Raw genomic sequence first — 144179 nt, 5'->3', positions numbered from 1 at the left:
ATTACTGGTATCCCTAAAATTAATATTTATTGGTCCTTCAACTATCAAAACCCCTTTCCCATCAACTATTAAGACTTTCCCAAAGTTTGCCTACTGCCATCATTGTTCTGTCAAATCCAGTGATTTAAGCCACTGGCTTAGACCAGATGGCTCACCCAACAGATAAAATCCAAGGGCCCTCACCAGTAAATCTGATGACCTACGCATCAGGAAAGGGGGGCCTCAGGAAAGCGTCAACACAAAGGCCCCCTGTTCACACATTCCACAATCAGAGCACTCCTACACAGGCAATGACTGTGAAAATTAATAAATTCTAAAACTACTGCAATCACATATATTCTGCCATGTTCTCTTCTGGAACTACCATGCTGATAGCCATTAAGTTGCCACTAACTGTTTCATTTATTTAGCATGTATTAATATAGTAATACTAGTATGATTATTGTGTTTGACCATTAGTAGTGTGTAAATAACAGCCAATATATGTCTTGTGTGGTATGTGTGTGCTTCTTGAGTGATTTCCTGAAGAATGAGAGTAAGGAAATTTGGGTAGAATGTTGTTATATGTATATGTCACTATTTGGGACAAAGTTTAATCCACACATCATGAGAAATGTGGAACCTCCCATCTGTAGAGCCAATGGACTGATTAACATCATAGGTAGAGAATATGGCTTACACCCCACCCCAAGACAATGTTTGATTGGAGGAAACATTCTGTGGTTGGTTTCTGTAGCCAGAAAGTATTAAATTATATGCCACCAAAGGATAGACTTAGATGCAGAGATCATCAACAGAAGAAGAACAGAACATCGAACGAGGAACAGAGTTGGCGGCGCCATCAGAGTTCTCCCCAATCAACATCTTTGTGGAGATCATCTGCTTGGCGCTACAGCCTAAAGCCACCACCAGCTCTTCAAACCTCCCAGATACCATTCCATCCAGCATTCTGATTGGTCTTCCAAGACGCTACTCAAAAGCTGACCAGACCACTGACGAATAACCATCATAGGAATCCCTTCAGTACAAACATTCAACAGGCAAGCGCAATACCTCCAGATAGCTAAACTGGTGTGTATAATATTAAGTTTAAAGTCCTTCTAAACAAAGTGAAAGTAAACAAAAAATTTGATGGTTCGTTCAGGTCATGGTCTGTGAAATAACATACAGTACTAGAAACTCAGAACTTCATTCACACTGTTGAAATCCATGATCACCACTGTTTGTATGTGTGTTCGTGTGCATTTATGTGTTAGATTAGTTTCTGTGCTGTAGAATAGTTTAATAAAGTCTCGTCTGTTCGTAAATATACTTGTTTTATTGTTTATAATTCTACTGCCTTGAGCTGCTGATCTTGCTACTATGCTCTTAAAATAATGTTTCACTATATTTAGGATATTATTGCTGGTGGCCATGGAGGAAATATCTAATGCATAATTAATAAATACACTAATTTCAACTTATCACTGACGAATATTTGATCAGAAATACTAAATTGGCCAAATTTCCCCTTCCAAGCTGATCTGCTAGTCTCTCCTACATATTTGGTGGAGAATACTATAGCTCAGTCTAAAACAGCTAATTTTCCCTACATTGATGACAAAGGGATTACAAGCATGCAACATCATATTTACAATGTGGGGAACATGTGAAACTGGTGAACGTAATCAGTATAATTTTAAACAATGGAAATGGCAGTAATTTTGACATTATACATTTATTTTAGATTACTTGCCCTTACTTAATCAAATAACCCCTTGTAGAATCCTTTTAGAAGAGTGGTGAGTAGTTCACCAGCTACAATATACATTAATTAATTTATGAATGTTCAGTGACTGCTTTATCCTAGTCAGTGTTGTGGGGATCCGGAGTCTCGGAGGATGCCAATCAATCACAAGGCATCATGAACACACATGTACACACTCATTCACAGTTAGGGTCACTTTAGCATAGGCAATCACCTATTGAACAACATTCCTCCAGGACCATGGTATTACATAAAAACGACACAGGGCTACAAGAGAGTACACAGAACTAAATAAGACCTACACATGACTACATAAAGTGCATGTGCAAAGGTGGGCCAACAGCACAAGACAGTACAGTAACTACTAAAACAGGAAAATAAGCATAGTAAGAGACAGTGTAGCGCCGACCAGTACACATTTCTAGGTGGCAACGCTTCCCAGCTTTGCTATGTTGCCAGTACATATACAGTTTAAGTAACTAATTTAAACATATTAAAGCCTGACATGCCTACAATTAGGGGACAGTAGAACATAACAACTAATCCACAACAATATATCGAAGCCTGACATGCCTACACCTAGGGGACAGTGGAACATAATAGTTAATCCAGAACAAGATCTAAAACGAAAAAACAAAACAAAACTAATTGACATGGTATTAAACTGAGAGCTTAAATTCATCACTAGAGTCTCCTTTAAGCAATAGAGGCTTGACTAAAAGATGCAGACAACAGAATAGTAGTTTTGATTGTGTTGTGAACAATAACATGTTCACATTTTTGTCAGCAAAATATTTCCAGCAAGACATTTTGATTTTTTTTCCCCTTAATTACCTTAATGTATTTCGTGCCAACAAATTCATTATATGCTCACAATGGCTGGTACACATGGCCACATATCCTGTTAAATTATGTAGTGTGTATTGTAAGCACTTGGATTGTTAGTGACAGGGCAAGATGACCACACAACACAATGACTGTCCTTTCCCACTTTTGCTATCCAACTGAATAGAGCCCAAACTTGAAAACAGGATGTCCCTATTCCCATTTTCACCTGCCTCACTCTTGTTTACTCCTTCCTTCAGAGTGAATAGGCACTAGAGGCACATGAAGAAAGGATGCCTTTTCACCTTCTGTCATTCTTTGTAGGTTCTTCTCTGTCTCTCTCATTGTAACCTTCACTCATTCACTGCTTCTGCATACACCTCTTTAGTGTTGCCACCTGAGAAAAGCAGCCCAAAAGAAAATTTCCACACCCATCCTACACTTGCTCCTAAAGGCGTTAATGTCAAATGGCTTGGGTAAAGATCAGACTCTATTTTTCTATGCAGCTAATTATGTATATGAACTTTTTCCTTTATTCCTCACATTTCTCTCTTCATAAAACATTTCAACATTTCATAACATTTCCTTTTCTCCAAGATTTTGAGGACAGCAACAATATTTCTTTATATGCAGCATAATTTAACACAAACACATCTAACTCAGCTTCCCTGAAATAATTTTTTCCCCCCTTATTCGATTTACTTCCATGGACGTTCAATAACTGTAGTATGCTGAATTCTTTACTTATATTGGCTCATTGCTGAAACACTTGCATAAATTAAGGTGTGTGATGTAAATTAGATCTATAAAAGTGTACATTGGGGCATATTGTATCTAAAAGACCTATAAATGCAGACTAGTTGATGCCACCTGAGTCATATATGTTTTTGATAAACCTGTGTTGTTGTTTGATATCCATGAGAGCAGAGTGTTTTTATGAATTTGTTTTTTTATTTGTTAATTTATTTAAATTTTTCAAACAAAAGATCAAAAAGTGAAACAATAAAGACAATTTTTCTGAGCCTTCTTTGCTCATATTTACCAAGGGTGCCAATATTAGTACACTTTAAAGGCTTTCTGTGGAGAAAGTGCAGCAAGGCATTATTTGGTATTGTCATGAAAGTAATGCATTTCACCAAATTTCCTCAGTCTCCACTCCAATTCAGTGCTAGTATTTATTTATTTAGTTAGTTTGTGAGATTTCACCTTCACCTTCATGTGTCTAATATTTTCTTTTATTGACCCTTTTCTTTCCCAGAAATGAAAATTCTGGACATGTATATGTTATACTCACCTGCCTATGCTCTGAACTCTGCTATGGATTATGATTATGATTGCCAGAGAGACCTAAGTAAAAGACCTAGTGGATACAACCAACTGCCTCCGGCTCCCATTTGTTATGTCACACATTTGATGAGCCCTCTGTTTGAAACAGCATCAGCAGTACTCACAGGAATACACACACACACACACACACACACACACACACACACACACACACACACACACACACACACACACACACACACACACACACACACACACACACACACACACACACACACACACACACACCCCATCATCATCATTCTCAGCTACAGTGCCCTAAAGCACACACATGAACACATTCATCATCACATCTTCACACAAATTCGAAGCTTGTGGAGCAAAGTTGTATGGGCATTTATTAAATGAAACAGCTTTATTAGTATGGCTGAGCAGGCAAGAAAGTGTAAACTGTTGCCACTATTCTGGACTGAATGCTATTAATCCTAGTGCAGCTCTGGTTAGTTTAACACACAGAAGACAGTTTCTTAACATTTCAGTAGTTGATAGAGGTTTTTAAAATTGCTTATGTGGTTGAAGAGAGCTCTAGACAAACTGGGAGGTGGGGTATATTAATTCTAGTAGGGGGGAAACAGTCAAAATGAGATACAAAAACAGAAACTCATAATAATCTGCACAACCCAACTTGTATTAAAAGGCATGAAGATTAGGGTTAGGGATGAGTTTTGTTTACTTCTTCTCATGCCTTCATATCACGTCAAAATGTTGGCTGGATTCCAGCAAGAATTTTTTTATACTGTATGTTAGTCATTCAGATCAATTGCTAAAATAGCTTTGCAAGTTGTTACAAATTCATTCATTCATTCATTCATTCATTCAAAGAGTACATTCATTCATCTTCAGTAAGCGTTTGCAGAGCTGATCCCAGAGCTCGCTCACTCACTCACTCACCCGTTTGTTTGCTGTTGATTAGATTTTGTGCATCTGGCTCGACTGTCAGTCACACTCCAGAATAATTTAACCCGTGGGACTTTTGCCAGGTTTTGTGCTGCTGCTGTGTGTGTGTGTGTGTGTGTGTGTGTGTGTGTGTGTGTGTGTGTGTGTGTGTGTGTGTGTGTGTGTGTGTGTGTGTGTGTGTGTGTGTGTGTGTGTGTGCACTAAATTTAAGTTAAAAGGTGTACTGAGTCTTGAGGTCTTGTAATTTCTCAGACATTATTGATTTACAATACTCAACTGAGTATCAAACAATAAGAAAGGATTGAAAATATATTCAATTGTATTAGAGACGAAGCGTGTACACAAAATGTTTGTAATAAAGTTTGTAATAAAGCAAATATCTAATAAGCAAAACACAATTTATTTATTTTGTATTTATTTTTTTTTTTTTACCTCATTGCTTCAGATGGCTTTTTCTTACATTTAAAGCTTATTAACAGCCAATTATGTATGGCCAAAATTTCTGGTACTAGGGTGAAGATGGGTTTCAGTAACCCTTTGTCCTGGTCAGGTGTGGACACCATGCACACACATATTCACACACTCAATCACACAATCCACCTACATGTATACTTTTCGTTGGGGGAGAAAACCTGAGGACCATAAATAATTATGAAGGCATTATGTAGCCTTATAAACTTAAGTAAAGCAACATCATTTAAGTAAAATTTGGCCACAAAGTGTAAGTTGACCACAAAGTGCACACCTGATGAAGCTGCTGCTTTATTTAAACATGCGAACTGGGCTTTATTTGGATATGAAAATTCTATCCAGCGATGAAACCATGCAATCTAGGAACTGCTGAGAAGCTGCATGCTCTGTAATAATAATTTCCTTCACAGCAATAAAGCTTTTCATTAATACAGAATTAAGCTATATTAGAGCTGTTGAATTACTGTAGATAAATACAAATTGCTATGAAAACTACAGTTTCTTTTTGACATGATATTTTTAAATGCTATGCTGGAATACATTAGTAAAACATTATTCATATAAAAAGCTGACCAAACATATTATTACGCATGTCCTGTTTGTTTATGTCAACATGCTGTGTGTAAACTGTGAAGCAAGACAATAAAGTTAAGACATTTTATTATAGCAACACTGACTATAATGATGCTGGTGTTCGAACATTAAAGATAATTGGCTAAGTGCTTATTAGATGAAACGGTCAAGCATGTATAAATCCTGTGAAATAATGAAGCACGGGGGATGGGATAAGAGGGCACATGTAATATAACAAGCAGGGAAACCTTAATATGAATTACTGCACTGTATATTTGCACTACCTGACTGCAATTTCCTATGCATATTTGATGAGTGCTCATGCTTTAATCATGACGGTAATTTCGGCACTCTTCCAATATCATTCTAATATGGCTTCTTGATGAAACACAGTGCTGCTATGAGGACTGGAGTAGAGGCAGAATGCTTCCTGTTCAACCTCTCAGTGCTAATATTAGGTCAGTGTGTACCCGCATGGCCTTTTCTGCTTGCATACTAGTCATGTATAAAACAGTAAACATGTTGCTTGTTGTGCTGTTGCTGAAATCGTGCATCATTACTCTGTTATTCTGTTGCTTGCTAGCATTAACATAATGTAAGGGCCACTGACTTCTATTAATAAATATATATTTCGCAATATAATGCAAAATCAAGCCTGCTACCATGTCACATTAACAATAAGACCTTTGGATGAAAAAAAAACCCAATAGAAACTATCATAGGAATTCAAATGTTTTCCACTACAAATATCATTACCATCAGTTAACCATTAAAACCATTACCATTATTGGTCCTTAATAGAATTGACTAGACATAACATGCTACTAATAGAATGCAACAAATTACCAGCAGAGACCCATAGGCACCATTACAATTTCCATTAAAACCAATACAATTCACCATATAACCATTAAAACCATTACAAATTCTATGAGGGTTTCTACTGTTTTTGTTTGTTTTTTGTTTTGGCAGGGATGTTCTTATGGAGTTTTATCCAACTTTTATGATTTTGTGGTATTCATGCACAGCTTAATAATGTGCACAACACAACTTGTATTATTCCCCCCTTCTCCATTTGGTCGTCCTGTTTACCTCAACTGTTTCAATTATTGTTTTGTTATGAACGATTAAAGGGACTCAAGCCTGAAGCAAAATTTAAATATTAATCTCATACTCGCTATAATGTGTCATGTTTATTACTCTAATTGTAAATCTTTTTTGCCTTTATTCCAGCAGTCATGGTAACAAATCAACTGTCTTTGTCAGGGTGGTCAGGATGATTCATGAAAAAAAAAAAAAAAAAAATGAACAGGAATCAAGCCATACTTGAGACAGATAATTAGTATTAGTGGATATCTATCCCTCTCTGGAATAACATAAAATAATTAGTGGTCTTTACAAGACAGGTTTAAAAGACTGAAATTGCTGTACTATTCCACCCTTCATTTCTCTCTCCCTTTCTCACCCCAGTCTTCTTTGCCTCTATAAGAGAGGAGGTATGGATGATAATTAGCCCCCTTCACTATCATTTTATGTGTGAAACTGTTCTGTAACTCCCGTGTTCTGCTAAATTTGAATGACTGCAGCTTTTTTTAACAGCTTCTTTCAAACTGCAGCTTCTTTCAACCAGATCACTAAACAGCAAGCTCTACTCATCATATCTTCATATTTCGGTGCTAAGCTGTGTTATTTAACTGTTCTTTTGTTTTCCATTAAAATTCTCTGAAGAGTTCTAGTACATGTTGGAATCTTCTGGTAGTGATGAAGCTTAAGTCTCAAATGTATTGCATGAGTGTCAACATCCTTTGGATTGTTGCAAATAATTATTATGACTTCAGGGAAAACCAGATCGCATTTTAGGAGCCATTCATGTTGAGCTATTTTTTTTTTTTGGTGTGCTCATTTGCAAATATATTGTATTCAATTCCTTTTTTCTTTTATTGGGTCTGTCTAATTTTCTGTCTTTTCAGAAGCAGTTACAGTGAATTAAACATCGTCTTGTTTAACTCAATTATTACCCATATTATACATTTTAAAGCCTCTCTCTACCTCTCTCTCTCTCTCTCTCTCTCGCACACACACACACACACACACACACACACACACACACACACACACACACACACACACACACACACACACACACACACACATTTCTACATATTATCCCTTGCTGGCAACAATAACAACACTAGAAAGCTAAAAATGGTTCAAATTGTATGATGAGCTTTACATACAAGTCAGAGTTGAGAGATGGCCTTTGAGTGTTTTGTAATATTGCTTAAAATATTCTCATACACAAGCACATACAGCTGTCTCTTTCTTCATCAGCCTGTTTCTCTTTATCTCTCCATATGGATTTTACTCATGGGTTCTATGTAAATCAAATCAGAATTGTTCAGCTCATCTATGCTACTTAAGGATGTTTGGAGATGTATGTCATGTGAAAACCAGAAAACCTATGGAGCCACACTGAGGCAATATGGTGGGGGTTTTTTTGTGTGTGTTTTGTTTTGTTTGTTTGTTCATTTTGTTTTGTTTTGTTTTGAAGGTATGTCCATGAATTGATATGAGTTAAGTTTCTCAGGATCTATTTTGTGGCCATGAAGTACTTAACGTGTGGCAACTAATCAGTGAGGAAAAACAGATATTGAATTAAGCCATGGTGAATACAGGAATCTCTGCATAGAGATTACTGATAAATTCACGCAATACTTCCATTTTGGAATGAGACATAAATACATATTCCCCTTGTATGTTCCCTCCAAATGATTAAATGGAGGCCATATATTAAGTATGAAGGTTCCACAACATATTAATTTGTGGGCTCAGGTTACACAATTCATGGTAGCTACTTTTGTATCTTGTGATCACAACATAATAATTTGTGGTCCTGAGATACACTATATGGCCAAAGGTTTGTGGACACCAGACCATCACCCATATGTACTTGCTGAACATCCCATTCCAGATTTAGTCCCCCTTCGCTGTTACATTAATCTATATGTGTATGTGGCTGATGTTGCTTGCTCACAGTCTGACCTGTGTTACTACTAAAACTGTTATCTATTTGTGTAGTTTCTATTTTTCCAAGTTCCACTCAACACTCAAATGTGCAAGCCAGGGGGTACTCCAGGACCAGGGATGGGAAGCTGTAGCCTTAATAGAGAATTTTTTCATGTATATTAAGCTACCCCTGGCACCTCCGTTTTACATCATGCAGTATAATTAAAATCCTTTTTAATACAGTCTAAATTGACCACATTTCCCCATCTCAGACTGCCCTATTATAGTATGCTTGTCATAAGTCATCCTCACTAATCTGCAGACTATCCTGTATGCCTAGTATTATTTAAGCTGATTATTAATCCTGACAACATCTTACAAATGAGGCACCTTTACCCAAACCTCAATAAACGAGTGACAGTTCGGTCTCTCTAAATTTCTCTCTCTGCTTCATACTCTTCAAGGATACACAGGTGACAAATTAAAGGAAAACACAGTGGAACTGTTATACTGTGGGGTTATTTTGCTGGCAAAACAGAGAAGAGTCACTGCAAATACAAATACAAAGTTCTTCTAAAGTTAAAAAAAAATCTAACTTCAATATTCCTTTTCTGATAATGTGTGGTCATTTCCAGGCTGACTCCGCCACCAACCACAAACAACAAAGACTCACTGAATAGTTTGATGAGGATGCAAATGGTGGGTCCTTGTACTACTGTAGGGCCTAAACAGTCACCAGATCTCAACTCAACTGAAAACTGAAAAGATTTTGGACCAGTGTCTTAGTCAGTGCTCCCCAGTTCCATCATCAATACACCAACAGTGGGAATACTTTTTGGAAGAACAGTGTTCAATACTCAGTTCCAGAGATTTGTAGAATCAATGCTAAGGTGCACTGAACCTGTTCTAGTGACTTGTGGTGGCCCAGCACCTAACACCACATACTTATATTTTTCATGTAATTTTTCATCCATCTGTACATGAACACTGTTGCTCTAAATGCCTCAGATTTACTACCATACCACAATTTTATTGTTCTGTAGTTGTTTCCAATGGTATCTAAATACATTGGACAATCAAGTAAAATACATCTTTTTACAAAATGATTTCATTCACAGATTGGAGATACAGCATATCCTAAGGACATGTTCAGGAAAATGATGATAGAAGATGATTGGTTCAATCTACATGTTTTCATTATCTCAGCTAATACCACAACTTAATAGAGTTAACTGCCCCCTGGGGCTTCTGTAGAGCAATACTGCTCCTATACTGATAGTGAATGTCTGATTGAATGACTTTATGGCTTCATTGGGTTTCAGCAGGACTTTTATATGGAAGTGTGAAATTTGAATGAGCTGAGGCTGAGAAATCTTGTGCAATAGGAGGGAATAGAAACAGAGAGAGAGAGAGAGAGAGAGAGAGAGAGAGAGAGAGAGAGAGAGAGAGAGATGGTGAGTGCAAATTGAAGTTTGATGGTTTTTTGATACTGCAAAATAATCTGCAGTGTTGAATAGAGTCTATATATACTGATATGATTTAACATAATATGTCTTGCCATTTCAGCAGGAGAGAATTGGATTTTATACCAATAAATGTATCTGCTTCTCTCCTCAATTCCATTGTTTGGGTCTGGAGCAACTTTGAAGCACATTTAAAGGTGGTGTCAGAGATTCTTAAGTCAGAACACTAATAGTATTTGTTTCACCTGACATTATGACAGCTGTTGATAAAATATCTGCTCAGAGGCACTCCAGGCCCAAGGCAGCATTGATTGGAGAAAACATCCAACATCCAATAGATCAGATAAGTCTTTTTGCCCATCACTCACAAAGCTCCTCTTCTTGCACTAATATTTAGCTCAGTGATCACCAACTCTGTTCCTGAAAATTTACCTTCCTGAAGACTTCAGCTCCAACCATAATCGTGCGCACTTGACCATCTATCAGTGCCTTAAAAAGTTCTTGAACAACTCAAACAGGTGTGTTTTTTGATTGGCGATGAAACCTGCAGAAATGTAGATCTCCAGGAAGAGGGTTGATGACCATTGATTTAGGTGATCTAGCCTAAGCAGTGATTTGGAAGTGTGGCTTTAGTGGTATCACTGTGTGGAGCTTTAAATCTCTGACTATAGCCCATTTCAAACAAATATTTGTAGACACCAGAAGTGATGTTGCTGTTCCTAGAACATAGCCAGTTAATGGAAAACATCATTCAAAACACTCGTGAAGAACTGTACACTGTGTGCTTCCTTTTATGTGACTGATAGCTTGACTTAAAATTAAAATTAGGACCATGTTATTCAGTCGTTGGGTGTTCCCTCTAGTCAGGAACAAACTTGCTTTCAGAAATGATAGAATATTGATTTCCAAAAAGACAAATCACAGCGAAACACTTGAATTGCTGCATTAAAGAGAGATGGTTGGATATCAAATAACACTGGAGCACATATTTTACCTTGAAATATTAAACGCTGCACTGTTGCACAAAACAGATAATCAACTAACTGTATCTGGGTTTTACAAACCTACATTCAATACCAGAGGTTAGTGTAAATAAACAGTTGCGTAATCCATTAATTTCCCAACAAAATAGCTAACCAGCTCGCTAACTAATTCACTTAGTCTTTGCTCACAAATTCCTCTTGCTTCTTAGAAAGGAAAAATGCTAAGTTTTAGACAGAGTTTGCCTGCTCTAGCTTCAACATACACAATAGAGATCTGCATTACAAGAGGAAACATTTCCCACCTTTCCCCTAAGAAAGTGTATGCATCCAAACTATGATAAGCTTTGACAGACTCTCTAAACACACTCCTTATCAACAAATTAATGATACTGTATACATCCATGCAACTTCTTTCACTTCAGGTATAAGTTTTAAATCTGTGGAAAAAAAAATTCTTCCTCAAAGGATCTGATAATGACAACTGATCATTTATTACAAAATTTTGGATATATTTCATTTGTTCACTTTTTTGGGGAGAGACTAAAGTTTGATGTCATGTTATTTTACAGACGTGCACAGTAACTTGGCTATTGTTTGACTCCATAGGGATTTGCTCCTCTAGTAATGTTTAGACTGGGTTTTCTTCCATGGTATTTATTGTTTTGTCTTTGAAATTTTCAACACTTGTCTGGACCATGCACACACAAACCCTAATCCTCTATGGATAGCTCAAAACAGATGGAGAGAGAGTGAGTAAGGGAGAGAGAGAGAGAGAGAGAGAGAGAGAGAGAGAGAGAGAGAGAGAGAGAGAGAGAGAGAGTTTGATGGTTTGCCTAAGCTCCTTTTGCCACTGTATGCATGAACAGCTGAGCCCAATTACCTGTAGAGGCAGCCATTTCCCCCAGATGTCAAGCAGAGAGTGAGTGAGAGAGAAGGCAAGAGAATGAGAGAACAGGCTTGCAAAGAGTCTCTGAAATCTAGGGAAATGGCAAATGGGTGCAGTTATATAGCCACATTCAGCTTTAACACACTGAAAGAAATGGCTTTAATCCACAGCAGGTTTGCAGAACAACATGTGCAGACATGACACTAAATATCCCAAGATTTTATACCAGGGCCATGTAGCACAGTGACAAGAATTTATGTTTTTCTACATTTCCTATTCAAGCATTACTCATTTTCGGTCTATTGTACTTAATGTAATGCACTGATGACTGCAGTTGTTCATTATGCCTGGTCTTTTCATTGAATGTGGAATCTTTTCAGAAGCATTTGCCTATGGACCTTAGGGGCAGCACTGCTGGTCATGGTCAGTGCACCTCAGCATAGAAAGACAAACACAGGATTCATTCTTGTCTCTAGTGAGCCTCTTATGTTTCCATTCCTAACATGCCAGGCACACATTCGTTGCTTCATGAATCAGACTCAAAACCTGAAGCTGACTGAGAAATAGACAAGCATATGCGTGTGCCTGCTATGTTCTGCCAAAAACACAGGCTATACCACTTTCATTCTTCAATTATACAACTTCCTATTTTTCAGAAGCCTTCCGTCTGCATTTTGACAGAGCTGACTGAAGATTAAAGAGTCATTTTATATGGCCACTAGACATTATTGATTGGTGCATTTGGGGTAGGCATGTAATCGAATATGAATACAGTATTGGCATTAAACCGATAATGTGTTCTAAACAGATATGAATAAGTGCATTATTATTATTTTTCAGAAGAATTTACCAGAGCAGTTCACATACTTCACTAATATTGGCACCCTTGGTAAATATGAGCAAAGAAGGTTATGAAAAATTGTCTTTATGTTTAACCTTTTGATCTTTTGTTTGTAAAATTAACAAAAATATGCTGCTCTTGTGGATATCAAACAATTGCAAACACAACACAGGTTTATCCAAAAAAAAAAAAAAAAAAAATTGTTAAATATAGGTGTGTAACCATTTTTGGCACCCTTTTAGTGAATAGTTTGTGCTACCTCCATTTCCCAAGATAACAGCTCTGAGTCTTCTCCTATAATGCCTGATGAGTTTGGAGAATACATGGTAAGGGATCTGAGACCGTTCCTCCGTACAGGAATTGGGCCTGCATGGCAGTTTCTGGAAGAGGCTCACTAATCTTTATTGATGATGTAACTCATGATTGTAGCAGCAGAATGAATTCAGAAGTTTACAGGAACATTTTGTCTGCCAATTTATAGAGAAATGCATCAAAATTAATCTGAAAGAACTTTATCATACAGAAACACAATGATCCAACTCAACAAAGGTCTTAATCAGGGGAAAGAGCGGAAGGTTTTAGACTGACCAAGTCAATCACCAGATCTTAACCCAATTGAGTAGCATTTCACCACCTGAAGAGGAGACTGAAGGGAGAAACCCCACCGAAACAAACAACAACTGAAAGAGGCTGTAGCAAAAGCCTGGAAAAGCTTCACAAAAGAAGAAACCAACAGTTTGGTGATGTCAGTGGCTTGCAGGCTCGATGCAGTTATTGCAAGCAAGGGATATGCAACCAAATATTAAGTGTTATTTATTTTAATTTACTTCAAGACTTATCTGTTCCTATACTTTTTGGGTGGTCTGATACAAAGGTTCTATGTTTTATATTATTTAACACATCTAGATGTAAATACCAACAAATAAAGCTGAAATTCTAAACTCTCTTCTCATATCCATCTTTTGATCTCAAACCCAAATGTCTTTGGTGTATAGCACAAACAAGTGAATTGGCCTTGCCATTCCAGTAGTTTCTGAAGGGAGTGTAGGTCATGTCTAGTTCAGGTTTATACTGGTATTTGGAGTACTAAATACAAATACAAATACTGACATTGCGTTACACCCCTAATATGGAGTAAAGTTTGCTGGAAAAATTAAGGACATGAAGGAAGGAGAGATTCTCACAGACAGACATGTGGTCAAATATTAGTTAAATTACTTTCACTTGTTAGCTATTATCTTTCTTTCATTAATGATAAACACAGACACCTGCAGGGTAGATGTTTAATGGATTAAAGAGATGAGGTAATGAGGAATTCTCATTAATCTTCTTTGTGAGAGAGGTCAAAAATATGTCAGACATGCCTCATACACACTAATTGACCAACACTGAAGTTAGAGCACCAGTGGAAATTTCTGTGATGGATTTTGTGTTTGTATAGTTAAGAGAATGAAAGTTAGAGAACTAGTCCTGTGAGCTAGTGACCAAGCCCTTGATAGTAAGTGTATGTGTAGCTAGTTATGTTGTAAACTGCAATATAACATTCAATTCATCCATCCATCCATTCATCCATCCATTCATCCATTTTCCATACCAATTATCCTACACAGGGTTGCGGGGGAGCCTGGAGCCTATCCCAGGGAACTCGTGCACAAGGCGGGGGACACCCTGGACAGGGTGCCAATGCATTGCAGGGCACAATCACATACACATTCACATACTACACACAATTTGGAAATACCAATCATCTTACAACACATGTCTTTGGACTGGGGGGAGGAAACCATAGTGCCCATATGAAGCCCCCAAAACATGGGGGAGAACATGCATACTCCGCACACACAGAGAGGAGGTGCGATTCAAACCTACAACCCCAGAGGTCTGAGGCAGATGAACTAAGCACTAAACCACTAAATGTAACCACTATTTGTAATTGATTATTGTACAAATCAACCATTCAGCATAACCACACACATACACACACACTTGGCCATTTAATGACATTATTTGATTGGTTTTTTAGGTGCTCTATAATTCCTAATGCTCATCAAAATTGGTCAAAATACTTACAACAATATATGAAGCCTTGATTGGCATAGGCATAATAAGCTTCACACAGATATGATTTGAGGTCACTGCAGGTATGTGACCCACCTGAGGTATCAACATTTCATTGATGCCACCATGACATCCAACTGGCTCATCCCAGCTTGTGATATGTGTATCTGCACTGAACACTAAAAAGTGTGTAAATGGAGCAAGAGTGGGACCATTTTGAAGCTGATGATGCCATAATCGTGGCTAGTGAAAATTCTCAAGTCTCTCCTGCACAGTGTCATTTAAAAGATATGCATAATTTAAACCTACACATTCAACCTCTCACTCTATTCCACTAGTGAGGAGTGCAGCCAGCTCTTTCCAATCATCTCTGTGGGAATCAGTTTTTTGATTTGTTCTTCTGGCAGGGGCTTGATTAGCATCTAGTAATCACACCCTCCCTCTCTCCACTTCTCATTATAGAGATCGCAAAAATCCTGAAGCCATCTGCTACTTCTAGGAAATACATGGATTTGCATATTAAGTTCTCTGCTTAAATCGTGTTTGTGAGTATTCATGGCTATAGATAGACATATAGGCATGTGTTTATTAATATTTTACAGAAAATTACTGGTAATTACTGTACAAACACACTTTAAGTAAGTAATTAGTCACAATGGGGTGTTGATTATTTTCCTATTACAGCACAGTGAAACGTGTTTTATACCTCTTATTCCACAGCTAATTTCCAATTCGAACAATTTTTTGCCTAGGTAGGGGAGGCATTATGGTTTTAGTTTGTCAGTCTATCTGTTCAGAATTGTCATTATGCAATAGCTCAAGAATGAGTGGCTCAGTCTTTGTAGGATTTATAGGAAATTAGCATTGTAGCTATCAGATGAATTGATTAGATTTTGAAATTGATCCAAACAGGATCAAGGTAGCAAAGTCAAATGTCTGAAATAGTTTTTCTTCAATAGCTTCCTTCTTCTTTGTCATACAAATAACTTACTTACACATTCAAAGACTAGACTTGTGGTGATGGAGTTCTTTTTTAATTAAAGAACTACACTTCATACTTTTTATCCGTTTATAGTTACATTTAATATTGTGGAAAGTCTGAGAAACGAGTTAGATCCTGTCATCATTTACATCAAAGTTCATAAGGGGAAAAAAAGTAGCTTGTCATGTTGCTGAAAACTCTTTAAAAAAGTCCTCTGTAGAATTTCGTGTGTCAGCAGATGTAATGTTACAGCTTTAACTCAGAGTGTTACAAAGCGCTGACACTGGAGACTCCTTCAAAAAATTTTAAACTATCATCTCCTCACAGAAAACATGGATCAATAAATACGCACTGATTTTTTAAAACCTTTTGTGTGGTGCGTCTGCCATAAAATTCCCTTTTAATGAGCTGTTACTATAAAAATGATAACACGGTACTGTCAAAACTGCTGTTATAGAAATTTAATTAACAAATTGCCCAACAATGGCAGCACTGGTGTTTGAAACTACAACCTTCTGATCAGTAACCCAGAGCCATAACTGTTGCACCACCACTGCCCAACATAGTAGTAGCAATAGCATACGCCATATCCTACTTAATAAATAAACAAACTTAACCTTAAAAACCTTAAAATTAACATATACACAGCAATTCAGTCACATATTACTATACAGTATTGTAAAGTTCATCTCTATAGAATTATATTTTAATTATATTTTACAGCTAAAGACCCACCTCTTCCCTGAGCACGTTACTAATCCCTAAAATGCCAACCCCACATTAACCTTTATATAAATAAATAAAATAAAAAACAACAACAACTTACATCTCTACTCTGCGCACTTTTCTTTCTAGTACTCAATTTAAAAATCTTGTATGGTAGCACTACTTTTTATTGTTCTCTGCTTGATATATCGCTTTGCTTTTATTTCCTCATTTGTCGCTTTGGATAAAAGCCTCTGCTAAATGAATAAATGTAAATGTAAATGTACTGAAGCTCATACCATCACTGTTGAAAATAAATCCATGCACTGAAAATGACTTAAACGGTCATAATGGCAGCATTTGAATGACAATAAACAAAAACATAAACCAAACTCTCCTTTCATGTTTCATTAATTTAATTTTAATACAAGTGTATTAATTTTAATACACTTACACACATTCATCTAATAGATTTAGTCTGCATGGTTTCATAAATAGAAACCCAAGAGACAGAAATAGGACAAAATGAGGGACAAAATTTTATATCATGTTTATAAGGCCTCTGGGAAAATAGAAACAGTCTGAAGGAGAACAAATGGATGCATTATACATGGGACTAATACACCAGAGTGAGAAAGAGTGATAGGAGGATTGACAGGTGGCCAGAGGAACTGAGGGATGCTATATAAGGAGGGAAAAAGAACAAAGGATGAGAGACAGGTGGAGAGATGAAAGAGAATGCTGACTTTCTTGACTTCCTTGCACTTCTCATTAAAGTCAGAGAGAGAGAGAGAGAGAGAGAGAGAGAGAGAGAGAGAGTTCAAACATGGTCCGAACAGAGATCCATTATCTGACACAATAAAGTGTCAGTGATTAACAGCTTATAGCCATAACAGGACCAGAGGATCAGAAATGGTAAAAACCCTTCCAGTCCCTTTATTCTGTTCCATGACACTAACAGGAAGAAAAAAGGCAATTTTATATAAGTATACATTTTAAACACATATACATGTACAGTGAAATTATTTAATTTGCTTATCCCTGCTTAGGAAACTGAAGTCAGTGTGCAGGGTCAGCCATGATGCAGTCCTGAATCTTCGTAAACCTATCTCTCTTGCAGGTCTCATATAATCTGAATAGATGCATGCACATAAATGTAGAATCATTAATGTTTTGTTGTTTACCTAATTAAAAGAAGTCATTAGGAGGCAGAGATGGAGTGAGGCCATCAGGCTAAAACAAGGGGCTCTTGGCATTTAATTATTTCAGGGCTATTCAACTTTACTGGCAGGAGGGCCACATTAAAAATAAAAACATGGGGCAGGTGGTGAAGTTAATCTAGTGTAACAAAACAAATAAATAAAATAATTAGTTAAAGGAAAAACAATTGTCTTTGTACGAGGCCACCAAAACTGCATTAATGCACCTTGGCATGGGTTGTAGGCCTACAAGTCTCAGTAACTTTACTGGAGGTGTTATGTAATGGAGGTTGAGATGGATGCAAGTGCAGATAAGAGCTTTATTATACAGGCAGACAAATCCAAATCGTGAAACACAGGCATGGTCAAAATAGGCAAAGGGTCAGGCGATCGGTAAATGGGCATCAACGAGGCTGGACTAGAATCAAAGAACGCTATGCTATAAACAAGATCAAAACCATGCCTCAAATCCATACCTCAAAACCTATGGCACAAAGGCTTTGCACAGTGAGAACACTCAATACTTCACAACACATATAGACACACAAGGGGTTTAAATGACAAACCTTTCAGGGGTGAACACAAAACAGCTGAGAACAATGATGATACATACGGGAAACAAATAATGACAATACTGGGGCGGCGACAGGACAGAAATCATAACAAATGCACAAGTGTAAAAAGTAAACAAAAAGTCAATGTCACTGTCAAACCCGGAAGTGCGCGCTCATGTGTGGAGCCTCAGAGTGCGAGGGGAAATCATGACAGAATACAGTAATGTTACTTTGTAACACGTTCACCCAACTCTGCCCATGATATTAGAACAGGAATAATGTGTATTGACATGTTATAGAGGCTAATCATTCTGTTTAAACTGTCATTCGTCCATCATCCCAGGTTTGTTTGTAGTTTCTCGTTAAGATGAAACTATGATCTCTTTCTGAGGATATTTTTCACTCACTAACTTTATTTCTGCTTACATGAATAGGAAAAAACCCTGCTTCACAGGATTGTGAGGCTATCCATTGTGATGTGTATGGTGATGCATTTATTTTTGGTATGATTATAGAAATAGATGATGATGGACCTTGTGGACACCTGGCTCATCCCCAGGAGGAAAATTTTATTAATTTATCATTTATTTATATTTATCATTTATGTCCACTCATCTTCATTAAGATTTGCACTTTATCCTGGTCAGGGTTGGGTTGGATGCCAATCCATCACAGATTTATTTATTTGTATTATTTATATATAGAAAATGCAGGCATTGTTTAAAAGAACTAAAAGAGCCACAAAAAAAAAAAAAAAGGCCATAATAATTTTGGAGGCAGAGGATGTGGTAAGGGTTGGGCATAGTGGGGTTGATATTAGGCTTAGGGTTAGGTAAAATGGGGTTGAGGTTAGACATTAAGGAGTTACAGTGGATGTGGATGGACAATGGGTAATGGAAAACAGCACAGAAAATGTATTGCAGAGGTGGACATTTTCCCCAAATTTCAGTGTTTTGTGAAATGCGGCCAACCATTCAGGGCAAAATAAAGAAAAGGAAAAACCTCAGAACAAAAATACAACTAATAAAATAATTTAAAAATGTAATAATAATAATAATAATAATAATAATAATAAAATTATGCTCTTAATAAGAACACTGCACTGAGTCCACATGACTCCTTTTTACATGACCAACTTATCAACAAATAACAGAACTTGACTCTGTATTAGCTTCTCAGACCATGTCATTTTTAATTCAAATACATCAATCCTTAACTCATTTATTCATTCATTCATTAACTGGTTTATCCTGGTCAGGGTTGCAGTGGATCTGAAGCCTATCCTGGGAACACTGGGCACAAGATAAGAGAATTCACCCCGGAAGAGACACCAGTCCACTTCACTGCGGCACACCATGCACATACACATTCAGACACTCATTCACACCTAGAGGGCAATTTATCATATACAAATCCAAAAGTTTTATGAGTTCCTGGTCAACTACTAAAATGTAATAGTCATACAATGCCTAATAGACACTCATACACTTCATTCACAGTCCCATACTGTAGATTATTTACATTGTCCCAAATTTGCTACATCTGAGCCACACTATGAAAATTCATAACATGATAATCATAATAAAAACAAAAGATCCCATTAGTCCTCAAATGGCAGGAAGCGAGGGCAGTGAAATTTTCATAAAGCTGTCAATCATAAGTCAGCCAATTAACAGATTAATTGGTCCACTGGGTTTAAGTGGTGGCTGTATGGTCCAATAAAAATTAATTAGAAAAGCTGTTGAAGCCATCAGTAGCTTTGAAGATGTTTATCATAAGAATAGATGCCTGGAATTCATCAATAAAGCAACACACAACAAGCAATCATGAGTAGTGCTTACTGTAAAAGTAAAAAAAATCTTATCCACATAACCAGTAGGGTTTTGTCATATTGCTATATATTTCCAATGAGGCTATTCACATGAAATTTTCACCAGACTTTGGTATTAACTCAAGAAATCTGCAAATGTAAAGATTTCACAACATTTAAAGTCAATAAATAAAGTTATGTGTAATAAAGAGGAATGACACAGGAAAAAATTATTGAACACGCTAACTGAAATTTATTTAATACTTAGTGGAGAAGCCTTTGTTTGTAATGATAGCTTAAAGACACTTCCTGTATGAAAAAAATAATGGGCCGTAGTATTCAGGTGTGATTTTGGCCCATTCTTCTAAACATATTGTCTTTAAATCTTGTTCACTTGGATTCAGGTCAGGTGATTGATTGGGCCATTCTAACACCTTGATTATTTTTCTCTGAAACCACTTGAGAGTTTCCTTTGCTGTATGTTTTGGATCGTTGTCCTGCTGGAAGATCTCATCACCCACATCTCATCATCATCCTGGTGGATGGCAGCAGATTCTTCTCATGAATCTCCTGGTAAAGGGCTCCATTCATCGTTCCTTTAATTATATGACGTCTGCCAGTACCATGTGATGAAAAACAGCCCCACACCATGATGCTTCCACCTCCAAACTTCACTGCTGGTGTAGTGTTTTCAGGGTCATGTGCAGTGCCATTTCTTCTCCAAACATGGCGTGTAGTATGACAGACAAAAAGTTCAATTTTGCTCTCGTCTGACCAGACTACACTCTCCCAGTATTTCATAGGCTTGTGCAAATGAGTTGTAGCAAACTTTAAATGAGCTTTGACATACTTTTACTTTAGTAATGGAGTCTTGCGGGTGAGCGTGAGCAGTGGAGTGCATTGTCTATTGTTTTCTCTGTGACGATGACACCTGCTGCCTCCGAGTGTTTCTGGAGCTCTTTCCGAGTGGTCCTTGGCTCTTGGGCTACACTTCTGACTATTCTTCTGACTCCCTGATCAGTAATATTGCGTGGAGTTCCTGTACATGGCCGGTTGATGACGGAGTGATGTTGCTTCCACTTGTGGATAATGGCCCCAGTGGGGCTTACTGGAGGATTCAGAAGTTTTGAAATATGTCTTTATCTGGTTCCATCAATATGTTTCACAACAATAAGGTTGCAAAGGTCTTGGGCGAGCTCTTTGCTTTTACCCATCATGAGATGTTTCTTGTGTGACACGTTGGTAACAAAAAGCCTTTTTATAGACCATCAATTTACTAACCGAGCTGATATTAATTTGCACAGATAGGGGGTATAATTATTTACGGCTGTCAGCTGGTTCCTTGGTTTACCTTGCCTTGGAAAACTGCTTTTTCTTAGTGTTCAATATTTTTTTCCTGTGTCATTCCACTTTTTTACACATAGTTTTATTTATCTTATTAATATTGTGAATTCTTTATATTTCTGGAGTTCTTGAATTAATACTGATGTCTGGTGAAAATTTCATGTGAATAACCTCATTGGAAATATATTTACTGAAAAAAATGTTGACATGTTCAATACTTATTTCCCCCACTGTATATATGGACTGTGCCTGGTTAACAGATTTTTTATTCATATGTTTTGTTGATTGTTTCTATTTTGTTCTCTTTTTTTGCAAAAGATGTCCCATTTTATGTAACCGATATTATGAATAAAGTATTTAAATTTTCAACTCAAAATTGATCTTAGCACGACACATGAACTGTATTCATGGTTGTAGATAAATTTCAGTCTTGTTAGTGAAGCCTATTGTCTGGCAATAGATCTGCAATTTATCTCAGTTAGTGAAGGGTAATCCCAGAGCCATTATGCAAAAATCCCCCTGCAAGAGCATCTGTGCACAGTATAAATGGAGTCCATTGAATATATGGAGTTGATAGCCAGCGTGTTTCAAATTTTAGCTGGCATATTTGCAGAAATGAAAAGCAATTATGTGAATGTTGACAGTCAGTTGACTAGTTTCATTGGCCAAGAATTCCATCCATCCATCTTTTATACTATTATCCTTCAGGGTCATATGGAACCTGGAGCCCATCCCAGGGAGCTTGGGGCACAACTCAGGGTACACCCTGGATGGGGTGCCAATTCATCACAGGGCACAATCACATACACAGTCACACACTATGGACACTTTGGACCTATAATGCATGTCTTTAGACTGGGGGAGAAAACTGGAGTACCCAAAGGAAACGGGAAGCACATGTAAACTCCACACACACTGGGCAGTGTCAGGAATCAAACCCCCAACCCTGGAATTGTGAGGCAAACGTGCTATCCACTAAGCCACCCATGTGCCCCAGAATGTGTCTGTAAAGTTTCAGCTCAAAATACCCCAAAGATCTGTTATTATACCATGCTGTAAATGCATCTTTTTGGGTGGAAGTAAAAATACACTGTTTTTGGGTGTGTCTCTTTAAATGCAAATGAGCTGCTGCTCACCGCCCCCTTTCCAGAAGAGGGCTCATGCTTTGGATACTAGGGCGTGCAGCTGGTGCATCGGATACTATGGCAACAAATAAGAGAACCAGTATGATTGACACCGTAAATACCAGTGTTCAGCCCTATATGTATGAACCAGAGTTAGACACTGATGAAGGAGAGACTCCGTCAGAAGTAACAACTGTGAGATTGAACCAGGACATTTCTGAATGGTTATACCGTGAATACAATCAGAGACAATGGTAACTTTAGCCGCATTAGCAGTCTGGTGTAAAATGATTTGCACAAAACATATACAGTTTTCAAAAAGACAATCACTTTACTGTACAGACAGTAAGCATTTTCAGGTTAAAAATAAAAATGACGACATTAAAGTGACTCTATTCACTTTAGCCGCATTAGCCATGGAATCTGCTAACAAGCACATTCGAAAAGGCGATTTGCAATCATTCAAAAAATATAAAACTTACGTCTTCTGGATATAAAGCTGGACCACAAACAATTATTAATGATCCATGCTTGAGAATCAACTTTTCAGCAAATCCTGCTTTATGTTGACCCTCGTTCACAAAGCAGTCTGGTGTAAACTGATTCGCACATGAATTTAGATATTTTTTCGTGCACATTTCCTTCAAAAATATAACTACTCCACTGCGTCTTCAGTGGCTCTGATGCCGGGAGTACACGAAGACTCTTATGTTCATTCTTACAGCCAGCAGGACACTTACAGCACTTATGAAGCTGAGACATTCTTCTTATCACTATAACTGTGCCAACATGGAGAACATGGCGGATTGTGTGCACTTCACTCAGGGGAGGATCTATTCTAATAGGGCAGAGTCTGTCACCAGTCGTGGGCGGGGCCTGTTCTAATGTGACATCACGTTGGGAAGAAAACAAAAAGGACTCTTTTTGAGACACTGTATATGATTTATGGAAAATATTTAAAAAAAGGAGTGGGTGGTTTTTTACCATTGTAGGATGGTTGTGTACACACACTGCCGATACACATTTATGTTCAAACACGATGTAAAAGTGAATTTTGCATGATAGGTGTCCTTAAAAAGTGTTTTAGGAGAAACACTACATCTGCATCTTCAGTAATTAACCAATTTTTTTTTAGAGTAGCCAAGCCACCTACATATATGTTTTTGGGATGTTGGCGGAAATGGAGCACCCAGAGGAGACCTGGATTATAAATTCTGCACATGCTCTAATTTATTCTTAGGGTCAAAGAAGACTGTCCAAATCACTGTGTTTAACATTTACACCAAGCCAGCATGGTTTCACGCTCACAACTGAATTAAAAATGCGATTAAGATTAAAGTTAAGGTTCAGGGTGCTTTTAGAGTTGAGATCTTTTCATATGACTTCATTTATATGAAATCAAAGAAAAGTCAACCACCTCAGTATTCTTGTTTGCTCAGATTTCTGCTACATTTTCTTGAGATGAGACTCACTCAGTACGTTTACATGGACAACAATAATCCGATACTATGTAAACAGCGATCATTGATGACCTTAATCCGATTAAAGTCATACTCGAAGTAAACACAAATCGAATTAAGACATTACATTATGGAAGTGCATTACAGACATGTAAACACCTTAATCACACTATTAATCGTGACTATTAGTCGTATGGGAGTTTTCACCGCATTTTGCAACAGGACACGTACACACAAGGCAGTGCTCAACATTTTGATTGCAAACAAGAGAGCACGTCTGCGTCCGAAACCTTCACATGTATTTCAGCTACTATATAGTAGGTAAGTACGCGGATTTGGACACAGCCCACGGCTTCAAGCAGTCATCTAATTGGACGTATAGCATGACAAATAATTAACTCCACTTGAAGCGTTCATAAAATTAAAAATGAAACAACCAAAACTGTATACGGTGCCATAACGAAGACCAACTGTATGTCGATATGTGAAATTCTGGAGGGAACGTCGGACGGTGTGGGGATGTAATGATGTGTGCCGTTAATCGATCTATGTTCTATAACATTTAAAACGGGAACATGAAAGGAATATTCAAAAAGCGAATCATGTAAACAACTTAATCACAATACTGTCTTATTCAGAATAAGGTCAGTAATTAGATTACTGCTGTCCATGTAAACACAGTCATTGAGGTATATGCTACTGCCTAACGTGATGCTATGCAAGATGTTGATTTGTTACCCCCGTTGTGGCTCCACCTGCCATACAGACTGACTCACATGACTGTGGTGCATGATTTCAATACACTACCACTGTGCTTTTGCATTTCAGAGCCACATTCACATGCTATTTAGCTTCCGACTGCACTGAATAACCTCAGCTGGAAGCATCAGAGATTTGCACTTCCCATAAACTGTGGTTTATGCCAAATAGATGTGCTACACTATAGTCATACATACAGTACATGCTCAACTGTGTATAATTCCCATTTCATAATCACCTATCTGGTATCACCTAGAAGACATTGGGATTAGTTTTTGAGCTTCTTCCTCATGTCATCTTGCTGTAGACTGGATTTTTTTCAAATGGCTCTCTCATAATATCCAGGGTTAAACTATATAACTAAATTTAAAATGTATATTTTGACTAAACACTGTTCTTGTCTGGCTTGTGCCTGTGTGGCAGGTGAAAGTGTTTTCTCGTTCCTTGGTTGACACTCACTCTCTCTGCCTTCCCTTCTCAACTGCTATACCCTCTCCTTACAGCTGAGCTTCTCTAATCCATCAAAGCAATCAGACATGCTCTTTACAAAGGATGGTTTAGTAATCTGTAAATCTCCTCCTTGACCCTAGCAACACCTCACACGAAGACTAGCAACAGAAAGAGAAAGAGAAAGAGAGAGAGAGAGAGAGATGGTACACCTTGACTAATTAAGATGAATCTTAATTCCTGGATTCCATACACATGGATCTACAGAGATCCTCTCCCTTTGGTCTGCTTAATTCTAGTCATGTCTTCTATTGACGTCACAGCTGTCGGAAAGTCAACAACCACTGGACTAATCTAATCCTGCAGCTGTCAAGTCCTTCTTCCTTTAAGGGTTCCCCCAGAGGGACAACCGAAAACAGATGTATTAACAAAAAATATGTGCTAAAATATAGTCACATGCCACACACAAATAGCAGAAATGTAGACAATAATTGAACACACATTTTTTGTTAATTAACACACCCTTTTTTTTTTTTTTTTTTTAATTTCTTTTACAAATAATGAGAGTACATGTTACTGTAAATGCCATACATAACCACAAATATGAATCTTTGCAAGGTTTTTAAAAAATATGTATATAAAATGATAATAGGTTCATCTTTGTCAGGAGGCGGAGGTGGTGACACTTGCAAAGGTTAAGAGTTTTATTTTGACAACAGGCAAACAAATCCAAAACCTAAGGCAAGATTAAAGTCAGGATACAGGCTGTAGACAGGCGATGTGCAATCAGAGTAACCAGGGCAAAAGACAAAAACATCAACCAAATAGCCAGAACAGGAATCATAACCAGAAACCACTATACCATGATAAAGTCTTTGTATCAACAGGTAATTAACAGTGAGTGCATAGTTCACAAGGTCGTGGTGGTGGTGGAATAAATGCTCTTTTGTACTGTTGGTGTGATTGTGTAAGTGAGTACAGGTGTATGCAATCAGTAGGAAGGTGAATGTGATGGAGTTCATGATGGATGTTGCAGTTTTCTGTGGCCATGTTTGTAGCCGCTGTGAATTCTGGGAGTTGTAGTCGGCGGTCATATTTGTAGGCCGCTCTGTGTATAGCAATGCAGATTCCGCCATTGACTATGTTTACATGGACAGCAGAAATAATTATTGACCTTACTCTGATTAAGATAATAATGTGATTAAGGTGTTTACATGAGTCGCTTTTAGAATACTCCTGTCATGTTCCTGTTTTACATGTTATAGAACATAATTAAATTAACAGCCCGCGTCATTACGTCACCGCGCCACGCCATCCGACGTCCCTCCAGAATTTCACGTATCAACATACAGTTCGTCTTCGTTATGGTACCGTATACAGCTCTGGGTGTTTTTATAAAAAAATTTTTTTACGAATGTTTTAAGTGCAGTTCATTATTTGTCATGCTATACGTGATAATGGACAACTGCTTGAAGCCGTGGGCTGCGTCTCAAATCGTGTAGTTACCGTCTATATAGTAGCAGAGATGCATGTATTTTTCCCCACTACAGGCCTATTGTAGGCAAGTATGCGGTTTGGGACGCAGCCGAACTCTCTTGTTAGCCGTAAAATGTTGAGAACTGCCGAGTGTGATCATGTCCTGTCGCAAAATGCGGTGAAAACTCTCACACGACATTCATAATGTGATTAAGGTGTTCACATGTCTGTATTACATGTCCATAATGCGACTAAAGCAGGAATACTCCACCTATCTTAATTCACTAGCTGTGTTTACATGGACAACAATAATCCACTCTTAATCCGATTAAGACCATACTCTAATTAAGAAACTACCATGTAAACAGCAATTTTTACTTACCTTAATCTAATTAAGGTCATAATCAAAGTAAGCAATAATCTAATTAAGACAGGTGGAGTACTCCTGTTTTAGTCGCATTATGGACGTGTAGTAGTGACATGTAAACACCTTAATCACATTATGAGCGTCGTGTAGGAGTTTTCACCGCATTTTGCGACAGGACACGATCACACACGGCAGTTTTACGTTTTACGGCAAACAAGAGAGTTCGGCTGTGTCCCAAATCACATACTTTCCTACTACAGGCCTGTAGTGGGGAAAAATACATGTATCTCGGCTACTATATAGTAGGTAAGTACGCGATTTGGGACAAACCCACCGCTTCAAGCAGTTGTCTATTAGCACGTACAGCATGACAAATAATTAACTGCACTTAAAGCGTTCGTAAAAAAAAAATAAAAACACCCAAAACTGTATACGGTACCATAACGAAGACGAACTGTATGTTGATGCGTGTAATTCTGGAGGGACGTCGGACGGCGTGGCGCGGTGACGTAATGACGCGGGTTGTTAATCTAATTATGTTCTAAAACATGTAAAACGGGAACATGACAAGAGTATTCTAAAAGCGACTCATGTAAACACCTTAATCACATTATTATCTTACTCGGATTAAGGTCAATAATTAGATTACTGCTGTCCATGTAAACGTAGTCAATTAGAGCTTAATTCGACTATGACCTTAATTAGATTAAGGTAAGTAAAAATTGCTGTTTACATGGCAGTTTCTTAATCAAAGTATGGTCTTAATCGGGTTAAGACTGGATTATTGGCATGAGCCAATCTACTTACTGGCAAGTTTGGGGGATGTGGGAGGAAACCGGAGAACCTGGAGGAAACCCACATGGACATGAAAAGAAAATGTGAAGTAACCCATGTAACGCACAGAGAGTAATCCAAGCTCAGGATCAATAAGCTCAGTGTTGACAATGTAATTCTGGAACATCCAACATAAGGATTTCATATTTTATTGAAAACTTTCATCAATAAACATGAAGTTATGTTCAGATTGAATTGTGAGGCAGAAATGCAATCCCTTAAGGGTTTTTTAATTTGTCCATTTGTAGAAACCCTACAAATGAGTGTTTTCCAAAAGGACCAAATAGGACCCTTTTAGGAAGCTCAGAATATTTATCCCTTGTAGAAAAGTCACATGAACTTCATATTCTTCATTCACGATTTACATGTTGTGGTTTTTAGACAGTTCACATATCCATCCATCCATTTTCTGTACTGCTTATCCTATACAGGGTTGCAGGGAGCCTGGAGCCTATCCCAGGGCACAAGGCGGGACATCCTGGATAGGGTGCCAACCCATCACAGGGTACAGTTGCGCACACCCTCATTCACACACTACTTAGACAATTTAGAGATGCCAATCAGCCTACAATGCATGTCTTTGGACTGGGGGAGGAAACCCCCAAAGCACTGGGAGACAATGCAATCTCCACGCACACAGAGCAGAGGTGGGGCTTGAACTCCCATCCCCAGAGGTGAGAGGTAAATGTATTAACCCCTAAGCCACCATGCGTTTATTCCCCCACACAATTTGTTTATTTACACATTTTCATTTTTCATATGTAGGGCATGTGCTTTTATTTTTCACGTCATCACATATTATTCGCATGATGAAATGGACAGAACCTCACCCTGGTTCTATCCTGAGCTTGGGTTACTGTCAGTGTGGAGTTTCAAACCTTACACCCAGTGTTCTTTGGATAAGCGCCGCATGTTGACCCTAATAAGGATAAAGTGGTTACTGAAGATGAATGAATGAATGAATGAATGAATGAATGAATGTGCTGTACTGTATATTTGCATGATGTTTACCTGAATTCACATGTGCAATTTCAGGGCATAGGCTACCATGGTGAAATAGCCTTTATATGTTTTCACATATAATTACATATTATTCACATCACATGTGAAAAAACACATTATCACGTAAAACCTAGGCTATGTGATTTCTCCATAAGAGACAAACCAGAAATTCATAGATTACATTACGTGCACGTGCGTCAATCTGACCGTGTGTGTGTGTGTGTTGAAGGGGTGCTGAAAATGTCTGTGTACATACACACATTTGAGCGCGTGTTTCATATCTGTGAGCGTGTGTGCGTTTTCGAGATTGTCTCGTGAGTCGGTTTGGGCGTAAATGCCGAAAGTTTTCCTCCCCTACTTGTTGCTGTTCTCGGCTCTGCGACTCTGCTGATCTGAGCCTCCGATGTGAATTCCGGTTCCTCTCTGATGTGTGACAGGACGGGAGACGGCCGTAGGAACAGGAGAGAGACAGCAGCTCCGTGCCCCCCACCTCTCTCTCCCCCGGTCCAAGCCAGGAGCTCCGCCTCTGTTGTCCGCTCTGAGGCGCGGAGTCCCGGTCTGCGGCTGCAACAGAGCTCCGGTGCGCGTCCTCTCCTCCGCGTCCTCTCCTCCTCCGGCAAGCGCGATTCAGCACGGCGCGGACACACACGAGGACTATGCGGAGCCGCGCGCCCGATGCGGAGTAGAGCAGCCCTGGAACAACTGCGCTCATCCTCACACGTAAGTTCAAGCATTAAAGTCTGATGCTGGGGTTTGAAAATGTAATCCGCCGCAAAAATGCCGGACGCGTCGCGAGAGACTACAGCAACAAAGACAGTGGTAGAGAAGGATTTATGGGTGCACATAAATTACTGTCATAAACCAACCGGGGAGAAAAAATATTCATGTTAATAACAGCAATGATGATGATGATGATAGTAATAGGCCTAATAGTAATAATAATACTAATAATAATCATAATTTTCAACAGGTATGTTTTCTACTGCTTTTTCATTTTATTTTATTTTTGCTTCTGTTTCAGCACACATGCTCTACCACTTGCAAAGTGTGAACATTCGAATGAAAAGTTAAGATTAGAAGTCTAAGGTTAAAGTTAAGGGTGAGCTTTGTGCTCAAGCCAGGCAGGGATGCATCAATACCTATCATTATATCAAGGCCACACAGGCCTGAAACTCTGTGTTGCTCTGAACAGTTTTTTTTTTCACTTTTCTTTTAAAAAAAAAAAATAAATTACTGAAATATTTCCTATGTTTATAGTATACAACACTTACATGTGAACACAGGACAAAAATTGTCATATAGCAGCACACTTATCGTTTCTGAAGCTTGTAGAGAGTTGGTTATTGTGTGGATGTTAGTATTGGATCTGCACCGGTAATTGTTGCTAATGAGCATTGAGAAATCAGCATCTTAATAAAAATGAAACATGGGATCACGCCATCCACAGTTTGTACGTTTTCTCCTGACTTTATTTTGTCTCATGCTGAACCACATTGCATTGAAATGTTTCACTTTTTTGAGATTATGTCCCAGACAGTAAAATCCCTAGTGTTGAATTAACACCCAGAGTGTTTATTTGAGTCCAATGGACTTATATAAACACTGTAGGGTGTAAATTCAACATTGTGGGTGTTAAATCAACACTGGTGATTTTGCTGTGCAGTTTTCCAAAAGCACTGTAAAGACAAGATCACCTTAAATGGTAGAGTTTAATGTGATGCACCCTCTGACATTTTTGATAGTCTTTTGATAGCTGCAATACATTTGATAAGCTCAAACAAGGTTGGGTTTGCTGAAATACATTTGTTCATTCCTTCATTCGTTTGCTTATTTCTTTATAGATTGTACTTTAGGGTGGGCAATGTGGCAAAAAAAAAAAAAAAAACACAATCACGTCACAAATTTAAAAGTTTAAAATTTAAGAATTTTAACAAAATTTATTTTCCTATAGCCTACAAGCTACAGTACAGTGGCAAGAAAAAGTATGTGAACCTTTTGGAATTTCATGGTTTTCTGCATAAATTTGTTATAAAATGTGATTTGATCTTCATTTAAGTCAAGGGTATTGATATATAATGTGCCTAAAATAATAACACAATAAATTCTGATCCCTCATGTCTTTATTGAACAGACTCCTTCAACATTCAAAATGGCAGTGGAAAAAGTAAGTGAACCCGTAGAATTAATAACTGGTGAACCCCCCCTTGGCAGCAATAACCTCAACCAGGCGCTTCCTGTAGCTGTGGATCAGACCTGCACATCGTTCAGGAGGAATTTTAGCCCATTCTTCCTGGCAGAACTGCTTTAGCCGGTCATATTCTTTGGACGTTTCATGTGTATGGCTCTCTTCAAGTCATTCCATAGCATCTCTACTGGGTTGAGGTCTGGCCCTGACTTGGCCACTCCAAAAGGCGGATTTTGTTTTTCTGTTGTGGACTTGCTCCGGTGTTTTGGGTCGTTGTCCTGTTGCATCACCCAACTTCTACACAGTTTCAACTGATGTACAGACATTCTCACATTATCCTGAAGAATTGTCTGATATACTTGGGAATTCATCTTCCCCTCAATGATTGCAAGCTGGCCAGGCCCTGATGCAGCAAAGCAGGCCCAAATCATGATGTTTCCTCCACCATACTTTACGGTTGGGATGATGTTTTCATGATGATATGCCGTGCCCTTTCTACGCCAGATGTAGTGCTGTGTGGTTTTTCCAGATAGTTCCATCTTAGTTTCATCAGTCCACAAAACATTTAGCCAATACCGCTGTGGAGTGTCAATGTGCTCTTTTGCAAACTTCAGGCGTGCAGCAATGTTCTTTTTAGTAAGCAGTGGCTTCCTTCGTGGTGTCCTGCCGTAGATACCCTGCTTGTTCAACGTTTTACATATTGTAGACTCATGAACAGAGATGTTAGCCAGTTCCAATGATGCCTTCAAATCTTTGGCTGTCATTCGGGGTTGTTTCTTTACCTCATTGATGAGTCTTCATTGTGCTCTTGGTGTCATTTAGAGTAGCAACAGTCCCAAAGTGTCTCCATTTGTAAAATGTTTGCCTAACTGTGTCTAAAGTCTTTAAAATCACTTTGTAACCCTTGCCGGCTTTATGTAAATCAACCATTCTTGATCATAGATCCTCTGAAAGCTCTTTTTGGCGAGGCATGGCTCACATAAGCGTGTACTTCTTGTGCAGCGCAAACTCCAAAAGTGTGAGAGGTTTTTATCAGTCAAAGTAGCTGTAGTCCACACCTTCAAACTCATTTTCTTAACGAGTCTCCAGGTGTGCTAAAACCCGACTCCAATTAGCTTTTTTCAGGTCATTAACTCACTCAGATTCAGATACTTTTTCCACAAGCACTATGAGTTTTTTTGGTTGTTCTCAATAAAGACATGAAAGATCAGAATTTTTTTGTGTTATTATTTTAGGCACATTATATTTGTCAATACCCTTGACTTAGATGAAGATCAGATCACATTTTATAACAAATTTATGCAGAAAACCATGAAATTACAAAAAGGTTCACATACATTTTCTTGCCACTGTACATATCCCACTTAGGTTTGCTGCCAAAGTGCCAGTAATACAGAGTGCCACATTGAAATATTATTACAATTACCTTTAAAAAAAAAACATTTACAAATCATTTAACAATTAGGAAAAATGAAACAACTAGAACAAAACACAGATGATAACATCCTCAGCGCTGTGAATAGCAAAAGAATCAGTCAGTGTTATAAACATACTGAGGATATACTACTAGAAAAGCATACTGCGGCATAATTGATCTGATGGCATCAGTTTCACCATAATGATATATTGTCATAGCTCCAAGCCATTGTGCATGTTTGTTTGTATGTCCACTAGAGCACAGTTATTTCAATAACCCATTGCTTTTTGGATTCATTATTTTTTACTGGTGCCACACATTGTATTAACAATAACTATATCCATTGGTTGCCATGCCTGGTGAAACAATCAGATGCTAAATTCATTATGCTTGCTGTGTTTGTGCAAAACAACATATTATTCTGTTAAGAAAATAAAGCAATATTTATCAAAAATAGCTTTGCTACTTGTAGTGAAGTGACTTAGTTTGTGACACTGACCAACTACTCAATAATGAAATAGTTCAATAAAATTTTCCAAACAATCTGTATGATGTACAGGGAAAAAGTTTTAAGTCATTACCAACTCATAGCAATTACACTCAGTGGCTTGATAGCTTAAGAACAAGTTGTCTCTCGCCATACAGCATATTATTCACCTCCTTCCCTCACTTTCATCACTTTCGCTTATAACAGGAACTGACTTGTCTTGCACATGTTTCACAACAGTAAATTTAACTATAAATGGTTAACATGTATGAAATGTCATTCATTGATACATTAAAAATTGTAACCATTGACAGATCACTGTAGTATAAACCCTTTGGGACATGCTGTTTTGGGAAAATCTGTTTTACTCAGCTTCAGGGGTGTAAGAATATCTCAGCTTGCATCACGCCACTGATTATTTTTCTATAACAGCACATTATTTATTTATTTATTTTGAAAAAATATTTTATTCCTTACTTACACAACCTCGATTACAGATGGACCTCTCAGTCATATATGTGTTAAGTGAGCACTTTTCTGTACCGCTCTTCTGTTCAGTTGAGGTCTTCACATAGACGGGGGCGAGTCATACAGATCCTCATCGCGACTGATAAGACCGAGACCCTTAATTGTGATCTGTGTCCCGAATTTCTCCCAGTCTCTCAGTCTGCTTGCAGTAATGAATTATTCTTCATGCCTAATGATCCAGCTGGCCTTGTGCTGAACGGCCTCAAATTAAAACACCACAAGGACTTCTCCATATGATTAATGCTATGTTTGAGAGTGTATAAAGTTCATTTAGTAACTACTTTACTGTTGTTATTGGCAGCCCATTGATCACACTGCAAAGCTGAAACAAACATATCCAGCTGAATTCATATGTTTTGAAATTAACATTGGGGAACACTGGCATAAATCTGATCACTTTTCACAGTATACAATCCTTAATCAAAGTCTTTGCATATAAAACAGATAAGGGGTATCAGTGGGGTTTAAGGCTGAGTTCGTTTGAGCCTCTGAAGGGCACAGTGTATAAAATTACAGTGGATACAGCACGTTAACTCTACCACCACAGTTAATGAGGTAGGGAGATTGTTTGAAAGTTTGAAGTTATGCTGTAAAAGCTATTTTTGTTGTGCTCAATAAAGCAAGTAATCATTTGAAATATGAACCTTTTTTTCACCTGAGCCTTAAGGGCTTCCACCATGAAGTCAGACCTATGAGTGAGACATTTGCTACCCATCTTAACTTCTCATACTGGAATCAAGTATATAATGAAATGTCTTTTTTTTTTAGCAGGATTCGTTCAAGCTGCATGCACTCGTGTACCAATAAAAGAACTGCGAAGTCATGTTCGATATGTGCAAAAAGCATTTTAAGGTTCTTTTCCTATCTTAATGTGAGCGGACATGCTGAACTTGACATTGTGCCACAGCTGATGGGAGGATACATTCACAAAGGACCCCCCCACCCAAATGTCCATTGGGAATCTGTAACCTCTTTTACACTTAAAACCCAGAATATTAACAGCACATCTTCAAGTTGAGACTTTTTCACACTTGCAGCCTGTAAATAGTATTTTACCTGGATTTAACATATTTGGCTTGCCTATTATCCAGGAACCTAACCGTTGACTTCGATTAAATTGACATTTTAAACACTTATTTGTTATTCTCCGCTTATGCTGTACTCTTGGCCTTCTGCCTATTCACTCATAGATGATGCATTACACCATTTCCAGACATTTCTACTGTTTGTCATCTTGGCTGTGGTCATTTCACATTACTAACATTTTAAATCAGCCGTATCAAAAAGTATCAAGGCATCTTCCCTGGTAATGTACTGTTTTATGTTCACACAGTTAGTCCTGAGAAATGTACAGGCTTTTATTCAGGAACATTGTTGTTTCAGTCTTTCTTGTATTTTAATTCGGCCTTATATTTGTGGTGCAAACAGCGTGCTCGTGTTGTTAAAATCTTGTTTAAAAGTCATTATGTGAAATGACTGTTCAGATCCAGAAGAGACCTTAATATTTATAACTTCTTGAAAGGAAAGTGAAGATGGTATAATTTAATTTAGATTTCTAATATTGAAGAAAGTCCTGTTGGCCGTACATAGCCTAGATGTGTTCGTCTGCCTATAACTGATTCACAACATTTACTTAATAATACTTAACTCTGACTTATTTAAAAAGATGTAGGCAAATGGTTGTCTTAATCATTAAATAGATCCAGTAGATTTTTAGGGTGTTATTCTGCAGCTTTGATTGGATTTATTATGACACTTGGATACTAATACATCCTCTGATGGGTTCGTGTAAATTAGACAGATCTGAAAATTCACAAGTGCAGAACGGGTATTTAAGATTTTAAATAGAGCTGAATTTTCTGAACAGACCACAGCATTTATAGTCAGAGTGATATTAAAAACCCAGAGAGTGTATGCAGGAAAGATCCAGAGGGAAATACTGAAGCGATGTATTTGATGTAATAAAAGGGATGTAAGTGATGAATTTGGTAATAAAAGTGAATGAGAGCAACATATTTGTTTGAGTGAATGTTATTTTGCTTTGGTGCATGAAGTGTAAAGACTCAGCCATAGGGTGATGTAGAGCAAATGTTGTGTGTCAGAATGACCTGAACGACAAAAAGATGGAGATATCATATCTGGATGTATTTCTTTGCTATAAGGTATAAAGGCTCAGTGCAAGGTGTAGCCTTTCAGTGTCAGAATGACAGAAACTGCAAAGCTCTCACCTAGTACACTGTCTACTTCCGCCCCCTCCCCTCTCTCGCTATCTCTTTCACTGTCCTTCCATCGCTCGATTGTATTTCCAGATGGTGCTTTGTCCTGTGATGACCAACCCAGAAAATTCCATTTCCGTACATTCGCTGTCTGAGCGAGAGACAGCAAGGGAGCTGTAGACGTGAGGTCAACAAGGATAGAGTGGAGTAGGCATAGTTATTACTCTTCTTTGTTTGTGTGTGTGCACGATGTGTCCATCCAACTGGATGAGCGTTTCTGTAGCTTCGTATGACAGTTGAGCTCATCCCTCTTTTCAGGCTTTCCTCTCTGAAAATGCACTCACTGTCCACTTTATTAAGAACACCTGCAAATTCATGCAGTTATCTAATCAACCAATCATGTGGCAGGAGCACAATGCAAAAAAAAAAAAATCATGAAGACAAAGGTCAAGAACTCCGGTTAATGTTCACATCAAACATCAGAATGAAGAAAATGTGTCATCTCTGAACACATCAAACCTTGAGCTACATGCGAGAAAACTGCAGAAGACCACAGTTTCCACTGGACAGTTAGGGGGGGAAAAATAAACAAACAAAACAAAAACAAAAAATCACCTGGTCTTTTTCCAGTCTTCAACTGTCCAGTTTGGAGGAGTCTGTGCCCATGATAGACTCAGATTCTTGTTCTTGGCTGACAAGAGCGGAACCTGATATGGTTTGATGTTTTGTGCATGCTGAGATGCTCCATTCACCACAGATGTAAAGAGTGATTATTTGAGGTATGATATCCTTACTGGCAGCTTGAACTAATCTGGACATTTTCCTCTGACCTCTCTTATAAACAAGGTGTTTTCCACAACATTCTGGATAAACTCTAGAGTGTGTGAAATTCCCAGAAGATCAGCAGTTTATGAAATACTCAAACCAGCCCATCTTGCACCAACAACAATGCCACGATCAAAGTCACAGAGATCACTTTTCCCCATTCCGATGTTTAACGTGAGCGTTAACTGAAGCTCTTGACCTGTATCTGCATGACATTTATGCATTGCACTGCTGTCACATGATTGCTGATTAGATAACTGCATGAATGTGCAGGTGTACAGGAGTTCCTAATAAAGTGGATGATGAGTGTATGTATCCCTACTACACTGAGGTATATTATATACTGTAGCTTCAATGGTGCGGTCAGCAATTTTAAGCTTTTTTGTGCACTTTTTGGTGCACCATATAATCTGTAACAAGAAGAGAAAAAAGAAAAAGAAAAAAAAAAAAAAAAACCCAGATTTAAGCCAATGACCTGAGTTGCGAATGTTATGTGACTCACCATGTAAGTGCTAAACTATGACGCGCTAACAACGCTGACTGGATCATAGCACCATCTGCAAAACAGATTCTTCCAACCTGGTTTATGACCTGGGATGTAATAAAATTACAAAATAAACTACATTACATGCCATCCCAATCACAAATATTCCCTGGAAAAAGAGACCGAAATGTTGCCTGGAACAAAATTGTAGCATCAGAAAATGCTCCTAATGTTTAATGTACACTGCTGACCATCACAATCATATTTGCATGTTGAACATCCCATTCCAAATCCATGGGCATTATTATGGTGTTGATTCTCGTTGTTGTTGTTGTTGTTGCTGTTGTTGTTATATTAATCTCCACTCTTCTGGGAAGGCTTTCCACTAGATTTGTGTGGGGATTTGCTCATTCAGTCACAAGAGTCACAGACAGTGATGTTGGCAAAAAGACCTGGAGCACAGCTCACTCTGGCTCGCATGTCTTTATGGTGCTCGCACAGGGGAACTGTCATGTTGGAACAAGTTTGGGCCTCTTAGTTCTGGCTAACGGAAACTAAATAAAATCACAGTGTGAGCTGACCTGTACAGTTCTGTAGCGAAGTGAAACACTCAATTTTGGGTGGAAGCCCTACAGCAGTAGGAGCGATGATGGCACACATTAGTTGTTTAAATCATTTAGTGCACAAGTTATTGTCAACCAATTTTAGCCCAAATAAATTCAAATAAAACAGGAACAGCAGAACATGATATCTAAACTATTTTTAAATTATCTAACTGAAGGGCAGTTAAATCTGGAATTGTAATGACGACTGTGTAATGTATAATGACAGCGGACGCTTCTCAGCCACTCCCACAATGGACGCAACCGGAAAAAACTATCACTGACAAATTTTGTAGTTTTATTTGAAGTGTTTTTGATTCATTTTGGACGTCCCCATTTTTATTTGTTAACTGGAGTGTTACTTTTAGGTTCAGATGCGTGTCTTTTTATTTTAATATTTATTAATACATAATATATTAATATTTCTATATTTATTTCATTTAAAAAAAGTACAGTACATTTTCATGGTACAGTCAGTATTGTTTTTCACTTTGAGTGTTATGTTTTCATTCAGTATCGGTTGCTTAATTTATCGGCAGGTACTGCCTAACTTAGTTATCGGTATCGGTAAAATCCACTATCTATCTGTCGACCTCTAGTACCAAGATGGATTAGAAGGGCTGTTCCTTGCTGTTAACATAGCCTCAGAGCCCTGTGTGGTCTTAATCCAGGTCTGGTGGGAGGTATGACGTATTCTTTTTCCCCATCAATCATTACCCAATCGCGGGTGTCTGCGAGCTCACATATGTGTAAGAGGGTGGACAGTGCTTTCCTCGGAGTGTGTTACGCTACCCTATGATGTAGCATGAGCAACAATTTGAAAATCTGTGGTTGGGCGGCTTTTGGAGGAAGCACTTGTTAGGCTTTACAGTCCAAAGTTGGTAGCTGTCATATGATGAGGATGGGTGAGAATTGGCCAAAAATATTTAAGGAGCAAATGGAGAGAAAATCCTAATAAAAACCTAAACTATCTTGCATTAACAATCAAGGGATCTAATCTTGGTATTTGAGGGCTGTAACTTTGAGGGAAACGCTGTAGGAAACCGCATACTTCAGCTTCAACATCCATTAATTTTACTGATTCCACCCATAACTGAGAATACAACTTATTAAAGTTACATCCACAGATATATACACACACACACACACACACACACACACACACACACACACACACACACACACACGAGATCACTCATGGAGCTTTACACATTCACTCGCCTTTACTTTACGGTCCCACACCCTTTCATGTCCCTCAGGAACTGGCGCTTTCTGAATGGGTTCCATTTCCACTCTGTCTCCCATGTGTTTGATCTCTCTGAATTCTGTGATCATCCATCATGTATTATCTATGGACCTTACTCTCTATGAGCTTCCCTTTTTTCATCCCTTTTCTTTCTTCTACTTGGTTGAACAGAGAGATGGATTGTAGATACAGGTGCCTCTGAGGTGGTTCGCTGGCAGAGATAAAACCTCAGCTAAGCCATGTGGCAAGCAGTTATCAGATCTTCATGATTGCTTGATTTTTGTTCTTTTTTTTTTTTTTTTTTTTTTTTTTTTTTTTAAGACAAAAGACTTTAAGTCATCAAAACAATCAGGAGACCAAATCTATAACATCTAAAGTTTACTTTGGAAAAATCCTACAAGTCTAAAATTGTATTAAAATCCCATCAAATCCCCACATCCCGTGTGCAAACAGAGTGCCAGCAATGTGTCAGGCTCAATTTCCCTGTGATCACTGTTCGTAAGCTTGATGAAGAATTGTCTCCATGGGGATAAAACTAAACATGTCCATGGAGCAAATCAGACTAAATCAGTGAGAGAAATGCTAATCAATTCAGAGCGCTGACAGGCCAAGATTTTGTTGCTTGGCTGTTAATTGTCCTGAGACAGTTAAATCAATTCCTATTAGTAACGTGAATCCATGACACACATTATTGAAGAGGGCCTGATTCATCTTTTGATCTATGGATCCTATTTCCTCTTGCAAATATTTTTCTATCCAGTCCCGGTGTTTTAAGGGCATCTCTGTATCCTAGACCCATAGCAATGTCATGGTCTTCCTTTAGCCTTTTTGAATACAAATTAGGTGTGTAACGCAATGCCACCATGTTTATCTGTTGAGTGCTTTACAGTCAGGTCCATAAGTATTTGGACAGTGACACAATTTTCTTAAATGGACGAGTCAGTCACCTGACCTCAACCCAATTGAGCATGCTTTTCACTTACTGAGGATAAAACTGAAGGCAGGAAGACTCACAAACAAGTAACAACTGAAGGCAGCTGCAGTAAAGGCCTGGCAAAGCATCTCAAGTTAGGAAATTCAGCATTTGGTGATGTCCATGGGTACCAGATTTCAGGCAGTCATTGACTGCAAAGGATTTCCATTCAAGTATGAAAAATAATCCTTATATTTATAACAGTTTGTTTGTCTTTTACTTTTGAGCCTGTGAAAATGGAAGAACTGTAAAAATGGCTATGATTCCAAAACGGTTAGACCCCTTGAATTAAAGCTGAAAGTCTACACTTCAATCACATCTCGATTGTTTCACTTCAGAGTGTGTGTGTGTGCGCGCGTCTGTGCATGGTGCCCTGTGATGGAGTGGTGTCCCATTCAGGATGTATTCCTGCCTCATACCCAGTGTCTCCGGATCCACCACAACACTAATCAGGACAAAGCAATTAGTGCGAGTGAGTGATTATTTTTGGAGAACCCAGCACAGATATGGTGCCCTGTGCACAGTGCATGGTCTTCGTGGGCTATATTGTACAAAACAAAGTTAGGAATATGGTTTTCTTTTTTAGATCTCAGCAAGGCAGTGTTTGGGTCAGGCTAGTGGAGCCTGAATTCAAATTAAATTCAACATGATAAATATTGAAATAAAAAAAAATGAATAGTACACTTCCTATTTGTATCTCTATTTCTAAGTGTTAATAATATATTCATATTCCACCACATCCCTAATACAAATATTCAGCTGATTGTGTTGGTCACAGATTTATTTCCATGTAAAGAACCAATATGATTATGAAATAGTCTGTGCACGTTCCTTTGTGTGTCTATCAGAAGTATAATCAGCATAATTCATAATGTAATATCAAATTGTGAAGTTGTTGAACACTATAATGGTCCTCTATAGCAATTTAACAATGTGTTTCATGCTTTTAAACCAATAAGATGTGTTTAAAACCTTGACACAATTCCACTTCAGTTTCTCTCTTTACATAGTTTCTTGTGTAGCTGGAGGGCATTTTTTTATGAAATAGACTGCACTTTCGTGGATGTGGAAGTGTAATTTTCAAGGCAGAAACACGTGTACCTGACTGTATAAGGTTTATTGACAGGCACACTATGAGTGTGCTTGTGTGTTCTAAAGTGAATGTGTGTGTGTGTGTGTGTGAGAGAGAGAGAGGGAGAGTGTGAGTGAGTGAGTGAGTGAGTGAGTGAGTGAGTGAGTGAGAGAAACCTGTATTGACTGAATAGATTTTCCGGTGTTCCTGGTTACCCCCTGAGGATTCAGACAGAATGGTGCATAATCAGGGGGAGAACTGGACTGGCCTGAGAAGGTCACCTAAAACTCTCTTAAAGCACAAACACACAAATTCACAATCCTAAAAATCCCACCAAACTTAGGTGCAGCTGTGTAGGATTTAGGTCTGTATGCATTTCTCACTCCTAATGAGAGATCTCCGCTATAGGGATCGATACTGGTTTAAAAGCTTGGATCAGTTTTCGATCTGAATTTTTGATCTGTGATTTGGTTTGATAAATCATTGTAAATCATATGCTAGACACATTTGCTTCAGTCACCATCTCAACCCAACTGAACATCTATGGGAGATTTTGCAGTGATGTGTTAGACAGCACTCTCTACCACCATCATCAAAACACCAGTCGAGGGAATATCATTTGGAAGAACTGTATTCATCCCTCCAGTACCCCTCCAGAGACTTGTAGAATCTTGTAGTATGCACTAAACTGTTTGAGTGGCTCATGATGGCCCAACACCATACTAAACATACTTACTAGATCACTATATTGAGCAAAAATGCCAAATGATTTATCTGTGCCAATCCATCCATTTTCTGTACTGCTAATCCTGGAGGATCCTCTGGGATCCTGGAGTCTATCCCAGGGGACTCGGGGCACAAGGCGGGGGACATCTTGGACGGGGTGCCAACCCATTGCAGGGCACAATCGCACACACACTCACATACCCATTCACACACTACGGACAATTTAGAGATGCCAATCATCCTACAATGCATGTATTTGGACTGGGGAGGAAACCAGAGTACCCAGAGTAAACCCTCGAAGCACAGGAAGAACATGCAAACTCCGCACACACAGGGCGTAAGTGGGAATCGAACCCCGCACGTGCCAAACGTGATAACCGCTAAGACTAATCCTCCGTGCCCCCATGACAATAATAAGTCCACTAATCAAGCCAATGTTTTTCTGTTCCTCTCTGCCTGGCACCCATTCACATATTTATTATTTCTTTATTTCTCTTTCAGACCAGCCATTATGCATCGCAGGCACACCACACTGAGGGAAAAAGGGCGTCGACAGGCCATCCGAGGCCCGGCTTACATGTTTAATGAGCGTGGCACCAGTCTCACTACGGAGGAGGAGCGTTTCCTTGATGCTGCTGAATACGGAAACATCCCTGTCGTCCGCAAGATGCTCGAAGACTGCAAAACGCTCAACTTTAATTGTGTGGACTACATGGGCCAAAACGCATTGCAGCTAGCTGTAGCCAATGAGCACTTGGAAGTCACAGAGCTGCTCCTGAAGAAGAAGGGGCTTGCGAGAGTGGGGGACGCTCTGTTGTTGGCGATCAGCAAAGGCTATGTGCGAATTGTTGAAGCTATCTTGGCGCATCCAGCATTTGCAGGAGGCCTGAGACTAACATTAAGTCCCCTGGAACAGGAACTTAGAGATGATGACTTTTATGCGTATGATGAGGATGGAACACGTTTTTCACAGGACATAACTCCGGTGATTTTGGCCTCGCACTGTCAAGAGTATGAGATCGTGCACATCCTGTTGATGAAGGGTGCCAGGATAGAGCGGCCTCATGACTACTTCTGCAAGTGCAACGAGTGCACAGAGAAACAGAAGCGCGACTCTTTTAGCCACTCACGATCACGTATGAATGCATATAAAGGGCTTGCTAGCGCTGCCTACCTGGCACTTTCAAGTGAAGACCCTGTACTTACAGCTCTGGAGCTCAGTAATGAACTGGCACGACTCGCTAACATCGAGACAGAGTTTAAGGTAAGAGCTTATTCAGCTCTTTTTGGTCTACTAATTAGGGTAAACTTGTCATTTTCTGCTCTAAATTACTTCAGTTGAACTTGATTGCAGCCTACGTGATGTGTGAAAGTAATCTGCTTCCAAGGTTTGTCAGTCGGTTAGCTTTTTACTGAAACAAGCAAAAGCAAAAAAGCCACTAATTCTACAGCTAAAAAAATTAATAAATATGAATTGAAGTATTGTATCTGTTCTTATGTATTATCTCTTACCGCAGACATGATGTAGAAAACTCAAGCTATTAGGCAGAGTGTGAAAAATTTTGCGTACTTAGCCTGCCTTGTTGTATTACTCATTTGTTTTCATAAAACATATCAGTTACTTTCACACAACAGTAAAGCTGTTAGCTATATTACTATATACACAACCTGCTCTACCACCTGATCCACAGCTACCCCTACAACACAAGGCTTTTAGGGACATTCTAATACAAAATACCTAGCTAGCTATCTGGGAAAAATGTTAACAAGAGCCAAGCAGCTAATGCAAAGATTAGCTGAGAGTAACCATGACATTTACAATATTCCTGGCTTAGTAAATCCAGGCAGCTACATCTAACCCAGGAGTGTCCAATCTTATCTGCAAAGGGCCAGAGTAGGTGCAGTTTTTCATTCCAATCAAGCAGGAGCTAAACCTCATTCCAGCTGTTTAATCAGTTGATCTTGGCTTTCATTAGACTAAAGGTGTGGTTTCTGCTTTGTTGGAATGAAAACGTGCACCCACACCGGCCCTTTCTGGATTGGACACCCCTGATCTAACCCATGTGCTAAATCAGTTGCCCCAGCATCTATTTTGTGTAGCCATGTTGGCCCTCCCTGAACATTGAGTCAGTGTTGGCAAAGGAGCACGTTTAATAACAACTCTGCCAAAGTTGAACCAACACTAGCTCAATGTTGGCAAAGCAACACTTTTGTGTGTTTTTTTGGTGGATTTAAAAGTGGCCGAAAGTCTGTTTGCAACTTGGGATGTTGTTGAAATCATTCAAGACAACAGCATCTGCTAAATGAATATGCGGTTTATCGAAGGATGGCCAAAGGAATAAATAGAAAACTTATAGCAATTGATCTTGGTTTACGCAGTAAAGATGATCAAATGAGATGAACAAAGAATGCAAGTTGGAAAAACATTTACTAGGGAAAGCAAACACAGTTCTCCAGCTAAATACTGCTGATTTCCATCTAGCTTATAAAACTAGAGCTCATAATCCCTTGAGACACTGCCAGCATGCGATTTGTCAGACTTTGTCAGCAGCACGTTTAGCTATTTTTGGTAACCCCAGCGTTATAATCCACCATTGTTGTCCTGCTGAAATGGTTGACAGATGACCACCTCTTTCATAACACTTTCGATACACTCCCTCTGCAAAGGTTTTACAGACAGAATCATACTGAGCATCTTGAGAATTCTTTTTTAAGGAAACAGCAGTAGTGCTTTGGCTTTTGCAGATATTGTCTTATGCTGTAAAAGATCTTTAAGCTTTAGCAAACCTGGTTCATTGTTGAAATTATACACCTTTGGAAACTTTACAGGTCAGTTAAAATAAAAGACAACCAAGCCTACGACTTCAGATTAAACCGCAAGCAGGGTCATACATCGGTACAGTTTATACAGGCGAGAGTGTACATACTAATTCCACTGAGATCAGATATGAACCTAATATAATATTCTTTTATTAAGCAAAAAAATGAGGACCAAGTCAGTGGAGGTGCCTTAATGAAATAAAATGTCCGTTTCATATTCTGGAACAATTATAAAGAATCTTTAAATGATTGCTTATGAACATTTAAATAAAACTGTTATAGCGCATACTCATTCATTCATCTTAGCACAAAGCAGGAATACACATTGCATGGGAGTCCATCACAGGGCACCTGTGTTTTTATGAGGTGGAAGGAAACTGGAGAACCCAGAGGAACTCTGGGTGGAGAAAATGCTTAGAAACTCCACACAGATATTTACCTGAGCTATCTTCTGTGCCACCATTCAGCCCCTGGCAGATATTAGTAACGATATTAATCAAATCAGTTCTTTACTTGAAAGCTAAACCTTTAAGTCTGAAGGTTGCAAGTGGGAAATCAATAGACATTCAGGAACTATTTAAGAGCGTCTCCCGCAGCCTTCACGCTAAATAGCAAGTCTATTATGTCTAACAGTATATCTCAGGCCAATATTTGAGGGCCAGATGTGAGGAGATGCAGCACAAAAAACAGCTTGATGCTGCAGTAAAATGTGCTCACTGTGAGACTGAAGTTAACATTCAATTTTCTGACTATAGCTCATCACACCAGGTGCACCTGGGACCTCCTAATAAATGCATTTTGTGTGAAGTGCAAACTGGGGTTTAAAAGCCACTGTGAGGTGATGGAAAAGATCAGCCATACAACCATCAAAAGGCTCACTAAAGAGGAATTACAAGTTTGGTATATACAGTATATGATAATGAAGAGCTCAGGAATACAATCACAATGACAACAGACACTGATAACTGTTTGTCTGTGCGTAAAACATCTCCACACTGCTGTGCAAAGACATACAGTATATGGGAAAAAATCCCTAGGCAATTCTATAGTTCAGCAAGGAAACCTGATGGACAGGGATGTTTGGCGTTGACGTGGCATCTAGTTGATATCGATTTTAATCCTCTTGATGTACCTAAGGTTATGCAGGTGAGCATGTGATCCATGCCACTGAACCCTGTCCATACCCGGACTCACAGTCAAGTATAAACCAGGCTTCGGGGAATAAGGTACTGAAGTTGATTATGATCACTGTGGTGTCCCTGTGGTGATATAGTAACGAGTACAGTCATTGTATCTTTAGTTAGAAGAACATAATTGTGAAGGACCATTACTTACGTATATAATTGAACCACAAGGTCTACTGTCATTCTTTTGAAATTTCCAGGTTTGTACCTCGGGGAATAAAAAGCAGTCCCTCCAGGATTTTGCAATCGCGGAAATGAATACAAAATCTAGCAAACTCCGCAAAGTTCGGAGGAGCTTGCACTTTTTCAATATCACAGCGGAGTTTCCGCACGTTTGGGCCAAGATGCGTTATGTGATGTCATCACGTTCAGCCAAAGCCGTCTTCGATTGACAAGCATCAAACATGAATACAGCTGAAAAGGTCTCATTTACCAACAATATCACTGTAATAGACAATTTCGTGCAGTTGCGATTTTGCCAATTCAAGTAGATTTCCCCAAGAAACCAAATTTTGAAAAAAGAAGCCGCAAAATCATCCATTTTTGCCCGCAAAATCCTGTACAGACTGAGAAAGAATGTAAATTGCCTCTAGGAAACATTAGCTGCGTTTACATGGACAACAATAATCCACTCTTAACCCGATTAAGACCGTACTTTGATTAAGAAACTACCATGTAAACAGCAATTTTTACTTACCTTAATCTAATTAAGGTCATAGTCGAATTAAGCTCTAATCGAATTAAGACATGAGGAGTACTTTAGTCGCATTATGGACGTGTATTACAGACATGAAAAACACCTCAATCACATTATGAACGTCGTGTGAGAGTTTTCACCGCGTTTTGCAACAAGACACGATCACACACGGCAGTTTTACGGCGAAGCATAGAGTTCGGCTGCGTCCCAAACCGCATACTTGCCTACTATAGGCCTATAGTGGGGAAAAATACATGCATCTCGGCTACTATATAGACGCTAAGTACACGGTTTGAGATGCAGCCCACAGCTTCAAGCAGTTGTCTATTAGCACGTACAACATGACAAATAATAAACCGCACTTAAAGTGTTTGTAAAAAAATTAAATAAAAACACCCAAACTGTATACGGTACCATAACGAAGACGAACTGTATGTTGATACGTGAAATTCTGGAGGGACGTCGGACGGCGTGGCACAGTGACGTAATGATAATGACGCAGGTTGTTATTCTAATTATGTTCTAAAACATGTAAAACGGGAACATGACAGGAGTATTCTAAAAGCAACTCATGTAAACACCTTAATCACATTATTATCTTAATCAGAGTAAGGTCAATAATTAGATTTCTGCTGTCCATGTAAACGTAGTCATTGACTCAGACTTGAAATGTCCAGTATATTCTACTCTGCTCCTGAGTAATCAAAGGCAAATATACTCGTTTCTTAGTGAAGTCAGCCCTATCAGCTGTGCATTCGACTAAAAGCATGCAAAAGGATTACAGGCTAGTGCAGCTCTGATCATTTGAAGCTCTTTGAACAATGATCCAGTGCTCTGTGTTTTGAAATGGCTAAGCCATTTCCCAGTACAGACATTGTCATCACCATGTCACTGAGTTCTCTTATATGACGATGGCTGTGTGGAAGCATGTATGTGGAAGTACAGAAGCAAGGGAATGGAAGCAGAGTTAAGATACTCTGAGATTATGAGACCTTTTTTGAAGCACTGTTTGCAAAATTGATCATCAAAGTTGGATGGTCTTGGAAATCCTTCAGCATGCCGAGTTCTGATTAATGAGACAATCCTTGATATTCATAGACAATCCATTATAAAATGCCATTAGCAGATCCCTCTCGTTTCGCCAGCTCTAAGCAACTCCTATATGAATCTTCACAGCATGCCACTCGCATTTGGGTGGAAAAGGTTTCCAAATGATTGGATTTTGGCACTTGCTGGTTCCAGATTGCAGCCAGTCACCCATCCAAAGGCACAGTCAGTGGGAAGTGAAATCCATTTTTCCTTAGAATGCAAATGGTATTGCATTGCTTTTCAAGGCAAGAAGAGCACTCATGTTCCATTATTGCGCTGTGGTAATGTTGTGGGGACATGAGTGCTATCCAGTGGTCAAGCTGTTCTATTGTTGATTTTGCTAAGCTCCATGGATTGATCAAGGCCCAAACAAGTGTTAATTTGGTTCCGTTTTGCTATCAGAACAGCTGAGCAAAGAGAGTAATGATACGGTGGATAAACATAATAACACTGAGGAAATGAAGGTCCCCTTGAGGGGAGAAAGTAAACCGTAGCTAAAAATTAAGCTGAAGGACAGTGGCAAGAAAGCTATAAAATCTATTACAGGGTCAAGGAAATGTAACCCTGAATTCATAACTGAACAACAATGTATAAAGAGATCAAATGTAATGGGATCAAGTGGCATTTAGAAACTTTTTTTTGTCCTGGGGGCTGAGGAGGCTGTAACTGAGGACACTGCTGAGGACACTGCAGGGTTGCCAGCTGTTATGAATTTAAGCTTTTTTAACAAGTGGGTGGTCTCAAAGACCATTAGTGTAACAAGCTTGTGTTCTGAGCGAATATAAGGAATTAACACACACACACACACACACACACACACACACACACACACACCACCAGGCATGTAAAGTAGACACCAATTATTTACAAAAATGTATTGATAAAAAAAAAAAGCCTACTAGCAAGTTAATTACTATAGACCTTGCACAGTTTCCATTACACAAGCTGCAATCGCGTGAACACAATAACAACCTTAAATTACATTAGCTACCAAACTTTCATAGTCATCAACCAAAATCTAAATCGCATTTCCCAGAGTTCCTATCTGTCTCACCCTTGCTTTAGTGCATAATCTAATCAAGGGTAGCGGTGGCTTGGCGGTTAAGGCTCTGGGTTACTGATCATAAGGATCAGGCCCCAGCGCTGCCAAGCTGCCACTGTTGGGCCCTTGAGCAAGGTCCTTAAATATTCTACAGATCATTTCTTTTATCAGCATGTGGTTTTATTTTCCATGAAATCACAATATATTTGGTCAGGGCCGGCCTAAGCCTTTATGGGGCCCTAAGCAGAATTTGATTTAGGGGCCCCTCGGTGCCACCTATACAATTGAATCTCAATGCGTGATTATTCGCACTATAAATCTAACACACCCATCATCAATTTTATTAGTTGTAGCTGTGTTGCCTTCATCATACCAATGTCTGCCTGGCATGTTTTTACACTTCTACGTTTTTAATTGTAACAGTAGCAAACCCACAAGAGTGGTCAGGTGTTAATTTGCACTTTACTATTCTTTAATATTCACATTTCTAATATTACATATACTTAATGTGGTGTATTGAAAAATAGCCAAATAAACCAGCAGACAATGCATTTACATGCAATTGTTTGTTTATTTTGTGAGCATTTTAATATAATTTTATTATACAAAGTGCTTTTTAGGATTATTTTAGGGTGGAAAAAGTATAAACCCATCTCTGTCATTTAACACATCTTTGTGTGGAAATGTTTAACATACAGCATGTGTTAAATGTACTAACACACTGGTTATGTTGAAAGCAACACAAAATGTGTTGTCCTTAACTAGACATGCAGGTGTGTTAAAAATAACACATCTGTTTTAAGAGTGTACACACCTTTTCGAATGTGTGGTGAGTACCCGCCAATCTTTAAATACATTTGCTTCCTTTGGCTTGGTGACGAATCCCATGACATAAGCTTTACTAAGAAACAAATAGATGATCTATCACAGCACAGAGGCTTCTGTGGAAATGTCCTGCTGAGCCACTCTGCCAAACAGATGCTGCTCAAATGAATCTAGGAATATGTAATGAATCTGCTGTCCGCTCTTATTTAGCGAAGACAGATGCTATTCCAAGAAATCTTTAGAAACTGTTCTAAATGATCCTTGGGGAAATTGTGTGTTTAAATTTGACTTTTTCAGTTTCTTTTTTTTTGTTGTTGTTTGTTTCCTCCAAGCATTTGTTCGCTGCTGCTTATGTTTTTAAATTATTTTAACCCATCTGTTGCTTCCTTTTCTTGAAATAATTGCATTTACTTAGCACAAGTGTGCAATTAAAATACTTCGGCAATTCCTTCTTCAAAATGTGTCTGTTAATGCCATATACTGGATAGATTTTATTATTTACACACACAAAAAGATGATGAAAAATGAGATTTTAGTACTTTTAAAGGTTATACTGGCTCTAGTACATCATCTCCATCTCATGTGTAACCCAGTGGTATGCTAGAATAAGCTGTGATACCGGTTTTCATTAATAAAATTTCTCAGCCAACCTCAGAGGCATTAACCCTATGCCAGAGAGCAACGGTACGGTTGATGAAGCTGGTTGCCATAGGCAATGTGTCTCAGAGTTGTGCAGCATGTGCAGATGGAATGCCCTGTTTCAGCACTTGCATCCCAAGTTATGATTAAATGAAAACAACTGTGGTTTACATATATTTCTCATTATTCGAACCACCACAGCTTTGAGGGTTCTTAACAAGTTTTGATATATCCTGTGAGCTTTGTATGATCTTGTGAAATGCAATTACTTTCCCCTACATAGAGGAGGTTGTAGCTCACAGTAACCAAGTGTGAAATGGCAGAAATTCTGTGTTGTGTGCCACAAATGATGTTGGCATAGTGCTTGCTAGATAGGTAATTTATTTCTAGGAGACAAGAAATACGTTGCGAGTATAAGTGCTGTGTGTACCTAATAAACTGATATTAAACCAGAGCAGGCAAAGGTGCATAAAAATGGATATACACTGTTTATAGATATGGAGCCTAATGATCATAATCCACATATATGGGTGATTATATAGCACAGATAGAGATGCCTGTTGTAAAACATTAAAACTGTAGTGATTGTATTAATAGCAGGCAAAAATTCAGGAATCCGGCCTGTGATGGATTCAGAACATTTTGACTAGCTGGGACATAGTGCTAGAGTGCGGTGGCGATAGCAAAATAACAATATAAAGCTAAATTACCTGTGTAAATGATAGTTTGACAAATTGTATTTTGTCTTTTTAAAGAACATCTACAGATCATGTTGTAGCTACAATACTGTAAGTTTTATTGAGCATCTTTCAGAACCAGCCACAGTTCTTCAGGAGACTGACTGTCGCACTTGCTTCTTATTTTTGCAGCAAAATCCAGCAGCCTTCAATGTGTTTTTTGTCTGAAAAGTGGCTCTTACATAATACGCTGAATCTTTACTGACATACAAACATTTATCTGTAGCATTAAATTTTGTGCTGGAAAACTAATGTTTGGAACTCTAAATCTTTGGAAATCTAAGTCATAAAATAAAAATCTAACAACATTTGTACTAAAAAAAACAAAACAAAACAAAAAAAAAACAGGATGCCTAAGACTTTTGCACAGTACTGTACATGTGCTTGCTTTTCTGTTTCTGAAGACTGAAACTGCAGTGTTGCGTTGTTAAATCCAGTGTTAGGTCTCATAAGCACGGAATATTCTCAGTAAAGCTGATCAGGAAATAAACAGCATTGTGATTTGATATACTATATTATCTATTTTGCTACAGTTCGAGATGCGCTCTAGTCTGTGTGATTGGATTGAACCGTCACTTCATGTGGCAACTCTACATGGCCATCTCCCTGCATGCATGATTTCAATACTGCTGATTGGTTTAACATGTCAACATGATGTGTAAATCTTAAATATAGATTGAATGAGAATAGATTTAATTGACTTTCTTTAACCAGGGAAATGGCATCGCTTCACACCCCCGCTCAACTCAAGCCCTGTTTATTTTTTTTCTCTGGGTATAAGAAAACGAACGCCTCATTATGAACAAGCTGCCAGGAATGGCATGATCATTAAAAATTGTGTTATGACTAAATATCACTTGTTCCTCACAATTCACATTGAACGATGACCTATCAGTTCTGGGGTGGCTAATGATATTTCAGCTCAGCCCCTGTGGGACTGATGTTCTTGAGGCAGTGATTTTAGTGGCCTTTATAACACATTCATAAGAAGTGCATACATTTTTTACAAGCAGAGTTTGAGTATTTTTTTTTAAACCGATGGAATGAAGTTAGAGATTTTATGTAACTTTGTCTTTACATGAAAGAAAAGAGAATACAGTCGGCTGACTGATGTTTTTTACTGTATTTTTCTTGCAAGTTATATTAGTTTTATTTGCTATAAGAAAAATACACAGAATAGTATGGAAAAAGTGGGGCTGGCTCTTCTTTAGCTCAGACTGTAGATTCATGCAGCCTGTCAGTGGGCTGATATTTTACTCTCCATCTACATTTGGGCTGATATTTTTCAGGCTGCGTCACTGATATACCCATAAAATGTCATCAGCAGTGATTGAAAAGGTACATGAGAAATACAGTCACGGGTGTAATGAACATGAACGAGGTGGATTATTTATTCTATCATTCTAGTCATTCTTTTCCCCTAAACTGCCTTCGGAGGAGAATCTTACTGTACACAGACTCAACACACACACTGTACGGAAAAAACAAAAAAAACAAAATCACACAAAAGTTTAGAAGAGAGAACTGTATGTTCACTATTGCTGTTTTTTAAAAAATTATTATTTAACTCTTGTTACCAGAGGCCAAAAATGGAATTTCTGCCCGTTTTGGGACTGCCTATGACTGCATTGAATTTATCTGTGATGTCACAATCCACAGAAAATGTTTAATAGCTCATATGAAAGTTGACACACAGGGATTTAAGACTTTGCAGATTTACATAAGTATTTCTTTTTTTACCTAGACTACTACACTTAAATGATATAATTTAATTGTGGCAGTTGTATATATTGTTTTACTATCATAAATGCTTTAGGGGCCGTTTACACAAGGTTTCCAACTAAAAATGGAAAACTTTTTATGGCTGTTCGTTTACACGACAACGGAATTTCAGGGCCTGAAAACGCAAACTTTTGGAAACAGTTTTCAAAGTGCAAGTTTTTGAAAACGATGTCGTTATCGTCTCCATGTAAACGTACAAAAACGAGAGTCTGTGAAAACAATGACGTCACGCACATGTGTGTTACGTGTTCAGTTGGGTATGCGCTCGGCGGGTACTTCAAAACAACACGTGAGACAATCAAGATATTTAGTTTATTGACACTTTTCCAGCAAAGTGTAGATTTACTGCATCACTACTACGACCAGTGAAGACGTGTTTGTTACATACCCCACATTATTAACCCACATCTACACCGATGAAGGCTATTCAAAAGATCATCATCATCACCACCACCACCACCACCACCACCACCACCATCATCATCTTTGTAATAGTCCGTTTTGGAGTATATCTGTATCCTTTTATATAAGTATATCTTTTATTCCTAATAAAATATAGAAAGCAGACTGACTGCCAGTGTCTCACTATTTGCACTAGTTCGATTTTTTCAGCATTTAAAAAATGAACAAGGTTTCTTAACAGAATTCTGACCTGGAACACAAGAAAAACTAAAACGTTTGGTTGAAGACAGAAAACTCCATTTCCACAATGAAAAAAACTTTATGCACATTTTATGTACATTGAATTATATTACATTAAGGACACTTCACCATTTATTAATCAAGAAAATGTGGTTGGCAAGCATGAGTTCTCACAATTATTTATGACAATGAATAAATTTCCAATAAAATTATTTTACAATTATTAAAATAAATGAATAATTATCGAGATTCTAAGTAACAGGAGACAGAACTTTTTTTTGTACTCCCTGTATATCATAAACCAGTGAAATCATCATTTTGCATTTTATCCAGAAAAACCACAGCACCTCCGTTTACTTGTATTTGTTTATAGGACAGTCTTGCCCGGATCAATATGGCGGACACATTGACGTGAATGCTTATGTGCGCAGGTGCATAGTAACATCGCCAACTACTGGCCTGGCATGCATAATACAGCATTTTTAGTCGTTTTCGCGGATCTGTGAGAACGAGGATCGTTTCGACAACGTTGTCGTCTGTACATGAAACTTTTCAAAAACGCAAAGGAAAACATTTCCGTTTTTAGTACACCGTAGTCGTGTAAACGTACCCTTAAGCCTAGTTCACACTACTAGATTTTAAGCCCGATTTGCAAGTTGCAGAGCAGTCGACGCTCACCATTTGGCAGTCGATCATTATGTGTGAACTACTCAACTACACATCACAGAGGTATCAGCGAGGCCACGCAGATATTTAGCATACTAAATATCATACTAAATATCTGGAGCTGTCGGGCGACTCCACATCCTGTGGTGTGAAAAGTGTCGATGATCACTGGCAGTGATTGCGGCGACGAGCTACAGCCAATGAGAGAGCGAGGCATGGGGTGATGTCAATGCGAGGAAGGGAAACCCGAGAAACCTATAGCAGAAGCATAAAAGGGAGAAGCTGTACAAAACATTTTTACTCACCCCAGCTCTCTCTGTAGCACACACTAATGATCGGAAGTTCAGATCATTTTACTGACTCGGATCTTTGAATCTCGTTCAACAAAATGAACGAATCTTTTCCCGAGTCATTTCGTTCATTTCAGAAGAATATAATTACATTTTTACATGTTAATTCCCCCAACACATCTAGCACTTCCGCAAACCTTGATCACTTTTGGAATAAAAAATAAACTACAGGCTAATGCAGCCAAGGTCGAATTATGAAAAACAGTCATAATTCCCCGAGTCATGTTAAAGATTCTTTCAAAATGAACGAATCGTTCTTGAACGACACATCACTAGCAAACACAATCCCTGCTGCCTGCGTGTGTTAAACCATTCTTTCACCTACTTTCTTTGTCTTTTCCTTTTGGGGGAGGGGGGGGGGGGGTTCTTCAGCACAAATCATCGCACAAACAGCTTGCACCGCTTGATTCTGTCCTACGTCCATCTTCAAATAAGATAGTCGTTGTCAGATCGTGTAGTGTGTGACCCCCTGTCGCCGAGCGTAGTGAACACCACAACGACTTCATGACAACTGATTACAAGACCGCAAGTCGTGTAATATGAACAACACAGCGATCTGCCGACACTGAAAGTCGTGTAGTGTGAATTTAGCCTTAGTTACTGTTCGTTTTATCTCTGTACAAATGTTATTGTGGACAAGTGCGAATTGTTTTCCCGGCAGGTGGCTCAAACCCCTCCCCTTTCTCAAACCCCTCCCCTTTCTCAAACCCCTCCCCTTTCTCAAACCCCTTGCTCACCAGCAGCTAAACACAGAGGGTCTGTTTATACTAATGCGTTTTCGTTTTAAAACGCATAACGTTTGCTACGGTTACGCCTGTCCTCTACACCACACTACTAGTTTTAACGGAAACTTTTGGAAACGCCGAAGAACCCGTTTTAGTTTGAAAACGTCGCGCGCGCGTTTCAGTGTAAACATACCAAAACGAAGGCGTGGCTTCGCCCACATTCGCCCCCTGATTGGGTCTCCTGGATCATTACGTTCCTTCTCTGATTCGTCAAGCCCCTACCACATGACCGTTACGCTCCCTTGATCGTATTCAAAACAGCACGGAGACTGAACCGCAAGTTTTGCTGGCTTTGTTGTCATTCTTAGCAGAAGTTGTGCAGTTAAATTCTGTATTTTATAATACTGAAGCTGCCTACATGCGCGAGAGGCGAGCTATGATTAGAGCAATCGGCAACAGATCTCATTACAAGCGGCGTAAGCCCTACATGGACCGCCGGTTCGTTGTGCTTCCTGGTGACTAGCATACAACTTCCTATTTACACTTGTATGCGCATGCCCAGCGTGTATGAGTGGTCATGTGACATGCGTATCGCCAGTGTGGACGAGGATCCACTAGAGCAGAGCTTCTCGAACTTCTCTAACTAAAGCCCCTCCAAGCCTCCTCTGTCATGTGGCACGCCCTCCCCCCATATTGGAGGACACAACGTATAATGATTATCTATATTCTACATTTTATATATATATATATATATATATATATATATATATATATATATATATATATATATATATATATTGTGTTTGTACTTTTTTGAATAACTTCTATGACTTTTATAAAACTATGTAAAGGACCGAGAGAGAGGGAACTTGGGGTTTTTCATTTATGCACATTCCATTTGAAAAGCAATAGAATACACAAATGATGCCCTGTCTGTGTTTTTTCTTGAAAATATTTTGCGCCCCCCTTCCGATCTCTCCATGCCCCCCTGGTTGAGAACCACTGCACTAGTGTAAACAGGGCCAGAGTCACGATGCTTTACACTCAGAAACCCAACAGTGCCCGGACTAATCTAATAACAGACTTTCGGTGATAAAGTAATTAATTTGTTTATACTGATTCAAAATGTCCAGTAAACCGAATTTCATTCCACTGGTGAAATGAAACACCAGTGTACTGCTACAAAGGGTTAAATGAAAGAGTTAGAGCTTTCTGTGTGCCTTGTTTACTATTTGGAATGAATATTGATAAATATTCGATTTTGACCCTTTAATCTAATATCACTGCTGACACTGTCACTGACCGTCACATTTACATAACTTTTCTTCATTACTGATAAATGTTAATGAATATATGTAGTTTTAATAATTAGTTTATATCGTGTATAATGAAGTCACGAGTCTAGCTTTTTGGCTACTCTACCCACCTTTAAAGAATTCATTTGGTTGGTTTATGAGCCTTGTAAGCAAGTGAAGAATCAAATGAAGTATTCAAATTATACTTAATAACTTTGAATGGAAATGCATAACTAGCACTTAAGAGCACTTCAGTGCATTTAATCCCTTAATGCTCTTATAAAAAGTAGATACAGTAAATACATTTTACAAATATATAAGATGTCAGGTGGATACTGCAGAGAATTTCTTAACACTTCCTGAACGTGTTCCTAAGGGCAAAATGAATAACTCTGATTACAATTGTTTAAAAAGAAAAAAATTGACAGATACAACAATCAACAGTTTTTGGAACTGAGGATTCTATATGCGGGTGTGCGGTGGCTTAGTGGTTAGCATGGTCACCTCACACCTCCAGGGTCGGGGGTCAATTCCCACTGTGGCCATGTGTGTGCGGAGTTTGCATGTTCCCATGCGGCGGGGGTTTCCTCCGGGTTCTCCGGTTTCCTTCCCCAGTCCAAAGACATGCATGATAGGCTGATTGGCATGTCCAAAGTTTCAGTAGTGTATGTATGTCACCCTGTCCAGGGTGTATCCTGCCTTGTGCTCGATGCTCCCTGGGATAGGCTCCAGGTTTCCCTGTAACTGTGAAGGAAGGATAAGTGGTATAGAAGATGGATGGATGGATTCTAAATGTTTCATATAATTTTATAAAAAGCTTCATGTAATATCCCGGTCTAATACAAATCGACAAGTATTGCTTTATAAAATATGTATGCAAGGCTTATGAATATGATATGAAGGCCCAATGTAGGTGCAGTGTCAAATACAGTGTTGCCATGTTTTGATAATGTTAAGTGAGCTGGATAATTTGGTTTCAAAAGCAGGGAAAACAGGGCTAAAATATCCATGCACATGACAGACCTCCTGTCAGACATTGTATTGTATGACAGGCTCATCGTTCATGAGCGTGACATTTTCATACCCCATAATCCATCATTCTCTACTCAATGACACCTTTCAGAGAGACAGAAGCTTGAGGAGTATGAATAGAAAAGAGGATATGTGAGACACCAATATAAGCTTATTCATTAGTTTATTAATGAGATATTTACATAAACTGGATTAGTAGCCCTTTTAAATTTACACAGTAATAGAATTATTTTTCTGATTCAGTTTTACTAAAATACATAATGGCACATCCCTGGACAAGGACACAAAGTTTACAGTTACTTACATATTACTTATAGTAATACTAATGCTTTATCACATGTAAATCTCCACTGGATATAGAGGGTGTTATTATTTAGGCTACTTATTACTTGGCATGCAATTTAATTTCTTGTAATGTGTAGTTATATTTATGGAGATTATACATATCCCTTCTTTTTTTTAGGGATCGTTGGTGTGTAACCATGATCATGACCATAATCATTTTTGGAGTGTGTTAACCACATGCTTAAAGGTCATGCATGTAATATTCATGTAATTTAATATGGTTGCTGTTAGCTGTTGGGGTGGTTATATATTTTTTAAAAATCTTTTTAATATCCATATTTAAAATATAACATAATAGAACATCTACAGTTTAGATGTAGCATTTATGATCTTGAATCCTTGCTATTGCAATACAGGGCATACCTGAAATCTACACTTCCACACCAACCATAATCATACTGCTGATGTGTGCAACTCGGCAGATCAGTTTGTCTGTTATTGCTATCAAAATAGTTTTCCTTCCATGTCAGTATTAAAAGTGTAAAGACCAAGTTGTATATTGTACTGAGGCTCAGATGTACAAATATCTACAAATACGTCAGTTAATCAGCAGTAAATGTCTTTTCCTACAGTTTGTAGACAGTTTATTGTTAATTTTGTATAAGGGTGAAGTCATTCATATGAAACTGGATTCATAGAGCGTTTCAATGAATGATGCATTTCAGCATTTAAAGTCAAGCATACTGTATAATAAAGGTCAGTTAACACCATGCATCATACATCCAAAGCGGTTTTTGAAACGTCACATGCAGAACATACACATTAATTTTATCCAATGTTTCAATCCACAAGAGCTCCAGGAGTACACTCTACCTCTCTTTAAGTCTAGAAAGATGCTTTTAAGCCTCACACTTCTACTTACTAGACTGTGAATATATAATGATGTAATAATTGTGCAGCTTGTAGCTGTGAAGTGTTTGTACAATAATGATACTCATGTAACAGTGAGAAGTGACATGCCTAGGTTATTAATCTTTGAATATTTGTTTTGGCCACATAACAACTTTACCATACCATGATTTCATGGTTACTTCCAAGTAGACTGTAGTGTATTAATTTACACCACCGTCGTAATAATGTACCCCATCACTGTCATAATTTACACCACCACTGTAATCCCACTGCCATACTGTAGGTATTTTGAACAATACCTACAGCATGAAAATGATGGTGTAAAGTGAGTTGAGATATGATTCATTAAGTCTAAATGACAGGATTAATGTCATGTCAATGCCAGACACAGCAGCCAACTACAACACCAAGAACACAATGCTGCCTATAAACATGGCTGCCATGGACTACAACACACAAGAACCACAGAGACTGACACGTTCACATTCGGCTTACTGATCACTCACACGCACACCTAATCTCAATCACTCAAGCACAGCCACACAGTATATAAGGACTCTCACACCAACCGTTAAATGTGAACTATATGCACTGTGCTGAATACCAAGCCTTTATCCTGTAAGATAAGATAATACTTCATTAATCCCCAGATGGAGAAATTAGGGATAGTCTTTGTAATAGTCTTTCTGGTTTTTGATTCCACTCTGTTATTCACATTGCTTGTTCATCGCCTGACCATTGCCTTTTTATTGACCACGTTTTTGTCTCATGATTTGGATTATCCTGCAAGCTTTATTAAGAAAGCCATTGTTAATCTGCATCTGTATCCATAGCTGTATGTATCTATGTATATATGTATGTGTATGTATCCATACAATCCATATTAGATCAACAGATCTACCAGGAATTGGGGTGGCAGGGCTTATTTCAAGGGTGGCAGCTGTCACCCACAGCCACCATACTGACATATTACTAGAGATAAACAGGCCATCAAGCCGTTACTAGAGATAAACAGGCCATTCATTGCAGATTTGCTCTGATAATGCTGTGCCATTAGAAATATACATGTACACACCTCTTGAATTCAGTACTGCTCTGCTATGCACTCAGCTACATAAAATGTTTAACAGGAATAAGGTGTTTTATGCCACTGGAAATATGTCTCATCCCTGTACATACCTCTTGAAGCTCATCTACAGCTGCTATAAAGAATTCTTGACAGTGAGTGTGCCTGTGTGATCACCAACTGGAGTCCCAAGGCCTTGAAAGAATGTAGGTTTAGACGTGTATGGCTACTTGGTGACTGGATTTTCTCTCCATGTCTGTTCATTACTGCCAGTTGCTCATCTACATCAGTGCATAGCTGAGGAACATTTCTCCTCAGAGGTCGCAGCATGATGGAAAGAGCAATATGCACATGGAAAAGGAGATTAAGTTTGCAAGCTAGTCAGAAGGCTTTAAGAGAACACCAGAGAGGGGAAAACTAATCAAAGAAGATGAGTGGATAAAAAGATAAGATCAGAACATGTTTTTTATGTTCTTTCACAAAGTTATAACTTTTACAACAAAGTAAAGCAAGAAAGTATTCAGATGTACAAAAACTAATATTACAACAGTGTCACACAAACAGTGTGTAACAGAAATAAGTTGGTGTGTTCTAAAAGAAAGTATAGTTTTTATAAAATTTTATATATAAAAAAAAATTGTTTACCCCATCCCTTTGGAGTTTATTTAGTAAGTACAAGATAACATTTTACCCACTTTTGTTCACTGACAGATACTGATATTAAAGGTCTTCCATATTGTACCTCCAAGAGAAAGTTGCTTTGCAATAATTAGGAATGTGCACAGTTATTCAAATATTATTCAGGTATTTTGTCACATATCGGGAAGCTCTGGACTCCACTTCCCATCAGCCACTGCACTGCACTAGTTGTCACATGACCACCTGCACCTGATTCACATTTTGGTTAGTGAGCACTCGTATATATAGTCCGTGTCTGCACTGTTTGCTTGTCTTTCGTTGTCTTAGACTGCTGCGTTCTATGTTTCGTGACCGTGTTAGTTTATGTTTAGTGTTGCCACAGTAGTATGCCAAGTAGTCCTAGATTCATGTTGTTTATGACTCAGTGTTTTGTTTCATGCCACAGTGTTTTTTCAAGTTGTCTTAGAGTCTTTGTTTCTTAGTACGTTGCTTCAATAAAAGTCATTATCTGCACCCGCTTCTGGCTTGACCACGACTTGTGACAGAACGAAAGACCAACAATCAGAAGCAGCAGATCGCCTCCACGATGGAAGCAGCAGGAGAACGGAGGAGACGCAGAACCCGGAAGTCGACGCCAACCGTCCCCGCTATAGACTCCGTCCACTTCCCACAATGGACATTTATGGAGCTTCCAGACCCATTTGACGGATTTTTTGGTGCCCCAGAGTATTTCCTGGTAGACTGTCAATACTATTTCGCCAGCCTGTTAGACCCTAAGCCAGAGGAGAAGCAATGGCTCCGATTTATGTGGTCCCGGTTCTTTGGACCGGCCCGTCAATGGGTGCAGCTCAAACTGGAGAAGCACTGTAGGAACCTGGACGGTGTAGAACAGTTTGTGGGGGATTTCATGTTGCGATTCGGGAGTCCAGAGGCGAAAGAGGAGCTAGAACAACTTCTCAGGGGGGTACCCACTGTTTACCCACTACTACAGGCAACGTCATACAGAGCTCAACCCTGAGATCCAAGCCAAGCCTCAAGTCAGGAAAGTCCAAGTTCCAGTCAAGTCTCATGTCCCTGATGTCCAAGTCCCAGTCAAGTCTCAAGTCCCTAAGGTCCAAATCAAGTCTCACGTCCCTGAGCTCCAGGTCCAGCCTCCAGTCCCTGAGCTCCAGGTCCAGCCTCCAGTCCCTGAGCTCCAGGTCCAGCCTCCAGTCCCTGAGCTCCAGGTCCAGCCTCCAGTCCCTGAGCTCCAGGTCCAGCCTCCAGTCCCTGAGCTCCAGGTCCAGCCTCCAGTCAGGAAGGTCCAAGCCAAGCCTCGTGTCCCTGAGGTCCAAATCAAGTCTCGCGTCCCTGACTTCACGTTCAGGCCTACTGACCCAAATGACCAAATGCTGCTTACACCCAAGTCTACCGACCCGGTCACCCAAGTTCAGTCCACGCCCAGGTCTACCGACCCGGTCGCCCAAGTTCAGCCCACGCCCAACGCTGCCGACACGCCCAGCCAAGTTCCGCTCACGCCCAGCCAAGTTCCGCTCACGCCCAGCCAAGTTCCGCTCACGCCACAGTCTGCTGACACGCACAGCCAAGCTCCGCTCACGCCCCAGTCCGCCGACACGGCCAGCCAAGCTCCGCCCATGCCCCAGTCCGCCGACATGGCCAGCCAAGCTCCGCCCATGCCCAAGGTTCACCTAGTGACCTCAGAGCCCCAGCCTCCCTGCTCCGCCGAGGACGTCGCCCTGCCTTCCTGCTCCGCCGAGGACGTCGCCCTGCCTTCCTGCTCCGCCGAGGACGTCGCCCTGCCTTCCTGCTCCGCCGAGGACGTCGCCCTGCCTTCCTGCTCCGCCGAGGACGTTGCCCTGCCTTCCTGCTCCGCCGAGGATGTCACTCTGCCTCCATGTTCCGCTAAAGACGTCACTCCTTTTCTTCGCTTCTCTCAGTGTGTCGCTCCCCCTTCCTGCTCCACGGAGGACATCGTTCCCCTTTCCTGCTCCACGGAGGACATTGCTCCTCTCCCGGGCCTTGCGGAGAATCTCGCTCCTCTCCCGGGCCTCGCGGAGAACCTCGCTCCTCTCCCGGGCCTCGCGGAGAACGTCGCTCCTCTCCCGGGCCTCGCGGAGAACCTCGCTCCCCTCTCCTGTCCCATGGAGGACATCGCCCCGCTTTCACGTTCAGCTGAGGTCGTCGCTCAGACTCCCTGTTCAGCTGAGGTCGTCGCTCGGCCCGCCTGTTCAGCTGAGGTCGTCGCTCGGCCCGCCTGTTCAGCTGAGGTCGTCGCTCGGCCCGCCTGTTCAGCTGGGGACGTCGCTCCGTTTTCATGCTCTGCCGAGGACGTCGCCCCGCTTTCATGCTCTGCCGAGGAAATATCTCAGCCTCCCTGTGCCATTGTAGAAGCCGCCCGGCCTCCTGGTTTTGCGGGGGACATTTTCTCCAGGGGGCCAGGACCACCAGATGGAGGACGTATAATTTTGGGCGCTCCGGGAGTAGCGCCCTTGGGGGGAGGGTTCTGTCACATATCGGGAAGCTCTGGACTCCACTTCCCATCAGCCACTGCACTGCACTAGTTGTCACATGACCACCTGCACCTGATTCACGTTTTGGTTAATGAGCACTCATGTGTATGTATGTATATATATATATATATATATATATATATATATATATATATATATATATATATATATATATATATATATATATATATATATATATATATATATATATATATATATATATATATATATATATAGTCCGTGTCTGCACTGTTTGCTTGTCTTTCATTGTCTTAGACCGCTGCGTTCTATGTTTCGTGATCTTGTTAGTTTATGTTTAGTGTTGCCACAGTAGTATGCCAAGTAGTCCTAGATTCATGTTGTTTATGACTCAGTGTTTTGTTTCATGCCACAGTGTTTTTTCAAGTTGTCTTAGAGTCTTTGTTTCTTAGTACGTTGCTTCAATAAAAGTCATTATCTGCACCTGCTTCTGGCTCGACCACGACTTGTGACATATTTATTATATTTTACATCAACAGTAAGTCAAAGAGGAAAAGCCACATATGATACCGAAAAGCCACATATTTTTGAAAAAATGGAAGCAGGTGTTTTTTTATTCTCATGCAAACAGGAGCCAGCAGTCAAATGGGAAGCATGTTGAAGCAACATTGCACACAGCCTGGTAGCTAATTTTTGCAAGACCTTGTTGCTGCATGAGGCCAGTTTGACTGCTCTGAAAACGAAATATCAGTTATTTTCTAATGGCCACTGCTCTCATGTAAAGCATTCTCTACTGACAGATTAATGTGAACATTCATTACCAGGTATGATCACATACATTTAATTAATCCAATGAGATTTTCACTTCTAAACACATGGGCACTGCTGCCAGCAGGAGGAATGTTTAATTGCACTGCACAAATGATGCTTGATTACACCACATTAAAGATGTTTTGTTTTCATTCTTAGTGGTTAACCTTTCGTTAACTCTTACAAATATTAAAATTAGGCATGAGGCACATCCTGTGCAATAATTGTTTTAATATTAAACTTTTTCTCAAAGCTTGCTGTTAAAACTTCTCTTTTTCCATCAGCACTAGTTGGCATTGTTTTGTGGAAATCATTGTTAGTTTGATTAGGAGACCTGCCCTGAGAGTGCAGTGTCATCCTGTTTTATTCATTTTTTTTTTTCTCTGCATGACAACCTATTGTGAGATTTAGAAAATAGAAAATACTCTTCCCAAGGCAAACTAAATTTCTGCTGCAAATTGTTGACTAGACTTTTAAATGGTAATAAAGATCCTGAACTTTTCATCAAATTCACCACAGTTATGATTAGAAGATTAGAAATTGATGATTTTGGCTTAGAAGTTGAAAAACTTAGAAGCTTTCGAATTTCAAAGAAATGTGAATCGGAGCCATCATTTGAGCGATCAAAATGCGGCTCTTAAATAACTTGATGTTAATGCGTTTTACTTACTTACAAACCGCCTTAGCTTGACTGGAACTCTCAACTTTTGTGTATTTGGAAGCAGCTACATTTGCGCTGCAACTGGCTGACACTTTCTTAACACTCATCTGTGAGCTGTGTCATGGTAGCCTTACTGAAGAGCATAATTAAGATATCATCCAGATAACATTTTATTATACTTATAAATTCATGCAAATAGACTTATCAGGTCAAGAACGTAGAGCTATTTGCAGTGATTGTTTATTTTCCCAAATGCACTTGGTGTAATTCGACTGCACCCATGTCTCAGTAAAGACACAGAGAATGGAATTGCATTCGTTAGTTGTAAGTTAATTATGTGTGAGTAATCTGTGATGGACAATTGGCTGTGACTCATGTAGTAGTGAGATGCTCTGGGTTAACATCACTACATTTTTGTCTTAGCTGTTAGGGCTAGGCGATATGAAGTTAGTGATCTCATGATCGGATTTCTGAGGTATCATTAGTACTGTTATAACACTGACTGACTCCATCGTTAACTAGAAGCTGAATAGATGTACAAATATAGCATTGCAATGATTGTTTTCCCATGTTAAATGATTTATTCTTGCTTTCTTGGGCTTTTTAATGTATTTGTGCCATGTGTATTTCTGTCATGCTGTAGGTTACGGAAAACGAGTGGTTAAATGAGTTGTGTAGGGTGACCGTGAAGCGATTGCTAGAATTGTAATGCATTGCCGTACTAAGGTGCTGATAGGAACTAACCACAGTGAAAATCCCAGGTGTCGTAATGAAATGCTAGTGTGCTAAATATAAGAACAGTGTCTTTCACTACTCGCTGTTAACAGTAGGATATGGGTTCAGAGGCCTTTTTTCTGGTGTGTGATGTGCGTGTTTAAATGATATACAGTACGTTCAGCTCACAGTCACTAAAGAATAAAACTGAAGTGTTTAAAATTTCAAATATCACAGCAAAACACAAGGAACATCCATTGTTATGGATGAATTTATCTATGATTCAGTTACTTTGTTGCAATAAAGAGTATTATTTCAACCTATTACATCTGCATAATACATACAGGAAGAGTTCATAATACTCCTCCTAGACCCCTACAGTAGGATTTGGTTTTGGTAGCGAAGTCCATTCCAAAGCAAGGACAGACAGTCTCTCCCACACTCTCTCTCTCTCTCTCTCTCTCTCTCTCTCTCTCTCTCTCTCTCTCTCTCTCTCTGACTATATGAATTTGTTTTCAGCACCAGTCATCAGTCAGGATTGTGTCATTTCTCTTTATATTTGGTATATATGAATGAGAGAAATGTAATGACTCTGGAAGCTCATTATGGGACACTTTATAAAAAAGAATGTGCAGAGAACTGTAATGAGATGGTTGAGCTTGTATAATGAGGCACTCAGGAAACTTTTTCACCTTTTGTTCAACTCGCTGCTACCACAGAATGCAGCAGTATATCATATATAAACATGCCACAGCTTGGTTATTCTCTCCACACTATCAGAGAGATGGATTATATCAGAGCTGTGCAATTTCGGGTTCTGTTGGGCAGATGAATAGTAAACACTGCATATTGGAAATCTTTCCTATATGTCCTAAACGTACTTGAATTCAACTAGCAAGAAGAAGGTCATGCTGGAGTCAAATGATAAAAGATACCTTGAAACTGTGCATTTTGATTTATAAATAATGTCTGTGGGTTTTTATGATAGATTAACCTTTTTACACTGTGCTGGTGTCTATGTAAATTTAAATCACTTCTACCTTTCTCAAGTCAGTATGTCAAATCTAACATCGCATTGTCTCCTTCTTTTATCACTGCAGAATGATTACCGTAAGCTGTCCATGCAGTGTAAGGACTTTGTGGTGGGAGTGCTGGACCTGTGCCGGGATACAGAGGAGGTTGAGGCCATTCTGAACGGTGATGTGGATCAGAAGCCACCCTCGGATCCCCAGCGGCCCTGCCTCAGCCGTATCAAACTCTCCATCAAATATGAAGTTAAGAAGGTCAGCTTCACACATCAATATGGCCAGAAAAGCAGTGTCTGTGTAGGTATAGATAATAAAAAATTCTGCTCTTCCTTTGGACCAGTGTAACCATACAGAAATTTATCAAGAGGGCAGATGAGTATGAAAGAAATGAAGGCCAAAGTACAAGACAGTAAAATATAAAATCCAAGAACCATCTCGAAATCATAATCAGAGCAGCTTTAACAAAAAGAAGCACATACAAACTTAAAGTCAAAAGAAATACTGTTCATTCATTCTGTCATTCGTTCGTTCGTTCATCTTTAGTAACCACTTTATCCTGGCCAGGATTGTGTTGGGTAGAGAATTTAAATGACGTACTTTGTCTAGCTTTAGTATGAATAGTGAGCTCACCTTGATAAATTCAGCAAGATCTAGTGTTCTATTTATAGCTGGCTGATGTACACTTCTTAAAAAAGGGTTTTTTTGGTTGTACCTCTTGGGGAACCTGGAAAGAACTGTATAAAAGTATTTCCCTATCAAAAAGGCCTCCAGGTTTTAAAAAGTTAAAGAAGTAAAGCATGTATCCAAAGAACACAGGCATTCTTAAAGCCTATCTGAAAAAAATCAATGTAGCACAAGCCTCTGTATTAGTATTAGTATTAGAATTATATTTATTATTAGAGTTAGAATGAGTATTAGAATTAAATGTGTACAAATGTTATAATTTATCTAAGACATTATTAAAGAGACAGTAAACTATGGCTGGTAGCTGGATGAAAAAACAGGTGTTTTAGACCATGTTAACCTTTACTGACAGCTTCAATTTATTATGTATATGAGACTGAGTGTATGAGAATGAGATGCCGACGCATGTCCATAATTTTACTCTTTCCATGAACCCGAGAAGTATTGTAAATATCTGGTTTTATTTTAGAGTTTGCAAATACTCATAGTTTCATTTCATCTAATAGTTTCAGGTTAAATGTGAAACTAAAACACATACACACACACACACACTGTACACAAAGAAAAAACCACTAGCCCACTGTCAAATATTAATGTTTGGAGTTCCCTTTGCACACCGTTTGTGTGATGAGAATGCTAATACTCATGTAAAAAGATAAAGGGAAGATGTTCAGCAAAACTCTCAGTCTTCATCCCCAGTCCAAGCTCAGACTGTTACTGAGGCAACCAGGTGCAGGGTTATGTCCACCTCAGGGTCAGGCAAAATGTGGAATATGTTTATAAATTGAGTCAATGTATTAGAATGGATTATTACTTGAGAATATTAAGTAATAATACTCTCTCTCTCTCTCTCTCTCTCTCTCTCTCTCTCTCTCTATATATATATATATATATATATATATATATATATATATATATATATATAGATATAGAGATAGATAGATAGATAGATAGATAGATAGATAGATAGATAGATGGATGGATAGATAGATAGATAGATACGTTCTGTTATGGTTAATTTTCAAAGTCAAAATGAATTATTGGTCAGCAAGTATTTCAAAGAAAATTAAAAAAATGGATTCAACCCCCAGGTTCTGGTAGCTCCAGATGAAAGCTATTTTCATAACGACGACACAATTGACTTATAATTGGCCTTCACCTACACAATATAACAACAGCTCCCATTTCTTGAACAAAACCCACCTGTCTTTGTCTGAAGAAGAGAAGTGGAAGTGAAAACTAAGGAGCATTCTAAGGAAGTTAAAGATAAGTTAATAGAATTCCATAATTTTGGAATAGGGTGTAAAATTAGAAGAAGCCTTTATTGATCACATACACATTATAGCACAGTGAAATTCTTTTTCTTCACCCAGTTTGTTAGGAAGGTTGGGGCAGAGAGCAGGTGTCCCTGGAGCAGAGAGGGTTAAGGGTCTTGCTCAAGGACCCAACAGTGGCAGCTTGGCAGTGCTGGGGCTTGAACCTCTGACCTGTAACCCAGAGGCTTAACCTTTGAGCCACCACTTATTGAGATGTCCAAGAGGTCGGACAACCCAGTAAGCAATATTGAGGAAGTGGAAGCTGCATCATACCACCCAAGCACTTAGTGCAAAAACAAGACAGAGACTGGTGAGGAAAGCCTCAGTGAGTCTAGCAGTCACTCTGAAGGAGTTACACAATACAGTGGCTAAGAGTGGTGTGAAGGTGGAGCAGCCAACCATTTCAAGAGCTCTGCATAATTGAGGACTGTATGGCAGGGTGGCTAGAAAGAATCCATGCTTTAATGTTCCTTGCCTTAGTGTTTTTGCCTCGTGTTCATTTTGAATTATTATTATTATTAAAAACTTAATCTGCACTTGCATCCATCTCTGTCTCAACCCTGACAGGTGGTGGTAGCATCATGCTCTGGTTATGCTTTTCATCCTCAGCACCTGGGCTTTCTTGTCTAAATTGAAGGGGGAAATAATGGATCAAAATACAGGGCATATTACAAGAGATATTTAAAACAACAAAAACCTTTACCTTCAGCAGGAGTGGTTAAAAACAAATGGGTGAATGTGCCCAACAGTGGCCAAGTCAAATCCAGATCTGAATCCCATTGAGAATCTGTGGCACTGTTTGAAAATTGCAGTCAACAAACAACATCCAACCAACACGAAGAACCTGATGGAAATCTGCCAGAAAAAATGGGTGAAAATCTGGTAGGAATGTATCCCAGCTGTTATTGCAGTAAACGGTGGTTCTACCAAGTACTAGTCTGAAGGGGCTGAATATTTATGCGAGGAGCATTTTTCAGGTTTTAAAATATTTTTTAATGAATTATGAATTACTTTTTATGTCATAATTTCCAAGGCACTGTATTACATTAATTACCACTGTATTCCAAGTACTCCAAAGCATAATAGTGTTTTAAAAGTGTTTTTGTTTCTTTTCAGGCCTCGTTTCTGTTAAAAAGTACTGCCTATTGACTCAGTTAATGTCCAGAGAGAAAGAGGGATAGCAAGAGGTTTCAGGCAACTTTCAATTCAATTCCTTTGTCTTCTAAAGTAACTGACTAGCACAGAGGCAATTTGGAGTTTCAAATTACTTGGTAGTAATTCAAGGCTATACACAACCAATAGCACACAATACACTGCCCTAGCACTGCCCAGCAGTCTTATTTCTCACTATGAGTGAAGTTTCAATCTGTTGGTATGCAGGTAATAAAACAGCTTGTAGACTAATGAAGACTTTGGGGAGCAGTAACAATGCTAGAACATTTTGAGCCGGATGGCAGGGCATCGATCATTACACCATGTGAACATAAGCCGTAAATCTTACAAAAGTACAAAACAAGAATGATTACTTAACCAGTAACTCAATAAGTTATATAATTTCAAGGTGAGAGTATTTTTAAAAAATAAACATCATAAAACTATGTTAAAATTGAATTGAAATGAACATTAAGTCCTCCGCATTTCCTCTTTGAGCTCAAATTGCAATGGCACAGCTTCTCATGTCTGATATGAAAATGATTAGAGGATGATGTGGTGCTTGTAAATTTTAGCCACGCAACCTAAAAATGAGCCAGGTAGCTAGATCATTCGTTTTATATTTCTGTTAAATAAATCATGATTGGTGCAATGGGTTGGCACCTTGTCGAGGGTGTCCCCTGCCTTGTGCCCCAAGTTCCCTGGGATAGGATTCAGACTCCCCAGGGACCCTGTGTAGGATAAGCGGTATGGAAAATGGGATAGATGATTGTTCTGATACATTCTGTGTTTGGATTTGGCATGTTGTCACCATGTCTGTGTGGGTTTTCTCCTGTTATTTGTCTTTGTGTATTGTTCATGCATAGTGTCCCATCAGAGCTGAATTCTCTTGACCGGGATAGACTTGGGATGAATGAGTTTTCATAGATCCTGGTTTTCCTAATGAGGGTAAAAATGTGGAGATGTTCCTAGATCATGTTACTGGTTTTGTTACTGGAGCTCAATTTTGAGTGTCATGGCAAAGGCTGTGAATACTTATGTACATGTGCTTGTTTTGTTTTTTATTCTTAATAAATTTGCAAAGATTTCACACAAACTTCTTTCACGTTGTCATAATGGGGTATTGTTTGTAGAATTTTGAGGGAAATAATGAATTTAATCCATTTTGGAATAAGGCTGTAACATAACAAAATGTGGAAAAAGTGAAGCGCTGTGAATACTTTCCAGATGCACTGTAAATACTCATAGTATTTTGTACTCCTCTGTAATGTGATTTGAACTTATTGGTATTCTCAGACCTGTTTGAGCTACCATGAGTATGTGTTTGATGGAGATCGAAAAATAAATAGAAGTACTGGACAAAGCTGTCTCAAATGATGTAACCTTAAATGTAATGCAATGCATCATTATAATTAATATGAAGTACCTTTGGTAATTTTTAAATCATTTACATATTGAATCTATGGAATAATATTTTAATGCTCCGACCCCCCCACCCCCACCCCCCATCTATCTATCTATCTATCTATCTATCTATCTATCTATCTATCTATCTATCTTCCTCTCCACTAGTTTGTTGCCCATCCTAACTGTCAGCAGCAGCTGTTAACTATCTGGTATGAGAATCTGGCTGACCTGAGGCAACAGTCTATAGGAGTGAAGTGTCTCACTGTGCTTGGAGTAACAGTAGGACTTCCTTTCCTCGCCATTGCATACTGGATCATGCCCTGCAGCAAGGTAAAAACAGTACTTCATCTCTCTCTCTCACACACACACACGCACACACACACACCTTCTGTGGGCCATATTCATAGTTTGGAAATGAGTTAAACACATGTAGTGTGGAGGTGCTCTCCAAACCTTGCACTTGGGTATTCAGAGCTCAGTATTTATCTCTGGATTGAAGCACTGCTCAGTTATTCACTATACAGTCTTTGAACCTGAGTGTGCACTGTATCCACTCTGGTGTAGGGCTGTCCAATGCTACTCTCTAACGTTTTGCTGTAACAACAATATTTCATCCAAAAATACATGAAAAACTATGCCATTTCAGAACAGTATTAGATATGGAAGGATGAAACATTACTTGGCAAGCAGTTATAAGAAAACAAACAAGTGATGTTGTGGTGTGTTGTTGATGAGGCATGTCATGAAGCGTTGTATACCTCTTATACCACAACAGTTTGCCAATTTTTCATTAATTAAAGAATGATGCAGCATACCTTTACTCATATCCAGCTATGTTTAATGTTCACAGAGCAAGTTATTTCCTCTTATCTCTTGTGTTATAGCAGCTATAAACATGTTTTCACCAGCCTCCATTACTGGAATAATTTAATCAGCTTTTTTTTTATGATATTACAGTTTAATGGTGGTTTAGTGGTTAGCATGTTTACCTCATACCTCCAGGGTTGGGGGTTTGAATCCCACCTCCGACCTGTGTGCATGGAATTTGCATGTTCTCGCCATGTTTTGGGGGTGTCCTCTGGGTACTCCGGTTTCCTCCTCGAGTCATAAGACGTGTTGTAGGCTGATTGGTCTTTCCAAATTGTCCATGTGAATGTGTGTGCAATTGTTGATACCTCATCCAGGATGTCCCCTGCCTTGTGCCGTGAGTTCCCTGGGATAGGCTCCGGGCTCCCCCATGACCCTGTGTAGGATAAGCAGTATAGAAAATGGAAGGATGGAATTTTCAACCTGTTTCGCTCATAAATTGTGATCTGAGTTATCAGTTCACAATTTTATTGCAAGCTTTTCTTTTGGCCAAAAGGCAAGGGCTTGTTTTTAAGAGAGTGGTCTAGAGAAAATTGAAAAACACTCCAGAAGCTCTTCTAAGGAACAACCTGGCAACTTTAGAGACGTGATTTGTAGATAGGTTATTCTATGGGCCACCCAGAAATCCAATTTGAGGTTGTCAACATATATCCCAACTCTGAATATGACCCTATAAGCATGTTTAATATACATGTGCACCATAGACACACACATACTGTAGATACAGCCTAGTGCTCTATATGGTGAAAATATAAACGAAGGAACAACAGACATCAACTGTGATATTGTGGGATTTATTTGTGTATGTGTGTGCTCCGAGTCTGTTTGTCTATAATTACATCTCATTAAGGCATCTCCTTTGTCCCTGTCTGACAGACTATTAGAAAGAGGTGGAGGAAAGGGAGGGAACGACAGCAATATTAGAGGGGAAAAAAGGTAGAAGGAGAAAGACAAAAATAAAGAGCAGACAGATCACAACGGAAAAAAAAAAGAAAGAAAACGAATTAAGTATGATTAATCACTGATTAATTATTATGGTATTAATAATAATAATAATAATAATAATAATAATAATAATAATAATAATAATAATAATAATGATTGTGATGATAATCAGGATTTTAGTGAAATTAAGTCAGCATTCTGTACACACCCATTAATTATTTTCTCTGGTGAACCTGGTGAGATAAAACAAATGTCATCTAATCACACACAAACACATGCACGTACACACACAAACACATGCAGATACACACACAAACACATGCAGATACACACACAAACACATGCAGATACACACACAAACACACACAGATACACACACAAACACACACAGATACACACACAAACACATGCACGTACACACACAAACACACACAGATACACACACAAACACATGCACGTACACACACAAACACATGCAGATACACACACAAACACGTGCAGATACACACACAAACACATGCACGTACACACACAAACACATGCAGATACACACACAAACACATGCAGATACACACACAAACACATGCACGTACACACACAAACACATGCACGTACACACACAAACACATGCAGATACACACACAAACACATGCAGATACACACAAAACACACACAGATACACACACAAACACACACACACACATCCAGGAGCTGCAGTAACCCAGAATAATTTTTTATTGACCCAATTTATCTATTCTTTATAGATCAAACCATCATTACCCTTTATATAGATTTTCTGACCTATTATAGGTTTTGTATAGGGGTCAGTGTGTGTGGGGGGGTGTGTGTGTGGGGGGGTGTTTGGGACTATTTGAGAAGTGTAAGGTTTGGGGATTCATTTCAATAATTCTTGCGTCAAGCTAAATGTCTTCTGATCCTGAGTTATTATTTTCATTGCCCAAAAGGAGTGTTCTGTATGTGTTGCAATAATCATTATGAGTATTTTTTTTTTTTTGTGTGTATGTGTGTGTGTGTGTGTGTGTGTGTGTGTGTGTGTGTGTGTGTGTGTGTGTGTATGTGTTTACTTGTGTGTTAAAATAATGTGTTCTTTTTTTTCCACTTACAATATTATTGCTCACATTATTACAATATGTTGCATGTTTAATTGGAAAAAAGCAATGACAGTTTATCACATACACACACACACGCACACACACACACACACACACACACACGCACACACATATTATTTTCCCAGATAATTTCTTTATTTCCTCTATCTCATCCATCCACCCAAACCATCCATTCAACTGTCTATCCATATATTCATCCATCTATTCATTCTCCCAAACCATCCATCCATCCATTTGTCCATCAATCCACCCATGCCCCTCCTCCTTCTCTTTTCTTTTCTTTACTTTTCTCTTCATCTGCTTAAATTTTTTCATTTATTTCCCTTTCTTCCAGCTGGGTCAGATTCTTCGCAGTCCCTTTATGAAGTTTGTGGCTCATGCTGTCTCCTTCACCATCTTCTTGGGCCTTCTGGTGCTGAACGCTTCAGACCGTTTTGAGGGAGTAAAGAATCTCCCCAATGAGACCATCACAGATCACCCACGTCAGGTGTTCAGGGTCAAAACCACTCAGTTCTCCTGGACAGAACTCCTCATCATGAAATGGGTGCTGGGTAAGCACTAATGCATGCTGGGATGTGAGCTATATGGGGCATATTTGGTCATTCTTATCCACTGTGGAAGAGAGGACAGGGTGAGGGAAGTGGTTAAGGTTCTGTCCTAATCACTGGAAGATTATGAATTTGAACTCTGGACTGCCAGAGTGTCACTACTTGACCCTAGAGCAAGACTCCAGTGGCCTCCATGTAAATGGTCTGCAGTAGTACTTTTTTTCAATCAGATATAAGAAAGTTTCCTTCAGGATTTAATGGGTCCTATTTTCATCGACCGTTAATGTTATTAGGTAACATTTGCACCAGAATTTATGGGTTGGTGGACAGGAATTACTGTTTGCTATGGTTTCCATTAGAAAGACTCCACTGGACCACTGGTTCTGTCTCTTGTTTTCCTATTAGTCAGACATCTATAAGGGCTTTCAATGAACTAGGGAATATTAAAATATTTTAAATATGAACATGCTTGCAATGAACTTGCAAATTATCAACAATGTATGGTGTTGACAGCAGATAGTCTGTAAGTCTGTAAACAGCATGTTTCTGGGTTCTATGTTTGCATCTCATCAGACAGCAAATGCCTACCTCTTGCTAATGGGCCCTGGGTCAGATGGTGGCCAGGGGAATCTAGACACCCATGGATAGCTCTTATATACAGTGTATTGCTGTATACAGAAATTGTCACATAAAGGAGGTGCGGACAGAAGCAAGTGCAGGTTATGAAGTTTAATCCAAAAACAACAAGTCCAAAGGGTAAATCCGAATTCTACAACGTCAAACAGACATAAACTAGGCTAGGCCAAGAATCGAGGTCAGCAGGGTAAACAAAGTCCAAAACCAGAATAACAACATTTAGAAAGGCTTAGTTATGACATAGACAAAAGCAACCGAGCGTATGCTTCACAGACATTGTGTTCAAACAGTCTCTTCTATGTGTGGTGTGATTGCGAGTTTCAATTAGAATAGGTGTCTCTGATTGGGGGGGTAGGGGATGGGGCAGGGAGGGAGTGTAGCCCTCTTCGGCCATGTTTGTAGTTAGTGATGCATTCTGGGAAATGGAGTCGCTGGTTTGCTGTGATATGACAGAAATGAATGTGTGCATTACTATTTTAATGAACACATCGGGAGTTTCTGTGTACATGTGAGTGCATCTGAGAAATATTGTGCTACATTGTTTGATGATGTCACGGATCCCATGACAAGATGGAGGAATGAAACCTAAGTGCTTTTTGAGAAGTAGGATATTGTTGTAAATGAGTGGAAAGAGTCTTCTTGGACAATGCACAATTAATGTCTATAGCTTTAATGAAGGGTTTTGTTTGCATTTTTATTATTGATGTAATGTTCTAAGCCAGGTGAATTTAAGTAAATTTGTGAGGTTTCAGCTACATAAACTTTCTTGCCTACAAAATTCCAGATTTGCAAGTTATATTACTAAATGGTGGTAGCACTTACAGTTTTAATGCTTTAGCCATCAGTGATTAGTTTGTGGGGATACATCAGAAACGGTGTTTTGTTGCGCAGTGGTGCTTTATTGTTATTTTTGAATACAATCATACAATGGACTCCGAGACATCAGTTTTGAATTTGAAGCAGAGAATAAATGCATTCGTCTCTGTCCAAACATTCTAAAACATTTCCACCATCACCTTTTTTCCACTCACTTCATAAATCAGACCAGAGATGGTAAATTAAATGAAAGCTGTGAAAAATCTCCCTTTTCTTTATGAACTGCTTTTAATCAGCTAGTTTTCCAATCAGGGGTTTGTGAACCCCTAGGGGATCGTGATGGCATTGCAGGAGGTTTATAATGCTGACAGAAATGTTATGTTAAAGCTTTTTTAAGTAATTCTTTAATAGCAAAAATGTCAAACAAACAAAAAAAAATAGTAAAGATGTTCATATTTCACGAACTACAGCATGTTAGAAGTAACACGTTTTGCAAATTTATTACAAAAGTTTCCTTTAATGTTAGCTTAAATATCCCAATGGGGTACCCAAGTGAAATAATTAAGGTAGTAAGCGTTCAGCTTAGCAAACATTCAGGAAGACCTGAGCTAAATCATTGATATAAATGCATGAGATTAACTGGAACAAAGGATCTGATGCAGAAGCCGTGATATTAGATAGTTCCTGAAAGAAAATAATTTTTGGGTACACAGTATGATTCTCTGAAATAATTTTCTGGGTCTGCACCCACATTTCATTCCACCAGTGATGACCCATGGTGTAAGCTATCCAATTCCATCTGTTAAGCTGCTTCAGCTCAGGCCAAAGACTTTTAATAAGTGGATTTTGAGGCATTTGATCAGAGATTTGTACGTGGTATCTTGTGTGTGTGTGTGTGTGTGTGTGTGTGTGTGTGTGTGTGTGTGTGTGTGTGTGTGTGTGTGTGTGTGTGTGTGTGTGTGTGTGTGTGTGTGTGTGTGTGTGTGTGTGTGTGTGTGTGTTTCAAGGTAACATTGTAGAAACTTTAATGTAATCGCCCTTGGGCGTTATAACAGTCTGATCATAACTAAAGTTGGCAGGTAGGTCTGAATGCTGCCACTGAACCCAAGGCATTTATTCACTATTCACAGATAAAGAAACATATACATCTAGTTTAAGGAACTGCAGCAGTCATTTCTTGAAAGAAGTTGTTTGTGCTCCATCAGTAAAGTGAAGAATGAGGAGAAAAGACCTTAAAAGTGTCTTAATGTAATCCACAAGTAACATATACCTCATCCACCCCAAGGACATCTGTCTTGTGTCTGTAGTACACTGTGTGGTGAGAACACAGCAGACAGGAACTTTCCAAATCTTTAATATAAGGAAGGGTAATCACATATTCTTGCAATTTTTTGTTTTATTTTATTTTTTTTGGTGAAGAAACACTTCACACAGAATGGCATTCATCCAGCCCTATTTGGACTGGATTTGCTCCCGTTAAAACACATGTATCTGCCATAGGATCCCATTGAAGCAGAGGTGCATCTATGGGCTTCAAACGGGATTTTCATGTAATCTGTGCTGTCCACCAAAAACAGTTTGTGATAAACTACATGATGTGGAAATACTAGTTCATGCATTCGTCACCTCTAGATTAGATTACTGTAATGCCATACTGTCTGGATGTTCCAGTAGGAATATAAATAAGCTCCAGTTAGTCCAGAATGCAGCTGCTAGAGTCCTAACTAGAACTAGAAGATACGACCAAATCACACCGATATTATCAATACTGCATTGGCTCCCAGTAAAATCTCGCATTAATTATAAAATACTTTTATTAACCTATAAAGCACTAAATGGTCTCGCGCCACAATATCTAAGCGACCTTTTGGTTTTATATGATCCGCCACGCCTACTTAGATCAAAAGATGCAGGCTATTTGACGGTACCTCGAATAGCGAAGGCTACAGCAGGGGGAAGAGCTTTCTCTTATAGAGCCCCACAGTTATGGAACAGTCTTCCAATTAGTGTTCGGGACTCAGACACAGTCTCAGTGTTTAAGTCTAGGCTTAAAACGTATTTGTTTACTCAAGCCTACCCTGACTAGATTCTGTTCTACTACTTCGCAGTCATAATTATCTTTTTTCTCCCGCTCTCCTTTCACCGAGCCCCTCACGAATTTATGGAGATACTAGAGATCCAGATCCTCTCTGCCTCTGGATGGAGCTCAAATCTTCTTTAATTCCAGACTGCTGGGACTACGGCTGCTCTTAACACCATACAGACTTCATATAAATCCATAATGAACTTTTTCACAATATCTGTTGTTACCCAGATGAGGATGGGTTCCCTTCTGAGTCGGGTTCCTCTCAAGGTTTCTTCCTCTTAAAACATCTTAGGGAGTTTTTCCTTGCCACCGTCGCCACTCAGTGGCTTGCTCAGTTGGGATAAATTCACACCTTTAATTTCTGTATACCGTGTTGATATTTCTGTAAAGCTGCTTTGAGACAATGTCTATTGTAAAAAGCGCTATACAAATAAAATTGAATTGAATTGAATTGAATAAACAAATAAACAGCATGATATTGCAGATATTTTGATTCGCAGAATATTGAATTTCACCTAGAGTGACAATGTTGCATTGTAATGAATATTTTATGGGAAGCCGTGCTTCTCATATAGTCTTAAAGCAATGATATGTCTGTAAATCATGTGTGAATAGTATGCAAGTGTAGAAGGGGAGCACAGGATGCACCTCGTACTTGGGGAACTGATCGAAGGAACAGAAATGGCACAAACGCTACTTATCAATTAGGAATAGAATTTCAGCAAGTGGATGGTGTTTTGTAGTAGAAAGTACAAACTTGAGGATGGTAGAAGTGGTAATTTAACATTACAAGTAGTTTCCTTATTATTTACTCTGCAGCTCATCTAGTCTTCACATTCTTTCTGTCTCCTTCCATCCTGGTTTTGCACCGCTATTACGTGTGTGTGTGTGTGTGTGTGTGTGTGTGTGTGTGTGTGTGTGTGTGTGTGTGTGTGTGTGCGTTTGTCAGTAATAACCCATTTCATTCTTACTACAGCAATCTCTTAGAGAATATGTGCTGTGTGCATGCTCAGTGTGTATCTGTGTGTGTGTGTGTGTGTGTGTGTGTGTGTGTGTGTGTGTCTCTGTGTGTGTGTGTGTGTGTGTTTGAGTCTCATTCTGTTCTTTGTCTGCAGCTGTAATTGTAGGAGATATGAGTCTGATTAGAGATACATTTCAATAATCCATTTGCAGCCCCTTGTGTGTGTGCGCTCTGGGAAAGCTAATTCTAATTGTACAATGCCTTTTCTCTCTCTCTCTCTCTCTCTCTCTCTTTCTCTCTCTCTCTCTCTCTCTCTCTCTCTTTCAGGTATGATCTGGTCAGAGTGTAAAGAAATTTGGACTGATGGTCCACGTGAGTATGTCATGCACCTCTGGAATGTTCTGGACTTCGGCATGTTGTCCATCTTTGTCGCGTCCTTCACAGCTCGCTTCATGGCTTTCCTGAAGGCATCTAAAGCACAACTTTACATAGATCTCCATGTGCCCAATCATGACATCAGCAACGCTTCACTTCCTGCCGACATCGCCTACTTCACATATGGTGAGGGCACCACTCTACATAAGAGATTCAAATTAACTATGGTGGGGGGATGTCTGTAAAATTGCTGTCATTTTTGAAAGTGGATTTAATGGTGCAATTCTAAGCTCTTGAGGCATATTGAGAGTTACACTAATTTCCTGACAGCAGCTGTTCAAATATTGTACTGTAAACATGTGCACTGTGTATCTCATAATTACAGTGAGTTACTATTTCACCAGGTCACCATGTACATGGAAATGTTACTCCTATGTATAATGCTGCTTATACAAAATAATATAATATAGTACAAGACTGCATGCAACTCCAGAATTATTAACAGTATTCAGAAAATTGAGGAAAGTTATTTGGGTTGTTCTTTGCCTCTGTCACCATTCTTCTCACTGTCTGTTGGGGAAGTGTTGAGGCATTGCTCTAATTCCTGGCAAATCTATATAATTCTAGACATTTGAATGTTTTTATTAAAGTCCAGATTGGCAGTTTTTATCAATTACCTAATTTGTGCTTCTACATTTGCAAAACAGAATATGTACAAAGTTACAAGTTAAGTGAGCCTCTGATCACAATTCTACTTTATTAATGAATGGCAGCTTGTCGTGTTACTGAGACCCGTGTCAGAAAAATTACTGACTGTTACAAAACACTGAAGACAATGAAGCCTACTTCCATAAATGCTAAACAAACCTCTCTGTTTAAGTGGTTTTAACGTTTTTTTAAATCCTTTTATTATTAGCCTTATTAGCCATATTGTGGAGTGTCGCATAAATTAGTTGTTACTAGAGCGATCATTTATTAAACTGAACACATTCATATAAATCTGTGGTTTGCAGGATAGCCGACACTCATGTTATAGAAAAGGAAACAACACCTTCTGAACAATCAAATAGAAGGATTCAGCATCACTGTGGTATAACCAGGGAGTTTGCACTGGGGGACAAAGGTTTCTTTGAAATGCCTGCTGGTTCTGGTTTGAAAGGATTCGAGGCATTTTGCCAGAGGGAAGTAAAAACACCTCAATTACATGGCAGAAGTAAAAAGATTTCCTGTTCCCCAGGTCTCACTTCTGTTCTTGGGCTTGGTTTGGAAATACTGCAGAATGTGTTATGTATTATGCATTAGACTGTTGTTGTCGTGTTCATTTAAAACAACCTTTAAGTATTTTCATCATTCCTTGAGGCAATGAATTGAATGGAGTAGGATTTTGAGCACTGCTCAAGTCCAGGAACTAAAGAATAAGATCATCATCTTTACAAGATTAAATATTAAACAAAAATACTCTTTACTCAGTTGTTGTTTTTGCTTGTGACTGTGACCATTATATATCCTTTGTATACACTAGTATGAGATCCAGCTTGTGTCATTGCTCAGGACTTTAATCCTAACATACAGCGTCAGTATATTGTACATGACAAGTCTAAACATCACAGCACTGTTTGTTTTTCTTCCCCTGTGTGAGCTGTTATCAATGCTGCTATCTACTGGTGTAAGGTGGTAATAACATGCATGACTGCATTACGCATATCTGACAGACGCATGGCACTAGAAACAGTATGGTGGCTCATTGGTCAAAGCTTTGGGTTATTGCTTGGACAGTTTTGAGGTAAAATCCCAGCTGTCTTAATTGAGTCCTTGAACAAGAACCTTAAACCGTGTCTGGGTGTGTGAGCATCTTTGTTGAGAGCTAGTCTTTATTCATCTGACTGATACAGAATATGTCTGTAATACTTTGTGTGCTATCTCAGTTTCCAAACAAAATCTCAGCAGAGTTTAACACTAATTTAAACTAACATAATAAAGTTGAAGATAGTCTTAAGGTTATATACAGAGATATACTAGCCAACTGCTGTGCCATAAGGACTGGATTAAATAGATAGATGGATAAGTGTATATATCTCTCTGTCTCTCTCTCTCTCTCCCTCAGCCAGGAATAAGTGGAGACCATCAGACCCTCAGATCATCTCAGAGGGTTTGTATGCGATCGCAGTGGTTCTGAGTTTCTCACGCATCGCGTACATCCTTCCAGCCAACGAGAGTTTCGGGCCGCTGCAGATCTCTCTGGGACGCACAGTTAAAGACATCTTCAAATTCATGGTTATCTTCATCATGGTCTTTGTTGCCTTCATGATCGGCATGTTCAACCTGTACTCATACTACTTAGGAGCCAAGTACAACCCTGCCTTTACAACGTAAGCACGTTATTCCATTAATCTTGCCTTAACACACACACACACACACACACACACACACACACACACACACAAAACCCTACTCACATTTAAATTTGAATGCTACACACACTCATGCTCTGACATTTGATTGCAATGTATTTATTTTGACATTTTAAAGTCAGCAAACCTGCAAATTGTTTTAAATGCCATTAAAGGAGGCTTAAAATTAATTTGATGAGTTTTATTATTGAAGACAAGCTCCCTCTCTCTCTCTCTCTCTCTCTCTCTCTCTCTCTCTCTCTCTCTCTCTCTCTCTCTCGACTCCCTTTCTCTGTATATCATTCCCCTATCCCTTTATCTCTTCTCTCTCCTTCATGGCTGTCATCTCTTATTGAGGCGAACTGCTGTGTATTGCACAGTGGATTAATGATGGTCTCTCGGCATTTATGTGTGAAAACCCAAGGGAGTTGCCTGATTGTATTCTTTACCAAATTGCTCTAAAACAAGACTCTACGTGATGTGTAGATTTTGATTTGATTTCAATTTCAAATGATACTAAAAACTGAACAATTCAGTGCCAGACATATGGGATCGACAGGTGTTTATATAACCAGCATACTGGCAGCCATCTTGGTTCTCAGTCTCAAAATATTTATTATCTTTCACAGAAATAGAATATATGAGCATGATATATATATATATATATATATATATATATATATATATATATATATATATATATATATATATATATATATATATATGTATGTAATCACTCAGGGTGGCTGTGGCTCAGGGTGTAGGGCGGGTTGTCCACTACTGAAGTGTCCTTGGGCAAGACACTGAACCCTAAGTTGCTCCTGATGGCATCTTTCATGGCAGTTCTGCTACCGTTGGTGTGTGAATGAGACACAGTGTAAAGTGCTTTGGATTAAAGTGCTATATAAGTGCAGACCATATAAAATTGTCTTTTACATTTAGAATGTAAATGGTTCCTCGGGGAACCTTAGACAGTTATGGGTTCAGGATAAAGCGGTTACTGAAGAAGAAGGAATTGAAGGATGAATATGTTTAATATAGAACATAATGTAGTCATATTCACTCACCAGCCACTTTATTAGGAACACCATACTAATATAGGGTAGGAAACCCTTTTTTCCCTCTGAACAGCTTCAGTTCTTCCTGGCAAGTACTCCACAAGGCCTTGGAAAAATTCCATTGAGATTCTGGTCCACGTTGACATGATTTCTGCAGGTTTGTGTTCCTTTTTACCACATCCCAAAGTTCTCTCTTGGATTCACATCTGGTGATTGGGGAGGCCACTGTACAGTACACTGAACTCATTGAACTCATGTTCAGTGGAAACTTGTGCTTGTGACATGGAGCATTATAGTGCTGGATGTAGCCAGTATATGGCAGAATTGTGGACATAAAATGATGCACATGGTCAGTAACGATACTCAGATAGGCTGTGATGTTCAAATTTATCAAGATTCATCAGACCAGTTGATGTTTTTCCATTCTTCATCTGTTTAGTTTTGGTGAGCCTGTGCCCACTGCAGCCTCAGTTTTCTGTTCTTGGCTGACAGGAGCAGAGCCAGATGTGGTCAAGGTTCGATGTTCTGTGCATACTGAGATGCTTTTCTGCTCACCATGGTTGTAAAGAGTGCTTATTCGAGTTCCCGTACCTACTGTATCCTGTTAGCTCAAACCAGTCTAGACGTTCTCCTCTGTTTTTATTTTTTATTTATTGCACCATTCCTTTAACTAGAGAGACTGTTATGTGTGGAAACACCAGGAGATCAGCAGTTTCTGGAATTCTAAAAACCAGCTCGTCTGGCACCAATAACCATGACACAATCAAAGTCACTGAGATCATATTTTTTGTTGTGGACATTAACTGAAGCTCTTCCATGTATGAGTATGATATTATGCATTAATCTATTATTCTGTCAAAGATTGTGGGTATGTTTTTTTTCACCTCTTAAGCAACAGTCTAGCAACAGTTGCACTTTCTACATCCTGCCCAATTTTGTTTTAGAGAAACTGCAAAACTCGGAGTGTCAGCTGATGACAGAACCCTTCCAAAGCTTCTCTTGCACTCCTATCATTATCCAAATCACATGCTACCTATTCCTGGACTATCTCTGTAGTAACTTTCTAATTTTGTCTGTTCATTTCGAAGCCATTGAGAGAATGCATTTGGCAGGACATATAATCCTAATTACGGTTTCGTCTTGCTGCCGGCAGTTTTATTCTCTGCAGGTGAAATTAGCATGCCGATTAAAGCCTTGTTCTGCCATCCAAAGCAATCCCTCTGATCAACTGGCCCGACAAACGACCCTTGAAACCCCATTAATGCAGTCATGGTTACTGTCTATTGCGTTTTATTAACAGTTTTTGAAGTAAAGTTTAAAAGCGGGGGCGAGACAAAGCCTCCCGCTGTTTAAGTTCACGCTGTCGGAGAAGAGCTCAAGAGGAGCCATTGATTTTAACCAGGTTCTTTGCTCTTTAAGTTGTTTTAGTAGACCAATTTCACTCAGTGAAATATGTTTCACAGGGCACTGTTAAATGACACTGTGTTGACCTCCAAGTTTGACAGTGTCTGGGAGCTTGAAAGCTTTCACTGATACTTTTATCCCACTCATGATAGATTTCAGGCTAATCCCAGAGGGCTGAAACTGCTTTGCTGCAAAAGCTTCTCATGCTCCTTTATTCACTTGACCTTTTTGTGGGAAGTACCATTAATTTTCCATATTTGCACGGACATCTAATAATCAGATTTCACTCTTGTTTGTGGTGTTACTAGATGGAGGTGGATGAGTAGTTTACTGATATCAGATGAACATACACGATACAGATGTCTAAAAATAAAGAGAAATCAATACAGCCATTGCTCTTAAAGATGGGGTCCATAAAGCAAAGCCATGGGGTTTGTTTGCTTGTTTGTTTGCTTGTTTGTTTGTTCACAATCACATTACAGTGGTCGAAACAACTATCAAAGTTGTTATAGAAATTAATCATTCATTCATTCATTTGTTCATTCATTCATTCATTCATTCAACTGACTCAGCCCTGAAGGTCTATCTAAACGTCTGCATCCACAAAGATTCTAGCTCCTCCTTGTTGATTCCCAGATGTTCCCAAGCCAACTCTGAGATATAATCTCTCCAGTGGGTCCTGGGAATGTCCTCGAGTCTCTATAAAGGGGAACATGCCTGATACCGCTGAATGGAGCAGACCAGGGGGCATCCTCATAACGTGCCCAAACTTCCTCAACCAACTGAGGCTCTCCCTGATTGTCCAGCTCCTCATGGAGAGTAAGTTCACCAACCCTGCAGAGGAACCTTCTTCCCATAGCTTGTACTTGCATGATTATTCTTTTGAAGAGAGTGTCAGAGATTGATCGGTAAACAGAGAACTTTGTCATTTAGTGAGCTCCTGGTTGACCAACACAGACCTGTACAGTGATTGAAACACTGTTACCACTGACCTGATCCACTTTTCAGTTTCATACTCTCTTTTTCCTTCACTCATGAATAAGATCCCAAGATACATAAACTCCTCCACCAGGGGCAAGTTCTCCCCCTCACCTGAAGAGAGCAACTCACTCTTTTCTGAGAGAGAATCGTTGTTGTATTTGGATATATTTGTACTTAGCAGTGAGACATTCAAGTATGTGTCGAAAGGTCCAGTTTGGATGATACCAAGAGAACAACACCATCAGGGATGTTAGCTTTAGCCCTCCATATTGGACAGCTCTCTAACTTTGGCTGTGTCTTGATATCCCGTCCATGAAACCACAAGAAGAGGTGACACCACCTTAAACAATTTTGACTTCAGGGAGTAATGTGACATTTTCTTGCTCAAACACACCTGATATGACTCATGATGTGTGACACCAAACTGCACCAGAATCTGAGTACAGTATACAGGACCAGTGATGGACACTACTAACTGAGAACCATGTAATGAGGCAGGTGTATCATATAGTTTGGAAGCTGTACCTCTTGATAAAAAATAAATGAATTGTAAAACAAAACGTTTGTCAGCATTTTCATTTCATTAATTGATTGCACACTGACGCCCAGTGATTAAAATCCAAATATCTGTGATGTGCCTTATCAGTCAATTATACAGCTAGAGTAGCGAATGTTCAGTATTTATTTAGTCTGTCAGTTTGCTAGGGTCAGTCTGTAAATGTCATTTGGACAGGTACTTATTATACCATGTTCCAGAACTGTGAGGGTTCATTAACTGTTTTTGGCTGTTTGTGGTGTTGTTGTTAGTGTGTGAGTGCTATTGATATTTAGTTTATTTTTGCTCACAAGATCTTTGCTTACATGCTAACTAAACATCTCATCATGGTGAGACATTGGTTTACATAATGAAACCATCTGTCTTGATTGAGATACCTGTAAAAATAAAATATTCAAAGTGTCTCATTTATCTATGCTTTAAAATGTATTTTTCTGGCTGCCGCACAGTCAGGAATGAGGCGGTGGGGGTATATTGCACATTATATGATGTCACATCATCTGAGGTTGTAAATTGGTGCAAATGCATTAGAAGAAGTAGTGATCTTTAGATTGATTACTGATTGGGGTCAAAATGGACATTGACGGCTGGATGTTAAAGTCCTTGAGACAAATCATAAACAATCCAAAGGCTATCTGAATCGGTATACCTGGTTAGGAATAGCTAATTATATACTTTATATAAATATATGTAGTAATAATTCTGTATGAATTTTAAAAGAAGCAGCAGAGGGCAGTATGGCATCTATTTAGAGTGTCCATGCATTGTACTTTTACTAAAAATGGACAGAGGGCACGGTTCAGCAAGTAGAGTTATAGATTTGAGGTTTGTTTGTTTGTTTACACACATACACATGTACAGTTTTTACACTATCCTTCCACTGACATAAATCTAACCATAACTTTAATTTTAGAAAACATAATAAATATATATATGTAGCTCCTTAAAGGTCAAAACTGTCTGATATTCCTATCCTTTAAATCCCCAAAAAGAGATAAAAACATGCAAACCCCCACCCCAGCTCTCCTCCCCTCCCCAAACACACTCACACAGTCCCCCATAGACAGCAAACACAACAAAAATATAGAAGAATTCATTTGACTGTGGTTAGATTATTGAAATATTCATTCATTGAAATGTTGTCTGAATTAAAAGCATGTTGTTTATGTGGATGCAGCATGCTTGCATATGAGTGTGTGTGTGGGTGCGTGTGTATTCGTGTGCGTGCGTGCATGTGTGCGTGTTGTGTTTCAGAGCAGACCGATGTCTCACCCTGATCCCCGGGTTTGTTTTGACAGCTCAGTGTTACTGTCACGTCTCAAGTGTGTGTGTGTGTGTGTGTGTGTGTGTGTGTGTGTGTTGGGGGCAGGTGGAGGTGATAATGATCTCCTTTGGGCCTGTGTGTGTGTGTGTGTGTGTGTGTATGTGTCTGTGTATGGGTCAGAGAAAGAGACGGAGAGATAACCAATATTAAGACAAGATTCTAGAAAATGGCTTGAGGGAAAAGATCACACACACACACACACACACACACACAATGACACAATGAGAGAGTAGTCCATGAAGCATGCTGACACCTGTGTAATGATAGATAGCTTGTCCAGGTGAGAAGAGAAAGGACAGGTGATTTCAAGCTGGCTGGCTGGATGAAATGATGGAGAGATCATAGGTAAAGTCAAAGCAATCAAAAACAAAGAAAGAAAATTACCAGGAAAGAATGGATGGCAAGTCAAACCCCCAAACGAGAGAGTGAAAATGGTCAAACAGAAGGAAGGAATGGAGATAGGTGAAAACAAATGAGAATGGAGGGGATATTTGTCAGAGAAGTAATTACAAGAGACGAGTTAAAGAAGACAGAGGGGTGAAATGGAGAGAAATAACATTAATTGAAGAGATAACAACCCAAAATGAGAGACAAAGAGGAAAGAGTCAGGTGACCTTAACATGACCTCAAAGCATAAATAAATATGTACCCTTCTGTGTGGCTTATGACCAATACCAAGCACAGTGACTAAATGTGAAATGTAAATCGCTCTGGCACTTGGCCTTCATCATGATCTTATTTGCCTTCACAGTGTTCATGATGAATGCTCATGCAGGCATGTCTTTATTGTAAATTGTTCAGTTGATGCTGTTTGGGGGCAGTGATAGCTCACTGAAGGTCTGTGCTAGTGACCGGAGATACTGTTGGTGTTTTGCATAACATGATTGAATAGTGACAACAGGTATGATTAGTTGATGGCGATATATAAGACAATTAGAAGTGGTTATGTTTTGTTTCATAGTAATGTTTCATGGTACCAGTTTTGACTGGTGTCCTGAACAGATGAAACATCTGTTTTGAATTTGACATGGGGGAATAAATGTACACTACTTTGTCAACTTAAAAAAATAATAAACATGCCATATCGTCAGGTTGCTCATCAGACCAAATAGTAAAGAAAACACAATCTGTGAATACTTTCTGTGAAAATGTTTCCCTTTCTGCCATAATGTCTCGAACCCTGCTGTAGCTAGCCTCTTGGACAAAGGGGCCATAGAACATGTACCCCGTTCCCTGAGGGAGGGAGGTTTTTACAGCCGTTTTTCCTGGTCCACAAAAAAGACAGGAATATGCAGGCAATTTTGGATTGGCATCATCTGAACCGTACTCTTCATACATACGGGTTCAAGATGCTGACGCTCAAACTTATCGTTACATAGATTCAGTTCGAGGACTGGTTTGTGATGATAGATTTAAAAGACACATATTTCCACATAGAAATATCACCCAGTCACAGGAAGTTCCTGAGGTGAACAGGCCATACCCTCAGTATGATGGAGTGGGTATTCTCGTTCCCACAGTGTGAAGGTCATGCAACGTTGAGTTCCCTTTGAAAGGGAACGTCTGGGTTACGCATGTAAACCTGTTCCCTGAGAGTGGAACGAGGGCATACCTGTGAATTGCAGCTTAACTGCCATGTCACCTGATCATGGCAGGCCTGTAAGTAGCATGATGTTACACAAGCTTCAGATGCCGGTCACGCGTGAGGGCACTTCCCACAGCGTGAAGCTCACGCAATGTCACGTTCGCTTCTCAGAGAACAGGGTTACCTACGTAACTCAGACGTTCTATTATGGCAATTCTCATCCCGCTGAACACTTTACACTGAGAATCTGATTAGCAAGCATAATCTACACTGACTTCTAATTAGTAAGATAATTAGCTAGGTTGCAAGTTTTCGCGTAGAGTGCCTGGACAAAGAGTAACCATCTACATGTTCTATGAAAAAAAATTCTATCAAATTTTATTTAAAAATTGACAGGAAAAAGTGGTGCCAATTTTATCTGGCTATGCACATAAGGCTAGCAAGATACCTATTTGATGGAATGCCTCAGAATTTCTTCAGATAACATTCATTCAGTCAGTCATCTTCAGCGTTATCCTGTTCTGGGTTGTGGTGGATGTGGAATCTATCCGGGGACCACTGGGCATGAGGCAAGAATATACTCTGAATGCTTCATGCAAACACATCCACACACTCATTCACACCCAGGGGCAATTCCGAGTGGCCAGTACTCCTACCAATATTTAGCAGAAATTGGAGGGAAACCCACACAGACATGGGAAGAACATGAACAGTAACTCTACATATACATTATAGACAATATTATATCACACAATGTCAGTGATCTAAATTAACGGTTGAGGCGTCATTTATTAACTGGTGTAGCATATTGACACATTATAAAAGTGCACGATGGCTGTGAAAATCATCAGAAAGAGAGCAATAAAGGATAGAGAGCTTTTTTTTTCCCTATTTGCCAGTTTGGAAAGAAAGTTGGGGTCACTGTGCTGGGTCAACTATGGTACAGTGGCCCAGGAGAAGTCTTGCTTAAGGGCAGCTTTGCTGTGCTGAAATTTCAACTTTCACTCTTCCAATCAATAGCCAAGAACACCCTGAGCTACCACTGCACTACAGTACACAAAATAGCATAATAACATTACAATAAATAAATACATAAATAAATACAAAACTCCCTAGAGAGACTGTTCTCTTTGCACATGCTCACCTCATGTTGCTTTCTTTCCAAGCTTCTTTTCTGATGTTTGCATTGATGCACTGAAGCTGAAACATTAGCATATTTATTCTGGCTCAATTTTGGCCTCTTTATAACCCAGGACTCGTAGTCTTCCACAGAGCTTTCAACAAAGAGAAGGTCAATGTAATAAAAATCCTTTTCTTGTTTTGGAGGGTGTTTTGGTGCAAGCTTTGTGGTGCTGAAGTTTGCTAGTTTTTTTTTCATCATGCAATGTGTAGCGCTTCATGTACAGTCACAGTGTCAGTGTTAAATCTAGCTTTATTGTTGCTGTGATAGGTCTTGCTAACTTTGTTCACTTGATACTACGTCTAGATTATTCGAAGCCTACAAGCTATAAGTGTAGAACGACTTGCCCAGTATGATCTTTATATTTAACATGTGATCTTCAATGACATCAGAGATTTATTTTGCTATGAAATACTGGGGTTATTTTTTTTTTATAGTTCTTTTAAAAAAATCTTATTGACATGTTAGTCTGTTTTCAACAGATACAACTGCTACTACTCTCCACTACTACTACAATGGATTTTTTTTTTCCCCTTTCATTTGACCTTTAACATTTATGAAAAATATTGAGTTAGAAGCTCTTGCTCTTCTGGCTTTAGGAGATATGCAGCAAAATCTGATTGTTATTCTTTATATTTAAAATTTTCTCCTATAAAACACTATTGTAGTTGCATTAGCAATGTCCTCCTTAGCATCAGAATCACTAAACATATCGCAAGTATTTCAAAATATATATTTGCTGTAGAGCAAAGATGCCTTCAGAAATAATGAGATTACTTTTTTCAAAATGTTAAAAATACTCTAAAAATCAGTAAACAGTATTAAATGAAACAAAGTGATTAATTGGTGTGACAACACTTTCAAAAAATATTAGTCTCAGGTGCAGTTTGTGCAGTTGTGTAAGGAAATTAGCTGGTACGTTTTATTGAGCATCTTGCAGAACCGGCCTCGGTTCTTCTGGAGACTCTGACTGTCGCACACGCTTCTTATTTTTGCAGCAAAACCCTGCAGACAGTGTTTTTTGTCTGAAAAGTGTCTCTTACGTAATATACTGCTTTCGTTACTGACATACAAGCATTTTTGTGCTGGAAAACTAAAGTTTAGAAATCTAAAATGTTTTGTACTGACTCGATAATGTATAAGTCATAAAATAAAAATTTATAACAAAGCTTGTATGTATATACAATGCCCTCCACTAATATTGGCACCCTTGGTAAATATGAGCAAAGAAGGCTGTGAAAAATTCTTTATTGTTTAACCTTTTGATTTTTTGTTTTAAAAAATCATTTAAAAAAAAAAAACACTATGCTCTCATGGATATCAAACAATTGCAAACACAACACAGGTTTATATATATATATATATATATATATATATATATATATATATATATATATAAAAAAACCCTCTTTGTTAAATTTAGGTGTGCAACAATTATTGGCACCCTTTTAGTCAATACTTTGTGCTACCTCCTTTTGCCAAGATAACGGCTCTGAGTCTTCTCCTATAATGCCTGATGAGGTTGGAGAATACATGGCAAGGGATCTGAGACCGTTCCTCCATACAGAATCTCTGCAGATCCTTCACATTTCAAGGTCCATGGTGATGGACTCTCCTCTTCGGTTCACCCCACAGGTTTTCTATGGGTTTCAAGTTAGGGGACTGGGATGGTCATGGCAAGACCTTTATTGTCAGTAAACCATTTTTGTGTTGTTTTGATGTATGTTTTGGATCATTGTCCTGCTAGAAGATCCAACCACGGCCCATTTTAAGTTTTAGGCAGTCAGGTTTTCATTTAATATCTGTTGATATTTGATAGTCCATGATGCCATGTATCCTCACAAAATGTCCAGGTCCTTGGCAGAAAAACAGCACAAAAACTAGCCAGCACCATATTTAACTGTGGGCATGAGGTACTTTTCCATATGGCCACTTCTCTGTGTGCGCCAAAACCACCTCTGGTGTTTATTTCCAAAAAACTCTATTTTGGTTTCATTTGACCATAGACCCCGATCCCACTTGAAGTTCCAGTAGTGTCTGCAAACTGAAAACACTTGAGTTTGTTTTTGGATGAGAGTAGAGGCTTTTTTCTTGTGGTGATGTAGGTGGCTTTGAATTGAGTTTTGAAGACTTTCTGACCCCAAGATTGCAGTCATATCACCCACCCCAAAGTATTTGGTGGTTTTAGTCTTGAATTTCACCTAGAATGTGAAATGTATTTCTTAATGTTGTAAATATCATAAACCCTGCTAATAGGGATTCTGTTTTTTTCATTTTAGGAATTAGACGGATTAAAAGCAGTCATAAAGCATGAAGCTTGTTGTTATGACATGCTACTAAATGTAACTCTACTCTGTACTCTCTCAGCCTATATAACTGTGGGGGAGAGGCAACAAATCACTGAAATGTCAACTTGAACTGGAGGACACAATATAATGTGATACAATAACAAAACAGCTTCATTTGTTTTTTTCATTCACTTGTAATATAATAAAGGTTCTGCATATACATCCATATCCCTTTTTTCTTTGAAACCATTTTTGGATAGGAAACTAGTTGAGGTGCTGATGACATGAAATAAAAATATTAAATGGCAATGGCAAGATGTAATAGTCTCATTTTTTGTTACGTTTATATTGCCATTGGATTGTGAAGGTTAAATATAGCATTAATCCATCATATAACCTAATCATTTGGCATTTTGTGCGTTTTATGTTCTAACATAAGGATTCTGTGTTTGTTTCTAGGTTGCGTATTTATCTGTAGCCTCACCAATTAATGAGTAAATGAGTTTCAGCCATTGGAGAGGTAATAAACGTAATAAGGATGAGTGGGGGCATAGGAAGTCTTCTCCAGTTGCTAGTGTTGGAGATGAAAATCGTTTCTTTAATGTTTAGCTTATTTTAGCAAATAATGTGCTGTGGCGCAGGAGTTTTCCCTTCCTGAGACAGCTACTTGTGACTGACCGGAAACAAGTAGCTCAGTGAGCTTATTAAAAAGAAATGAATCCGGTGCTTTTAAGTTTACATCAGCACCCTGGTGTCAGGCTTAGAATAGCATAGTCAAGAAAGAGAGGAATTGAAAAAAAGAGGAGAGGGAGAGGTGGATAGAGAGGGGGAGTGTGCTGGCTGGAGGTGAGAAAAATAAAAAAAAAAGGACCGGGTAAAGCAGCAGCACTGCAGACTCTATATTTAAGAATGAAAGAAGAAAGAATGGATCAAATGCAGGCTCAAAAAATGTGGGAGTATGTGTGTGTGCTAGACTCTCTGTGCAATATGTTTTCTGCAAGTACATTTAAGGAATGCTTATAGAATACTTAAAGGACATTTTGCCTTCAGAGCATGTTGACAAATCAGGGATTATACCTAGGCATATGCGCACACACACAAACCATAAAATATAGAAACACACAAATGTGCAGATGCACACGTCATGATCATTAGTATTCACACATTTACATTTATAGCATTTGGCAGACGTCCTTATCCAGGGCGACTTACATTCGTTTATATACGTTTTGAGCAGTCGAGGGCCTTGCTCACAGGCCCAGCAGTGGCAGCTTGGCAGTGCTGGGATTTGAACTCACAACCTTCCAGTCAGAAGTCCAATGAATTAAGCACTGAGCTAGACAAACAGAGAGAGTCAGAGACAGAAGGTGACAGAGAGAGAAAGAAAGTGTGAGGGAGTTGTGAGACGTGGGAACACAGAGGGAACCAGCACAGAGCCTGACATCACTGGCGCACATGGCATGAAACGTGTGTCTGGACAGAACTTGTTACAGCCCATGCCTAAAAAGTGGACAACAACCAACTTGGGAATTATATTAACCACGTAGAAATAATAAATGAGTGATTCAGGTGTGTACATTCCGAATGGCAGAATGAAAGTGGGTTCATGTGGGAAGAAACAAATACCGTTCAGCTGCCAGAGTTTATAATAGATACTTCCCACTTCCCACAATTACTGTATTCTCAAGACTTTCGAAGCCCAATAAGCTGTATAATATCCATAAGACTTTCAGCTTCTCATAAAAAATGCTTTGATTTTCCGCACAGGCTCTTTTTTTCTGCAATTTTTTAAAAGAATGGTTTCCTAATTAGTTGCTTTCTTGTGTTTCTCGTATAACAATGTTATGTTGGAGAAGTTTAAGAAATTTTAATTAGACCCTGGTGCAAACTTTCCAAGGAACCTTTCTACCTGGCAAGATTTCCATCCATCCATCCATCTTCTACCGCTTACTCCTTCTTCAGGGTCACGGGGAACCTGGAGCCTATCCCAGGGAGCATGGGGCACAAGGCGGGGTACACCCTGGACAGGGTGCCAGTCCATCACAGGGCACAATCACATGCACACTCACACACCCATTCATACACTACGGACACTTTGGACACGCCAATCAGCATACCATGCATGTCTTTGGACTGGGGGAGGAAACCGCAGTACCCGGAGGAAACCCCCGCAGCACGGGGAGAACATGCAAACTCCGCACATACAGGGCCACGTTGGGAATCGAACCCTGGACCCTGGAGGTGTGAGGCAAACGTGCTAACTACTAAGCCACCGTGCGCCCCCTGGCAAGATTTCTTTCACCAAAATATTAATATTGTTCTTTTAGAGTGAAAATCCTATCACATAACTGGGTGCACACCTAAGTATTGTAATTTAAAGTTTTCCTACAAGTGTGTTTAAAAACATGGTTGGTATGGTTTCACCAGCTGCTTTAGAAACACCTGCACCTGAACCCTGCTCATTAATGCAATTATCTAAACAGCCAATCACGTGGCAGCAACGCAGTGCATAAAATCATACAGATACAGGTCGGGAACTTCAGTTAAAGTTCACATGAACTGGCATAGCATGGTTGTTGGTGTCGGACAGGATGTTTCAGAAGCTGCTGATCTCCTGGAATTTCCACAGACAGCAGTCTGTAAGGTTTATATAAAATTGAATGAAAAACAAAAAAACAAGAGTGGCAGGACTATGTGCAGAAATGACTTGCTGATGAGAGAGGTCAGATGAGAATAGCTGTTTTTCGAGCTGAAGGTTACAGCACCTCAAATAATCACTCTTTACAACCATGGTGAGCAGAAAAGCAACCCAGAATGCACAAAACCTGGCTCCTGGTTGATTGGAATGAAAACCTGCACCCGCACTGGCCCTTTGCGTATCCAGTTGGACACCCCTGACTGTGTTTTGGATTGTTGACCCCTGCTACAGATTACGTTTCTTTTATCAACTCAAATAAAGCATATACAGAGTTTATGCCGCCTTCTCACCACATGCGAAACTGGCTTTGAGGGGGAGAGACACAGAAAACTGAAAAACTGGCAAGTGAACATTAATTAGCGAAGAAAGCTGACATAGGAGGGACAGAGATGCACTTTCTCCTTCGTTGCAAAATATACAAATATATCTGAGACAAATACTTTGTCAAAAGACATTCTTGCATTTGGTGAACTTTCTGTAATAGAGAAATTAAAAAATATTGTCAGGAGAAGGGCAGCATGCTCATTTGGCTGTCCAGTACTTGCAGGAATGCCACTGCTTGAAGGAGTGAGTAAGGGTTTTTATTTCTCTAAATATAACTGGCAACTCATTTTTGGTGTCTACAGCAGGATGGGGTTTATGTGAGTATGATTAAGTGTTTGCGCTTTAATGTGTATCTGTCTAGGTGTAGGTGTGCATATAAATGTATTTTGGTCCATATGCATGCATTTACATTTACATATATTATATGGCAGATGTTGGTTTTGGCACATTATGAGTGAGGCAGTGTACAATCCAAGCCTCAAGCTGTTCCAAGACTCAGCATTGATGAGAGATATGTCTCCGACAAGTGATCAGAAAACAGTGAAAGATAGTTGTAGAAGGAACAGAGCAACTAGGCACAGTAAATTGGATTAAGCACTAGTACATGAGCGTTAGTCACATATCAGTCACATTGGCCTGTAGATGAGCTACAAAGCATATCGTCACTTTGTAGGTTTACATTTATTGATTGTAGTCTATCTGTTACTATGCATAATGAGTCACCTCTAGGCCATTAAGGGAAAGGAAAGTGGAAAGGGAAATTTTAAAAAATGGAATGGGAGAACCACAGTATAACTACTGAGCAAATATTATTTTATTTGTGGATCGTTCTCTAGCACAATGCTGACACTGACATGTTAGTGACATGGCTGAGTTGTTATAAGCATCTTTGCTAGGGTTTTTAAACATCATATCCACAGTCAACTAACCAAAAATATCCAGCCAGCAGCAATGTTAGGGGCTGGATGATGTGCACACATACTGTGCATGGAAAGATGAGCTACTGTCTCTAATTGCAAACCTGCAAGGTGGACTAATATGGTGTGTGTAATAAAGTGGCCAGTAAAAATACACAATGTTTATAAAATCCCACCATTGCTGCTACCATGCCACTAATATTTCAGTGTCTGCGTTATGCCAAGAATGATCTATCTACGAAATAACACATGTGGGTGGTCTGGAAAATCCATCACATGTCAAATAAACAAAATGATGAAAAATCCAAAACAACAGGAAAGGGTTTTTTTTTTCTTTGTTTATCTATAACAAACTTTAATAGCACACCTTTAAGAAAATATAAATATATTTGCCCCAAAAGATGTTTTATAAACTTTCTGCAAAGATTTAATTAGGTAGATAAGGCGTCGTCTTATTTGTTATTTTAATCACCTCACAGCTGCAGGGTCCCTGGTGTGATTCTGAGCTTGATAGTATAAAGTGGTTAATGAAAATGAATGAATTACTTAAGTAAATGCAAATTAAGTCAATAAATAATAGTTGCTTTTGGTGGACTAGTGGCTGTGCTCTCATCGCCGCAGCCCAGGTTCGATTCCCAGTCAGGGAACCAACACTGGAGGTTTGCACGAGCCAGGAAAATGTGGAGGGTTGCATCAGAAACTTGCCAGAATCAAAACATATGGATAGGTCATCCATTGTGGCGACTCTGAATGGGAGCAACTTAAATCATTTTTGATTAATTATTATAATTAATAAATAATAATAGTTGCCTTTATACAGTCAGTGTGTTGGCTTCTCTCGGTGAAGTTGGAACAGAAGCTTTAAATCCGAATCTTAAAAATAAATCTGCAATTTTCTCTTGTTTTCACTTGAATGAGCAATGATTATAATATAGCAATGTCAATAATTGTACATCTACAGTGACCTGTATAGTAGGAAATCGCTGCACTTTCTCATAACTGGATTTCAGACAGAGTTACACTGGACACGTTTTATTATACTGTAGTATTGTAAGAAGATTAATATATCACACCGGCATATAGATACTAATAGATTCAATAGATAGATATGTGAGCCACAGACTGATATTATATTAGACTTCTATATTATTTTTTTGCATTCGCATTCACTGCTGTGTTGAATTAATACTGTAATGTTATTCAGTATAACTTAGACAAGCAATTAAATTACTGTGAATTGAATTGAAATGAAATAAGGAAGAGGGAGAGAGTTAAAGAAAGAAAGAAAGAAAGAAAGAAAGAAAGGGAGTGATCTGCTCTAGAGGTTCGACGACGAAGGGAATTAAGTAACTGCAAATGGGTGGAGATCAGCCAGCTTGCTATGACGCCAGAGGCAGATGGAAATGGGAGTGAATGAGTAAGAGGCTTAGAAGGAGAGGCAGAAACATAAAAAAGAAAAAGCATTAGCAAGAAAATATTGCAAAATATGAGAGACTATTGTAATATAGATGTTTGAAAACAAAATGAGAAGTAGATGTAGTAAAGGAATCCCACATCCCTGACAGTTAGACTGCTTCATACAGAAAGAAAAGGCCTATATTATTTAGATATGATGAGCGAAGTAGGGACGGAGGGAATGAGTGTTGTCTTGCCCAGTCTGTGTGGGCGAAGTTAGTATTGATGCCAGCTATCTGCCTAGAACCTAGGCGAATGGAAAAGAGCGTGCGTGCATGTGTGTGTGTGTGTGTGTGTGTGTGTGTGTGTGTGCATCTTACGTTTTCTATTGAAAATGAGTAGAAAGGAGAATGGAAGAATTGAAGGCTGATGAGGATGAGGAATAGGGATGTATTGAAAGAACCGCACTGTGAGAAGATGGAAGATAACGCTGAAGGAGGGAGAATCTCAGTTTTAACAGAGAAAAATAATGAGTTTGGTAGGTGAGCTGAGAAAAGGTTAATGTGTCTGGGAAGACAGACATGTAGTCAGAAAAGGAGAGAGAATGATTGATGTATTGAGGTTGACAAAGAAGTATAGGGTAAAATGTGGAGAAAAAGACAGCAGCGAGCAGGAATGAAGGCAGGACGGACAGGTTCACTATTGTTTTTCATTGAAATCAAATTTGTCAACGGCTTTCTAGGCTGACGGTGTAACAATCAGATAAGAGCACTTTTCATAAAAGTAAGAAATAAAACGCAGCAGGATGTGCCTGCTGTTTTCGAAACATAATCGACGGGGTAGTGTCATACCAACTTGAATTTGATTCGTTTTCCATAACAGCATGCCCCGAAGTGTTCCCTCTTATATTCTTAGCCTTCGATCATGATAAAGGCATCAGGAAAGCCAAAAGGTAATAAGTAAATCAAATGAAAGAAATAAAAATAAGACCCCTTCCCAAGGGTTTTTTTTTTTGTTGTTGAGTGCCCAAATTATGTAGAAATGTTAAACTACTCGTTACAGAAAGCTTCACTAGAACAATGATTATGTGTTTTTCTTTGTTAAATAACAATGTGTATTTTTATAGTAATCCTCATCACTTATCACTTAATAGTCATTTTTATCAGTTGCAGATCATGATTTGTGCCTCAGGCAAGCCAACATGTAAAAAGTCAGTAATTTTGTAGGATATATTTTTGAGGGGGGCACGGTGGCTTAGTGGTTAGCACGTTTACCTCACACTAGGAGTTCAGTTCCTGTGTGTGGAGTTTGCATGTTCTCTCCATGTTCAGGGGTTTCCTCCAGGCACTCTGGTTTCCTCCCCCAGTACAAAGGCATGCACTGTAGGCTGATTGGCATCTCTTAATTGTCTGTAGTGTGTGTGCGTGTGTGTGTGTGTGTGTGTGTGTGTGTGTGAGTGTGTGTGAGTGAGTGATTGTGCCCTGCGGTGGGTTGGCACCCCATCCAGGGTGTCCCCTGCCTCATGCCTCAAGTCCCCTGGAAGAGGCTCCAGCCAAACCCCCCCCAACCTCGTGACCCTGTGTAAGATAAGCGGTACAGAACAGGGATGGATGGATGGATGGATAGACGGATATTTTGTTGAGCTCAATTATATCTACATTAGCTTATAATTAATTGCTGATGATTTATTGCTAGTTGTTTATTGTTAGTTTTGGTAGTGGTAGCTCAGTGGTTAAGACACTGGACATCTGACTGGAAGGTCATGCGTTCAAATCCCAGCACTGCCAAGCTGCCACTGTTGGACCATTGAGCAAGGCCCTTAACCCTCAACTGCTCAGTTGTATAAATGAGATAAATGTAAGTCGCTCTGGATAAGGGCGTCTGACAAATGTCATAAAAATAGTATTATACACTATATTTTGTTACACTGAATAATTCTCCATTATGGGTCATTTTACATTTTCTGTATTATGAAAAATATGTCACTGTTTTGTTATTCGTTTTCATATTACAATTTTTCCTCTTTTTTTTTTTTTTTAATGCCAGCTAACGTTTAAACTTTTAAACTTTTAATGGTGCAAATCTGAAAATAAATGTTTAAACATGTGTAGTGGAGCCAGTGGGACAGCAGGCAGAATGAATGTTAATTAAGCCACCACAATTCTCACCAGTAGTTAAAAAGTTTGACCAACGATCACAGGTGAATAATCCGCTTTTTACCTCAGCGTTCAGGCAGATGCCCACTGGCGCAAATTTCAGGGTGTTTGAATGTTTCAGTAGCTTCCTTTTTTTTTTGTACGTTTGTACGTTGAGTTTGTGCTTTGCGTTGTAGTTTTTGAGTCTATGCAATTTATTTGAATCTAATTGCTTAGTTTTACCAGTTTTGTCAGGCGACTGCTGTGAAAAAGTGACAGGTAGCAAGGTTCATGCACATACACACAAACACACACACACACACACACACACACACACACACACACACATGTGATCCTAAATCCTTCTCCTAGGCATGAGAAGAAGGTCTATTTGCAGTCACAGAAGCAGATGACACTGTCAGCTGTCTGGCTTACTGTCTAAGTAACTTTACACAGAAATAATTGGGAGCGTAGAATAGAAGTTCATCGTGTGGGGAGCATCAATGTGCGTTTCTGTTCATTATGTTTCTACAGCATTTGGTGACCAGCCACACATGCAGTATGATCAGAGTAAATCTCATGTCCACCAGCAGAGAAGAAGCTATTGGGGAGTATCATCTAAAGCAGCTAAAAGCCATCTAGCTAGATGGATTGATGGATGGATGAACAGACGGATGGCCAGATTGATAGATTGATGGACACACAGACAGACAGAGATAGATAGATGAACAGACAGACAGATAGATGAACAGACTAATTGAAAGTTAGACAGACTGACAGATAGATGAACAGACCAACTGAAAGTTAGACAGACAGACAGACAGACAGATGAACAGACTGATGGACAGTTATGATATCAATCTGTCATCAAGTCAAGAGAGGGATCCTCTCATCATCATGGTTACTGCTCTGATGGACAACTAATCTTTGTTCAATATTCAAACTTATTTCAGCATGTCAGAGAGAGAGAGAGAGAAAAGCAGACAGAGCAATAGACAGATAGATAGAGACTAATTTTCAAGTAAGGAAACTGAGGATTATTTGAAGATATGGTCAGCCAGCACAGTGATATCACATTTATACAGTACTGTATAGACCAAATATAAATGATTCAGTTAAATTATGGTGGAGACTTCTGATGACACATTCACATTTTATCTTCGGCATAAACTATTCTTGGTGCCCTGTATATATATAAAAAAAAAATCATGTAGGTGATTGTATATGTTCATTTCTGTTGGCTGTTGCAATCAGCATTCCACCTCTCACTGCGTCTCAAATTAATCCTACAGAAAGTATTATATGTGGCCTTTGAGACAGAGAGAGAAGACGGGAGAAAGGGAAAGTGAGTAGGCAAGTGCAAAAGAGAGATACCGGCTCCCTGAGTTCTTACTGAACAACATGTCTCTCCCTAATGCAGTTTCTCTTTTTTTTATAATCCAATTATAGCTATATAATACATGCTATCTGAACAATATAATAAAAATTATAATGAAATATTACACTCCATAATCAAGTAATAACAGCTCTAGAAAGGCATTCCCAAACCTGAAAGAACATTATTACAGACGATGTGTAACTAAAGCCGGGTTTACACTAGGTGTCTTCTTTTAAGATTATTACTCAGCAGACCTTTAAGATTATTACTTGTCACCGTATACGAGATGATCTCAATAAAAATGTTGGCCGTAGCAAACTGTGCAATAACATTCTTAATGTCAGATTATACGATAACTCTCTAACTGTGACCTGCGATTAATGTTCTGCAAAAGTCATCAATCAGCATCATCTGGACTGGTGCACAAAACAGGATTGCATAAACAGACACTTTCGAACAGTCAGTTTGAGGTAGTAAGGATGTTTCCTTCTGTCTATTAGCATGTTTTGTTTATGTTTTGCCTTCACCACTACTGTATTTAAGACTGTAATGTGAGTTTCGCTGTACTCCTACTATTTTTGATTAACATTGTAGCAGGAGTTACATTGCGAGATTTTGATTTTAAAAAAATTCAAGGTGGCTAGCATGTTTGACTCGTATCTCCGGGGTTGGGGGTTCAAATCCCGCCTCCGCCCTGTGTGTACAAAGTTTGAATGTTCTCCCCGTACGTCAGGGGTTTCCTCCGTGTACTCCAGTTTCCTCTCCCAGTCCAAAGACACGTAATGTAGGCTTATTGGCATTTCAAAATTGTCCGTAGTGTGTAAATGGGTGTGTTTATGTGTGTGATTGTGCCCTGTGATGGGTTAGCACTGCATCCAGGGTGTCCCCCACCTTGTGCCCCGAGTTCCCTGGGATAGGTTCCAGGCTCCCCGCGACCCTGTGTAGGATTAGCGGTATGGAAAAATGGATAGATGGAATCAAAAATTCCTGGCACGGCAGAACTTTGTTGCTGGTTGTCTTTGGTTGCAATGGCACTAACACATCTAGTTCTGGGATCGCCGATCTCAAGTCAAAGACATTCTGTCATTAGAAGTTTCTAAATGATAAAATGTAGACACTCGTGTTATCCATATTTACATGACTCAGGGCTTCTTTGAATGGTCAAGGGTTCTAGCTTTCTGAGTGGGTCCTACTTGGAACTGAAAGGGAAGCCATCTGATATAGACAAACCTAAGTACTCTTGAGGAATCATGGGAACTTTAAGGGGTCAGTGTGTTTTTATATTTCAGTAAGGACCAAATTTGTCCACAAAGATGCGAATATCTGAGTGTTTTGACCATTTGGGGACATATGGTTGGCCCCCATGAGGAAAAATATTGCAGCTTAGAGTAAAAAATAAATAAATAAATAAAAGAGAAAATAACAAAATCATTTTAATTGCTGAGGCTAAGGTTAGGGTTAGATTTATGTGTAGTCTTAATATTAATTAATTGCATTATTAATTGTCAATGGAACGTCCTCACAAGGATATTAAGACAAATGTGAGGTGTGTGTGTGTGTGTGTACATACATGTGGTGTTTTGCTGTTTCTGGGCAGGGATATCAGCACACATCAAATGGACAGATCACTCCGCCAGGGGGAAAGAGGAATGAAAAGAAGAAAGGCATGAAGATGATAACAGATTCCTCCTTGTCAAGTAGAGAGACAGAGAGAGAGCGAGACAGAGAAAGAGGCAGATTAATTTGATTTCTGTCATCATGGTGGTTGCATCCTTACCTATCCTAGAGAAAGCTGAATCACCTACAGGAAGGAAGTCTAGTGTGTGTGCGTGTGTGGTGGGCTTTCCTTAAGAACACACTAGAACACCACAACAACCCTTAAGATGGTACTAAAAGATGGATCAGATGGCAGAATCCTGTTTGCAATTTGCATTTCAAATTGAAGCATTTTTATTCAGCTTCACGGAATATTTACAATCCCCCCTTGAGGAGACTTTAACTGACTTTAACTGTAGTTCAGGACAGGTTAATCCTAACACACGGCCCAACGATTCTCCACTTTAGATGTCTTTATTCATTTAACTAGCTAGCTGAGTGTCACAAGCTTGCTCTTGTCATATAGCTTTATAGTCATGCTGGTATTACAGGTATTACAGATCAGTGCAGAATACACTCAGAGTCCTCATTTCTTTAGTTTGACATTTACACAAAAACACACAGAGACGCACTCACTCACCTAGAGAAAACACTCTGCAAATGCAGCAGTATGTCAGACATTGTGTGTGTTAAAAGCTAGGAAAAGGGAAATAAGCTCATGCACAAGCAGAGGATTTTCCTGCACATTTCTTCCTGAGACAGAGAAAGAGAGAGAGGGAGGTTTATTCCTGCCTTATAGTCAGTGTTCCCAGGCCTGTCCCAGGCTTCAGATGCTCTGTAACCCTAACAGGATTACAAAAAAAAAAGCAATTACTGAAAATGAATGAATGAATGAATGAATTAGATCCTTTAAAACTTACTCTCTGTTAGTTTCTTGATAGAAATGATACAACACCACCTTTTTCAACCCAATACTCAGTATGTTTACATGGACAACAGTAATCCGATATTAACCTGATTAAGACGATACTCAGATTAAGAAACTAGCATGTAAACAGCGATTATTGATGACCTTAATCCGACTAAAGTCATACTCGTAGTAAACACAAATGGAATTAAGAGGTGTGGAGTATTCCTGTTTTGGTCGCATTATAGACGTGCATTACAGACATGTACACACCTTAATCTCACTATTAACATCGTGTGGGAGTTTTCACCGCATTGTGCGACAGGACACGTACACACACGGCAGCGCTCAACCGTTTAACGGCAAACAAGAGAGCACGGCTGCGTCCCAAACCTATACGTGTATATCAGCTACTATACAGTAGGTAAGTACACGGTTTGGGACGCATACCACAGCTTCAAGCAGTCGTCTATTTGCACGTACAGCATGACAAATAATTACCTGCACTTGAAGTTTCCGTAAAATTAAAAATGAAACACCCAGAACTGTATACGGGACCATAACGAAGACCAACTGTATGTCAATACGTGAAATTCTGGAGGGAACGTCGGCGTGGGGACGTAATGACGTGTGCCGTTAGTCGATCTATCTTCTATAACATTTAAAACCTGAACATGAAAGGAGTATTTTAAAAGCAACTCATGTAAACACCTTAATCACAATATTGTCTTATTCAGAATAAGGTCAATAACTAGATTACTGCTGTCCATGTAAACACAGTCACTGAAACCTTGAGTATCAGCTGATATTGATACCCACTCAATCTATTTAAAAAATACAATCAAGTCTCTGTATATATAAACATTTCCAGTCCCAAAAAATATTTTTTTCTGAACCCAATGCCAATCTTTTCTATTTGTTATCGGATCTGATCAAATTCATTCTATTTTTTTTTCTCTGTGATATCCGATCCACCATTTTCTATGTGTCAAATCTCTAGGTTTTCGTTGAGGTGATTCTTCAATAAACCTCAGTAGTTTAGCCTTTCTAACATACCACCATTGATTCATCACAAACACTTTATCTTGTTAGACTCTGAACAAAAATGTTTCACAAAACACGCTCCTGCTCGTTATCAATCTGTGTGTCGAACTATGTCAGATAAAGATTTCAGTATCCAACTGGAGAAATCTGACATGGGGTTACATTACACTAGCACATGGGTACTATCTTCCCACTGGGAAATATATGACTTCATGTAACTTAAAGGTTTTTTAAAAATGATCTAATATAGCATTTCCATGTTAAACCTTATTATAAGCTTAGTATGTACACACTGACAGACTAATGTGACTCCATGCTAATGTAACACACACACACACACACACACACACACACGCACACACACACACACACACACACACACAATGCAAGATTGAGTCATTTCAAAGCCACCAGCTCCCTTGGTGATGACTGATCCCCTGCTCACAAACTCGGTTACTGCCTCTGACTGACTATTATTTTCATTATGACTGCTGCTATTAGTATTATTATCTATATTTATCTGTTGTTACTATTTATTGTTGTCTATTGTTACTATTTATTGTTGTTATTGTTAAAATTTTCTGGTGTTTTTGATGTACTCCCTGTTTTCCTGATCCTTTGATAATATTGTACTAAATACAGTCATGCCAATACAGCTCCTTTAAGTCAAAATTGAATCGAATCGAATTGAAAGTGATCGTTTGTAAAATGGCAGTGTGTCACACATCACGGCTTAAGTGCTCCAGGAGGCATTACACTTTCAAAGAAAATAACCAGTTCTGCCTGTCCTCTTGTGTAAAAAGAAGGTGTGAAAGAAAGAAGGTGGCAATTAACCCTGGTAAATCACTTCCTTTGTGTGTTTCAGGGTGGAGGAGAGCTTTAAGACGTTGTTCTGGTCCATTTTTGGCTTGTCGGAGGTGATCTCAGTGGTTCTGAAGTACGACCATAAGTTCATTGAGAACATCGGCTATGTGCTGTACGGCGTGTATAACGTGACCATGGTGGTGGTCCTGCTCAACATGCTCATAGCCATGATAAACAACTCCTACCAGGAAATAGAGGTGAGAATGAACTTGGCAGTTACCTATTATCATCTTTAATATCACATTAAAGGTTCTGTGTTTGTGCAGTGAGCATATTGCTGACTGCCTTGAGAGCAAGCCAATTTGTTTTTCATCTTTGGCTTTGCATGGTCAGAAATGAGCGTGTATGTGCTAAACTGAGTGGAGCGACAATCTGTCACTAACATTACAGCCTCTCAATTAGTGCAATCACATAACCAGAACAGTACTTATCAGTATTTACATGAGGAAGGAAAAAAGGAAATAAATCAATAAAAAAGTCATGTCCTAATTCTTACAGCTTGATTCTTACATGTATATCTTGGGGTACCACTATAACTGTCAACCCTGCTTTAAAATATAGTAAAGACTCTGCTTACTAAACACAAATCACTGATTTATTTTACCTGCGATTATTACCTGTACAAATAAAATGCAAAGTCTCTGTTAAAGCTACAAACGTGAACCAGCCGCTTCATTCATCTAATGTATTACAAAACTAATGACAACACCAGACTCAACAAATTGTTATTGTCATCCTAGAGGTGAAAACTTCCATCGGTTACCTCTAACTTGTTCATGTATAATCTTGAAGTAAAACAGAATCAATTCAGTTTTATCCATATTTAGATTTAGATCTATGGTCATAAGAGTCCTGGGCTGAGGTCTTTATGATTACAGCAGCAGTTAGGAGGTATAGATCTACAGCATCCAGGTAAGATTATCTACTGAAGCAAAAAGCTGAGTGAATAGAGTTAAAAGAATTAATGTTAAAAGAGTTAATGTTAATGTTAAAAGAATTTCACTGTGCATATGTATATGTGACCAATAAAGACTCATCATCGTTATCACTATTTTCCCACTCACATGCATGAGTGAAGTATAAACGCTATAGAAACCTGTTGAAATCACAAAACCACACTTTCTATTCAAAGGTGCAATAGTCTTTTTGTTTGTTTGTTTTAATTTCTTACTTCAACGAATAACTATGCATGCTCAGTGCCATTGGTCACATATGGTTTCCTCCTGTTACACGTAATACCACTCAGGCATGTTCGCCTAATACAACCAGAGATATATTGACCTTCCCAGTGACTAAGGCTGTAACAAACCCCACTGGCACTGGTAATGCATATTCAGTGCCACTGGTTTCATATGGCATAGTCAGCTACAGGGTCATCAGCCAGGTACCACCACTCAACAACGTTCTGCTTCTTTAACCCCGGAATATCTCCTGGTGGTGTATAAGTGGCAGGAACATCTCCCTGCCACCCCCTGTGACTAGACCTCGAGTTAGGTGTTACTACCCCAACACTTCTCCTTTTTCCTCACCCAGAGCCAAAAGCTGCTCTTCTCTCCTCTTCAACCAGGTTATTCAGGGCCTTTTGCTGGTTTGCTCCAGTTACTCCCATATCCCTCAGGAGGTGAACAGTTGATGTTCCAAAAAAGCCACAGCATCCTACTTGTACCGGGTAGATGATAGTTCTCCAGCCATCCTCCTTACACTCAGCGACAAGATCTGAGTATTTCAGCCTCTTCTTCTCAAAGGCAGCTTCTACTCCTTCCTCCCATGGGACAAAATAAATGATGCAATAAATAATTCATTAAACCATGGCCTGAGCACAAGTGCCTGAGAAAAAAAAAACATTTGAAAAAATGCCTTCCAGTCCTGAACTTGTTTGTTTGTTTATTTGCCTCCATCTCAGTCATTTTGTAGACAGTCCCAAATGCCTTTTCAGTATTAACTCCCTCTTCATGACAATGAAAAAAAAACAAAAAGTTTAAGTAGCTATGTACTATGGTGGAGTTTGCTGAAGATTTCCTTGTCCAATGTCGGTTACAAACTGTGGGACATTAATACAGGAAACTCAGGAGGTACTGGTGAATGCAGTTAGTAAACAGGATCTTTCGATAGGTTTGGCTGAGAAGGGGTGTTGTTGTTGGCAGGGGATTGTGGTAGTCCTCAAAAGAGACTTATTCCTTTCTTTAATGGTAAAACTTTAAACAGTTAAGTTTCCTTAAAAAAAAAAAAAAAAAGAGCCAGAAATGTAAATTCACCTACTCATACCAGGTAAATGAATGCTAGAATTGACAAAACAGATTAAAATCAAACCATGCTTTTGTCTTCCTCCTGCTAGTGCCTCGTACAGTATAGGAACACAGCTGAGATAGATCCGATGTTTATTGACTGAGGTCTTGACAATTACAGGATGCATCCGGTGTGAGCTCAGGGTGGGCATATGCTGTTTTTAGGGAGTGCAAATCATTAGTGTATCCACATGAGATCTATAACTACAGGAAGTGAGTCACACATGCAGAAAGATAAAGCAGCAAGAGGAAGAGAGTGGGAGTAAAGGACCAGGATTACATGTAATTAGGCAGGTCCTGAAAATTAGCCACGTATGCCTACATCATTATGAAAATGTCCCTCTCAGATTTTAGGAATGGGAATATGAAGAGTTGATTTTCGCCACTTTTCGTCAGATTGCTAACTGTAGCAATGGTCAGCAAAATACCAGAAAGTGCCAATATCACTAGTTCTAATCATGAAAAAGGAGCCTTTAATATGACTTATGTTACCTTTTATGTATTCATTAAATAAATTTAAAAGATATTATTAATGATATGAACCACATAGCCAGAACACATAGCATCAATTACTCACAGAGGCAATATCAAGAATTTATTGATGACTGATGTTGCATTAAATGTGTTTATATTTGTCACAGCTTTAGGCCTTACATACACTATTAGTTATTGCTCACAGATGGTAGATTTTCCAGCAATTTCACTCATCTCTCTCTCTCTCTCTCTCTCTCTCTCTCTGTCTCTCTCTCTGTCTGTCTCTCTCTCTCTCTCTCTCTCCCCTTCTCCCTCTCCCTCTCCCTGTAGGAGGATGCTGATGTTGAGTGGAAGTTTGCTCGTGCTAAGCTGTGGTTGTCATATTTTGATGAAGGCCGCACGCTACCCGCTCCCTTTAACCTGGTGCCCAGTCCAAAGTCCTTCTACTATCTGGCCTTGCGCATCAAAGCATGTCTCGTACACCTCTGTAAGGCCAAAGGTCATCGGCATGACAATGAACTAGAGATGGGCATGCTCAACTCAAGACCAAAGGTTTGAGAAATTTAAAAAACTACTGACCTGTTCTTCCCATAAAGAAAAAGATACAAATTCGGTTGTTGTCTGTGGATATAGAATGTGTGTAGAGTGTCACAAAATTTTAACCGAATTAGATATTAGATTGGAACCAGTAGGGCTGGTTCTCGGAGAACACTTAAGTATTTAAAGAAAAAAAAAAATCATATCTTTCATTATTCTGTTTTTTTTGTTGTTGTTTTTGTTGTTTCATAGAATTGTCATACTTTCTGTGTTTCATCTCTGCAAGAATTGTTTCAGTTGTTTCAGTTCAATTTCAGGGCCGTGTTTTATTTACAATTTTTAAACAAAGTTCAGAATTATACAAACTGATTTGTGCCGTTTTAGCAGACACACTCTTAGAAAAAATGTTCCTCAGGGGTTCCTTGGATAGCTAAGAATAAGCGGTACTACATGGAATCGTTTCTGATGGGGAAACATTATGCTGTATGGTTCTATATGGAAGTTGTAACAGTGAACCCAGAGGGACATTGTTTTTTGTTAAGATTTGTTGTTTTGTGAACATAGCAATCACAAATAAATGGAAGATAGAACTGGATTCAGGACTTCCTCTCAGATTTAATTGGTGGTAGATCATTGCTGTTCTTGCTCTTGATGTTACTGAACACCCTCAAACTACACGGTGGCCAAAAATGCTCCACATCTATCAAATTGCGAGGGGATCTCCTGTGCACAGCCCTCTTCAAGTCATTCCACAGGTTTTTTTGATAAGTCTCTGCCTCTCTGTTGTAGCAGAGTGTGACAGTTTGGTGCAAAAAAAGCAAATCACCAAAAGAATACCATATCCACAGCGAAGCATGGTGGTGTCAGCATCATTCTTTAGGGCTGCTTTTCTTAAGCCACAATTGGGGCATTTATCAAAGTTGAGGTAATCATGAATAGCTACAAATTCCAGTCAATTTTATTGCAAAACCTTCAGGTGTTTGCAAGTAAGCGAAGATGAAAAGGAATTTCACTTTTCAGCATAACAAGGACCCGAAGCATACATCCAAATCAACAAAGGAATGGCTTAAGCAAAAGAAGATCAATGTTTTTGAATGACCAAACCAGAGCCCAGACCTGAATTCAACTAAAAATCTGTGGGGTGACTGGAGGCTGTGCACAGGAGCTGCCCTTACAATATGACGGCTCTACAACCCCAATAACAAAAAAGTTGTGACGCTGTGTAAAAATGTAAATAAATGTACATAAAAACAGAATGCAGTTCTTTGCAAATCTCATAAACCCATATGTTATTCACAATAGAACATAGAAAACATATCAAATGTTTAAACTGAGGAAATGTACCATTTTAAGAAAGAAATAAGGTAATTTTGAATTTGATGGCGCAACACATCTCAAAAAAGTTGGGACGGGGGAACAAATGGCTGGAAAAGTAAGTTTTACTAAAAAGAAACAGCTGGAGGTTCATTGGTAACAGGTCAGTAACATGATTGGGTATAAAAAGAGTATCTTAGAACATTTCCAAAAGATGGGAAATATAGGAATGATTGAAAATAACCTGTCAACCAAATCTACAGCAAAATCTCATTTATCTCAGCCTGCAACAAAACTAACAAATACAGAATTATGGCAGCTGATGCCTATTGGAATAAGCCTGTATACATGTTTGTGTTTCACTTTGTATAAAAGGTTTATTCAGGCGTCATGTAATCCTGTGAACACCACCCTTAACACAGACTGTAAGATGTAGGCCTAGTTCTATTGAACAGGTGTGAGACAAGTTTTTATTTATTTTTAATGCATGTTTTTCTTGTTGAATATTTTGTTTCTTGCTCTCTCTTCAGCTGGATCGATATCGAGCTCACTCAAGAATCAGAGAGGAGAACACAGTGAAGAAACCCATCAAAAACCCAACACGCTACCAGGTAGAGAGAGAAAGCCAGACAGACTGACTGTCAGACATGAAGATAGAGAGGGCCAGACAGAGAGCTAGAGATAGAGATAAAAGGAAGGAGTGGGACAGACAGATGTAAAGTCTGAGAGACCGAGAGAAAGACAGCGAGAGACAGACATGTATAAAGTCTAACAGACAAAAAGAAAGGCAGAGAGAGAGAGAGACAGACAGACAGACAAAGAGACAGGGAAAAGGAGAGAGAGGAAGAGACAGGCAACGTCTAACAGACAGAGAGAGGGACAGACAAACAAACAGAGAAAAGGAGGCAAAGACAGACAAAAGGAGAGAGAATGAGAGGCAAAGTCTGAGAGAGAGAGAGAGATGAAGAGGGAGACAAAGAAAGAAAAGGAGGAAGATACAAAGTTTGACAGACAGATAGACAGACAAAGAGAGACAGAGAAAAAGAGGGAGATGGAGAAACAGAAAAAGTCTGATAGACAAAGGGAAAGACAGGCATACAAAGGAAAGTAAGGAGAGTGAGAGAGACAAACAAACAGAGAAAGGAGAGTGATACAGTATAAAGAGAACGACAGATAGAGAGAGAGATGTAGACAGAGGGGGAAATGAACAGGACCAGACACACACAGAGAGATATAAAGGATGTACAGGATATACAGCATATACCTGAAATTCTTTACAGAAGAAAAACGTCCGCAGTAGCATTTTTGCCAGAAAGTAACATCATTACTTAAAATAGTTTATTCTTAGAAAGTCTTCATTTGATGAAAACAAGCTGCTGGCATTATTAAAGTCCTCAGGCTGCAGTTGGACAGTAGCGGTGTTGGTAAATGATGAGACTCCTATAGTTGATATATTCTCATGTTATAGCATGGGAATGATATTAAATATTAGATAGTGACAGTCTCATACAGTATACACAGTGGATATGTCAAGAATAAACCCCAACGTGGGAGAGTGATGTTATAGGAAAATAATCCATGCTGGGGATGGTATAATACGCCCAACATGAAGCAGAATTACTGTTACCTCTGCAAAGCTGATTATCTTCCAACAACATCAGGTCCTGGTGTGTTATCTTCCTCTTATACCACAGCGATTCGTCAACAATCACAAACTCCTCTGTCCTGAAGAATTTCCATTTGTGGAAAACTTACTGACTGTTACAAAGCACTGACACTCAAGATTCCTTCCATAAAGGTTAAATAACTGTGACGTGTTTGTAGAACAAGTTCCTGTGAATGAGCTGTTACTATAGAAACGATAAACCCCTGATTTATATTACAGCCAGAACTACTGACATTGTGGTATAAGAAACTATAAGCATGTGATGTGGTATGAGAGAATAAAAGATGTCCTTTCAACGTTAAATGTTTTTTTTTTTCAGGTTCAGTCGTTCCTAAAAAGAGGTGCCACAACAGATATAAAATAGTATTTTATAGGGAGCTGAAGGACAGTAAGCAGAAAGCAATGTTAAATCGGAAATGTGTGCGTGTGTGTGTGCGCGTTTGAAAGAGAGAGAGCGAGAGAGAGAGAGAGAGAGTATATGCTGAGAGGAGATAAAAATATATTTCACTGTTATCCTGTATTGAGACAACTGACAATAGAAAGACACAGGAATAGGATTTCCAGAACACTCACCAGTCTCTCTCTCTGTCTCTCTCTCTCTCTCTCTCTCTCTCTCTCTCTCTCTCTCTCTCTCGCTGTCTCTCTCTCTCTCTCAGAAGATTATGAAGCGCCTTATAAAGAGGTATGTTCTAAAGGCGCAGGTCGACAGGGAGAACGATGAAGTTAATGAAGGTAAAAATCTTTTTTATTAGCACGTGTTTTGTGTTTGTAGCCACGTTATAACATGTATACACAACAAACTGCTCAGATTATATCTCTGTCCAAACAAACGGCCACAAATACAATAAACACAAATTATTGATGATGTGAAGAGACACATCAGGTGCGATCACAGCTAACAGAGAACGTTATTAGAATGTTCAGGGAGTATTGAACAGGTCGTAAGAAGGTTGGACTGCACCATTCCTAAACGAAGCAAATCTGTAATGCTCTAATAACATCGTGAAGCAGAAGAATTACTCAGAAGATTAGTTCGTTTTGGAATAATACAGAACATTATTAAGGTATGTTCACACATACAGCGACTCGCAGTAATAAAGCGACCAGAGACCATTCATTTTCAATGAGAGCTGCCGATTTCTGACCACACGTTGGTGGAAAGTTGGTGTACAAAGTTGGGAAAAGTTTACTTTGTGGAAATTTGGAGCGACTTGGTGCAACAACTATCAATGGGAGTGAAGACAGTAGCGCGCAGGTGATCCGTGATCCGCCACGCTGCCTGCAAGATCGACATGTTTCATAGGATATGATGCATATATACACAGGTGAATTTTATATACGAACGCTCTCCCTGCAGAACCTGCCAAAAAAATGCTTTGTTGTGAAGTGAAATGTTACTTTATGGTTTGCGCCACAAATTGATAAATGTTACTATGGCAACGGGTAGGTCGGACGCCTACTTGCAATTTTAACAGTAGTGCGACTGGAGATTTGGAGATTAAAATCTCTGTATGTGCGAACGTACCTTTAGAGAGTGTTGAACAGGTTGTCAGAAGGTTAGACGATAACGTTCCAAAAGTTATGTTAATGTTACTTCCAACGAATGTTAGTTCGTCTGTAATGATGTATTGAATCACAAGGTTGTTACAGTAATGTTCCAAAACGAGCTAATGCTAATTCTACGCGCACGGGCTATAATAATGAAATGCTTCACAATGCTGTTAGAGCATTATTGAAATGTTAGCGTGACATTCTTATAAGTAAAAATGTTGCAGCAACGTTGTAGGAATATCTGCAAACTTATAAAATGGTTCTTAAAAGACCCAGAGAACGAGACAGAATAAATATTCATGGAGCTGTAGCATTCCGGAAAAAAAAAAACTCTGCCAACCGAATATTGTTATTTTTTGCGTGCACAGAATAAATTTTGCACGACAAAATCACATAATTGGAGCTAAAAAGAAAACAAGAAGAAAACAAAATGTATTTCGTAACATGAAATTATTTTCATATAGAATAGCATTAATCTTGTAAATAGCATCGATTATGTAAATCAAACATTGATCTTGTGCTTGGTTGGGACATCAAGTATATTTGTATACTTACGGAAATCTCATCCAAATGAGTTTCTTTTAAAGACAAAGCTCTACTGTCCACAAAATGAAGGATATGGTAGTCAGTTGTTTTTAGTGCACTAAATAAATACTTCTTGATTTATGTGCACAGAATAAAGTTTTTTCTTTACTTTGTCATCGATGACACTTTTACTTATTTTTTAATCCTTCTTTGTCTGCGAATTAAAGCATCCTGCAGAATAGAATTCATTGTGTACACTGAATTGGCCATGTTACATAGAAAGGTGAAAGACTGTGTGCGTGCGTGCGTGCGTGCATGTGTGAGCGCATGTGAGGATTTATTTGTACCATTGTACACACACACAATATGCAGGCTCTTTGTATGTTTGCACTTTATTTGCATGAGTGCATGTTTGAGTGTAATTGTGTGTGTGAACATAATGTGTTTTTTGGTCTGTGTGTGTGTGTGTGTGTGTGTGTGTGTGTTGTAGGTGAGCTGAAGGAGATAAAGCAGGATATCTCCAGCCTGCGCTACGAGCTGCTAGAAGAGAAATCTCAGGCCACTGGAGAACTGGCCGACCTCATTCAACAACTCGGCGACAAATTCGGCAAGAACGACAAAAAACAGCCCTGAGGGAGGGAGCGAGGGAGGGAGCGAGGGAGGGGAGAGGAAGAGAGAAAGAGAGAGAGAGAGAGAGAGAGAGAGAGTATAAGGGAGAAGGGGAAGAGAGTACAATTCAAGCCATTCTTGACTGACACAATCCTGAAATGCTTTGTAATTGGCTCAAGCAAGATCTTTTGCTTCATTTCTTAAGAAAAAGATGAGTAATCACCAATGAATGACAGCTGCACTTGAGGAAATCATGATATGAAGAGAAATGTGTAATTCAGGTCCTAAAAACAGCCATTGTCTCTACTTTGTACTCTGCTTTTTAAAGAAATGGAAAAATTACAGTCACTGGCAGGGTTTTTTTTTATTAATTATTTTTTTTCCAGGATGATTGATGGTGAAGCCTGCATCTTGTATCTGAATGCTGAGTAATCACACAATGGTAAACACAGCCTGTTCATCTCATCCCTTTATTTAGGTTTCACTCATGATTTTCATTAATAATTAACGGTTTTCCTGAATTGTGGTTGAATGGATTTATACCTCAGCGCTGTTGAATTCTCGATTCGGATTGGTCAGGAGGTGTTCATTCGTTTTCTGTAACAGCATCTCTGACAGGACTGAAGGCTATAATTCAAGTCACAGGTTTATATTAATGTGCTTACTCCAATATATTAGTGTTTCTATAGTAACAGCACTACATGGAGACCACCCCACATACATAACCTAATAGTAAACAGTTGAACATTTATGGAAGGAGTCTCCAGTGTCAGGGTTTTGTAACAGTCAGAAGGTTTTCCGCCATGAGAACATCTTCAGGACTTTGCGCTTTCTGTTTTATTTGGTAGCACGACGAGCTGCGTTTTTGTTGTTGTTGACTTAAAGAACAAACATTAAAACGTAACTAAAACGGTTAAAATGTTAATGTTCACTGCAACAAAAAAAAAGACATCTTAACGAGTGATAATATCTTGAATAAAGTCAAATTGATCTAGTATCTCCTGTAATAAGATTGCAATAAACAAAATATATGATTATTAACCTACTTCTAGACATTTCAACTCATTTCAAACATGAAAGGCATTTTCTGTTGGCTGATTATTTTTCTCATTTGAAGCATATACTTCTAAAAAAAAAAAAAAGCTAAATTATCTGCCAATACTGTAGAATAAGACAGACTAAAGCTTGAACTGTGTAAGAGTATCTAAAAACAGGCTAAATAACCTTATATTTGATTTATAGTAAACTCATAATAAGAAATGCTAATTAAATTTTCCCATTTTCAAGATATCACAATATTTTCACTTTCTATGATACTTTTTGCAGTGATTCATTAATAAAAGTGCTGTGGTATAAAAGGAATAAAACAATTTGGGACATGCTGGGTTTTTTTTTTTTTTTTAATAACACTAACTCTGCTTTGACTTGGATCTTATCACACGCCCCAGCATTGATTATCTTCCTATAACAGCATGTCCAGTCTTGTCACAGTCAGCCAACATCTCAGGTAATGAGGCTATTATGCTTTATGTAATAAGATTTGAATAAGTTTTAATGAGGTATTTTAATGAGGATGAAGACTGGGTTGTTAATGTTGGGGAAAAATTTGAGCATTTTTTCAGGATTTTGCTCAAATAATTGGGAAGAGCTGTGTGAGCTGGAGGAGAGTGTGTGACAGGTGAAAAGATTATCCCTGATTCAGGGTTACAGGGCCAATAGAGGACAACATGATGTGAAGGAGGATGAGAGCTGCTGATCCCCTTTCCTCAGCTCTGTACATATCCTGTATTTATCTTTCCTCTCCTCTTTCTTCGCTCATCTGCGCTTCCCTTCTCTTCTCTCTGGACACACTAATCCCCTGTAGATAGAGTACACTAATAAAATCTGCTATGTGCTTTTTCTTGATACAGTTTAAGCCTGAATGAAGGATATAAAGAATGTTTAATCGCCATTAGGACCGTAGTATAGTGATGGATTTGGTTTTAAATTTTTAGACACAAATTCTATATCAGTCTGAATCTGATACATGTATACTTCCAAATATTTTCATTGATCTGAATTATTGTTGAGTTCAATTTCAGAATCTGGACCAACTGTTTACATATATCCTAAATTTTGCAACCTGATGAAATTCTTCATTTACATACCCATTATGAGTAATCCAAATGATATTGTGCAGTCTTTTGGAGACCACAGCAAGACTGAATCACTGGTCAAGAAAAAAGAAAAATTCCTGCAGTTAGAGATTTAGCCATGACTCAGCATTTTCTAAAAGTTGAAGAATTAATTCTCATTTTAACAGCCTCAGATACATGTTTCAACTTTCATAAAATACATTGTGGACAGAACATCAAGTTCTATATAGCACAAAGTTTTATACAAGTTTATTGACTTTGTCATTCATTTTATAGCAAGGTAGTTACAGTAAGTCAAGAGTAAATTATATTTAAAAAAGTCAACCACATTCATTCAGGTCAGCACAGTTTTATTTTATTATTTTATTTTATGATGAAGATTTCACAGATAATCGCCAACACGAAAACATTAATCAAAAGAAATTCAAACAAAATATGATTTGGCTTGTGAAATATTGCTGACATTCTGGGCCAGTATAGTTTTTGCTAGTTAATACCAGGAGTCGAGATTATTAGACTAACTGTAGTTACATAATCAGTAATGAATCGCATTATTTTCATTATATACAGGTGCTTGAATTGTACAGCAATATAGTGTGTTCACAAGATAACAGCACTTGTAGTAGTAGCACTACATTTTAAACTGTTGGCCATTTTGATTTTATCCTCTGTTTCTGGCTGCAGTCCATTTCAATTAAGATAAGCTGAAGTTCCTAAACCCTTTTCACTTCTGTGCAGTAGCATAGCCAAGAACATTTACAATGGGGTGCACAGGTATTGAACAAAAAAAGAAGAAAGAAAGAAAGAAACGCACAGTAAAATAATTCACTTGTTTTTGTCTAACTGATTTGGATTCAAGACAATTAACCTAACATTAACTAATATTAATTATTAAGTTTATATCCTCTAGCAAGTTAACAAAATATTTCCCACACATCCCCAAATTTACAAATACACTCTTATTTAATGTTTTTCTCTGTAGTGCACCCCTTTCTTTATTTTGACATGAGATAGTAAGGGCTACATTTGGAGAAAATATAACTCTGGAAAAGCTCATGTAAATCTAGTCAATGTACAATATGTGCCCAAAAAGGCACTATGTTTTGTGACACAGTAATAGGAGTTGTAATATCTTGATTCGATAGAATTAGCCAGGCTAAATAATGACTAGCATGCCTCCTGAGCATGGCGGTGTTTACTTTTAGCAATCAGCTCTAGCCCTCTAGCCAAAACATTAGTATGCTAGGTAACAAGCTAATTATGATGCTAAATTAGAGCTAGCAACATTTCACAATTGTACTGCATTTATTTTAACACGGATTAACTGATTGATTCGTTGATTGAGAATGAATAACTGCTTTTCCCTTCAGCCACATCGGCATTGCCTGTTAATGAAGTTAAAGTAGAGAGATTATTTAAACTAGATGCCAGTTCATTGAATTAAAATGGGATTATTTAAGCCAGATGCACTGTCCGAAGAAAGGGTACTAAACTGTACCTTTTTGTCGTTGTTGTTGCCAGTTGTAATACCTTCGCATTTTGTGCCTTTAGTGTGTATCTTCTGCCTAGAAAGGTGCTCATAGTATTCATTTAAAGCTTTATTCTATTTAAAACTAATGATGGTCTATTCATGCACCTTAAAACATTTTAAGGTGCAATCTGTCCGAGTTTCCATGTAAAAGATACAGTTGAGGTCACAAGTTTACATACGTCTTGCAGAATCTGCAAAATGTTAATAATTTAAAGCAAAAATTATTTTGTCTTCTGGGAAACGTAAATATTTTATGTAGCTTCTGCAAGGCAATATTGAATGAAGAAAAAAAAGATATTTACACAAAATAATAACAATTTACACTGGTCATCCTTTTCAAAAGTTTACACCCCCCTGGCTCTTAATGTATCGTGTTGCCTTCTTGAGGATCAGTGAATGTTTGCACCTTTTGTAATTGTGTACGAGTCCCCCAGTTGTCCTCAGTGTGAAAAGATGGATTTCAATATCATATAGCGACAGTTGGAAAGGGCTCAAATATGCAGAAGATGCTGGAAAAGCAAATAACGTGAAGGACCTGGAGGATTTTTCTGAACTGAACTGGTTCATTTTTGTAAATTCAGTTAGTACTGTGTCTTGTGAACTATATGTAAACATCTGTCATGTGAAATAGCGTATTCAGGGCAGAACTAAATAAAAAATCGAAATGCAATTTTTATGATCCCTAATTTTATTTTATTTTTCATTCATTTTTTTTCATTTTCCCTTTTTTTTTTTTTTCAATTTATTATTACATTTTGCAGATTCCGCAAGGCATATGTAAACTTATAACCGCAACTGTACATAATAAAATACAAAATGTTCTCCTGAGGGTACCACCCCAGCAACAAGGAACAGTACAGCAAAATGCTATATATTCTGAGAGTGTGTGATTCTAATATATATACTAATATACTAATATTATGTACTTAATATAATGCCATTTCATATAATCGACTGATAAATTAAATAAATAAGAGCAGAAATAAACACAAGATGTGAATACACTGTGCGAAAGGATAATTAGTACAATAAGCTATTAACATTCCAATAAAGGAAAATAAATAGAAATCATGGAAATTTAGTAGCATCATCATTATAAGTGTACATTTACCCCATAGTGTCCTATCATAAGTCTGATGACGGCAAAGCGAAATGCTCAATAACATAATGTGAATAATATGCAGGTCGCTGATATTCTGCATTGTTGTTATTTGAATTACAATTAATTAAAACTAGGCTATCCTGACCAAAATTATTTATATAATTGCAAACCAGAATCGTTGCAGTAAATTCATAACTCAAACTGCATCTTGGGAAGAAAACACATGTCAAGCTGTAAGCCAGTTGTTGATAACGGAGCAAAATAAAATTAATTGTTTAAGACAGTCAGTAGTGAAAGCATTTTTACTTATTAAAACCATTTTAAAACTTTTTAAACAACTTAATAAATAAAACTGGCTTTGTAGCTCATACAGTCTGAATAGATACCCATCTTTCAGAGTTTAAATGTCTATGAAGATTTTTTTTTTTGTTATGTTCCCAGGAAATTGTTCAAATCTAAGATTTACTCGACACTGTGAACAGTTGATTTCTTTTTCCAATTCTGGGGGCCAGTAACTTCACTTTATGGAAAGTGAGTAAGTGGCAGACTTTCCAGTGGCCTGGATCCAGGGTGTCATATCTGACTCTTTTACATGGATTCTGTCATGTGATTTACATGTAACATAAAATTACTTAAAAAAATTCCAGAATAATTGCGGTCTAATCAAGAAAGTGCTGTGAGCTTCAAGCAGAATCAGACCACGGGAGAGGTGAAAGAAAAGAGACATAGAGCAGTAGAAACAGGAGGCATGCTGGGACATCGTATTGCGGATAATTTGTTCACGTTTGGCAACATGATTTAAAAATAAATGCGAGGAAAAAGAGAAAACCACTGTGACATTTCTAGGGTTGTGTAGCTCTTAGAAAAGAAATGTTGTAAGCCGTGTGCACACTGTGTGATTTTTAATAGTTCTTTGCGCCTGTTGCTTGTCAGACTGTATGAACACGATCCCCGCTGTAAGCCGCGTCACACTGGAGGGTCTCAGTCATTAATGTCAGACTGTACGACAGTCAAGACGTGAAAAACAGACGCACGCAAGACGACTCGTACGGAGTAGGAGAAGCCACACAACAGGACTGTGCCTCAAATCTTCTGACACTGCCAGAATTTAATGTGAGGAGAAGTTTAATCGCAACGGTCGTTAATCGGCTGTCGGGGAACACGTCAAACTAGCGAACACAGACTACAGATTTTGGCGTAGGATAATAGGAATCTTTTAGGATTCTCAAAATTTGTCTCAGACGACCAAATCGTGGCCAAACCCGTACAGCGTGAACCCAGCTTTACTTGATGACATGTTTTAGTCTGTTTTAGATACTGTATATATCACACAATTCTCCTGAAAGTCATGCACTGTCACTGCACTCCTCCTCTACACTTACTGTATCCTTAATGGGCTGTCTAATTAACTCCATACAAAGACTATTTTGACTTTTTAATGCTTATGAAACTCTTGTAACTTGTGTCATGCTACTTTCATTTCAACCATGGATTTTTTTATTATATTTTAAGTGTATATGAGATGAGTGTGTATTATGTCATTATTTTACCACTAGAAGTCAAGAGCACAATACTTTAATCTATAATCTGGGATTCCTTTTTTTTCTTTTTTATTCATATTGCTGCTTTCATTTTCCATCTCAAATGGAAAAATGTTAACCACAAGGTTAATCTTATATTGTCAAGCTTCACCGACAAAGCTTGCCACCATAATGGGTTAATAGGCAGTTAAATGTGAGGACATCAATTCATTTAAAAACATTAGAAACCAGACTGGACAAGCATGCCACTTCTGCACAGCTGCAATGCAATTCTCTGCTGATCCGTGTAGCTTTTTTGTACCATGTAGCAGTCACATGTACACAAACCACCCTCTTGCCTTGTTTTTTTTTTTCACATTCTGTGAATGCCATCCTCTAGAAATATCTACAAAATACACCACACTTACCAACCAACCAACCAATCTGTCAACCCTGCATGCTTTGACGCTGATGTCAGTTATTGTGTAATCTGACATGCCCACATAATTTTGGTCAGGTTAGAGATATATCATTCTTAAAACTACCCTTGGTAAATGCTTATCAAATGATGAGATTTATCTTCAGAGCTGTGTAAACACAAAACTTCAAAAACTTCAAAATCAGGTTTAAACCACTTTCATATGAGGTCCTATGTAACAGTAATGTGTTTTTGAACATCACATTTCAGTGAGTGTGGGCATATCTCTTGGTGTTATCTTTAGCTCACCTACACATCTCCTGGAGCAAACCCAGCATTTATTTGCCTTCTTGCTCTGATCATAAACAGCTCACAGCTGTTGGTCTCCCAAGCAAATCATCTCCACACTGAAGGCTTGTGCTGCTAATTTGTTCATTTTATCCCCACAGTAATCTGTTTAACAGATATGATGCATTTGTTGTTATTGTTGGTGTTGCAGTATGAATCATACAGTACATGTGACCTTATTGGTTAGGAAATGTCGTTGGTTTCAGAGCAGAAAACCGTTCATACTACATGATCACTTATAAATATCAGTGTAAAACATGATGCTGTTAGATTTTCAGTGAAATACTGCTGTGAAAATTCATCAGCTAAATAAAATGAGGTTGAAAATCAAAATGCAGTTGTCACTGCACTCATATACTTTCTTTAATTCATTAATGGAAAACTTTCATACTTTCATTAATGGAAAACTGTAGATAGGCCCCTCCTACTCCCTTATTCTTATGAACTTCATTGTAAATTTTACGCATAGTTTTAATATAGATTTCTTATATAGTCTTTAGACACTTACTGTATGTTTCACACTTAATGGATGCCATTTTATTTATAGTTCACGTGTGATTTTCTTCCACACCATTCATTTAGTTTCACGTGAAGGGCATATGGGATTGTTTTTCACACATCACCGCATAGCGTTCACATGGCACACCGGAACACGTGCAATTTCAGAACATAACATCAGGAAATGCACCTTCGTATATTTTTTTTTTTGTGATCACGTGTCAAATGCATGCGATTTTCTTTCGTTAGAGCTCTGACGCAATAAAGTTGGTATATCAGCCATTACACTGCATCACTGCATTGCACACGGAAAATATTTAACAGATCATTTACTTCGTAATTCAGCATTTTTGCATCGTTTTGTATCTTTGGTGTCTTTGGACATTCTGAGATAATCATGTTAGGAATAACACTGACACTTTAAATCGAGTTTCTATGATGTGCTACACTGATTAGAATCCATTTGACTGAAATTGGTTTATAAATGAAATACCAGCTCTCTCGAGTGTTACATGCCAAGTCTCAAGAAATCAAGACTAGATGTCAATGTGCTCAATAAACAGATCAATTCTTACAGAGTAAGCTTTTGGAATAGGTTCTAAACTTGTATTATATAGCTGTTTTTCAGAGGGACTATATTAAAATTAATCGGAGAGCTTTATGGTCAGGTCTGGTATAACAAAAGTGGCTATAACATGGACAGAGAATAGCATTAATCTTGCACATTTGGGGATTGTATTCAGTGTTTCATATCTAAAATGAGAATCTAATATGATTAAGAAATGCTATTACGATTGTTTAAATACGCCTTTCTAAATCTTATCAAATTGCATCTGACTCACTTTACAGCCAAAAAAAAAAAAAAAAAAAAACTTCCTGGCCTGTTTACTCTCTGGTTTCCTCTACTGAGGAGAACATAACAGCACTACTCAATGTGATAGAAAAAAAAAAAAAACATAACCCATTCTGATTGATTAATATGCTTTGGCAGTAGCATTGCACAGACAATATGAGAGCCATCTGACTGCCTTGATGATTCACATTCCCATTTACGAGGCATCTTTAGTGTGAACAAATCTCTGCAATGAAATGACTCACATGCACACATTTTCCAAATCAATAAGGTCACATGCGTGATCCAACCCACCGTATTATATTTGTGAGACAGTTGGTCATTGTAATGTAAAAACGTGAAAAGCTTGGAGATTGAGCTGAGCGCGTGTACACACTCAGAGGAGAGAAGATTTGACAGTAAACAATTCAAATCCTTGGCCAAGCCAGAGAGATTCGAGTGCACACTTTTTTTTTTTTTTAATAAATCTGTGAGAACAGAAGAAATCTTGCTGACATTGTGCTCTCGACTTTCGGAAGTAAAATTGCGTCATAATGTGTACGTGCAGCTCTCAAACCGATATGTTCATGTCTAAATCTTTTCAGTGAATTACTTCAATAAGTTATTGATAAATGATTATTTATGTCACAAAACTGATGTTCAGAAACTGTGTTTTTCACTGGTATTGAAATATTGTAATATTTTCAACCCGAAATGAAACAGTAGGAATAAAGAATTTGTTTGGTTGATTTTAGATTGTAGATAGCATATGTAATTAAATAAATCAAATATTTTAATTGTGATTTTTTTTATTTATTTACATGGAATCTTATCTAGTCTTTGTCGTGAATTTGTGTGTGTGTGTGTGTGTGTGTGTGTGTGTGTGTGCTGATGCTTTAATCAGTCCCTCCAGAATTTCAATGCAGTCGCTGAAATTAACACAAAATCAAGCAAACTCCACAATATTTGGAGGAGCTTGCGATTTTTCAAAAGATTTTCCGCAGATTTGGGCCAAGACGCATTATGTGATGTCATCACAACGTGCATTCTATTAAAGCCCTCTTCTGTTCACGTGTGTTGAACATGAGTACAGCCAAAAGGTCTCATTTACCCACAAGCATCACTATGGAAGACAGTGCAAATCAATTTTGTTCAATTGCAATTTTGCCAATTTTTCATCAAAAAAAAAAAAAAAAGCACAAAAAATCAGCAGAAAAAAAAAAATCAAATTAAGCAGCTGCGGCCACAACAATCATTAAAAAAAAAACTGGAAATCCTATATGGATTGTTTAATCTATATAAATATCACGGATTGTAGCCATGCTCTCGCTGCAACTTTATAGACATATATAATTTTCTAGCAGAACCCAGAACTTGGCACAGGAGCACTGATTTCTCTGCTGGCTGTGCTGGTGTTTTTTCTGCTTGGAAAGTTGTGCAGTAGGGGATGTCACTTTACAGAACACTGCTATTATGACCATGTCATATGTCACTTTTTTTTTTTTGACATAGTCCATTTTACAGACTTCATTGCAAAACACCAAATCCATTAGTCTTACTGTAGAATATCTTCAGCAAACACTTGCAACTTGGGCTAGGAATTCTATGGCCAGACATCTTTAGACATTTTTGACAGGTTATTTTGCCCTCTTGATTGTGCTGTCACTGGCCTGTCAGTAAGGTCATGTCAAATTTAAAGCTCATGGGAGTCTTACTGATGGAGCTGGAGATGAACAAGGCTTAGTGGCTTCTCTCTCCCACACTTTCTGCTAGAGGGAATTTCCTCCTGGTGAACGACACTGTGGGGAAATCAAACATGGTTTTATTTTATTTACCTTGCCTATTTGCAATAAAGTGGGGGGGGGGGGGGGGGGTGGAGCACAGACTGGTTTTAATGAATAGAAACATTTCCGGTCCTCATTTCACCACTGCTCCAATTTAGCATGGCATATTGTGCTTTTTTGTTTTGTTGACAAGCTAATCGTGTATTCTTAATTGTTAGGCAGGATTATAAAAGGAGATGGCAAAACACACAAATGGCTCTCTTAGTGCCGAGCTAAAAGGCTGAACTTTAACTATTCCACTGCAACAAGCTGTTCTACAGTGGTGAATTTTCTAGAAATGTTCTATATCTCTTCATAAATACGGCCTAAAACATCATCAGATTTTCACACACGTCCTAAAAGTAGATAAAGAGAACCCAATTAAACAAATGAGACAAAAAATATTATACTTGGTCATTTATTTATTAAGGGAAATGATCCAATATTACATATCTATAAGTGTGTTAAACTCTAGGATTAGCAGTTTAATTTGAAGGTGAAATTTAAGTCAGGTGTTTTTAATCAATGAGATGACGACCATTTTTCGAGTGAGCGCATTGTTTTATTTAAAGAACAGGGATCTATCAAAGTGTGATCTTCACAACACATGTTTGTGGAAGTGCATCATGTATAGAACAACAGAGACTTCGGAGGACCTCAGAAAAAGATTTGTTGATGCTCATCAGGCTGGAACAGGTTACAAACCATTTCTAAAGAGTTTGGACTCCATCAATCCACAGTCAGACAGATTGTGTACAAATGGAGGAAATTCAAGACCGTCTCTCCACAATCCCACCATCCTCCACTGCTGCATACTGCTCTCAGATTGTGTTGTTTCTTAGGTGCACTTATCAGTGTTAAATAAAATGACACTTAAGCAAATTTGCAACTTAGATTTTAAAAAAAAACTGCACTGTGCAACTATATTGTGTATAAAGTGTATAGTATAGAGTTCTTTGGTTTCCTTCCCACTCCCACAAACATGGCAGATGGATTGGCTATTCTAAATGATCTGTATGCGTGAGTGAGTGTGTGAATCTGTGTGTGCATGGTGCACTACAATAAATTGGGTCTATTTAAACCTGTGATAGTCTCCCAATCCACTGAAACCCTGGCTACAGGGGAAAGAAACCTGAAGATGAATTAATGAATGTATAGTTTATATAAGGTGTTCACTTTGCTTATATAGCTAATGAACCTGTGTGTACTGTGTTCCAAATTTTACACCACCACACAAAGAAATGACATAAATTAACACCATCGCCCTTGGGCTAAATCTTTTTATTTCTAACTGATTAAGCAATAGTTCCTTCTAATTAAGTTTAAAAAACAGGATATTGCTTAGCAGCCATCCATTAAGTGGAAAAAAGCCTCAAACCCAAGAATGGAAAATTCATTCCTTTTCCACTAGAGCCTAAAAATACAGTGCCCTTCAACCTTTATTTAAATTGCAGAGTACACAGAAGGCTCACTTGTGATATGAAGTCAAGTAGAAAACAAATCAGACAAGAAAAAAACAAAGGCATTGAAATGGGAATACCAAATAATAAACCTGCTAATGCAAAAACACCAAAACAGCAAAGACGCGACAAATAATAGAATCCGTTCAAATTAATTTTTATTGATTTACATGGGCCACTGGTCCAAGGGATTACCCTTGATTCATTTATTCAACTTCAGTAAATGCTTTATTCTTTAAAGCTTGGAGCAGGTCACTTACACACACTGGATGGGACATCAATCTATCGCTGAGTGTCAAGTTAGAGTAGCCAAGCCATCACAATCATCAAGGAGGTGGAAAGAAACCAGAGAACCCAGAGGAAACCCACACAGACACAGGGAGAACGTGTGAAACTCCGCACAGACAGTAACCCGAGTTCAGGATCAAAGTCTGGACTATGAAGCCGTAAAGCACCACGACGGTGATGCACGAGACCGAGTCACAAAAGCCATATCCCAATTAAATAATAATAAAAAAATGAGAGCAATAAAACTATGTCAAACTGTAACATGGTCTTCCACAACAAGGTGTCCCTTTTGCAAATTTTACCATTTTCTTCTGCTGCTTTTGCTCTGCTCTGAAGATTAAGCTTAAGGTTCAAGACAAGGTCAGCATTTGTACCTTTTTCTTATAACTTCAATTGTATGAAATTGAATTAAGCCACACTCTCATTTCTTTGAATTTGTATGAATTACAGCATCAAACAAACAACAACCAGCTAAAGAGAGACACCCAGCTGTAACGTGCTGTACTATACATTACAAACATCACTGAAGCATACTGTAACTGTCAGTATTCACGTACATCATCGTTCACTGTGTGTCTGTAGACTTTGTTATGCGAAATGATGAAATATTTTATTGTTTAAAGGAAGAATCCACCCTGACAACATGCATTTCAATATTAATCAATATGTGATCTTCAGTTGTACATTGTAAATCATCCAGTTGTTGTTGTTTTCACTTTGGTTAGCAGTTTCCTACATCCTACTCCATAATGGCTTCATTTCTATTTCAAAAGAGTGATGCAGCAGGGCTTTAGTACTTTAGTCTGTCCAGCTCTCAAACCTCCTCATCTGTATACTCTGCTGAAACAGATCAAGTACATGTTCATATTTATTACTTACTATTACTGTTCATCATGTTTGATTATTTATATAACTCTGCTCCAATTTTGCTTTATTGGCATACTGTTTATAAGTTCATAAACAGAAAGTGGAAAGTTTTACCCCTTGCCAAGTCCAACTTCATGGGTAATACTTATTACAAAATACGTGGACAAAAAAGGGCATGTACCGACAAACCTCATAACCGATGGAGGACAGAAACTGGCCTAAAGACAGAGAGAAAATCAGAGTGAGGATAATGTTACTGTAGAGGATATAAATATCTCAATCTGTTGCTGTGAGAAAGAGGATCATGACACAGAAGTGTTGAGGTCAACTGTCAAATAAAAGAGCAGTTTTGATGGAACAGGGTTCTTATGTAAAGTGTAGGTCTTAAGTAACTGTGTGTGTGTGTGTGTGTGTGTGTGTGTACTCCTCACTACTACCCTCTCATAAACACAGGACCGAGCCTGTACTTCATCAGCTGTAAGCTCTTTCTCTTTTCCTTTGTCACTCTATCTAAACCCTTCTCTCTCTTTTTCTATTAAACTCCTTCTGCTCTGCACTTCTCTCTCTTTCTCTGTTTGGCTCATGTCATCTATCTCCCTCTGTGCTCCCTCTTTTTCTCTGCTCGTGACACATACAAGTGCACTCATGAGGACAGTCAGACCTTTTTAATGCTCTTCAACACAGATGCCTGGTGTAGGAAGCAGTAAGGCCCATCTGTCACCTGAAATCACAGATTACGTTGCATAATTAGCAACCGAGAGTTAAGTATTAGAGTGTTTAGATGCTTGCTTTTGCGAACAAAACGGACCAGTTATATATTGAAATAGTTTTCATTATACAGATGGTGGACAAATGAAATGAAGAATCAACATTATGTGTCTTAGTAAGGTGTTGGGACTCTAGAAAAGCTTCAATGCACATTGAAAGTCTCTGGGATTGTACTGGAGTGATGAACACATTCATCCAAAAGATATTCATTTACATTTATGGCATTTGACAGACGTCCTTATGCAGAGCAACTTACCGAAGTGCTATGGAGTCTCTATCAATAAATACACCCTGATACCGGTTCACTAGATCATGCACTTAGAATTCCTTCAGTCTAAAAAACTCTGTTGGGGAGGTAGTATAAGAAAAGTGCACAGACAACACAATTATTTTTTAATAAAGTGCTAATTTAAGGATTTCAGGAAGAGGAAGTGCCTCAGTTGATGTTCTGATGAGGAGTGCTATCTAAAACATCGCTCAGAAATCTCCCAAAGGAGTTCAACTGGGTTGAGATCTGATGACTGTGAAAGCCATAGCATGTGATTTATATTAGAGATGCACCGATACTAAATTTCCCAGCCGATACAATAACCGATTATTCAGCGTGACATCGGCCGATACCGATAACCGATACCGATAGTTCTGCCTTTTATACCTTCTTTTAAATGAATAATAATTAATTCCACAATTCTGAAAGAAATGTAAATTAAAAACTTTATTCTCTCCATTTCAACAAGTTGTTTGACAGTAACTGGTCTCATAAACAGAAACACGTTACTCACATTAACATTAACACATGAACTCAATTCTGAAGATTAAAGAAAGATTTCTTAACTTAGTGATTGTTATTAATTCATATTAACAGAATTAACTGACTGAATCCTCCTGTTAGTCTCACATTCACTCTCCACAAACAAATGCATTTCTACTTCATCATTAACATCAAACTGCTAATATATAATATACACTTTTTTATATATTAACATTAACTGGATATGAAATACACTACTCTACAAATATATTTTTCTGTGCAATATATACTTTTTTGTCAACTCATCTTCAGTTAAATCTTTCAAAAAAAAAAAAAAAGACGATGCCAAAACGTCCGGTGTAAAATTTTAGCAGTGCAGAGATTACAGAGATTACAAACTTCAGTTCTGTCGTCATTCCACACAAGAGACATCTTCTTTACATACAGCACTAAACCGATGTGTTTTCCCGCCCTCTTTTGATTGACAGAATATAATTGGCCCTGATCATCCAATGTTTTTAAACATGAAAAATTGCCTCTATCAGCTGATACTGATTATCACCCGATACATCAGTGCACCTCTAATTTATATATTTTCATCCAGATCAAACCATTCAGTGAGCCCTCGTGTCCTGTGAATGGGGGCAGAGTCATCCTGAAAGAGACCACTGCCATCAGGATGGAAATGTTTCCTCATAGAAAAAAGTTAATCAATCAGAAGAACGCTGTGTTGATTTCTAATGACACTTCACACAAACGGGACAAGTGGAGTCAAACCACACCAACAAAATTCTTTCCATAGCCACCAGTTTGTCCTTTAATTTGTCGCCCATCATAAATCTCTCAACAAAAAATGAGAACACTTTCTATCTTATTATTCAGCTAATCATCCTAAAGCAGTGAAGCTAATAGCAAACTGTACACAGTTTATGAGAATGAGGAATGTTAGTCTGGACCTGCCGATGTGTTCTGAGAGTTTAAAGTTTATCAGTTGGTTCTTTCAGTTAGATCCCTAACCCTTTGATTATTATTTTAGCCACAAATTTACATTGAAACTAATGTCTATTTACCCCAAATGTTAGCTAAGACAGGATTGGTGTTGGGGTTTTTTTGTTGTTTGCTTCTTTTGTTTTGCACAGGAGCTATGAGGCTGATGTAACAAGTCTTGGAACACTATCTCGAAAATCTTTTCCAAAAATATATCCAGCACATACTCACTCCACATCTTAAAGTATTTCATGCAGACTTTCCACAAAAACTCAAAGTGTAGCTGAACCCAGTAACACTGTATGGGCAGCCATCTTGGAATAACTGGAATAACTTTTTTCCCAGCTGGAATAACTTTTTTCCCTTAGTGTTGTTTGGTGTATATGTATTCGATGGTGGATTTGTCCCAGTAACCAGAACGTTATGTGGACAGCGATATAGTTTAACATAAATTTGTAAATACAGACTCTCCGTGATATATTACGCAATTTTGTTTGTTTGTTATAATGAAATTACACACCTTACTCATGTCATTTGATGCAAGTAAGAACATTTTAGCGCTTGTGTATGGAAAGGATTTCCATTACTGTCATTAGACTCGTAGCTACGGTGCAAAACTAAAGACAAAACCGTCAAACACAAAAATGATCTTGTCTGATTGAATGATCCTTTAATGGAGGATCTATTCTTATCTTTTAAATGCTCTTGAGCAAATAATTTCCTCAACTTGTGACAAGGATAATATGATTTAAAAAATGTTAAGAACAATATAGTGCAGTTTCTCTGAAACTGTTTTAACTCTCACCACAAAAGGAAACACAGCATCTTAAGAATCATGGAGGATTTTTTTTTATTGCTATTTGCCAGTATTTGCCATGTAAAAATAAAGTGTGCTTTCTGAATGAAATGATTTGGCAGTGTAATTAATTTGCCTGAGCCCTATGTTCGTTGTTAAAACACCCAAATAGTATTCATCTCTAATACTTTTTTATTCTTTCCTATTGCCATTATTTGCTATATCCCGCTCATGCCATGAGGCTGTTCCTCAAGTGGATTCAGTATAAAATATTCCCTTAATTTTTATTCAGCTGCTCTCAGGGGAACAGCGTGATTCATGGCCCCACACTCAAGAATATATAACAGTTTACTTGAAAAGTGCCTGTTTGGGGAAAGAATTTTTTTTTATATCAAAATATTAAGTAAGAAATAAATATTATTAATGAATATGTCATCTCAGATGGCACAGTAACATTGCTGCCTCACCGTTCCAGAGTCTAATATTGGCACAAAAATTGTCTTTATTGTTTAACCTTTTGATCTTTTGATTTTAAAAAAAATCACAAAAGTACTCTGTTCTCATAGATATCAAACAATTGCAAACAAAAGACAGGTTTAGCAAAAAAAAAAAAAAAAAAAAACTTTCTTAAATATAGGTGTGCAACAATTATTGGCACCCTATGAGTCAATACTTTGTGCTACCTCCCTTTGCCAAGATTATAGCTCTGAGTCTTCTCCTATAACGCCTGATGATATTGGAGAATACATGGCAAGGGATCTGAGACCGTTCCTCCATACAGAATCTCTCCAGATCCTTTAAATTTCGAGGTCCAGGCTGGTGGACTCTCCTCTTCAGTTCACCCCACAGGTTTTCTATGGGTTTCATGTCAGGGGACTGGGATGGCCATGGTAGGACCTTGATTGTCAGTTTTTGTGTTGATTTTGATGTATATTTTGGATCGTTGTCCTGCTGGAAGATCCAACCATGGCCCATTTTAAGCTTTCTGGCAGAGGCAGTCAGGTTTTCATTTAATATCTATCGATATTTGATAGAGTCCATGATGCCATGTATCCTAACAAAATGTCCAGGTCCTCTGGCAGAAAAACATCCCCAAAACATTAAAGAGCCAGCACCATATTTAACTGTGGGCATGAGGTACTTTTCCATATGGCTACCTCTCTGTGTGCACCAAAATCACCTCTGGTGTTTATTGCCAAAAATCTCTATTTTGGTTTCATCTGACCATAGAACCCGATCCCATTTGAAGTTCCAGTAGTGTCTTACAGCCACTTCCCATTTTGTGAAGCTCAACAACATTTTACCAACAACATTTATCACAGCTATATTCCTTTTTATTACCCATTGGTATGAATGACTAAGGGAATATTTATTCCCCTGTGAAACAGGATGTCATTGTTGAACAATTTTCAGGTTCCTAGTATCCCAGTTGTACTAAAAAATGTAAAATATCGATGGGAATAATATGTTGATTCAAATATATTTTTCTCACATGAATTCATAGGGGTGCCAATAATTGTTGCACACCTGTTCATAACAAAGATTTTTCTGATAAAACTGTGAAGTTGTTTGATATCCATGAGAGCAGAGTATTTTTCTGAATTTTTTTAACAAAAGATCAAAAGGTTAAACAACAAAGACAAATTTTCATAGCCTTCTTTGCTCATATTTACCAAGGGTGCCAATATTAGTGGAGGGCACTATGTGCGTGTGTGTGTGTTTATTTATTGCGTAATTAGTTCTCTGTTCAGCATATGACTCTAAGCTGTGTTTTGTCTGCAATGCTAATCGTCTCAATACAATAGCAACATTTGATTTTGAGTGAAGAAATATTTTCACAGAAAATACATTATATACGCCACATACTTTAAGGCTTTAAACACCCAGAATCCATTGTCAGACACAGACTTGAGGGGCATTCACGCATACAGCGGCTCGCAGCGACAAAGCAACCGGAGACTATTCATTTTCAGTGAGAGCCGGCGACTTCCGGCGACATTGCCATTGCCGAGTAGATGTGGCTGTGTCAAAGTTGAGAAACGTTTCACTTTATGCAAATTTGAAGCGTCTTGCTGCAATGACTACCAATGAGAGTGAAGACAGTACATACACATGATCTATGATCGACCATGCTGCCTGCGAGTCCAAATTGTCTCGTAGACCCAGACAGTGCGACACTTGTTCTTTCGGCGCAGATAGATGGCCACAGTAGCAAAGAGCACACACTGCTTCTCCTTCATCTCGTAGGATATGATGCATATATACACTGGTGAATTTTCTATACAAACGCTCTCCCTCCAAAATGTTTCATTTTAGCGGCAAGAAAACTGGTTTGTTGTCAAAAGTGGAATGCTAGTTGCGCCACCCATTGATAAATGTTACTATGGCAACCAATAGTAGGCAATTTCATAGTACAGCGACTTGCAGCGTTAAACTCGCTGTATCAGTTACCATACCTTTACATACCTAATCTTTCCTATTTGTTTCAATATAATTATGGAATAATTTATATTAGTTAATGAGCAATATGCTTTAAGATGAATATCTAAATAAATAGGTGAAACCTTATGAATATACGGCTAGATCTAAAAACGACATTCAATAAATGTATTACTTGTTTCCATGAGATTAACGAATAACGACGTCATTACGCTGGTTTCTGATGTTCTGGAATATTGTGGTAATATTAAAAACCAGAAATTTGCAAGGAGATTTATCTGCGTTTCAGGACACAAGGCATCTTCTGGTTCGCACCTGAATTCCCCTCAGGGAGAAGAGCAGTATGACGAAGGACAGGGTGAGGAGGGGTAGTGATGATGAGAAGTGAGGTGTGTGTCTGTGTTGCAGACCCGTGGTTGGCATTAAACCGTGTATAAACAGGGCTAAACAGGGCTGCAGCACATGGCAGGGTGAGCTGCCATCCTCAGGGGCGCACAAGCACAGACTGACATGAGGCATAACCAACATTGGCATGGGTTTTAGGGACAGCTCTAATTGTCTCTGTCTGTGAGTGAGAGACAGAGGGACTGATACTGAAAAGGTGAGAAGAAAGATGAGCGTGTGGCCTAATAGCTCTGCAGGGCTGACAACTCTGAGGCTGTGTGTGTGTGTGTGTGTGTGTGTGTGTTTCTTTATCTACTGTTTCAAGATGGTAGAAAGACACATGGCTAGTGGCCAGATGGCTGTGGCTCCATTTCCCACCCAGAGCAAGGAGCAGTGCTGCAGTAAGCCTCGCTCTATTACCTCCTCTTCTTTCTTCACACTGTTCCTAGGTTTCTTCACATATACCTCATGTGTATGGAAGTATTTTGCGGACACTATTCAAAAGTAATTGCAAACTGTATTTGCAACAGAATTTCCTACACGTGGACGCATAAATTGTGACACTTCAAACGAAAAGGCAAATCGTGTGTAACCGTCTGCGGTTTCATTTACACATAGAACAGTGTCTGCCAAATTTCGAAGGAAACGCAAAGTCCATTCACAATTGCATTTCCCGTGTGTTACGCGTTATGGTTGCCACCTTTGCCTTGAGAAAAACCGGGATACTTCGGACAAAATGTGTTTGTTTTCTTTTGTTTGTTTGTTTTTTTCTCGGGGGTGGGGGGGGCTGGGACTATATTTGCAAATATACTATGTTAAAAGTTGTAGGACTCCCTATTGCCTCTCGTACCTATATTTGTCCTGACCCAGACGTACTCCCTGACCCTGACGCATTTGCACTCACTCTGGACTCTAGAATTGGAGTTTAGTGCATTTTCAGTTTAGGTTTAGGAGTTTAGGTTATCTCCAGAGAACCCCTTGCCAAGATAAACTAAGCTTTGTCCGAGCAATAATAATAATAAGTCTGCTGCTGTCCTTTTCGACATTAAATACAGATTTTTTACTTTAACGTGTAAACATATACTGCCAAATTATATTCTATTATAAAATCTCATCAACATGTCCAAAGGTATACTCCCTTTAGCAATGAAAGCATGATTAGATGTTTTATAATAGATTATAAACAACTTTTTAACTTGTTGAATTTGGGCAACCTAACACTGACATTTCTCGCCTCTGTATCATATTATCCTTCTTTAATTCGTATTGCTTTCAAGTGTTTTACTTTTATATATATTGTTTCCAAAAATTGTTGAAAAACATGCTTGTAGAACAACACCGTAGCAGTGACTCTGCACCCTGCAAAGACTTTGTGGTTAGCTTTGCTAATGTTACGTATTGGAACAATCCCGGGAAAACCGCGACGAATGGCAACCCTAGTTATGACCCTGTCATATGGAAATAGCTATAGCAATTACACCATTTTCTATTTCACTTCCACACTGTGGCGTATGGAGCCTGCCTATATTCAAACGGAATCACAAATCCCTTTGCAATTGAATTTCCCATGCCTTGCACCTTGCACAGAAACCTGCCAATCAGTGTTGGGGTAGGAGTGTACTATGGGGCGTGTTTATATTTGGAAGTGACATCACTCACAGTCGACCATATTTTAGACTGGTTTGCGGTCACCTGAGATTCACTGCACATTCGAGGTTCTCTCTTCTATTTCTCAAACAATAAACACACAGAGAGGACAAAATGTGTATTGTCTTACTCTGGAGTAGAAGGAGAACCAATTACAACTGAATATATTTGACATGTTTCTCCCGTTAAACCCCCCTGAAGCTCATCTCTCCGAAACGCAGCTCACCAGCGCTTTATAGTAATGGAGTCAGTCTAAAAATTGCATGACCTGGGCAAGTGTATACGGACTGCTCTTCAAAGCGGCTGTGTCACTGGGAAGCATTTTAATCAAAAAAGAAAGTCGGCAGGCATTGTTTACAGGAAACCCTTGAGAATCATAATACACGAATACCTTTAGTACATTAAAAAACACAACCTACTTTTTGCTGGATAACTGCTCTCACGCTAAGGCCAACAATACTAGAAGTTCCCTGCTTATGCTAGGTAAGCTGTGAGCTGATTATTTTTAAGCATGAAGTGACTTTTGACAATCTTTGGGGGGTGGGGGGGGGGGGGGGGGGGTGGGGTGACTGTTACATCCATTAAAGCAAAACGGTATATCAATCACAGTCTTCCTATTAGTGTTCGGGACTCAGACACAGTCTCAGTGTTTAAGTCTAAGCTTAAAACGTATTTGTTTACTCAAGCCTACCCTGACTAGATTCTGTTCTACTTTCTCCCTCTCTCCTTTCGCCGAGCCCCACACGAATTTATGGAGATACTAGAGATCCAGATCCTTTCTGCCTCTGGATGGAGCTCAAATCTTCTTTAATTCCAGACTGCTGGGACTACGGCTGCTCTTAACGCCATACAGACTTCATCTAAATCCATAATGAACTTTTTCACACTAACTGTTGTTACCCAGATGAGGACGGGTTCCCTTCTGAGTCGGGTTCCTCTCAAGGTTTCTTCCTCTTAAAACATCTTAGGGAGTTTTTCCTTGCCACCGTCGCCACTCAGTGGCTTGCTCAGTTGGGATAAATTCACACCTTTAGTATCTGTATACCGTGTTGATATTTCTGTAAAGCTGCTTTGAGACAATGTCTATTGTAAAAAGCGCTATACAAATAAAATTGAATTGAATTGAATGTCAGCTGGCTATGTAACAAGCTTACACTTATACTATCACTTAACACTTACATTTGCACTGTTGGAGCAGTTTGGGCTGTCATGTTTGTAAGCTTTCACAGACCTTTTAAGAAGAAACCATACAAACAATGTTGGAATTAAGTACTACCCTGCTGAAGAAGACAGCACAGACAAGCAATACTGGTTGCTGATTTAAGATGTTTTTTGCTGGTTAGCACTGGAATGGAGCTGGTTGAAACTGGGTAGTGCTGGTCTTATTGCTGCTTTAGCTGGTGAATAAGCAAGGCTATGTTAAAGCTATGTTAGAGGCCAGATAAACCAGTATGAGCATACTGGCAAAAACATCATGTCTTGGACAAAAACCACCAGTATGTCATGGTAACCAGCAAAACCCATCACACGTTGTGCAATAAAATAAAAATATATATATATATGTTTTGTTTTGAATACGTCTGTGCTGGTTTTGACCATCCCATGCTGGTGACAATCAAAAACCAGCACGGGAATGTTTTAAACATTGATTCACGCATAGATCAAATGAGGATGAGTGTGTATGTGTAGTGCCCAGCAATGAACATCCCATCCAAGGTATATTCCCTTCATAGACTCTGTTCCCAGGACAGACTCTGAATTTAAAAAGCGGATACTGAAGATGAATGATTAGCTTACAAGTGATGCAATCCGAGCATACGGATGCATTTCTGAGGTTTAAAGGTCTTGCTCAAGGGCATGTTGGATTAACCTCACAACTTTCTGGTCATTAATATGGAGCCTTAATACCAGAGGTTTTGTTATTTGCACTCAGACTTTCCTTGGTGTAGCAGCACTTTGAGTGTAGAACATTGTAGAACATGATGAAATGTTTTGGTTCATTAATTTATTTGTTAGTCTAATGAAGTACTATGTAGTCTCATTCTTGCTAATAATAAAGCGAAAGGTTCTTATTTAAGTCTTTTTTGAGAGAGAAAAAAGGAAAAAGATGGTTTATTGATTGTACTGCAGGCCTGAAGGGGACAAACTCGTTGGTGGATGAAGAGAATGAAATGACGCATATACCCTTTCTACCGTGTCCCTGAACAACCCCGATTCCACACAAACCACATTTGTTCTTTCTCAACCTCAAGAAAAGCATCTTTCATTATTATCATAAGCCATCATCATCATCATCATCATCATCACAACTTGTTACTTCAGTCAGGGGTTTTGGCATAATAGTGAATCTAGATAGCTTTCAAAAACATACAGAAGGAAGCAGATAGATAGATAGATAGATAGACAGATAGATAGATAGATAGATAGATAGATAGATATTGAAGTGGGAGGATTCAGTATAGTTTGCAAAATTCTTCGCAAATAAAACATAAAAGTTGAGACCTAAATCTGGTTGAGAATCTGTGGCAATACCAATCTGACAGTGCTTGTGCAATTTTTCCACCGAAAACATCAGGATCCAGATGTGCAAAGCTGACAGAGACATATACCAGAAGACTTGCAGCTATAATTACGGTCACAAAGGTCGTTCTATCAAGTACTGGCCCAGTGGGGATGAATATGTATGCAACTGTTACTTGTCTGCTTTCTTTGTGTCGCAGAAAAAAACTCAAATGTTAGGCATTTTATATCGGGTAAATCATAGGTAGTATCATTAAAAAATGTGAGGTTCAAGGGGGGTGAATATTTATGCAAAGCATTTTCCACCTTTTTTAGGTTAAACTTCACATAGAAACACCTTATTTTCAATCAGTATGTTTACATGGACAACAATAATCCGATATTAACCCGATTAAGACGGTACTCTGATTATTAAACTAGCATGTAAACAGCGATTATTGATGACCTTAATCGACTAAAGTCATACTCGAAATAAACACAAATGGAATTAAGACGTGTGGAGTATTCCTGTTTTAGTCACATTATGGAAGTGCATTACAGACATGTACACACCTTAATCTCACTATTAACATCGTGTGGGAGTTTTCACCGCATTTTGTGACAGGACACGTACACACACGGCAGCGCTCAACCGTTTAACGGCAAACAAGAGAGCACGGCTGCGTCCCAAACCACGTACTTACCTAATCTATAGTAGGCGAAATACATGTATCTCAGCTACTATATAATATGTAAGTATGTGGTTTGGGACGCAGCCCACGGCTTCAAGCAGTCGTCTATTAGCACGTACAGCATGACAAATAATTAACTGCACTTGAAGCTTTCGTAAAAATTAAAAATGAAACACACAGAACTGTATATGGTACCATAACGAAGACCAACTGTATGTCGATGCGTGAAATTCTGGAGGGAACGTCGGACGGCGTGGCGTGGGGACGTAATGACGTGTGCTGTTAATCGAACTATGTTATATAACAAGTAAAAAAGGAATATTCTAATATTCTAAAAACAACTCATGTAAACATCTTAATCACAATATTGTCTTACTCAGAGTAAGGTCAGTAATTAGATTACTGCTGTCCATGTAAACACAGTCAGTGACAGCCCAACAAAGTGCATTTTGAGCTGAAGCCCTGTCTTGGTTACTTGAGTGAATACAGGCATAAATAATGGATACAGTTCTATCCAATGTTGGTAGTATAGTCACATTGTCCTGGATACAATTTTGCTTCATATCTTAGGGACTGTGGAAGAGAAGTGGCAATTGGAATGATAAAAACTACCCTATGCAATAGACCTGCTCCTAGGATGCAAGCTTGTATTCTGATAGAGTAATATTTTTGTATGCTAAAGTATCAATTTGGTATAATTAAAGGAAAAATCCTTCCTGAATGACTTGCACATTCTTTATAATTAACACATCATCTCCAGGTAGACACAGTGGCTTAGTGGTTAGCATGTTTGCGTCGCACCTCTGTGGTTGGTGGTTTGAATCCATCCTGCGTGCATGGAGTTTGCATCTTTTCCCTGTGCTTCTGGGGTTTCCTCCAGGAAATCTGGTTTCCTCCCCCAGTCCAAAGGCATGCATTGTAGCATTTCCAAATTGTCCATAGTGTGTGCAACTGTGACCTGCAATGGGTTGGCACCCCGTCCAGGGAGTCCACCGCCTTGTGCCCTGATATCCCTGGGATAGGCTCCAGGCTCCCCTGCGACCCTGTGTAGGATACGTGGTAAATGGATGGATGTCATCTCCATTGAGGTCCAAGGTTTTTAGTTAAAACTTCATTCAACAACATGTTGGTCTATTTTCACTTTGGTTAATGGTTTCCTACCTGCTCATAGTGGCGCGAGTGTGATTTTCTTTACCTAAAGAGAGAGCTGCAGCAGCACTTTAGTCCTTTCATCTGTCCAGCTCTTTCAGTTCCTCGCCTGTGCACTTTTCTCAAACAGATCAGCTTCTAAAACTTCAGCTTTCATGCTAATACGTGCCATCAGTGCAATTGTCCTTGTCATCTTGTAGATTGCTAACTAGCCATGTCGAGTTTCTGCCGTAACTCATTGCATCAATGTCATATCGCTGCATTGCTTTCTGGAACTCTTCTGGAGTTCAACATTTGATGTATCCGATGCTTCTACACTGGATTTCTCATTAATATGACTTTAACGGCTTTGGGAAATGGTGAGCGAGAAAAGAAGCTCTTGCACATTTGTTTCTTACAGTGAAAGCTGAATATTTTTCTTCTCCTTTTAAACGTCATCGTGACTGTGCTAACACTGTCCCCATGTGATGTCAGAGTGCTGCACAACTGTCAACTTCTCACCGGAATAATGAAAATACATGACCAACCAACAGCAGTATAGCTCAAGACATCACAAAAATTTCTATATATAGTGTTCTGGGACAATTTTCTTTGAAATATGTGTGATAAATTAAAGGAAACGTGACAACATGATCCAGTGTCTTAGTATGCTTAACCACTGCATGCTGCCAGAACAGCTACAATGTGCCTTAGATTGTACAAGTCTCTTGAACTATACTGGAGCGAGGAATACCATTCTCACAAAAGACGTCATTTCACCTTCACCATTGCAATGTCAAACATGGCACTCTAAAATCTCCCATAGGTGTTCAACTGGGCTCAGATCTGCTGACTGTGAAAGCCATAGCACATGATTTATGTCGTTTTCATGCTCATCCATCGGAGACCACACCCATGAGGAATAATGAAAGACATGCTATATCACAGGTGATCAGTCAGAAGAATTTCGTATTGATTTGCTGTGATGCTTCAGTCTAAAAGGACAAAGTAGACTCAAAGCATGTCAGCAAAACTGTCCACACAATAACAGGCATTGTTTTTTTCCTTTAAAATTGTCACTCATCTGTATGTACATTAGTACAAAGGATTACAAAATATTCCTATTTCCCTGGCTCCTTGAAGTGCACTAATGCACTCGCAACTCACAGCAAAATGTTCCCTTTCAAGACTTTTATGACACACTTCAGGACTACAAGCAATAAAGTGCGTTTTGTTAAGCACTTTCATCTACAGTTCAGGTATGAAATGCGCTATATGAATCAAAGTTTATTATTGGCGTCTTTCTCCAAGTATATTATGTCCCTTGATGTTTGCTAAGAGATGGGGGTTTTTTCACAGAGCAGTTTTAAAGTCAAAAAACGAGCGTGAGAGTTATGAGGTATATCATAACCATATAACTGCAATTTCCAGTTTTATTTGTGTCGTCTAGTCATATAAGCCTAGTGCATAATCAATAATAACATAGAAAACCAATAGTGCCAGCTGTAAATATACAAATTTATCTCTTATATTATGGTCTCTTTTTTTTTCACACATACACATACACAAAAGAAAGCAATGTAATACAACTGCGTTCATAACTAATGACATAATCAGCATAATTGTGCTTGTGTTTATAGCAGTAGGTGATATAAACAGCAGACGGGAAGATGCAGGTGCAGATTAAAGGCTTTACTAAACTATGTCTATGGAAGCAAATCAGATAGAGGAAGTCATACTCAAAAACAGGAACAGGAAACAGACATAATTTTGGCAAGGCTATATAGAGAAAATATGAAAATAAAGCAAAGTCAAAATCCAAAAAAAATGTTTTTTGTTTCTTTAGGCATTTGCGTAGAGGGCATTTATATGAAAACAGTGTCCGGATAATAATCGTCACCACTATAGAGTATTTTTCTTGATCGAAGTGTGATTTGAATATGATTATTGTATAATCCATTAAGTTCAGTCAAAAACGTGAATGAATCTACAAGAAATGTTTTGTATCCATCCGAGGCCTAAAAATAACTTTGAATGTGCTTTAGTCATGAAAATGTTAGTGCTGACAGTGTAGAAGTCTAAGATGACAATGTAGAAGATTAAGAATGTTAAATCAGCATTTGCGCATATGATAAAGAGTCACATTAACAATCAGCATTTTAAGAGTGACTGGATGACAAATCAGCATTTTGAACTGTGATAATGTTATAAAATGAAATTGTTTTTTTTTTTTTTTTTTAAAATAAGCTGACTGAGCTCACGCCACAATTATAAATAAAGTATGACCAGGTGAATTAATTGTGGTGAAAGGGAGGGGTGTGACGGAAAGAGAAATGCGGTAAGCCCCACCTAAATGAGATTACTGTTTCAGAAACCTGTGACACGACTGTATTCATTCAGACGATCTGCAGAAGTCCGTCCATCCATTTTCTATGCCGCTTATCCTACAGGGTCACGGGGAACCTGGAGCCTATCCCAGGGAGCATCGGGTACAAGGCGGGGTACACCCTGGACAGGGTGCCAATCCATCTCAGGGCACAATCACATACACACTCACACACCCATTCATACACTATGGACACTTTGGACACGCCAATCAGCCTACCATGCAAGTATTTGGACTGGGGGAGGAAACCGGAGTACCCGGAGGAAACCCCCGCAGCACGGGGAGAACATGCAAACTCCGCACACACACAGGGCAGTGGCAGGAATCAAACCCCCGACCCTGGAGGTGTGAGAAGAACCGCTTTATTTTGTTTTCAATAAAGCTTTGATTTTTCACATGTTTAACCCCTTGACTCTAGAAGGGTTTTTTGTACCTTTGATTGAGGAGACTTTCCCCGACCCCATTTAAAACTCATTCACGTTCTATAATAATGATTTATCCTGATCACAGTCACGGTGGATCTAGAGCTGATCCCAGGAATACCTTGTGCAAGGCAAGAATGTACCCTGGATGGGATGCCAGTTCATTGCAGCGCATTTCTCTCTCTCTTACACACATACATACACACACACACATTCACATACTCGTTAACACCTACAGGCAGTCTATCATATATAATCCACCAACTGGTATGTTTGTGAGGTGGAAAGAAGCCGTAGATCCTGGAGGAAACCAGTGCAGACTTTCTGAGAACGTTAGTAACCATCGACATCGAACCCTGGATACATGAAGCAGCAATGCTTCCCACTGTGCCAGTGTGCTTTCCATCAAAATCTTACATAAAGCCTTCTGCAATATTGCCACCATGAATACTTGATGAAACATTAGGATCTTGAGATTATACTGTGTAATTTGACTTTTACAAGCCCTCGGTGTAAGCCATTGCAAATAATTAAACAAAGTTCTGTGGTTTAATTGCTCTAATTGCTGCAGTGTCACACATACAGGAAAATAAGAACTCACAAAAGCAGTCAGGTAAGTCATCTCAAAAACGCTACTTAATTCTCAGTCAGCGTAGATATTGATCATACTGTACATAATAATATACAGTGTTGGCTAATATAAATAAAAGATCTCTCCTCTGTCTGGTGAAAATCAATCATATCTATCCACAACATGCTATTTACACAAAATGTAATCCTTTTCTAAGTGCCTTTACTCCTGTTTTTAGATGAATGCTTTTAATCTTTTATTAATTTCTCTCCTCATTAATTTGTATTTGGAACCCCTGACGTGCACGGCTGTATGAGTGCCTGTGAGACAGAGTGCTTTCATAAAACTAATTGAATTTATGTGTTTTGAGAAGCGACGCGAACTTGAACATTAGCATACATTTGTATTGGTTGCATTTGAGAGCTAGTATGTCATTAGAAGTGTGATTAAGCTTTTGAGAAACTACCAGCTTTCATTCATACAAACAGAGAGAGAGAGAGAGAGAGAGAGAGAGAGAGAGAGAGAGAGAGAGAGAGAGAGAGAGAGATGAAAACAGACACTGGACCATATTCTATTTTAGCCAACATTCAGTCTGGTTATAATTCAATAATAATTAGGCTATAGTCTTCAAAGCAACGTTGCAAACAGATTGCAGAAGGATAGAGAGGGGGAAAAAAGCAGGAGACAGAGAGTGAGCATTGCTTATTGTCTCATTATCATCCTCTCTGCTGTGAATGTTTGGCCCATAAGAGGGCAGGTAGTTTAAGTTCCTGTTCTTCTCATAGACTCCACTCTGTCAAATCAGCCGAGAGCACAAATATTCAGTAAAAACAGCCATTAAAATTCTCCCCCATGCTGTTCATACACATAGTCTCCTAGTCTCTCTCTCTCGCACACACACACACACACACACACACACACACACATATATATAGCATATAAAAACCGTACTGCTCTTCTCTTATGCGCTATCTAATACACATGGGTGACAAATTAAAGTGTGTCTTTGTAAGGTGTTGAGTCACCACAAGCTTCAATGTGCCTTGGCGTAGATTCTGGAGCTGCACAGGAGGGATGAACACTGTTCTTCCACAAGATATTCCCTCAGCTTATGTTTTGATGATGGTATTGGAGAGTGCTCTGTCTAACACATTGCTTTAAAATCTCATATATGTGTTCTATTGCGTTATGATGTGGTGACAGTGAAAGCCAGAGCATACAATATGTTATTTTTTGCCTAAATTGGTAACCTGCCAATTCCCACCCACCGACACTCTCGGAGAAAAGCGCTGTCCGCCCTCTTCCTTATACATAAGTGTACAGATGCCCACCATTGGCTCGTATATCTGTGATTGACAAGGGAAAGAGCATGCCATAATTTTTGTGTTTTTTATTCGATTTGTGTAGTGTCATATGTTGTGTTGTATGCATTACCAGTCAAGCAAAATAGACAGTGCTACTAGACACACCTTTGAGCACCATTAGTATAAAAAATCTTGCATCTGGAGTTTTTGATGATGGACACATGGCTGAAGTGGTAAGCACAGTTTCAGTTTTATGCCAAAAGTTTCCATGCAAATGTGAAAAGGCCTTGAGAAGCAGAGAGCTGAGTTATTGTCTATTCTTTATTTTGTATTGTATGGTTGGTCTAGAAAAGTGAAACAATTCACATTGCTTGCTTTTTGCTCCTCAAAGCAAGATTATAGATCTGCTTTCTTAAAGAACGGTTCAATTTCTAGAACTGTCCAAAGTTTTCCTAGAAATTGTCCATATGTAGTTATCTTCTAGGAGGTTTTGAAATCAGAAGTCACACTCCTTATTAATAACAGATGTTTCCATTATGATTAGCGACATAGTGCTAACCTCTCTATCAATAAATACACAAGAACACAGTACTGATCATATATATACGTTATTGGTTTGCTG

At 38.7% G+C, this 144179-nt stretch overlaps 1 protein-coding gene across 1 annotated transcript; it reads left to right on the top strand.

Annotated features, from left to right (window-relative positions):
- Nucleotides 1-29600: 29600 nt before the first annotated feature.
- On the top strand, nucleotides 29601-115006 carry trpc7b (transient receptor potential cation channel, subfamily C, member 7b). The gene is made up of 12 exons (XM_017484652.3): nucleotides 29601-29880; nucleotides 42423-43185; nucleotides 66123-66305; nucleotides 70775-70939; nucleotides 73889-74105; nucleotides 78929-79162; nucleotides 81081-81345; nucleotides 105002-105197; nucleotides 108090-108311; nucleotides 110141-110221; nucleotides 111933-112008; nucleotides 113843-115006. The coding sequence occupies exons 2-12, from the start codon at nucleotides 42433-42435 to the stop codon at nucleotides 113983-113985; spliced, it is 2535 nt and encodes an 844-aa protein (XP_017340141.1). The 5' UTR covers nucleotides 29601-29880; nucleotides 42423-42432; the 3' UTR covers nucleotides 113986-115006.
- The last annotated feature ends 29173 nt before the right edge of the window (nucleotides 115007-144179 follow it).

Source organism: Ictalurus punctatus, chromosome 14, assembly GCF_001660625.3.
Source record: "Ictalurus punctatus breed USDA103 chromosome 14, Coco_2.0, whole genome shotgun sequence".
Taxonomy (NCBI): Eukaryota; Metazoa; Chordata; class Actinopteri; order Siluriformes; family Ictaluridae; genus Ictalurus; species Ictalurus punctatus.
This window is presented reverse-complemented; position numbering and strand designations above follow the sequence as displayed.

Bases quoted from the DNA above. Each gene is read 5' to 3' on its own strand.
- trpc7b (XM_017484652.3), top strand. From the start codon at position 42,433: ATGCATCGCAGGCACACCACACTGAGGGAAAAAGGGCGTCGACAGGCC. The intron at 70,940-73,888 runs GTAAAAACAGTA...CCTTTCTTCCAG, and splicing joins GGATCATGCCCTGCAGCAAG to CTGGGTCAGATTCTTCGCAG. The intron at 81,346-105,001 runs GTAAGCACGTTA...TGTGTGTTTCAG, and splicing joins TACAACCCTGCCTTTACAAC to GGTGGAGGAGAGCTTTAAGA.